Source organism: Apodemus sylvaticus, chromosome 21, assembly GCF_947179515.1.
Source record: "Apodemus sylvaticus chromosome 21, mApoSyl1.1, whole genome shotgun sequence".
Lineage (NCBI taxonomy): Eukaryota > Metazoa > Chordata > Mammalia > Rodentia > Muridae > Apodemus > Apodemus sylvaticus.
The window spans coordinates 42211931-42356109 of NC_067492.1; the positions used below are offsets into that span (position 1 = coordinate 42211931).

At 43.6% G+C, this 144179-nt stretch overlaps 2 protein-coding genes and 1 pseudogene across 7 annotated transcripts; 1 reads left to right on the forward strand and 2 right to left on the reverse strand.

Annotated features, from left to right (window-relative positions):
* Positions 1 to 19034: 19034 nt before the first annotated feature.
* On the reverse strand, positions 19035 to 56809 carry Heatr3 (HEAT repeat containing 3). The gene is made up of 15 exons (XM_052166632.1): positions 56510 to 56809; positions 56214 to 56386; positions 54247 to 54334; positions 52438 to 52547; positions 49465 to 49574; positions 44324 to 44464; positions 41229 to 41506; positions 35177 to 35267; positions 34904 to 35061; positions 34636 to 34718; positions 33493 to 33629; positions 29713 to 29801; positions 25638 to 25781; positions 23414 to 23590; positions 19035 to 20139 (listed from the first exon to the last, which is right to left on the reverse strand). The coding sequence occupies exons 1-15, from the start codon at positions 56645 to 56647 to the stop codon at positions 20017 to 20019; spliced, it is 2040 nt and encodes a 679-aa protein (XP_052022592.1). The 5' UTR covers positions 56648 to 56809; the 3' UTR covers positions 19035 to 20016.
* Positions 56810 to 59604: 2795 nt separating this feature from the next.
* Positions 59605 to 75897, reverse strand: Cnep1r1 (CTD nuclear envelope phosphatase 1 regulatory subunit 1). 6 transcript variants are annotated; one of them, XM_052166731.1, is made up of 9 exons: positions 75799 to 75897; positions 74853 to 74924; positions 70320 to 70393; positions 68789 to 68881; positions 68477 to 68515; positions 68204 to 68281; positions 65042 to 65151; positions 64551 to 64605; positions 59605 to 60926 (listed from the first exon to the last, which is right to left on the reverse strand). In XM_052166731.1, exons 1-9 carry the CDS (start codon positions 75821 to 75823, stop codon positions 60885 to 60887), a joined length of 588 nt encoding a protein of 195 aa, XP_052022691.1. In that variant the 5' UTR covers positions 75824 to 75897; the 3' UTR covers positions 59605 to 60884. The 6 variants fall into 6 exon arrangements, with proteins under 6 accessions (XP_052022691.1, XP_052022693.1, XP_052022692.1 ...); XM_052166733.1 differs by lacking the exon at positions 68477 to 68515 and having other exon boundaries at positions 68204 to 68242; XM_052166732.1 differs by lacking the exon at positions 68477 to 68515.
* Positions 75898 to 98576: 22679 nt separating this feature from the next.
* LOC127671993 (stomatin-like protein 2, mitochondrial) lies at positions 98577 to 99460 on the forward strand (annotated as a pseudogene).
* Positions 99461 to 144179: the final 44719 nt, after the last annotated feature.

A 144179-nucleotide genomic window follows, 5' to 3' on the forward strand; every position in this document is an offset into this window, starting at 1 on the left:
CACATCATGGCAAGAAAGGTGTGATGACAGGGACAGCTCGGTCTTGCCCAGTGGGAACCTGAGGTGGGTGGTCATGTCACAGCTGAGCCAGGAAACAGAGACTAACCAGACCATATAAACCTCAAAGCCCATGCCTACTGGCCCACCTGTACCAGCTGGGTCCCTGGGACCTATACCAGGGACCTGTACTAGCTAGGACCCATGTCTCAGAGGTTTCATATCCTGCGCAGACACTGTCACTGGCTGAGGATCTAGTAAATGTTCAAACCCATAAGCCTGTGAGGGGCGTGTGGCACTCAGATTGTAATGGGCTTCTGATCCTTTTGTCTCTTGCTTCTGTTTCCCAGCCACCAAGGGATCAAGCGATTTTGTTCTGCTCTGGGTTGGCTGTATGATATACTGCCTTATGACAGACTCACAAGCCTTCGGCCAACAAGCAGTGAACTGACCCCTCTAAAACCACGGGCCAAAGTAGATCTCTCCTCCTTGAAAGCCGAATCTCTTATCAAATTTGTCACACTAATGCAATGCTACAGATGAAATTGGTTTTGTAATCTGATTAGATATAAAAATGCTGACAACTCCATGTCTAACCCAGAGCTCCTCAACCTTCCCAATGCTGCAACCCTTTAGTACAGTTCCTCGTGTTGCGGTGACCGTCCCCCTACCCTCACCCCCCGCCCCCCCACTCCCCCACCCCCACTCCCCACCCCCCCACCCCCCGCACACACACCCATAAAATTATTTTCTTTGCCACTTCATCATAACTGTAGTTTTGCTGATGTTATGAATTGTAATGTAAATATCTGTGTTTCTGATGATTTTAAGTGACACCCCCCACCCCCGTGGTCACAACACAGGTCAAGAACCCCTAGTTGAGAAGTAAAGAGAGCTGGTTCTGAGGGACCATGGAGTGATCCAGCTATAAAGATTAAAACAAACAGCTGAGCGGTGGTGGCACATGCCTTTAATCCCAGCACTTGGGAGGCAGAGGCAGGTGGATTTCTGAGTTTGAAGCCAACCTGGTCTACAAAGTGAGTTCCAGGACAGCCAGGGCTACACAGAGAAACCCTGTCTCAAAAAAGAAAAAAAAAAAAAAAGCAAGCAAACAGACAGACAAACAAAAACAAACAAACAAACAAAAAAACCCAACAATCTAGGGGTTGGAGAGATAGCTCAACAGTTAAGAACACTAACTGCCCTTCCAGAGGACCCAGGTTTAGTTTCCAGCACCTGCATGACAGCTCACAGCTGTCTGCAACTGCAAGATCCTCACAGAAACATACATATAGGCCAACACCAATGCACATAAAATAAAATAAAAAAAATTTAAAACATCTACATTGGACACTGTCAATCAACTACATTTAAAAAAAAATGATAAGGGCTGGAGAGATGGTTGCAAGCACTGACTGTCCTGCCAGAGGAGCCGGGTTCAATTCCCAGCAGCCACATGTCAGCTCACAGTTCTCTGTAACTCCAAGATCTGATGCCCTCACACAGACACACACACAAGGTAAAACACCAATGCCTATCAAATAAGGATAATTTTTTTAATGAAGTGCCAGGCAGTGGTGGCACACGTCTTTAACTCCAGCGCTCAGGAGGCAGAGACAAGCAGATCTCTATGAGTTTGAGGGCAGTCTGATCTACAAAGTGAGTTCCTGGACATCCGGGGTTGATAAGAAAAACTCTATCTCAAAAACAAAAGCCATGAGGGTCTGGAGCTGGAGCTCTGGTGATAGAGCACCTGCCCAGGAGCCTTGAGGCCCTGGGGTCAATAATGCTTAGCAACACATAAAACAGCCATGGCGGCACATGCTTGCAGTCCTTGAAGGGACTCTAGCTGCCCAAGTGTGGCAATCATGGCTCTGGCAGGCCTTGCCCTTCCCTCTTTCTCTTTGCTGTGCCGAAATCCAGCTAAAGATAACCCCCAAGGTCTATTCCTTTATTTGTCCAGCTATCAAAGTGCTGAAGTCCAGCAACCAAAAGCCCCCTTTGGCTCACGTAATTAAGCTTGTCTGATTAAACATCCTAATACGGGGCTTCCCCCTTTACCTTTCTAAACCACCACTTATTTGGCCCACACTATCTCCTCTCTATCCAGAGTCAGTTCTTTGCCCTACTCTGGGACAAATACCCCATCCCTTGTTCCTGTCGCCTCTCTTCCTCGTCCTCTATCTCCTGTCTTTTTCTCTTATTCCCTGTCCTTTGTCACTCTGTCTGAGGCAAATACATCTCATTTGTGCTGAGAACTTGCTTGGTCTTGGAAGTCCTGAGGCAAGACTAATCCCTTCAATCGTGGACACACAGGGGAGCCAGATGTTCAAGACCATCCTCAGCTTCATAGCATGTTCAGATGCACCCTCAATAAGAAACCCTCTCAGAGACACGGGGAGGGAAGGGAAAGACAGGAAAGGAAACATGAAGCTGAGAGCATATGGTACCGTCAAAAGTTCAGAGTGGAGGCCGGACAGTGGTGGTGCATGCCTGTAATCCCAGCACTCTGGGAGGCAGAGGCAGGTGGATTTCTGAGTTCGAGGCCAGCCTGGTCTACAGAGTGAGTTCCAGGACAGCCAGGGCTACACAGAGAAACCCTGTCTCGACAAAACCAAATCCAAAAACAAAACAAAACAAAACAAAAAAAAAAAGTTCAGCTGATTCAGTGGACTAGCCATTCAGGCGTGAGAACAGTTCAAATGTTCAGAACCCATCTTGAAAGGCTGGAGGTGGCTACACACACCTGTACGTCCTGACCTGGGAGACTGAAGAGGATCGGGGCTGGAGAGATGGCTCAGTGGTTAAGAGCACTCTGAATGCTCTTCCAGGGGTTCTGAGTTCAATTCCCAGCAACCATATGGTGACTCACAACCATCTGTAATGGATCAGATGTCCTGGTGTGTCTGTAGACAGCAACAGTGTACTCTCATACATAAAATAAATCTAAAGAAAAAATGTTGCTTCCTCCTGGGAAAACATGGCTACTTTGAAAGAAAGAAAGAAAGAAAGAAAGAAAGAAAGAAAGAAAGAAAGAAAGAAAGAAAGAAAGAAAGAAAGCAAGCTCCCTGGGACTTGCTGTCCAACAGCATCGTTTCAGGTTTGATGAAATGCTCTATTTCAAGAAATAAGATAAAAAAAAATAATAGAGCAGTGAACCCCACATTGTTTTCTAGCTTTTCTTCTCATATCTACATATGAATACACTGCTGCTGTTGTCAAAACTGTTCCTGGGGACACACAACCCACACATCTGCTCACCCCAGATAGGGATCACACAACAGATCAAAATAGGAATATCACTGAAGCCCAATGTGGCGAACCAGTGAGAATTATTGGGGTTACTTACCAAAGCAGAAATGACTCAAAGACAGCTGCATCACCAAGGCCCACCCCAGCATGGGTGACAGCTCACAAAACCCGTGAAACCTGGAGCACACTGCACAGACTACAGGCAGCTCAATAGATGCCTGTAGTATATATATATATATATATATATATATATATATATATATATATATATATATATATATATATTAGAAAGGGTTTCTCTGTGTAGCCCTGGCTGTCTTGGAACTCACCCTGTAGACCAGGCTGGCCTCGAACTCAGAAATCTGCCTGCCTCTGCCTCCCAGAGTGCTGGGATTACAGGCGTGTGCCACCACTGCCCGGCTGACAGAGTCCTTTACGTGTATCTTTGGTCTAAACGTCCAGGCAGCTTGGCTGGTTTCTTTTACTTCCAGGAAGTCAATCTAGTGTCAGAGTCTTCTTTGTAGCTTGGCTTACCTGAATCTTTTTGCAGCTTGGCCTCCTGTCATCTGAGGGGCACTCTCGGCTTTCCTTTCATCTGAGGGGCACTCTCGGCTTTCCTTTCATCTGAGGGGTACTCTCAGCTTTCATTGCTTACCGTGGCAGGGAGGAGCCTAGTGAATCTGGTCAGTTTCAGGGACTTCCTAAAGCTATGTTGAGTTGTTTACCTTCCTGTTTAACGAACTTCCTTGCAGGATAGAATGTTTTAATCCTGGTGGAAACTGTTATATAACAGAAGCCCTCAAGCACTCAAATGAACAACAGTTCCTAAGATAAATGGCCTTCAGTAGTGGTGCTCAAACTTCCTAATGCTGTGATCAGTTAATATAGTTCCTCATGTTGAGGGACCCCTTAACCATAAAATTATTTTTCTTGCTATTTTATAACTGTAATTGTGCTACTTTTATGAACTGCAATGCAGGATACTTTTAAGAATATGCTATGCAGGATATCTGATATGTGACCCCCATGAAAGATTTGTTCAATCCTCCCTATTGGATTCATCCAAAAAGGTAGTGACCTGCCGGCTGGGAACCGCTGACTTACAGGCTTTGGTGTGTATCCTGAAGGGGGTTTCCCTCCTCCTGTAGGTGTAGGCTGAGACTAATGAAAATCCTGGGACTGGCTGGATTCTGAGGCAAAATGAATCCCCAGCCTCCAAGTGTGTCTACTGTAAAAGTAAGGTCACTGACTGGGGAGGGAAAGAGTGTGGTCATTTGGAAGGCTTTTGCGTGGGAGCACCTTGAGCCCTATACCCTGACTGGTCTTCTTCCACGGAGGCCTCTCCATTCAAAACAGAATTAGTTCTCCAGCCCTAGTGGTCTGCCCACTCACCCCATTACCCCAGCTCAGGCACATGACTGAGACTTGCCTGAGAGACCCTGGAAAAGCCTCCCTTGAGTCAGAACCTGTGCAGAATCCTGTTCATCCTCCCCAGGATCAAATCCACTCTCCCTCTTTGCTTCTAGGCCTTTAACTAGATTGAAGTTCCGGCAGGCTACTTAAGGGTGAAGTATGAACCATGAAGAGGAGTGCCAATTAAAAAAAAAAAAAAAAGGAAAAGCAAAACCAACCAAGCAAGCAACAACTAAGGCTTAATCTTACTAGTAAGCCGTACCCCCGGCAGAAACGGAACAGTGCGTGTGACGAGATACTGAGAATGTTAAGCCAGAAGGAACACAAAGTAGAATGTATTGACAAGGCTCGAGACACAGAGATTCTGCAGCCTTTCTTTCCCTTCTTTTCTTCTTCCTCTTCCTCTTTCTTTGTAGGTGTGCATGAGTGTACACACAGATGTATTAGCGATTGGATCCAGAACCTTAACAATTGCTAGAAAAGTTCTCTGCCGCCAGTGGACACCCTCCAACCCCATTCTGCCTCGTGTTGCAGTTTGCTTGTGTGGCTTAAACATGGACTAAAATGAGACCCAGACGGAGCAAGCCTTAAAACAAAAAAAGATTCGTGCCTCAGTTTACTCTAAAGGAAAGCACCACTAAAGAGTCCAGAGAGAGTGGAATGCTGGCCCAAGCATGTGACTTCTGTGAGGGCAAAAAGGAGTGTGCCCTAGGAGAAGTACATCAGGGAGAACAGCCCACAGCATCCTACACAGGGGCTGGGAATCCTAATGCAGCGCGTACACAGCTGATTCCTCCTTCCTCCCCAGGTGGTGGTTTGGATGCTTGTCCACCAAGGGGAAGGGGAAGCGGCTTCCCCAGTAGAAAGCAGTGAGGACATCCATCACCATGTTGGGACTCGCACGGACACTTGGTGTTGGCTGGTAGACCGGGTTGTTCGTAGAAGTAAAACAGGAGGGACTGCTATGTTCTGCACAGCTCTGGGGACTGTGCTGTCTGGGACTGCAAGAGAGTGAAGAAAAGATGGACACAGGGTCTCCTTTAGGGTACACACAGGGGACACTGGGATAGGATTGTCTGATGAAGAAATTGGGACCCCTTCGACGCTCAGCATGTTTATTATATACAGAGAGGAAGAAGGAGGCTGGTTCAGCTGATGGTGACAGCATGAGCCATCAGTCTCTGAGGAAAACAGTCTCCAGACTGTAAACAACCCAGGAGAGAAAGCGGCATGGATGTACACCCCCACGTCTGCACTAGGAGCAGAGGAAATCTTCACCCGAGGAAGGCTTTGACACTGATATTGCCTTGGGGCTGAGGCCCTAGCAATGATGCGCCCATATCCAAGTTAACAATACCTGTGTAGTAGGGGCTTCCTTTCTCCCTACACAGATGACTAACTCTTGGAGTGTCACTTGATTTATATTAGCAGAAAGTTGTAGGTGAAACAATCACAAGTCTACCTTGAATCCTACCAACATAAAGTACAGCCCCTCAGTGAATCCTTGACTTGAGTCAGTTTATAGACTCAGAGGAGCCGGGTTCAATTCCCCCACCCGCATGACAACTCACAAGCAGCTGTAACTCCATCTTCAAGACATCTGACGACCTTCTTCAGACCACCAAAGACACTAAGCATACAGATGCTAAACAGAGATACACACAGGACAAACACTCATACACATAAATAAATTAATAAACAGATTTTTTTGTTTTTGTTTGTTTGTTTGTTTTTGAGTCTGGGCTTCTTCATATAGCTTTGGAAGTCATGGAACTCCCTGGCCTCAAACTCAGAGATCCATCTGCCCCTGACTCCTGAGGGCTGGGATTAAAGGCATACGCCACCACCACCCAGAATAAACTGAAATTTTATATTGTAACCTTTTTTCCAATTTCCTCACAAAGACCTATATTCCTTCTTTTTAGTGATTTATTTATTTTATGTATGTGAGTACACTGTCACTGTCTTCAGACACATCAGAAGAGGGCATCAGATCCCATTACAGATGGTCATGAACCACCATGTGGGTGCTGGGAATTGAACTTGGGTCCTTTGGAAGACTTAACAGTTTGATCCCAGGATCCATAGGGCAGAAAGTCAGTGCTCTTAACCTCTGAGACATCTCCTCAGCCTGACCTGTCGTCTTTTGCCAGAGAAAATTAGAAAGAATGAAAAAAATAGATATTTCTTGATTGAGTGAGTGAAATAAATACATATTTCTGGATTGACTGAACCTGGTGATCAGCTGATGCTGTTCCAGTTTGCCAGTATATCACAGTGGCCACCACCGAAGGGCAGAGCTACCAGGCCTGGTCATCAGTGAAATCTTAGCTCAGATCTGCCTCATAGTTGGTCCTTACCCATCTTGCTATTTTCTGGCTGTAGAATGCATAGTTGGAGTAGACACACTCCGCACCTACCAGGATCCTCCCACACTGGTTCCCACTCCTGTGAAGTGAGGGTCCTTAGGGTAAGGAAGGCCAAGCAGAGCCAGTGGAACTGCCCAAATTAAGAAACCAGAAGTTTAGCCGGGCTGTGGTGGCGCACGCCTGTAATCCCAGCACTTGGGAGGCAGAGGCAGGCGGATCTCTGAGTTCGAGGCCAACCTGGTCTACAGAGTGAGTTCCAGGACAGTCAGGGCTACCCAGAGAAACCGTGTCTTGAAAAAACACCAAAAAAAAAAAAAAAAAAAAAGAAAAAAAAAAAAAAAAGAAAAAAAGAAAAAAAAGAAAAGAAAAGAAATCTCAATAAGCTACACAGAGAAACCCTGTCTTGAAAAATCACAAAAAAAAAAGAAAAAAGAAAAAGAAAAAAAAAGAAAAAAGAAAAGGAAAAAGAAAAAAAGAGAAAAGAAACCAGAAGTTTACACCTTTAATCTCAGTACTCAGAAGGCAGAGGTAGGCAGATCTCTGAGAGTTCACGGGCAGCCTGGTCTATACAAAGGGTTCCAGGACAGCCAGGACTGTTATACAGAGAAACCCTGTCTCAAAAAAAAAAAAAAAAAAAAAAAATCGAAAAAGAGCTGGAGAGATGGCTCAGAGGATAAGAGCACTGACTTCTCTCCCAAAGGTCCTGAGTTCAAATCCCAGCAACCACATGGTGGCTCACAACCATCTGTAATGAGATCTGATACCTTTTTCTGGTGTGTCTAAAGACAGCTAAGGTGGACTTAAATATAATAAATAAAACCTTTGAGCTGGAGCAGGCAGGGACTGTGTGAGAGGGGCCGACCGCAGCGAGCGGAATTGACCTGAGCAAGCAGAGGTCCTAAATTCAATCCCCAGCAACCACATGAAGACTCACAACCATCTATACAGCTACAGTGTACTCATATACATACAATAAATAAATATTGAAAAAACCACCAAAACAAAACAAGACAAAATCTAAAGAAAAGAAAGCAGGTAGTGGTGGCGCACATCGGTAGGATTTGCTGAAGGAGGCAGAGGCAGGAGGATCATGAGTTTGAGGCCAGCCTGGGCTATACATTTTAAATGGGCTGGTGAGATGGCTCAGTGGTTAAGAGCACTGTTTGCTCTTCTGAAGGTTCTGAGTTCAATTCCCGGCAACCACATGGCGGCTCACACCCATCCATAACAAGATCTTCTTCTGGAGTGTCTGAAGGCAGCTACAGTGTACTTACATAAAATAAATAAATCTTTTAAAAAAGAAAAGAAAAGAAAGTAGTAGTTTTAAAAAAGCAGCTTTAAGGCTACTACCCGGCTTTGTAGAGAATGATCTCTTAGGCAAGGTCTTGAAGGTAGCATGGGACCTGAACTGTCCATCAAGAACTGAGTGGGTTAGACCACCAAAAGCTCAGCAGATTGAGACACCTATTGTCAAGACGTACAGTTTGATCCCCGGGATCTACAAAGTAGAGAGTGAACTTTAATATCTCTCAAGTTGTCCTCTGAACTCCACGTGCCTGCTACGGCATGACTGCATCCATACAGAAACAAACATTGGGACACTAAATAAATAAAATTTGTTTTTAAGTTATTGTAGGGGCTGGAGAGATGGCTCAGCGGTTTAGAACACTTATTGCTCTTGCTAAAGACCCATGTTCAATTCTAAGCACCAGCATCACAAAGATCAATAAATAATGCCAGCTCCAGGGTTCCCAAAGTCCTCTTCTGATCTCCAAGGATTGTATGAACATGGCGCATTTCCATACATCCAGGCAAGAACATGTATACTATAACATAAAGAGACTATATTTCAAAAGATACTATAAAAACAACCCCAAAATATCTAGCTGTGGTCTGGAGCGATGGCTCAGAGGGTAGAGGTACTTGCCACCAAACCTGACAGCCTAAGGGCTGGGATTGCAAGTTTGTGTCACCATGTCTTGAAACTCCTTTCAAGAAAAGACAGGGAAGCCAGGCGGTGGTGGCCCATACCTTTAATCCCAGCACTTGGGAGGCAGAGGAAGGCGGATTTCTGGGTTCGAGGCCAGCCTGGTCTACAGAGTGAGTTCCAGGACAGCCAGGGCTATACAGAATAACCCTGTCTTCAAACAAACAAACAAACAAACAAACAAAAAAGTTCCATTCCATTTCCTTTTCTTTACAGTTTTTCTGGTAGTTTATAACAGCTTATTAAATTATAAATTAATGAATGAATTTTAATGAGAACAGTTGTCTGATGCGGCATTATCTGTTATCCCTTCCTTGCTTCGTTCCTAGGCTGGCCTTGAACTCACTAAGAGCAGATGATGTCCCTGAGCTCCCAGCCTTCCTGCTTCTACCAGCTTGTGCTGTAAACTGAACCCAGGGCCTTATGCTAGCTTGACAAGATACTCTACCACTGAGCTAAATCCCCACCTCCCTCCCCCAGTGCTAGGATTACAAGTTTGCACCATCATGCCTACTTGCAGCTGTCTGTCTCACTGAAGGGTGTAATATTTTGAAAGACCATTATAACTTTAAACTAAATATCCATCTTTGTACGTTCTTTAGGGAGAAAACCAAGGGAAAGTGAAGAGGATTTTTTGAGACGGCCTCATGGAAAGCATTTTGTTCAGAGCTGTCCCGGGAATCTATGAAAATGAATTGGTTATCCCTTTACTTTGACAGCGTTCATTCGAAAACGTGACAATTGGGTTTCTTCCTATTTTACATAAATAACTTTAATTGTGTTTGTGTTAAACAAACTCGAGAAATTGCTTCCTACAAACGAGAGAAGGGACCGTGTTTCCTGCGTCCTCTCCAGTAAATGGAAGCATTTGAAGTCAGTGACTCGTTAATTCAAAAAGAATTTGTTCTTTTCTTGATTATTGCTGAAAACATCAAACTTTTGGGTCACCATTAGGATTCCTATGTAAGATTAGAGAGGATTAAAAAAAAAATAGACTTAAGGAGGTGGGCACATGCCTGTAATCCCAGCACTCTGGGAGGCAGAGGCAAGGTGGATTTCTGAGTTCCAGGCCAACCTGGTCTACAGAGTGAGTTTCAGGACAGCCGGGGCTACACAGAGAAACCCTGTCTCAAAAAAACCAAATCCTAAAACAAACAAACAAACAAACAAACAAAACAAAAAAATAGACTTAAGCAAGCACTGGAAACTACTTGCTGTAATTTTTCACTCTGCTCTAAAAATGGGAGGAACTCAATTAAGTGGACCAAGCAGTTCCATTAAAGAAATTAGCTCTCTCTTATTGGACAAAATTTGAGGACATGAGGACAATTAGGTGTGATGGTGCACACCTGTGATGCTCTCACTAGACAAGCAGAGGCAAGCAGAGGCAGAAGAATCAGGAGTTCAAGGCCAGCCTTGGGTGTTTAGCCAGGTCAAAGCTAGCTTGGGCTACTTGAGTCTCTGTCTCGAATAAACAGATCAAACACATACACATGACTTCTAGTTAGATAATTACAATAATATAGTCTCTTAACTCAGCAAAGTAATGAGTGAAAACCACATTATTGTCCAACACGGTGACTCACACCTTTAGTCCCAGCACTCAGGAGACAGAAGCAGGTGGGTCTCTCTGAGTCTGGCCTATCTTGCCTGCTTTTGCACTTTGCAGTTACGGGCACCAAAACTCACAATGGGTAAAACGGCTGAGAGCTGCTATGAACGAATCAAGGTCCAGCAGCAACTCACACTAGTGGCCACTGTAGTCTCCCTCAGAATATGTTGGCTGCCCTTAAGAGGAACTTGATGATTTACAGGCTGAAGTGTAGCTCAGTAGTAGTAATATATGCTTAGTATATTTGGGGCCCTGGGTTCAATCTTCAGTACTACTTCAAAAAGTTAATTTTGGGGGAAAAAGTGAATTTGGGGCTAAGAATGTAGACCAGTGGTAAAGGGGTCTCTTAGTGTGCACAAGGCCTTAGGTTTAAGCTTCAATATAATAATAATAATAATAATAATAATAATAAATGTGACAGGCAAGGTCATGCAGATCTGCAAGTCTAATTTGGGAGACTGAGGCAGGAGAATTATAGGCTGGAGGTCAAACCAGGCCATATAGCAAGAGCCTGTCTTTTAAAAAAAAATTAACACAATTAAAAAAACAAAATTCTTGATTCTTGAGTTCATATAGATGTCGTTCTATTACATTTATTTATTTATTTGTGTGTGTGTGTGTATGAATATATTTTTGGAGGCCAAAGAACAATTGTGGAAGTCAGTTCTCTGATTCCACCATGGAGGTCTCAGGGATCAAAATCGGCCTCATCTGCAAGCACCCCAATCCACTGAGGCATCTCACCAGCCCTAGCTGGTTTTTTTTTACGACCATTTATTGAAAAGGAGCTATTTCTCTGCTTGCACCTTAGTGGAAAATCAATTGACCATACAATCACAGGTCTATTTCTGGACTCGGTTTTGTGCCAGTAATCTATATTCCTTTCCTTACATTAACGACCCATGGACTTATGCAGTTTCAGGTGTGGCCATGCACACAGTCAACAGAATTATGTTAGGCTCATTATTTTTTTAAATTTTTTATTTTGGTCCCAGGGTCAGAACATGATGCTAGAGGTTTCAGGTATCTCTGGGTGCTTCCCTGACATGTATGTTTGCCAGTCCGTCTCCTCTAAGAGCCTCCCCATCCAAGGGGGCCTATCTAGCTCCGGCCTCGCTACTGATTCTGACTCCAGTGATCTACAGGGCCTGGTCTTTGGCGAACCATAGCAGCCATAGCCTTCACTGAGAGTCTCTGCTTCTATCTTTTGCCTTTCTTGCTCCACTGAGTCTGTGTCACCACCTGCTTTGTCTTCTCTATGCTTGGCTACTTAATATCAGACAGCAATTCAAATCTTCCTCCCAGCCAGCCATGGGCGGGCAAAGTGAACTAAGTCAGAACATCCAGTCATAAAGAGGATCCGCTGTTTAAAAAAAGAATCAGAAGCTCCGTGTGGTGTGCAGACCTTTAACCCCAGCACTCGGGAGGCAGAGGCAGGTGGATCTCTGTGAGTTGAGGCCAGCCTGGTCTACAAAGTGAAAGTGAGGTCCAGGACAGCCAGGGTTAGTTATACTGAGAAGCCCTGTCTTGAAAAATCAAACAAAACAAAAACAAAAACAAAACCCCAAGAAAACCAAAAAACTAAACCAAACCAAACCAAACCAAAAAACTCACCACCACCACCACCACCACCAAAAACAAATCAGGTATTGTAAATAGTTCAACTTTTCCTTCTTCAAAGGTGTTTTTTTAAAAACTCAGAAAAACAGTTACAGTGAATATTCTATTCTTCCTTCATTTCTTCTTTTCTTCCCTTTTTGAGATAAGTTCTCTAGTAGCCATGGTTAGCCTCAAACTGGTTGTGTAAACAAAGATGGCATTGAACCTTTTTTCTTTTCTTTTTTTCCTTTGGAGACAGGGTTTCTCTGTATAGCCCTGGCTGTCCTGGAACTCACTCTGTAGACCAGGCTGGCGTCGAACTCAGAAATCCACCTGCCTCTGCCTCCTAAGTGCTGGGATTAAAGGCGTGCGCCACCACTGCCCGGCCCTTGAACTTCTTTGTAAAAACCTTTAAAATTACATGCGTGTAGTTAGTGGGAGCTGGGGTGCACAGTGACGTGCATGGGCCCGTTGGAGGGCAGCTTACAGGACTCAGTTTTCTCCTTCCACCCCACGAGTGCTGGGGACTGAGTTCAGGTCACCTGGCAAGCACACCTTTAATTGAGACTGTTGTATCTATCGATTAATTAAGGGGATGGAGTATAGTCCAGTGGTAGAGTGCTTGTCTGGCTTGTGAGCAGTCCTAAGTTTGATTCCCATAAGTGCAATACACAAAAAAAGAAAGCCTACTAATATTGATGGATTATTGGGAGACAATGCTATCATCCAATCACAAATACGGTTTATTTCTCCATTTATTTAGGATTTCTTTAAATTGTCTCAGCAACATTTTACAGATTGTTTTATCACCACCACCACCACCACCACCACCACCACCACGATCTTCTGTCTCATCATCATCGCCAGGTTCTCATTATGTAGCCATGGCTGGCCTGGAACTTACTATGTAGATCAGGCTGGTCTCAAGTTCACAGAAGCCTGCTTGCTTCCACCATAAAAGGATGGCTTGCAAGGTGTGCGCCAGCATATTTTTTATCATGTAATTTAGTTGGTTAGTCTTGACACAGTCTTACGTGATTCAGGCTAGTCTTGAAGTTGCTATGTAGCCAAGAGTGACCCTGAGCTCCTGATCCTCTTGTCTCTGTCTCTCAGGTGTTTATCAGCTACTTTTCTGTTGCTGTAATACAATACCACGACCAAAATAGACTTAAGAAACAAAGTTTATTTGGTTAACAGTTGCAGAGGGCTAGAGTTCATCTCATCATAGCTGAGAAGGCATGGTATGAAATCAGGAGCAGGAAGGATCACGTGTACCCACATGGAGGAAGCAGTGAGAAAGACAACAGTCATCTTGCCAGTCTTTTTTTTTTTTAATAAACAAATAAACAAACGAATAAATAAACTCTTTCGATGGGCTGGTGAGATGGTTCAGTGGTTAAGAGCACTGACTACCTCTTCCAGAGGTCTTGAGTTCAAATCCCAGCAACCACATCATGGTGGCTCACAACCATCTGCAATGAGAAACAAATAAAAAAATCCTATGGGGCAGAGCAAGTGGCGAGGGGTGGCGTGTGTGTGTGTGTGTGCGTGCGCGTGTGTGCGCGCGCGCGTGCGTAAGCACGGTCCAGGGCCAGGGCTGGAGTAAGAGGGAGAAGGAAAGGGGTAAAAAGAACTCTTTTTACATGAATGGATGGCTTTGTGTTGGTCTCTCACATGCGGAGTTCAGAGAACAACTTTTGGTTTCACCATTATGGGTCTTAGAGACTGAACTCAGGTCATCAGGCTTGGTGGCAAGCGCCTTTATCTGTTGAGCTATCTCCTCGGCTGAGGCACTTTACATAAGACTAGCTCCCACAGGTTCATATGTTTGAATGATTAGTCACCCGGGTGTAGCACTGAGAAAGAAAGGCCTTGTTAGAGTGGGTGTGGCCTCGTTGGAGGAATTATGTCACTGGGGGCGGGCTTTAAGGTTTTAAAAGCCCACCAGGCCCGGTTTCTCTTTGCTTCTCTGCCTGAGGATCAGGATGTAGCTCTAAGCTATGGTTCCAGCACCCGCCACCCGTCTTCCTGCTCTCATGCTCCCAGCCATGATAATGGACTGGCCCTTGGAAAATGCAAGCAAGTCCCAATAAAATGCTTCCTTTTATGAGTTGCCTCGGTCAACTTGGCGTCTCTTCATAGCAATAGAAAAGAAGTTTTAAAAAAAAGATGTATTTATTTTATATATGTGAGTACACTGTCACTCTCTTCAGACACACTAGAAGGCATGGGATCCCAATACAGATGGTCGTGAGCCACTATGTGGTTGCTGAGAATTGAACTCAGGACCTCTGGAAGAGCAGTCAGTGCCCTTAACCACTGATCTATCTCTCCAGCCCCCAAATTTTAATTTCTGTAGCTATGTAAATGTGACGATCTGAATGTTTAGTTTTTCAAAAAAAAAAAAAAAATCAAACCAACAGCCACACTATAAAGTGAGCCCTCCATCTCTTGTGCTTTCCGAAGATGCTCGCTTTGCTCATTTCAACCATTTTTGCGAGCTTTCTGCTTTGATGTGGCTCTCTTGGCAAGTTCTTTTGAGATCTCTCTCTTTCTCTCTCTCTCTAAGACAGGGTTTCTCTGTGTAGCCCTGACTGCTTTGGAATTCACTCTGTAGACCAGGCTGGCCTCAAACTCAAGAGATCTGCCTGCCTCTGCCTCCTGAGTGCTGGGATTAAAGTTGTGCACCACAGTGTCAGGATGAGCCCTACAGCTTATTCTGCCCCTAGGATTCACTGGCACCGTAACAAGTCATTTTAAAATGTTTACTATGGCTGGGTGTGGTGGAGCATGGCTCTAATCCCAGCACTGGGAGGTAGAGGCAGGAGGATATCTGTGAATTCAAGGCCAGTCTGATCTAAGAGTTCCAGGATAGACAAGGCTACACAGGAAACTGTCTCAAAAAACCCAAAAAACCCCAAAATAAATAAATTTTAAAAACCTCAAATTTACTACTATTATTGAAGCAGGATCTCCTCTAGCTGGGGCTGCTTCAAACTATGTAGCTAAGAATGCCTTTGGATTCCTGGTCCTCCTGCCTTTACTTCCAAACAGCAGATGACAGGTATGTACCACCATGCCTGGCAGCATCAGGTGTGTTTTTTTTGTTTTGGATACAGGGTCTCTCTACATAATCCGCTGTCCCAGAATCCACTACATAGTCCAGGCAGGCCTCAAATCTAGAGATCCACCTGCCTGTCTCAGTGCTGGTATTAAATTCATGCACCACTGACACCCGGCAAGTGAAATGCAGTCAGGAAGCAGAGAGAGTTAGGGAGGAATCGTCTGTGGCTTTTGAAACTTCGAAGCCTGCCCACAGCAACACACTTCCTCTAGCAAGGCCATACCTCCTAAGCCTTCCCCCAAGCAACCACCAGCTAGGACCAAGTATGCCAGAGACTTACAAGGGACAGCTTTCAAACCACCACACTGTGAATTTCTAAAGACCCAAGTTCAGATCTCCTGATCCCATGTTTCAAAGAGAGCCAGACTTGTCCTCTGACTCTCATGAATACAGCTACTCACATAATACAATAAATTAATCCCAGCACTTGGGAGGCAGAGGCAGGTGAATTTCTGAGTTCGAGGCCAGCATGGTCTACAGAGTGAGTTCTAGGACAGCCAGGGCTACACAGAAAAACCCTGTCTCAAAACAAAACAAAACAATTTTTATTAAAACTTCATAAACCTGATTCTGTTTGTAGAGACGGGGAGGCAGAGATACTGGAACTAGTTTAGAGTGGTGGGGCTGGTGTGTTGGGGTGCTTGTTGATGCCAGCGCATAACCACAGTGCTGAGCCTGGTCACCTATGGAGTGCCATTTTTGTAGATATATAGATATTACATTTCTCCTATGACTTTGTATTCCTACATATGTTTTTGGTTGTGAGTAAAACACAATTATTACAGTAATTTCCTTTTTGGATTGTTCATTGCTGTTTTAGACACTGTTTTATTTCTTTGAAGATACACCACGGCCAAGGCAACATACTTAAAAGTTCTTCTCTGAAACCTCCTGGGCCAGGCCTACAGTTCAAGTCACCCTCCGCACCACTGTCTTCCGCGCTGCTAGGATGCCCCGTTAAACACTGCTTAAAATGTCCAATTGCTTTTCTAGTCCAAAGTCCCAAAGTATTCCTTATCCCTGCAAGTGAAAGAATAGTCAGGCCTCTCACGGCAATACCCCAGTTCCCGGTACAAACTTCTTAGTTAGGGTTTCCAGGAAGAGACACCATGATCATAGCAATTCTTCTAAAGGACATTTAACTGGAGCTGACTTATAGTTCGGAGGTTCACTATTATCATGGCGCATCTGCTGCCTCTGATAAGACGTCCATGCATTGATTACAAGGATCACCAGACTGCCGTATCTGCAGCCTTTTATGTGATCCTCAAGCTTACACAGAAAATGGCCCCCATGGAGTCAGAGTGACATTACATGAGCCTTCTTAGAGTAGGTGTGGCTTTGTGGGGGAATTGTGTGGCAGGAGGTGGGCTCTGAGGTTTCAGAAGCTCAGCTCAGGCCTGGTGGCTCACTCTCTCTCTCTGGATCTGGGTGTGGAACTCGCAACTAGCTCTGCAGCACCACGTCTGCCGGCATGCTGCCACAGTTCCCGTCATGCCGACAATGGACTAAACCTCTGAACTGCAAGCCAGCCCAATCTAAATGTTTTCCTCTATAATAGATGCCCTGGTTGCAGTCTCTTCACAGCAATAGAAACCCTAAATAAGACACTAGGTGTTATGGAAAAGTAGGGAAGACTTTAAAATCCTAAAACCAGGGCTGGAGAGATGGCTAAGCAGAGGACCTGAGTTCAGATCACATACCCACATTAGGTGCTTCTGACTGCCTGCAACTCTAGCACCAGAGTATCTAGTCATGTGCATGCATATAAGCACCAATGAAAGAACCAACCAACCAGCTAGCCAAGACAACCAACCAACCAAAAAAAAAAAAAAAAAAAAAATCCCTAAATCAGTTCTACTTGTGAGGTAGAAGATGGAGCAACACCTCAAAGGCAGCCCCAGCTACAAAGTATATGTGAAGCCAGGCAGTGGTAGCACACGCCTGTAATCCCAGCACTCTCGGAGGCAGAGGCAGGTGGATTTCTGAGTTTGAGGCCAGCCTGGTTTACAGACTGAGTTCCAGGACAGCCAGGGCTATACAGAGAAACCCTGTCTCGGAAAAAAACAAAATCCAAAAAAAAAAAAAAAAAAAAAAAAAAAAACCCAACAACAACAACAACAAAAAAACAAAACAAAAAAAAAAACAAAACAAAAACAAACAAACAAAAAAACCAAAGTATATGTGATACTAGCCTGGGCTAAATGAAATCCTATCTCAAAAACCAAACAACAACAACAACAGCAGCAACAACAACAACAAAACAAAACAAAACAAAAACTTCTAAAATGAAGAATCTAAGCTAGCTTTGTACTTTAATACTTTAAATAGCTTATAGTTGTGCGGTACAATTCTAGTTCTTTTTTCTTTTTGTTGACTATGTAGCCTTGGCTGTCCCTGGAACTTGCTCTCTAGACCAGGTTAGCCTTTAACTCAGAGATCTCCATGCGCCTGCCTCCTGAGTGTAGAATCAAAGGTATGTGCCTCTATTCCTGACTTCCAGAAGATTTTCAAATACATTTCTTCATGGACTTTCTTTTCTTGATGGGTCCTGCTGTGTAGCCCAAACAGGCTTTCACCTCACGATCTTCCGGCACGAGCTTCCTGAGTGCTAGGACTGCAGGCGTGCGCCATCGTCCCTTCTAAAGCCTTCTCTATCACACTGCCCCACAAACAACACTGACTACTTAGCTTCTGTGTCAGAAGTTACAATTGGGGAGTGTGCCCAGGGCTTTTCCACTTCCCTATTGCTACAATAGAAAGCTGACCAGGAGCACGGGGGTGGAACCAGTAGTGCCTTAAAAGTTGTCCACGCACATGTTCAGGCACCTGACTGTGCTGTACTGCAGGGTGACCAAGCCATCTAACAGCTTAATAAAACAAACTCATGACACTCATTCACTCAACAAACACCACTGGGTGCCCTGAACTTGACTGTCCGCTTTGTTCTAAGTCCAGGAAGCAGGGAACAAACAGAATCAGAAACACTCCTCTCTTTCAAATGGGTAAGACAAACACCTGAGGCAGAAGATCTCTGAAACTAATCCTGAATTTACTTTTTAGCTTAGACTGGCCTTGAACTCGCATATAAAGCCCCACTCCAGGAAAAAGAAATCTCTTTGAAAAAGCACATGCTATAAAACTCCTGGGTCAGATACTTGCTGCAGCGATCACGCACAGCCACCCAGCTCTTCACCCAGGAGAATAAAGTCCCTGCTGTGCACAGAGTATCTCCATTTCCCATCCCACCAGAAAACCTCGCCATCTCTGCTTTCGGGGTCTCAGTGACTCCTCAGAACTGATAAATAATCCTGGCTTCCTAACAAACTGTTCTGGACAGGAGAAATTGTTTACTAGGCCACAGTGTACATGAAATGAACGCCAGTAAGTGATCCATGCATCTACAGGTCTAGGGGAAATCACAGCCTACATTGTGTTTTGAGCTTGCCTCTGATCACTGTGACCAGGCAAATGGATGGTTCGGGAGCAGCCCAGGGCTGTCCCCGGACAATGTGGACTACAGTCCCAGCGTGAGCCCTATCTGGTACCCACATTTCTCACAGTAAGGAGGGGTCATGCAGAAAGTCATGCTGCTCTCCTCTGTAAGCTCTGACATGAAGCAAACTGCCTAGGAAGGCGTATACTTAGGGCTATAAAAAATAACCTGTAAGACGGAAAACATCCAGTTAAAAGTTATTTATTCAAAAATATTTTCTATTTTTTTTTTTTTGAGACAGGGTCTCTCTTGCTATCCTGATACTCAATCTGTACACCAGGCTGGCTTTGAACTCAAGAGATCCTCCTGCCTCTGCCTCTGAAGATCTGGGATTAAAGGTGTGCACCACCTGCCCAGCATTTTCTACTAATTTCACGACAGGGAATGATGTTACATAGAATAACTGCTCAGACCCCTATACAGAATACAATCACCTCATTATAATACAGTGACAAATTCAAGTCATTTACTTCACAAAAGAGTCAATATTAGTATATAGTTCTCCATAACAAAATATTTTATAAAACTTATCTTCATATTTCAATTAGGAGTTAGCTAATATAAAATGATACTGGCTTTAAAAAACATCCAAACAATGACTTAATTTCTTTTCTCGAAAAATTGAAGGACATAATTGTCTGAAGTCATCTTTACTGCCCTTAAATTAAGGACCACTTGCGGACTAGGGGCGTAACTGTGGCAGAGTGCTCGCTGAGCAGGAGCAAGGCCCAGAATGCCACCCCTAGCACCTGAGATTGTGGTGCATTTTCAGTGGTTAAAGTACGTTGGAGATGTAACACACATTTCCTATAGTTTCTCACATTCAAGCTAATATCCAGAATAGAGGCATTGAAAATGGCTTTTGGAGGCCATGTGTGGTGTTGAATACTTAAATCCCAGCAATCAGGTCTACCTGAGGCAGGTAGACCTCTGTGAGCTCCAGGCCAGGAGTGGTTACCTAGTGAGAACCTGTCTCAAAAAGGAAAAAAAGGCTTTGGAAGCACGAATATTCAAGGGAAACCCTTCAGTATTCTTAGCATTAAATCCACCAGGAGAAGCAGCTTCTCTTCGTCTTTTTTCTCAAGAGCGAGGGATAAACCCAGGACTGTTCGTACCAGCCTGGCATGCAGCTGCCCAGCCAGCCCTAGCTCTGGTCCTCTTGATGGTTTAAGAAGTCAGTCTTTTCTCAACAGTTTCCTGGTACGCAATAAACCGTCTCAAATTCATCTTCACGTTGTCGAGAACACACAGCTGATCTGGACTGTATTTGCCCCTCCCTTCTTTCCGTATCTGGCAAGAAAGAGAATGAAAACGTATCACCTAATTTGTTATCTATTAGTAAATCACCTAAGGAAGATAACTATTTTATAAACATGACATTTCAAAGAATATAGTCAAAGTTTTACTCTAGATTAACTAGAGTATGGAACATGAAGAAAAGAAACACGACTATGTGGCCATTTTTTCCTTTCCCACTGTCACTGAGGTAGGGTCCCTCAGTCACACAGAGCTTGCTGATGGGGCTGGTCAGCTTCTTCCCTCTGCCTGCACCTTCTGAAGCTGAGACTCCACCTAGCATTGTGGTAGGAAATGTTGATCTATAATCTTTTTGTTTCTGTTTTTCGAGACAGGGTTTTTCTGTATAGCCTCTGGAACTCACTCTGTAGACCAGGCTGGCCTCAAACTCAGAAATCCACCTGCCTCTGCCTCCCAAGTGCTGGGATTGCAGACGTGCACCACCACTGCCTGGCGTTGAACTACAATCTTGTCTCCTGGTTTTCACACTTGCATGGTGAATCCTCTAACCACTGAACTATGTCTCCGACTTGAATACACACAGTTATAAGCCAATTGCACACCTTTGATCCCAGTATTCTGGAGGCAGTGATAGAGGCAGATGAATCTTTTTGAGTTTGACGCCAGCCTGATCTACATGGTGAGTTCTAGGACAGCCAGGGTTACATAGAGAGAGACCTTATCTCAAAAAAAAAAAAAAAAAAAAAGAAAGAAAGAAAAGAAAAGAAAAACACCAAAGGAGAGGAAAAATAAGAACATAAGAACTATGAATAAAAAGGATTGAAGTTTATGGAAATCAAACCCACCCCTAGTCTTTTTTTAAAAGATATTTTTATCTTTAATTAAAAAATGATTTAATTTTATTTGTATGAACACTTTGCTTCCATGTACCTGTGTGTCCCACATGAGTGCCTGGGGCCCACAGAGGTCAGAATAGGTCAATGGGTGCCCTGGAACTGGAGGTAAGATGGTTCTGAGCCATCATGTGGATACTGAGAGTTGAAGCTGGATCTTCGCAAAGGCACCAGGTACTCTAAACCCCTGAACATCCCCAGCCCCTTTGTTTCATGTGTACGGATGTTTTGCTTACACGCACGGGGGTGCACTACATGCCCGCAGTACCCACAAAGGTCAGAAGAGGGCGCCAGTAAGTAGCCATGTGAGAGCCGAGAACCCAGGCCAGGTCCCCTGAAAGAGCAGCCAGTGCTCTTTACACGGACTATCTCTCCAGCCCTCACTTTTAGTCTTAAGCACCAGTTCTTAAAACTCCCTACAGAATGGGCTGGTGGGGCCCCGACTGGTATCTCTCCTAAGTTTCTAATCTAGAGGTCAGGAACTGAGGGCTAAGAATCTGCATTCTGCCACACTATAAAAAATGAGATTAACTCAGAATTTTAAAAAAAGAAAAAAAATCCACATTCTGACAAGACAGCAGGTGGTGCTGTGGGAACTGGGAGGGGAGGGTGGAGGACACTTTTGAGAAGCATGGCTTTAGACAAAGTCTCTAGTCCACCACATGGAACTGTGTTCAAATGCAACTTGAGGCTTCTAATGCCTCCTTCTTACAGAAATCTATCTATCTCCATTTTACACACATGGGCTTTGTTTTAAAACTGTAGGTCATGTATAGTTACTTGCCAAGCATCTATAAGGTCCTGGATTCCATTTCCAGTAATATAAACCAAAACCAAAATAAAAAACCTCCTACCCCACACTGTAGGCTGGCCTCTGGCTACAGAAAGGTAATCGTGGCTTTCTCCCGCAGAGGAAACCAAAACTCCAGCAGTGAAACGTTCTACTGCAGCAATGCATGCTCAACAGGAAAACCAGCCCAGCCCATCGCATCGCCGGCCTCAGTGGTTTAGGTTGCTCTCCCAGTTCAGAGATTCCATAAAGCTTTCAAGCACCGCCTTCTTTAGAGTTTTGTTCTTACTCAATTTTTTGATGCTGAGGATTAAACCCCGGGTCTCACAAATGCTAAACACATACTCTACACATTTCCAACCCTCATTCATTTTATCTTTGAGATAGGATCTTTTTGTGCACCAAGGCTGGCCTGGGACTCAGGATTCACCTCCAAGTTTGGGGATTAGAGGCTGGCACCACCACATCCGTCTGGAAGGTCTGATCACTCTGCCTAATCTGCTTTGCTGGCAGCTGTGGAGGAACCGGGTAAACTTCATTCTCCTTATCTCAAAGGCTCCTTCTGCAGAAATCTAAGGCTTTTATGAACAATGTAGGCACCGCACACTGGTATAAGAATAGGTCTTAGAAAGTATTAAGCAAAAACAGAAGAAAATGTGGTTATGTTATGCTATTTTTTTTGGATGAGAAAGGAAGAAATCCTAGGTACATGTGTCTCTGCTTAAAGCCACACCACTCAATGGGGCTGAAGAGATGGCTCGGAGATTAAAGAGCAGTGCTTGCTCTTCCAGAGATCCTGGGTTTGCTTTGTAGCACTGACAGGTAGCCCAGAGCCAGCTGAGGGATCTGACACCATCTTCCGGCTTCCGGGCACTCACATATGCACTGTTCAGACATATGTACAGGCAAAAATGTCCATATAAAAAGAAATATATCTCAAAAAGAAAAGAAATTCTTTTTATTTTGGGGGTGCTGGGAATGTAGCTCAGGGGTAGAGTGCTTGCCTAGCATATGTGACTCCTAACAGAAAGGATGGACAGACGGATAGAAGAAAGGAAAAGAAAACAACCAACCCTCTAAAATGGAAAGATTCAAGTTTGTTCTTAAAATTCCTAGGCATTGGCATAACTCAGGGGTAGAGCACGCGCACAGCACAATTGTCTTCAATTCCCAGCACCAAAAAATAAAGAATGGAAAACACAGCTCTTAGCTGCTCTTACTGAGCTGATACAACAGCTGCTATGTTCTCCAGGACCAAGCATCCTGAAGATGCCTTCTTTGCCCAAGTTAAAAATACCCACAACAAAGCTAACCTACAAAGCACATTATAGCATATAAAAGAAGTTTAAAAGTATATGAAAATGCTTTTAAAGCATTTCTACGTAACAGCTCTGGTGACATCATGAAGAGCCTGTTAAGGTGCCACTCTGGCACCATCCAATTCCTGACACCCAGCGCCATGACAGAACCGTGACAGCCAACAAGCATTTCACTGAGTGCTACGGAGGGAAATGCTGGGCTAGCCACTGAACTAAACAGAATTACTTACACACCCTCCAAGCTACATGTCCCTTCTTCCCGGAGCTGCTGAGACCTGGGCATTTATAAAGAAAGCAATACAAACCTTCATTTTGAAGACTGGCTGGAATTCTTTCAAAGCTGCTAACAATTTAATTTGAACTGAAGCCTTTTCAGCTTCTTCACCATCTGCAAAAACATCAAAGAGGGCATCCAGAGCCTCTCCTGTTACCACAAGGGAAGGGTCTTTGGTGGCAACTTCCAGCAGAAAGCACCCAATGGTCTACAAAAAAGCAAACAGAGGATAATGAAGGTCAGTTTCCAAAATGATCGATGACAAATGTGTCAACAGCTCCCATATTCTGCTTCATACAAAGATACCCGGGAAGAAGGAAAGCCTTTAAAGGTCTAAAGACGTTACACATAGCTACAAATATGCCAAGCATAATATGACCAAGATAAGCTAAATATGTTATAGTTTATATTACCAAATCAAGTGAACTGAGGTCTATAAATGATATGAAAATTTGATTTTGGAAATTACTGAAGTTTTCCTTCTGGCTTCTCATTTTTAACAATAATCAATACCACCCTCGATCCCAGCGCTCAGGAGGGAGAGGCAGGCAGAACTCTGCGAGGTTGGCCTAGTCTACATACTGAGTTCCAGGACATCACATAGTGAGACCCTGTCTCAACAAGACAGAAACAAAACAACACATCACAAGACTAAAGTCACGCTCATTTTACTTCACTGTGGTGTTTTTGTTTGTTATTGACACATGGTCTCATGTCACTTAGCCTGGCTGGCCTCAGATTCATGACTGTCAGGATGACCCTGAACTTCTGATGCCCCTACTTCTACCTCCCATGTGCTGGGAATACAGAAAAGTGCCACCTAGCCTGGCTACTGTGTGTACTTCTAACATATGATCTTCTTTTCCCTCCACAGTTAGTGAGCTTAGTGATGAGAACATTCCCAATCTACAAAGGCCTCTTCCAGAACAGCCTGATTATAGTTTGGCTGTTCTGTGAGGGTGGGACATGTAACCTGTTAAGGGGCGGAGGGATGGAGACTGGCACAATATGGGGTCCAAAGTCCACCAGTACCATGCTAGTCAGTTAACCTCTCTGGGCTCTAATTTTCTCCTTTTAATGTAAGCAGTGCAGATAACCGCTATGACAGTATTAGGCTTAATATCCTAGAGTGTACTATGAAGCATACATCTCATGTACGAAGTAGTCTTACTAAAAAGGCTGGACATGGGGGAGGGAAGGCACAGCTGGAAGGAGGGGAGGATAATCAAGGATAATCAAGGAGCACTGTAGACACAGACAAGTGTCCAAAAAATTAAAAAAAAAAAAAAGGATAAAATCAAAGCACTGGAGCTAACTTCTCATTTGTAGGAAATGCAGGGGGCATGGAAACAGGAGTAAGACACAGTCCGTGCAAATGTTCAGGGAGGTGCAGACGAGCAGGGGGGCAAAGGGAAGCCTGTTTAGCAAGAGAGATGAAGATCTCAAGATTGCAAGCAATATAGAGCTTAGGGGCTTCACTTGCACAAACTCACTCCACAGATTATCTTTCAGACAGCTGGAAAGCAGTGGATATGAAACGGCATTAGACTGGTGGCTGTACAATGCATAAGAATGGCAGTTACATGAAGAAACTGTCCCTGTTTGTAACAGACACACAATGAACCAACGGGGGCTCCCTCCTCTCAGATGACTATAGCTTCTGTCAAGCTGACATAAATCTAGCCAGGACAGCAATGTGCTGAGGGAATTCCTAGGTACTGACATGCCAGAGCTGCTGACAGAGCGATGGAAGACTTGCCTCTGAGGTGTTTTTCAGAATGCATCTTATCTGATCTAGCAGAATAAAACACACAACACCACAGCAAAGCCAAAAGTCACCTTTATTCACTTATTTTTAAAAAAGATTTCTTTTATTTATATGAGTATACTCTAGCTGTCTTCAGATACACTGGAAGAGGGCATCAGATCCCATTAGAGATGGTGGTGAGGCACCATTGTGGTTGCTGGGATTTGAACTCAGGACCTCTGGAAGAGCAGTCAGTGCTCTTAACCACTGAGCCATCTCTCCAGCCCCAAAAGTCACCTTTAAAAATTTCATATTTGGACTTATGCTGAAGACAAATTTATCTTTAAGAAAGCACATCAGAAGAACATTTTAAATGGAAATGAGGCTCACCTTTTCAAGTACTTATTAAAGCCAAAGGGCATATTCTAAAAACTTCAGTAGAAATGTCTTTATACTATTTGTTCGTATCATGAATTCCCGGCACTTAGGTTATACACAAACTGTTTACCTTCAGAGTTTCAAGTGTGCCGTACTCTTTGGCTAGGACGCTGCCAGTGATCCCCAAGATGCTGACCACATTCACTCTGACCCCGATGCTACTACTATGAATGCCTTCTCTGCAGAGCGTCATCAGCTGCTCAGGTGTCATACACTGTTGGGAGAAAGAAATATTTGCAGGCATTTATTTACTTATCTCACGTGTATATGAGTGTTGATCTGTGCGCTGTGGACCAGTTTTCTCTGACATGGAAACATTTCATCTTACAGGGAAGCTCTTTAAACAGGAAGGTTTAAACACCTGAAATAGCTTCAGGAAGTCCCTGAATCTGATCAACTTCACTAGGCCCTCCCTGCCAGAGTAAGCGAAAGCCGAGCATCCCTCTCGGGTACAAGGAAGTCGGGCTGCAAAGACAACACTCAGGCATGCTGAGAGGGAAAGACTCCTGGCAGCGCCTGGAAGCAGCAGGAAGCAGCTGAGCTGCCAGGAGAAGCTTTAGAGCAACTGAGTTACTTAGAAAGGACCCTGTCCAACCTACTGAGCTGCAGACTGTGCAGTGTGCGCCGGGTGCTGGGTGGGCTTTCTATGATGCAGCTGTCTTCTATTCCTGTAAGTAACCCCTCACTCATATTCCTGTGAAAAATCAATAAACTCATTGGTTCACCAAGTTAGACTTTGTTGGTAACATCCTTTGGTTTGTCATCAGATCTATCTCTGAGTAGACTTGTGTGCTGCATCTTCTCAGGAAAAGTTTCACCATACAACAGTGGGCATCTATGTGCAGGTGTGTGTAATGTATGGAGGTCCAAGGAGCCTTCCTGAATTATACTCTATCTTATTCATTGAGGCCAGCTCTTTCAGTAGAACCCAGAGCTTGCCTGTGCAGCTACTGTGACTAGTTTGCTCCAGGTATTCCATCTCCACCTTCAGAGCTCTAGAATTACAGGCAAGCCACCTGCCCATGCAGCACTGTATAGACTCCAGAGATCTGGACTCAAGCATGGAGGGGGGAGGACACGAACTGAGGGCTCCTCCATGAGATCCATGCCAGAGAGTGGGAGCCAGCCTGAAAGAGTCCCCATCGGCCGGTGTGGTAGCTAATGCCACAGGCTACAAGTCATGCCAACACTTACAATGGGCAGTAGGATCAGTTCAAAGCCTGAGCTATATAATGGAATCCTATTTAAAAATAAATAACAGTATAAAACCCTGAGCTCACAGTGAGACTAAAAGATCAACAAAACGCAGAGCAGGGAGGAGACAGGGGCGGGGAGAGCAGTGTGCGCTGCACTTGGAGGCTGCCAGGGCAGCAGCTATTCACTAATGAGATAACGGGGCAGACAAATTTACTTTTAAGAAAGCGCATCAGGAAAAAGGTAAATGAAATGGGGCTCACCTTTTTCAAGTACTTATTTAATACATAGTTTTATTAAAGCCAAAGGGCGTATTCTAAAAACTTCATTAGCAATTTCTTTCTACAATAGCTTATCATGTATCCCTTTCCATTTATTTATTTGTTTATTTATTTATTTATACGATAATGTCTTTAAAAATTTGACACAAGCTGACAAATTTACTAAATGACCAATGAGATGACGTCTCGTGAGGCTGGCCATCTCTAATGCGCAGCCTCCTGGAAGGACCTCGCAGTGATGAGCAACGGCTCTAGAACCTTTGAATGAACATAGTGACATGATCTGTGACTTAAAGTATAAAATACATACAGGAATATGAATTTTTCTTGCTGATAATTATGAACCTGAATCTTAATTAGATGTAGGTCTTAATATAGACAAGAGATGGAGAGTATTAAAAAACATGATCAGATATATCATTCAAATCTGACTGTTGAGAACACTAACAGATTCTTCCATGAATAAATGGTGCAAGGGAAGGAAACTGGGTAAGGAAACCAAGGCAGATTAAGAGCTCGGACATAGGAATATACAAAAATTACTGAGCAGTACACTTCAAACAGACAAAATGTATAGTGTATAAAATCACATCTCTATAAAGCTGCTTTAAAAATGTATCACACTTGCTTAAATTAAACTTAACATTTACAATTATGTTCTTATGGTGTATGCACCTGGAAATGTGCTTTGGCACATGTGTGTAGCGATTAGGGATCAGCTCTGTGGAGTCAGGTCTCCCCTTCCTCTTTTTCGTAGGTTCTCAGGGATGTAGGCTTGCCAGAAGTACATTTACTCACTGAATGTACTGGCTGGTTTTGTGTATCAACTTGACACAGGCTGGAGTTATCACAGAGATAGGAGCTTCAGTTGGGGAAGTGCCTCCATGAGATCCAGCTGTGGGGCATTTTCTCAATTAGGGATCAAGGGGGGAGGGCCCATTGTGGGTGGTGCCATCCCTGGGCTGGCAGTCTTGGGTTCTATAAGAGAGCAAGCTGAACAAGCCAGGGGAAGCAAGCCAGTAAGTAACATCCCTCCATGGCCTCTGCGTCAGCTCCTGCTTCCTGATCTGCTTGAGTTCTAGTCCTGACTTCCTTTGGTGATGAACAGCAGTGTGGAAGTATAAGCTGAATAAACCCTTTAAACCTTTGCTTCTTGGTTATGATGTTTGTGCAGGAATAGAAACCCTGACTAAGACACAGAGTCATCTTGTCAGCTCCTTCTTTTTGTTCTTTTTAAAGATATTGTCTTACAGACAGACAGACAGACATAAAAGAGCTAACATGGTAGTGCATGTGAGAGCAGAGACAGGCGCATCTAGTGATTCTGAGGTCAGCCTGGTCTACCCACCAAGTTCTAGTACGGTGAGGACTACATAATAGAGTCCCTGTCTCAAACAGAAAAAAGGAAAGAGATAAGAGGGTCTAAAGAGACGGCTCAGCAGTTAGAGCTCTGTGCTCTTGCAGAAGACCTGGGCACCCACATGGCAGCTCACAACTGTCTGCAACTCCAGTTCTAGGGAATCTGACACCCTCACACAAACACAGGCAAAACACCAATGCACATAAAATACTATTTTTTAAAAGATTTACTTAATTATTTTATGCATATGAGTACACTGTAGCTGTCTTCAGATACACCAGAAGAGGGCATTGGATCCCATTACAAATAGTTGTGAGCTAACAAGTGGTTGCTGGGAATTGAACTCAGGGCCTCTGGAAAAGCAGTTGGTGCTCTTAATCACTGGAACCATCTCTCCAGCCCCCCCATAAATAAATTTTTTAAAATGCAAAATGATAGACTTCTATCTTGTAGTCCAGGCTGACCCGGGACTCATGGTCACCCTCTGACTTCTCAATCCCCAGTGTTGTGATTACAGGTGTGAGCCATCACATCCAATTTAAGATACAGAACAAAACAATTATCAAAGGACAGTGCTAAGGCAGTCTGCAGAAAATGAACTGTTTTGGCTCTGGAGTGATGATATAGGGATTTCAGCTTTTAAAACCATACTAGTCTGTAAGACATACATAATCAGATAATCTATTGGTAAAGTGTGATTTGCCTAAAACAAACTCTGAGAGAAGATTTGGGATGCAGGGGAGGCAGAGCACATGGATGCCCACCTTTAATGGCAGCACGTGGGAGGCGGAGACCGCATTTAGGCTAGCCTGGTCTATTCACTGAGTTCCACGAGAGCCTGAGGTATATAGTGAGACCCTGTCTTTTTTTTAAAAGAAAAAAATGTTCACAAAAATGCAGGGGAAATGAACAAAGGAGGCAGGGTACTATACTGCTGGGGACTTGACGGGGAGGTGCACATGGCCTCTTGGAATCTCCTTGATAAAATCGTAAGTTCCCTGCCAAGAGAGGACTCAGGAAGACAGAGGTGTTTCTAGAATTAAGTATTCAAAAAAGATTAACAACATCTAGAGAAAATGTTTATAGCATAAATATCAACTAAGGATCGTCATACACAGGCAGCCCCGTGTGGTGCTGCAGGCTGGGGGAGGGGAACACTCTTCTACTTCAAGCGCTTCCCTTGTCCTCTCACAAAGCTCCTCTGTATCTCCACATCTCTTCTAACAGGGCTTCCCCCGCCCCTTTGGTTAATGTGCTTGCAAAACACAGAAGCTTTTCAAGCTTCTCCCAAGAAGTTTGTAATATCTTACCTGTGGAATGTTCTTGGAGGCCATTGTTTGCAAAAGGGCCCTCAAAGCACTACTTATGGCTTCTAGAAAATCAGCATGTTTAGCAAAATCTAAAACACAAAAGGTTGCCATAAAACACAAAGATGAAGTGCAAGTTTTTTCTTCCAGAAGACAAACTTTTGTAGGAAAAGAAACAGCTTTAAAACAAAGCATTCAAATGGTAGCTACACTGTAATTAACAAAAGCATTTTCTTTCAGATTTATTTTATCTTAGGTGGATGAGTGTCTGGCCTTTATGATTGTCTGCACCGTGAGTGCAATGCCCAGGGAAGCCAGAAGAGGGCATCAGATACACTAGAATGAGATGGTTTACATGTCCTCCTGTGGGAACAGGAGCAGTTAGATGCTTACTACTTGAGCCCATCTTGTTGACCCCCAACAACAGCATTCTTGATATTTTAAGCAAATGTTTACTTATCAGTCTCTGTGCACTTTAAAGTAAGACTGAAAGAAGACTGCGGGAGGGACAGAGTGACCTACAGTGATCTTGACTTACGATGCTGGGTTTTACTAGACTAACACTTGGCGCAGGATAAACTTGGTTTTGGGGGAGTCTCATCTCTCAGAGGTCTCTACTGTGGTGCTGGCAGACTGTGGGAGAATCATCTTCCACATTAGTGCTCTTGACAATACAGGCCCATGGCTCAAAGCCTCGGTCTTGCTCTTCTACTGTACTTTCCTATGCACAACAAACAGGCCAGCAGCATTCCACCACTGAGCTAGCACAGCCCAGGCAGGGACAAGGGAGGGCCAAACGGTGAGTGACACCTGGCACGTTAGGACCATACTTTCTAAAGGCACACAGCAAGCACTCCCACCTCACCTTCAACCTCCCACACGCAGAGCCAGGTTTCCTTTTCTTAAACATGGGTGTGACTTTATCTTTAACCACACCCACGACAAGACAGGTCATAACAAGCAATGTGCCGTGCAGCTGACTCATAGGTGTGTGGTGTTTCTTCAGACTTGAAACCCAGCCAATTGTTTTGAGAAGGTTCAGGTCACGTCTGAGTGCTCAACCAGATGATTGATTCTAGCACCAAGTGTTCATGAAAGTGAACAAAGTCTTAAACAATTCTGGCTATGGCCTCTAAGTTTTCCAATGGAGACCCCAGTCTCCTAGATTCCACCTCTGCTATAGTGACACTCTGCCCAGGTAATTCTGTTAATGTGTATACAGGATGCTCCTGTGCAGGACTTCTTCTAGAATCCCTGGTGCATACCAGGAGCAACCACTGAGACGTAACCACCGAGACGTAACCACTGAAATACCTTCAGACTTCTCCCGGGGGAGGAGCAACTCCTTGTAAGGAGAATCACTGCGCAGACACCGTGGAACAATGACAAACCTCCTTCACCATCCTGCCTCATCCCACACCCAGAGAGGCTCTGAGAGTAACAACAGTAAGACAGGGAATCACTGTGGTTCTCAGGCTTCGAACCCAGGCTCCAGAGAAGCAAGACTGAAGGGGCACTAATCACGCCTATTGCTTTAGCCATAAAGTTTGTGGGAGATCTGATAAATAGCACCATATACCATGGCTTATTGCCCTGCTGTGCCTGGGACATTGTCCTATTTCTGATACCACCTCCTTAAGTTGCCTGGAAAAGGGACAGGCAGTGTCCCACAATTTCCTTCCTTCCTTCTTTCCCTACAGAGTTTCTCGGTGTAGTCCTGACTGTCCTGGAACTCACTTTGTAGAACAGGCTGACCTCAAACTCACAGAAATCCTCCTGCCTCTGCCTCCCAAGGTATGTGCTGCCTAGCTCCACAATTTTCTTAACACAGAGTCTCCCTATAGTCCATGCTGGCTGCAAATTATCTATTCTCCTGTCTCAGCCTCCTAAGAGTACAAGGATGCAACTTGATACCAGGTGCATAATGTAAGATTTTTTTATTTTATTTATTATTACTGTGCGTGCGTGCGTGCGTGCGTGTGTGTGTGTGTGTGTGTGTGTGTGTAAGTGCAGGTGCACATGTGCACACACCCATGGAGGTAAAAGGATTAATCAAGGCTTATTTTATCTTTTGGGCTTTTCATTTGTAGATACTCTATGTACCAGAGAAGAGAGTTCCTGTAATTAGCCTAGCACAGATAGCAGAGCAGCCTTAGGACACCTTAGACGCACTCCAGCACCGTGAGAACGAGCTAGGTCAGTTCATTCTGGTCCTGGTTCAGCTTTTCTCCCCAGAGCCCTTTACATGTAGCCCAGCCCCTCACACCATTCTGCCCTCATTTTTTCTTCACAGGTGAAATTAAACAGGAGAGAAATGAGCTCTATGACGAGCAACCCCCAAGCCTAGCCATTTCTCTAGTATTAGAGAGCATGTGGCATAAAGTCAGAGGTCAAGAAGTATGAGCTAGGGCTGGAGAGATGGCTCAGCAGTTAAGAGCACTGATTGCTCTTCCAGAGGTCCTGAGTTCAAATCCCAGCACCCACCTGATGGCTCACAACCATCTGTAATGAGATCTGACGCCCTCTCCTGGCATGTAGGTCCTGGCATGCAGATAGAACACTAATATACATAAAATAAATATAAACATAAAGTTAAAAAAAAAAAGCACAAGCTGAACAATGGTCTCACTATAGTTTCTCCCCTATTTGCTAACACCTGGATCAGAGGATCCACAACTGATGTGAAGGCATTACTATTATTATTCAAGAATTTCTATGTGCCTGGTCCACACAGTGAGCTGCAGGACAACCAATACTACATACAAGGACAGTCTCAAAAACCACGAACCCTCCTGAATATCACAACAGTGCCACATGCATCCTAGGACAATCAAGCCTCGTCAATTGGAGGGAAGTCATAGTGAGTACTGTAACCTGCCAAGAACCACGTCTGGAGAGTCATGGCCTAGAGGTGACCTTGCTGTTACTACCATACTACCAACATAGTAGTTCCCAACTGCCTTGAAATACTTATTCCCATCTGCATAAATAAGTGCAGACAGACCTCTCATTTCAATGCTTCTTTCCATAGCAGGCAGAAACTAGCAGAGACCTACAACTGCTCAAATGCAGAGAATAAGTGACCCTGGGGTGCTCAGCCTCAAAGGGACAGCTCTAACACAGCTCCCACCCTGAGGGCTCCGGGAACGTCACAGAGGAGGGAGAATGAAAGACAGGAGAAGCCCAAGGACCAAGGGCACTGCTGCAAGAGTTCCTTTTGAGCAGGACAGGGATGCTGCTCCGATGAATTCTCAGCAGTATGGCTGCTGAGGGAGGAAGAGCGAGTTTTCCTTCCTGTTTTGTTTGTTTTCTCTGAGACAAGACCATAATCCTACCTGGTCAGCCCTGAGTACACTCAGGTGGGGCAGCAATGGCCTAACCAAACCAGAGTGTTGTATGTCTATGTATGTATGTGTGTTTGTAATAGAATAGAATGGGATCAGAAGAAGGTGACAGGGGAAAGACAAGAGAAACGGGGTAAAAACAATGCAGATATAGTGTGCATGAAACCCTCAAATTAAAAAAAAAAAAACGAATCAAGACTCAAATATCCTAATGAGGATTTGATACTTATGACATTAAACACACACACACACACACACCCCTACTGGCACACCCTGACTGTCACTGGCAATGATATAAGTGGCTGATAGCATCTTGGAAAGGATTCTGAGGTTAGATGTAATAACGTGCCATTTATAACATGGATCTAACAGCCCAAGTTCCATTCTTAAAGTTCTACTATGTCCAAGTAGTCTTTCACATTAATGTCTAAATATTTACCTGGCTGAGAAAAAAGAAGCTGTGACAGGTGCTGAGCAAGGGTCTGGAGAGCGGGGGCTCCACCAAGATGCTCTATGTCCAGGAGAGACACGAGACTCTGGACACACGTAAGGGCTCTACACTGAATAGTGTTCATTCTGCAAAGAAAGGAAACAATCTCAAGTTGATATCCTGGAATTCTACGACCTACGACTTGTGCTATAGCATCTTGCTTTATACTCCAAGCTAGCCTGGAGTTCACTATGAAACCCATGCTGGCTTTGGATTTGTGGTCCTCTTGAATACTGCGATTAGAGTCCCGAGCTTCAAGCCCGGCTCAGTGTCAATTTTTAATTTAAGCTTCAGAGTCTAAGAGTCCCTATAAGTTCAAGGAGATCTGAAGCAGTCCCAAAGAATAATGTGAACTGCTCGTCTGCTGGTCTCAGTGCCTAAGCATTCAAAGGCTCTGAGCACAGCTCATCTGTGAGTCACGAGTCCCTCTCTCTACTGGCCTTGTATAGGAAACTCCTTACTTTTATTTTTTTATTTTTATTTATAGTTTGCAGTTCTGGGGACTGCTGCCGTGGCATGACACATGGTGGATGGGCACTCTGCACTGAACTTCCCTTCAGTCCACTCTGCTCCACAGCTGCTCGGGGAGAGCACGACCTTGTGCCCAACCGACCTGCTTCACTTCAGCCTTGGGCAGTTGAGATTACAGACTCCCACCCCAGCCCGATTTCCTCCTTTCTGCAGTGGCTTCCTTAGGCAGCCACTAGCTGTGTGTCCCTAACTAGTTTAGTGTTGCCTAGCTGTGTGGTTTGTGACAATGGAGCCAGCGTGTGCATGTTTTGTGTTTTATTCCCTCAGCTCATCACAAGAGGCTCTGCTGTGTTGTGGGTGGTTCCAGTTCAGATCTTCTTTACTGCTGAATGCCAACTTCTAAAACATTTGACCATGACAAAGTTCTTTCCAAGTTGGGACGGTTATGCCCCACAGTGCTGTGAATATTCACTCTCACACTAGCATCCCAGCACATAAGGGACATAAGCTTCTGCAGGGTACATATCAAGGCATTTTCTAGAGAGCATTTTCTATTCAATATTTCAACATTTCACATAATGACAAAATGATAAGTGTGTCTGAAAATCTGAAGTCTCTTACTTCCTAATCAAAGGTTTCCAAGTAGGGCTCTTAGAACATATGTCAATTGCAACACTGTTAGGTGAAGATGTTTTCTCAAAAACCTAGGATTGAAAGGAAAACAGGAAAAAAAATAAAAGGGAGGTCATTTTAAACAGGATTTCTCTATAAAAGTCAGACTTGTTATTTACAAGTTAAGGTGGTCAGGACGGAATTACATGTGTGTCAAGTCTGCTTTATACCCAAGCCACCAGCCCCTACGGTGAACAGTCCGCACGAAACTACTAACCTTCTCTGGAATGAGGCAGTTAGTAAGGGCGGAGTGAATCTCATGGGACAGGCACAGTGGGGACATCAGCTGCCCACTGCACTCGCTGAAGGAGCTTTCCATAAAGGCTTCACTTTCATCGCTACTAGAAAGCTCTTCCCACTCATCATCCGAGGGATCTGAGGAGAGGGCAAGCCAGGTGTGACTGGGGTATCAAAGCAGCTCCCATGGAGGCCGCTCCTGGTGTGGGCGGGGTTGGGGCAGGGGACTGTCCAGTGTAAGACAGGAGCAGACCTTCACTGCAGCACATGTTGACAATGACTTCCAGAGCGGTCTGCTGAGCTGCCAGCAACGCCACGGTCTCTCTCAGCTCCTTGTCAGTCGGCTATAAATACATAAAAAATAAGTATTTTTTGTATTAGTTTCCTTGGTTAGAGTCTACAGTACAATTTCTGCACTTGGAATTGAGTATATGAAGGCTGGAATAGGCGGAAGAAAAGCTACAGGAATGCAAATCAGTACTGTGATTTCCTCCTGGTCCACTAGAGCAAATCTTTGTTAAACTGTGTTCCATCTATCACATGTAGTTGTAAAGAACAGATACCTACCTTGAATCTTGACCGCATTTGTTAAGAAGCTTAGCATGGTAAGATTAAACAAAAGCTTATTTCAGACATCTCATGCTTAAACACATATTTTAACCATCTTTTTTGAAAGACACATTCAATATATACTTCTGGCCAGGCATGGGGGCACATACCTATTCCAGCACTCAAGTGGTAGTCAGGAAAATTACCTCAAGTTTGAGGCCAGTCTGGCCTATAGAGAGTTTAGTGTGGTCTACAGAGTAAGTTTCAGGCCAGCCTGGGCTACATATTGACATCTTGTCTTAAAAACAAGTGAACATACCCCACAAACACTATTAACAAGCCTTAAATTAACAGTGCTTGGCCAGTAGCAGACTGCCTTGATTCCTGATTTTCCATGACAACTAAAATATAAAGTAACTCTTTTAAGATTGGGGGGTGGGGGGGGAAGAGCAGGGCGGTGGTGGTGCACGCCTGTAATTTCAGCACTCCGGGAGGCAGAGGCAGGTAGATTTCTGAGTTCGAGGCCAGCCTGGTCTACAGAGTGAGTTCCAGGACAGCCAGGGCTGCACAGAGAAACCCTGTCTTGAAAAAACCAAAAAAAAAAAAAAAAAAAAAAGGCAAAAAAGAAAAAAAGATTGGGGGGAGGGGGGAAGATTGGATGGGAAAAAAAAAAGCCAAGCACGGTGGTGCACACCTTTAATCCCAGCAGAGGGAGGCAGGGGTGGGGCTCCGCGAGTTCCGGGTCAGCCTGGTTTACAGAGTCCTAGGACAGCCAGATCTAAGTAGACACCCAGTCACAGAAAACAAAATAACAAAAAAGACTGGTGGAAAAAAAAGCTACAGAGCTGGCTCAGTGTGAGAATCCCTACTGCTCCTGCAGACACTCCTGTAACTCCAGCCCCGAGAAAAGCCCAAGCTCTTTTCTGACCTCCATGGCCACCCCTACCCATTTGCACATAAACACACACAAATAAAACCTAAGAAAAAAGATAGTAAAAACTCAGTCAACCACACTGATATCCTAGAGTGAGTGGAATAACTTTTAAAATAACATGTTCTTTATTGTTTACAATCTCAAATTGTCTAGTTTGAGTTAATTGTTTAGTGACTAAACAAAGTATTGTAGATTACTAAGTGGATTTACTATAATTGCCCAAGCATATCCAGTCATCAATACCTGCAGGTTCTGTATTCATGGAGTTAACGAATATACATTGTTTTGCTTCTTTCTTAAAAGCTCTTATTATACTGTAGTGGCAGGGGAAGGAAGAACTCGAATTTCAGGGCTCAACCTTCCAGTCTTAGCCTAAGTGTCTGGGACACACAGATATAACCCACTATGAGTAGCCAACAAAACCAAGACGACAAATACCTGGGGAAAACTGCATCTGTCCTTGACAGTAGTGTGTGTGTGTGTGTGTGTGTGTGTGTGTGTGTCTGTGTGTGATATGAGGGCAGGGGATGTAAGTAGTGCAGTATTTGCCAAGAATGTGCAAAGCCCAGGATCTGATCCTCAGCACTAAGTACAATGAAGTAAGTCAGCAGAACAAAAGCCATTTTTATCCAACACTGTACTACAGCTGTTAAGAATTCAGAGATGGAGCCAGGCAGAGAATGGTAGAATGCTTGCCTATCATACACAAAGCCCACGTATGATCTTCAATATTGCACAACCTGGGCATGGTGACACATGTCTATAATTATGGCACTTGAGTGAAGTGGAGACAGGAGGATTAGAAATTACAGGTTATGCTCTGGCTATACAGCAAAATTTGAAACTACCTGGATACATGAGGCCCTGTATTAAAACAAAACAAAATCAAAAAATCCTAATCTAAAGCTGACTAAAAGCTGTGGGACGATGTGTGTAAGTGAATGTAAATACTATTCCATTTCAAATGAGGGACTTAACAACTCAGGATTTGGAACCTGGGGTGGGGTAGGGGGCTGAGTTAGAGCCAATTCCCTATGAATATGTATTTAAATATCTTATTTCCTCAGACTTACTGAGTCCAAAGTTAAAAATATGTCTATTGGCCTTATAATGCACTACCATTTTCCTTACCAGATGTTTGTGCTCATTTAAAATGCAACTAATACGCCTGCATGGTGCACACACCTTTAATCCCAGCACTAAGGAAGCAGAAACAGATGCATCTCTGGCAGCCTGAGGCCAGCCTCGTCTATACAGCAAGTTCCAGGTCAGCCAGAACTACATAGTGGCACTGTTTCCAACAAACAAAAAATAAAATCACACCAACAAATCCCTTGTCTGGAAATTAAACTTCTACTTTTGTCCTACATCATCTAACAAACATGAAGGATGACTGATGCACAGCAGACTCTTCCAGTGGCAATCCCTGGAGTATGGAGTCTCCTAACACTTTGTAAAATTCATTTCTGCTCAGGTCTGGGAGTGTGATGTTCAGCTAAGCTAAGAATAGACAGTCACTAAATAGATTAGCTATGGATTCTCTCTGCCTGGAATGTATCCATATCCATGTTAGAGAGAATGCAGAGATCACCTCCCCTTTACAACATCCCTCTACTTCTTGGGATGTAGAACTGACAAAGAATTAGTCCAGAGATGTCATGGTGCCTACGCAATCAGGAGGAGGGACAAGTGAGGAGGTAGAGATGGAATAAAGCAGTAGACTGGATAAACTATTATCCTGGAAGCAAAGGAGGAATCCTCTTATTTAGACATGTGTTAAAAACTGCTCTTTTCTCTGCATATTTGTGTTATGCCTTAAGTTTAATGGTGCAATTTAAGGTTTTAAATAGACAGGACTAAAGTGGAATTGATGGGGCCGTGTGGACGGCCTCAGCTTACTCTGAGTTTGGACTGCTTGCCTGTGTACCAGGCCTCCTAGCACTCTCCTGGTACCTAAACACTGGCTGGCCAATTGACTTGTATGTTAATTACAAAGGGTAATGAGTTAAGGCTTTAAAAGCGGCTTCTGCAGGATCTGAGCACTGCGGTGTGCACCTTTAATCCCAGTACTTGGGAGGCAGAGGCAGGTGGATTGTGGCCAGCAAGGTCTACAGAGTTCCAGGACAGCCAAGGCAATCTGGAGAAACCCTGTCTCAAAAACCGAAACAAAAGTTTTGTTTTGTTTTTAGTTTTGCTTTGAGAAAACACTATTTTATGAGCTCAAGAACTGATTTCTCTCCTTCCCTCCTTCTCTTTCGTGTCTGTTTTAAACAATTAGCATGCATTCTACCATGCACAATACTCTCAGCCCTTCTGTGTGCATGCCTATGTAAGCAGTGTAGGCATGTGGGTGCACGCACTGGCTACAGCAGCTTCCTCTATCACAGCCTGTCCTGGCCTTCAGGCAGGCGTAGGGAGCGGAGAGTCCTGAGTGAATGTGTACTGCTGACATGGTCACTGCCATATCAGACTCAGAACCTCAGACCCATGGGCAAACCTCGAAGCCTTCCCTTCTGACCCGTGTGTGGGTGTTGACAGTGTCTGTGGAAAGAAAATGTCCACCTCAGCTTTCTGTCCCAGGATATTTATGGTCTGAAGACTTCTCTGTTACAGAGACTGTTCCTACCAAGATTAGCTAAACTTGTGTCCTTGTTTATCTGTATGTAATAACCCTACCTCCTAGCTCAACTGTATGTAATAACTCCATCTCTCTGTCTAACTCTATATAATAAACCCGAGATTGTGGGATGTTACAGTTTCTTCAGTCAGGAGCCCAGATCACTGGATCCCAGCTTTCTGTGTGTATCTGTTTTTCCTTTATTCTTTCAGTACTCCGATCAGGTCTGTTCTTAGAGCCATGCTGGATGCAGTAATAGGGTCTCTCACTGAACCACAGCCTACTGTTTTGGCTAGCCTGGTTGGCACTGTCTGCTCTGTAGGAAGCTTAAGGATAGGATGGCCTTCTGAGTTCTGCATATACTTCCACTTAACACAAGGCTTGGGTTGTTCACATGTAACTGTTCTACGTATAAAAGGCTTGATTCCTTCAAAACACTGAGATTAAATTATACAGGCTAAAGGGATGCTCAGTGGTTAGATGCTCCTGCTGCTAAGCCTAATCTGAGTTTAATCTCCAGGTCCCACATGGAAGCAAAAGAGGACTGACGCCTGCAAGTTGCCCTTTGACCTCCACACACATAAACATACCTCCTAATAAAATAAAAATCTAGTAATTAAAAAAAAACATAAAACTATGCTTTGTAAATCTTTTGGTTTTTTGTTTTTGTTTTTGTTTTGTTTTTTTTGGTTTTTTGGATTTGTTTTTTTCGAGACGGTTTCTCTGTATAGTCCTGGCGGTCCTGGAACTCACTCTGTAGACCAGGCTGGCCTCGAACTCAGAAATCCGCCTGCCTCTTCCTCCCAGAGTGCTGGGATTACAGGCGTGCGCCACCACTGCTGCTTTGTAAATCTTTAAAAATGTGAGAGTTAGGCATGGTGGTAAACACTCATAACCTCACATACTAGGGCAGCTAAGACAAACAGGCAAGCAAACAAGAAAATATGTTTACTTTGAGCTATATTCTATGTAAAGAATTCTAAGTCAGAGAACTGTAAGATGTTGACTCACGACAAGCCACCCTGGCACTGTCCCAGGAGAGAATGTGAAATGCATTCTCCTAACCTCGGCTTGTCACCTTTCCATTGCTGCCGCCTGCTCTTCCTGCCTTCACATTCCCTCCATCCAGCTGAGTGACTGACTCTTTAAATGTTACCCCGACTTCACAATTCTCTTACTTCCCCATTTCAGACAGCTTGGCTGGCCCTGTGTCCTCTCCAACTGCCTCCTCCTCTGCTCTCCCATCTGGTATTCATCACATGTACCAGGCTTACAGAAACAACCTGGGATTTGGGAAGAATTCTACCACCGCTCATAGCATCAGGCTAAAATGACCATGGGCTTCCAAGTCTGTCTTCCTAAAGAGAGGGATTTGCCCAGTGCAGAGACACGACTAGAGTCTCATCTGTACGAGTACACGAATCCACATGAGCGGCATAGGAAGCATGTATCTCCCCAACTGGGTCCTGTCTGCCTTCCTATATATATTCTCACCTCCAGGCTGAAAACATTCTCATAAAGCACAGTCCACCCACATTTTCTCTGCTGATGTAACTGTCAGTGTGCACCCTCACTGCACATCACACTAGCATGAGGCACACTGCACAGCCCCACTCTCTTCTGCTCAGCAACAGTTGGGACTGAAGACTTGGCCTGTTTCTCTGCTAAAGATAGGTACTAAAATAAAAGAGATAAGAATTCAATCAAAACAGTAAGCAGAGTAAGATCAGCGTGAAGATTGCCTGGAGGAGATGGGAAACTGAACTGGGGGTCAGGAAGACAGGTTGCTATTTCTAAAGTGCTCTGAAAGATCCTACACACAGAAAGGTTTCATTTTAGACAAGAGATATTGGTTTTTGTTTCTTCTACATGGGTAGATTTCTAATGTTACAATGAGAATCAATAGGAAAATACAACTTTTATTGAAAGATTGCCTAATTTTTTTTGTAATGCTAAGGAAACCCATTGAAGAAAACTGATGTATTAATTCATGTTGAGGGGCTGGAGAGATGGTTTAGCAGTTAAGAGGACTGATGTTCTTTCAGAGGGCCAGGTTCGATTCCCAGCACCCACACGGCAGCTCACAACTGTATTTAATTCCAAGATCTGACATTCTCACACAGACATACATACAGGCAAAGCACCAATGCACATAAAATAAAAAATAAAATGTATTAATTCATATCGAACATCGATCTGACTCACTGGAAGTAAATCGGAAATAAATGTTTTCCTTCTGAGTTTTCTTTTATGAGGGATTTCTTCCATTTCATCATCTTCAACCAAGTCATCACCGTTAGCATTTGCCAGTGTCTCCTCACTCTCTGCGGCAGCCTTTACCCGCTGGGTTTCTGCTTCCTTCATCTGAATGACCATGTTGCCAGTATTCATACCCAGCACTTCAGACAAGACGCCTAGGATGGCATTTATGATTTCTGCCTGACTCTTAGATGGAATAATGTCCTTTAGGTTCCAGACTGTGCCTGGGGAAAAATAAGCATGAAGACAAAGGAATTGACTATGGAATCTTTACTAAAAATGGGTTCTAACACTGACTATGTAATACATAGATTGATTCTGGTCTAAGAAAAGGAAATGGTAATAGTAAAAACAAGTAATTTTTACTAACTGAAACTAATTGAACTAATTTACTAATTATAACTAACCGAACAACATCTAATGGTGACGGAAGAGCGGTTTCCACAGGGCTTAGACTCTGGTGGAATTTCAGAACTTCCAACCTAGAGGCCTTTGCTCATTCCACCTTGGCACACACCTTTCTCTGGTGTAGAACTTGCACACCCTAAGATTTCAAAGAAATCAAGTTTCTTTGAAAATGCCAGGAGGCGCCTTGTTTCCTCCCATTTTCACCTCAGCTGTTCTTACAAGTGTGCTGGGATGGAGTGATCCTCCACAATCACACACAGAATACAAACAGCAAGCTCTTGGTTTTTTCCTAACAAGACAAGCCCGTGCTTCCAGGAAGAAATCAGAACAATTTTTTATGTGAATGGCAAGCTCTGGGGATGCAGCTCAGTTGGCAGACTGCATGCCCTGCGCACAAAGCCCTGGCTTCAACCCAAGGACTGTAAATCAGGGGTGGTGCTGTACACCAGTAAGAACAGCATTCAGGAGGTGAAGGCAGGAGGATCACAAGTTCCAGGTCAATTTCAGCTATAATACAAGTTGTAACTTGGTCATATATAAGACTGTCTCCAAAAAAAGAAATAAAATGAAAACACCACCTAGGCATAACAAAAAATACTGAGAGCAGAGGGTAGAAGACATCAGTCATGATCACTGTGCATGATTAGCAATAGCAAAAAGTTTAACCCAGGTGCCCATCTGAGGATGAATAGACAAAGGGAGAATGGCTTCCAAGACAGGCAGCGCTACAGAGAGATCCTGTCTCAAACAGCCAAAACCAACCAAAACCCAAAGAGTAGCAAACACACACACACACACACACGCACGCACGCACACACACACACACACACACACACAGGAATACTATTCGGCATTCAAAAAGAAGAAAACGGTAGAGTGCTTGCCTAGCATACAGCTCTCGGTTTGCTCCCCAAAACAGCATAAAGTGGGAGTGGTGACACACGCTCACACTCCTGGCATTCAAGGTGTAGGAGCTTGCTGCTATCAAACTATACAGTAAATCTGAGGCCAAGCTGGGCCACAGAAGGCCCTGTTTCCAAAACTAAAAAGAAACAGTACTAATGCATACTACTATGTAGGCAGCCTTGAAAACCTTCGGCTAAGGGAAATAAGTTAGTCATAGAGGGACAAGCATAAATGATTCTATTTCTGTAAGGTTTTTACCAGAGTCAAATTCACAGAAACAGGCAGCAGAATGGTGGTGTCCAGAGATGGGGAGGGGAAGCCGGGTCAGGAAAAGTTCTCATTTAGTGGACACAGTCACTTTTCAGGATGAAGAGTGTCTTAGTCAGGGTTTCTATTCCTGCACAAGCATCATGACCAAGAAGCAAGTTGGGGGGGGAAAGGGTTTATTGAGCTTACATTTCCACATTGCTGTTCATCACTAAAGGAAGTCAGGACTGGAACTCAAGCAGGTCAGGAAGCAGGAGCTGATGCAGAGGCCATGGAGGGATGTTTCTTACTGGCTTGTTTCCCCTGGCTTGCTCAGCCTGCTCTCTTATAGAACCCAAGAACACCAGCTCAGGGATGGCACCACCCACAAGGGGCCCTCCCCACTTGATCACTAAAATGCCCCACAGCTGGATCTCATGGAGGCACTTCCCCAACTGAAGTTCCTTTCTCTGTGATAACTCCAGCCTGTGTCAAGTTGACACACAAAACTAGCCAGTACAAAGAGTATTATAAAGCTTATGCTACTCAATTGGATCACTGCAGATTTTTCTGTATTCAGAGACACTGGGGCAAAAGAAGGTGGGACGAAGAACTCATGGCAGAGCAGGTAGTGGGTGGGTCATGTCTTAGCTGCCCTAAGTGAACTGTGAACTCAATTGGTCACGAGAAAGAGGAAAGCTGGGCGGCAGAGATGGCCCAGCAGTTAAGAGCACTGACTGCAATTCAACTCCCAGCACCCACAGAGCAGCTCACAACTATTATAACTCCAGTTCCAGGGGACCCAACACCTTCACCAGACATCTATGCAAGCAAACCACCAATGCACATAAAATAAAAATAAATCATTGAAAAAAGAGAGAGGAAAGTCTAACTGCAATGTTTCTGTATTAGACAGTTTGTGAAACTGGATGGGGCTGGAGAGATGGCCGTTCTTTCAAAGGCCAGTGTTCATTTCTTAGCACCCACATGAAAGCTAACTACTGTCTAGAACTCTAGTTCCAGGGGATCCAATGCCCTCTTCTGATCCTCAGGATCCTTCACACATGAGGAATAAATTCACACAACCCACACACATATACACATAAAAAGAAGATAACCTGGTGGTGCACGTCTTTAATTCCAGCACTCTGGAGGCAGAGGCAGGTGGATTTCTGAGTTTATGGCCATCCTAGTCTACAAAGATTGCAAAGATAGTTCCAAGATGGCTAAAGCCACAGAGAAATCCTATCTCAAAACACCAACCAACCAACCAACCAACCAAACCAAACAACAACAACAACAAAAAAAAAAAAAGAAAAAAGATAATTTTTTACAAAATGGAAGCATCTATTCTAGGAGGCTTCATAACAATCAGTTAGGGGTCTCTGCTCTTAACACTCTCAGATCAGACAGAGCTGGGGGAGACTGAATCCTAGCCTCCACTTCTATTACAACAACGACTTCACTTGGCTGAACCTTACCCGCCACCAGTGTCTTTAGAAGAATGTATTCCATAGAGGTAACAGGACAAAGTAAAGCAGACTCCAGCACACGCAGTGCTGTGCCATCGAAAGATTTCAGGAGCTCGGGGTTGTCTTCCGTCACTGTCTGTAAACAATATGCTATAAGACAAGAAGCAACAATTTAGAAACCTGTGAATTGTTTAAGATAATTTACACCTGTATAACTCCTCCAAAACTGGACATTTTTACAACTTTTAGACACATCAGCTTTATCAGGTACACAGGCTTCACTTCAAGGATGATGCATGCAACAGAGCCTCAGTGCTAGAGAGCTCCTTCTCTCTTCTTTAAATTTCTAATTCTTTTTCTTCTTCCCCACAACCTCCCTAAAACAGGGTTTCTCTGTATAGCCCTGGCTGTCCTGGAACTCATTATGTACAAAATGATAGCCTAGGACTCAGAGATCCACCTGCCTCTGGAATACTCGAATTAAAGGTCTGTGTCTCCATCACCAGATAAATTTTTCATTCTTTATAAAACTATACTTATAAGCTATAAATTAAATTTAAGTAGTAATTGTAGCAATGCTAAAGTACTATAAATATCTACAGTTTATCCTCAGTTTATCCATTTATCATAGGCCAGTAGCAAGAAGTTTATGACCATGTAGTTCATGTGCTACATGCTTAATAGTTCTGTTGCCAAAAACAAACCTGACCCATACATTAGGGTTATTTAAGAAAACAGTAGCTGAGTGTGGTGATACATGCCTTTAACACAAGTACTCTTTTGTTGGTTTGTTTGTAAGATTTATTTATCTATTTCATATATATATATATATATGAGTACACTGCCACTTTCTTCAGACATATCAGAAGAAGGCACTGGATCCCATTACAGATAGTTGTGGGCTATCATGTGGTTGCTGAGAATTGAACTTAGGACCTCTGGAAGAGCAGTCAGTGCTCTTAACTGCTGAGCCATCTCTCCAGCCCAATACCAGTACTCTTTAATCCCAGCATTTAGAAGGATATATGTGAGTTTGAGGCTAGCTTGGTCTACATAATTCCAGGAAAGCAAGAGCTACTAGAGAATGACCCTGTTTCAAACAAACAAACATACAAACAAACAAACAAACAAACAAAAAAGCCCAACCGACATAAAACAAAACCAAGATAATGGATTACAACATTCATTCTATAAATTAACTAAAAGCATATAAACAACGGAGGAAGAAGCAGGTAGATCTCCATGAGTTCAAGGCCAGCCTGGTCAGCCTGGCCTACTGACTAAGGACAGCCAAGATTATACAAAGAAACCCTGTATCAAAAAGCCAAACCAAATAAATAAGTAAGGAAAAAGTTTGTGGTACAAAGCTTTAATCCTAGCAATCCAGAGTTACTGACAGGTGGATCCCTGAGTTCGAGGCCAGCCTGATCTATATATAGATCAAGTTCCAGGACAGACATGGCCACTCAGAGAAACCCTGTCTCAAAAACAAACAAAACACACAAAAAATATTTAAAAACCAAAACAAAATAATCCCAAAACAAAACTGAGATCACACAAAAGGTTTTGACAGAAGAGACCTCTGAAGTACAAAAAGGAAAATAAAGCCAAATTAGTTTTCTTTCAGATATTTATTCAAAAAAATGTAGATTTTGAAATTCCAAATTAGATTGTATCTATCCAAATAAATCAAAACACATGGTAGTGGGGATGGAGAGAGGGCCTAACAGTTAAGAGCACTTAGTGCTTTTACAAAGGACCTGGGTTTGGTTCCTTGCACACAATCATTTGTAACTCTTGTTTCAGGGGATCCAAGTCCCTCTTCTAACCTCCAAGGGCATCAGGCATGCATATGTGCACACACACACATATATACAAACTAAATAAATCTAAAATAAAAAATGGAACCCAGGGTACAGCTATGATGCACATCAATATATATGCTTACTTCTAAATGTGCTGTGTTACAAGGGACTGATGCTGGACACTTTAGCAAAGGGACGGTAAGGAGCTGGGTGCTAGCTAGCTCCATGACGAAGTGCTGGCCTTGCAGGAGCAGGGCTCCAGGCTGGACCCCAGTACAGTGCAGCCAACAGCCACCTCAACAGCCGAACAACAAAACCCAAGATAACCTAGGAATGCTATTATAAATACAATTTCAAAAGATTGTTCTGGACAAAACAGAACCCTTATTTTATATGTGAGCCTTGCTTTATTTACAAAATGTTTGTTTATAAAAATCAACAATCTAGCTAAATATAGAAAGAAAACACTACTATACACTTCAAAATGACTTTATGATGATCCACTGTGAAAACAGTGCATTAGAATATAAAGAACCCAGCCAGTGAGATGGCTTAGTGGGCAATAGTACCTCCCTCCAAAGTCTGACAAGCTGAGTTCTGTCAGTCTCTGGAGCCTTACTGTAAGAAGAGAATTGATTGCTTTCTTCTTTCTTGTTTTTTGACAGGGTCTCACTGTGTAGCTCTAGCTATCCTGGAGCTCACTCACTATGTGGATCCACCTGCCTCTGCCTCCCACCATGCCTGACAGATTCTTGATAAAGCTGTCTTGTGACACTCCGTGTGTGTGTGTGTGTGTGTGTGTGTGTGTGTGTGTATGTGTGTGTCTGCGCGCACGCGCTATCACCCACAGTAGTAAAAGAGTTGGGGGTGGAATCTAGAACCTTTAGTAGTTTAAAGGAACATAAGCAGCCACAGTGCACACATTAGACTAGCTGGCTCTCCCTTTTATCATGTGCGTTCCTGAGACCAAACTCAAGCCGTCAGGCTTGCACTGCAAGTCTTTTACCCACAAAGCTATTTCACTAGCCCAAGCTGTTGGGTTTTCTTTTTTAAAGCATTTCTTCTTTTACATTTTTAGATATACTTTGTATGTGCAGGAGTACAGTGCCTGCAGAGGCCTATAAAAAGGGCAGGAATCCCCTGGAGCTGGAAGTAAAGGTAGTTGTGCTTGGGTCTAAACTTAGGTTCCGGAAGAGCAGTGCATGCTCTTAGCCATTAAGCCACCTCTCCAGACCACCCCTATACTTTCTTCTAAAATTTTATTAACTAACCTGCCTGAAATTCTCATCTTAGAAATAAAAACTGAGCCAGGCAGTGGTAGCGCATGACTTTAATCCCAGCACTTGGGAGGCAGAGGCAGGTGGATTTATGAGTTCCGAGGCCAGCCTGGTCTACAGAGTTGAGATCTAGGACAGCCAAGGCTACACAGAGAAATCCTGTCTCAAAAAACAAAACAAAACGAAACAAATCTAAAAAATGAAATAAAAACTGGCTTAAGATTAAGACACTCATTGCTAAAATAATGAGCTCTTTATATTTTTTTTTAAATTTTTAAAAGATTTATTTCTTATATAAGTATACATAAGTATTATTTTTTATATATAGGTATATATAAGTAGCTGTCTTCAGACACACCAGAAGAGGGCATCAGATCTCATTACAGAAGGTTGTGAGCCACCAGGTGGTTGCTGGGAATTGAACCCAGGACTTCTAGAAGAGCAGTCAGTGCTCTTAACCACTGAGCCATCTCTCCAGTCCCCTGATCTGTTTCTAAAACCCCCACTGACTCACAGCACTGCCCCTACAGATTCCATCTCACAACCTGATCTTTATAAGGTTCCAGCAGTACTTATTTCACTATTTTACTTTTGTTTCCCCCTCTCTTGGTCTCTCTCCCTAAAAAACCTCTGAGAGCTGGGCATAACAGTACATGCCTTTAATAGCAGCACTGAAGAAGTGGGTGAATTTAATGCCAGCCTGGTCTGCATAACAAGATGCAAGTCAGTCAGGACTAAAAACGCACAGATGCTCAGCACTGAAGAACACTCAGTGCTCTTAGAGGGGACTTAAGTTCAGTACCCAGGACCCGCACCTGACAGCTCCTAGGGATCTGATCCCCGGTTCTGGCCTTTGAGGCCAACCCCCAGCATATATACACCCCTATGATAAGACAAAAATATGTACTAAACCCAGAAGAAGCCAGAAATATGCATCATTAAAGGAGAACTGGGTAGAGAAAAAACCCTTTTAAGTGTTTCTCTGTACCCCAAACTCTTCCCAGCCTCTCATTCTCTGGTTTCTGCCTCGTCCTGCTGCTGAGCTCAGGATACTCAATGGCTCTCTAGCCCAACAGAGAATGTAGAAAGCCAAAGGCAACTCCTAGACAGCTCCCATGAAAGGGACAGGCGAAACTGGAAGTCTAATCACCTCTTTTACAGCTCCTCTTACCCACCCCATCCCCTGCAACAACAAAAAACTATCAATTTTCTTCAGAAATCAGAGAAAGTGATATAAAACACTAAAGTTTGGCGTAAAGGCCTGGGAAATATGGGTTTTTGTTTCTTAGTAAATAGAGATTAAAACTTCAAGATTAAAGACTTATTATAAGAAAAAAAGACACTAAGCCAGTCAGTGTTGGCACGACTTTAATCCCCTAACACTCGGAAAGCAGAGGCAGGTGGATCTCTGTAAGTTAGAGGCAAGCCTGGTCTACAGAGTGAGCTCCTGGTCAACCAGGGTGACACAGGAAAACCTTGTTTTGAAAAACACATAACAAACAGGGGCTGGAGAGATGATGGCTCAGCGCTTAAGAGCACTGACTGCTCTTCCAGAGATCCTGAGTTCAATTCCCAGCAACCACATGGTGGCTCATAAATATCTGTAACGGGATCTGATGCCCTCTTCTGGTGTCTGAAGACATTGACAGTGGACTCATATACATTAAATAAACAAACAAACAAATAAATAAAATACATCACTAAAGAACATTCACCATTATTTTTCAAACAAACAAACAAGCAAGGCCAGGGTTGATGTCATACACTTTTGATCTTGGTACCCAGGAGTCAGATGTCTGAGCATTAGTTATTAGCCTGGTCTATATATGCTGCAAATTCCAGAGCAGCCAGAGCTAGACAGTCAGACTCTGCCTCAAAAATAAAACAAACACAACAAACCAGACCTTGCAGAATTATATAAGTAAAATATTAGCCATGGATTTAAAGAAATTCGAAACAGAGAGAAGCTCACTGGACATTCACATCTAGTAACAGCAGGACTGAGGCAGACACACTGTGACTGCACATGTCAACACAGGAATAACAAATGAGCACTTTCTTCACTTACCTACGGAGACAGCCAGGTCAATATTGGTGGGGAACCTACGTAAGTACTGTAATACAATCTCCAAACACCCTTCTTTGTTGAATATAGATACTGCTCTACTACTGCATTCACTAAATTGAAGGGGAAAAATAAGTTTTACTATTCATATTTTAACATACTTTAACATTAAGAAATCAACCACAGAAGTCTATGAAAAAAATAATTATGCTTTATAAAGCCAAAGGTCAGGAGTCAAAACACCCATTCTTATTTATTATACATGACAACCAATCAGGGCTTCATTCCTTTCACACTGAGGCCTCTTAGTAGATCTCTCCTCACAGAAGGTTAGAACTGTATGGAACTTCAGAAATAATCACTCACCCAACTTCCCACTCAACAGACTGTGAGAACCAAACCCCCGCCCCCCCCAGGTGAGGCCACCCATCTGCAGTCCTACATCCTATGTGGTGGCACCCTGCCCAGGCCTCAGTTCCTTGTGTATATAGGCTGTTCTTTTTCCACTACCACTCAATAATAATGCATTCAAATAAGGACAAAGGCCTCTATCACATGAAAGGCAACATTTTAAATTGAAAAACAATATTTTATTTACTCCTAGACTGCCATTATAATTTCAACAAGAAGAATTTTCAATCTTTAGAGAAATTACTCTAATAAGTATTAGTTTTGAAATCACAGGACTTCCTTAAATAAAGTTATCAATATTACTAATAAGTATATACACTAAATACATGTTAAAAGAATGAATAATTTTACTCATGTTTCCAGAATATAATCTCAATATAAACATATACATAATATACTAACAGATATTAACATGTGACTCATGCAATCAAGAATATATTTTCTGTTAGCTATCTCTTTAGTTATTTTATCACTAAACTATGGCCAAGAAGGCAAAGCATCTCTCAGTAAAGAAATGTAAAGCATGATAACTGTAGGTGGTAAAGCCTAAACTCCAGGACTCAAGACAATAAGGTTACTTTGGAGATAGAAATATTAGGCCAGTGGCTCTCAACTTGTGCATCATGGCCCCTTCAGGGGTCACATATCAGGTATCCTGCATATCAGATATTTATTTTATGATTCATAACAGTAGCAAAATTACAGTTATGAAATAGTAACAATTTTATGGTTGGGGGTCACACAACATGAGGAACCATATTAAAGGGTCGCAGCATTAGGAAGGTCAAGAACCACTATATTAGGCTCTCTTCAAAGAAAATATTTTTTAAAACTCCCAGTTCAAGCCACAGGTGGTAGATCACACCTGTAAGCCCAGGACATAGGAAATAAAAACCAAAGAGTCCCGCTGGGCGTGGTGGTGCACGCCTTTAATCCCAGCACTTGGGAGGCAGAGGCAGGTGGATTTCTGAGTTGGAGGCCAGCCTGGTCTGCAGAGTGAGTTCCAGGACAGCCAGGGCTACACAGAGAAACCCTGTCTCAAAAAAAATAAAATAAAATAAAAAAACCAACCAAACAAACAATAAAAAACCAAAAACAACAAAAAACAAACCAAAAAACACAAATGAGTCAGGAATTCAAGGTCACCCTTTGCTATATGGTGGCAAGTCTTAGGCTAACCTGGCCTACATCTGTCTTAAAAAATAAAAATAGCTGGAAAGATAGCTCAGCAGTTGAGAAAAAAATGTTGTTTTTGTAAAGACCCAAGTTTGATTTCGAGCACCATTATCAGATGGTTCATAACCAACTTCAGATCTCTGGCCTGAAAGAAAGGGCACCAGCTTTCATATGTATGCAGCCACACAGATATATGTAACATACATATATATAAAGAAAATATTAAAAGTTCAAGTTCAGTGACTTTAGCGATTGGAGAAAAACCACAGCGGTAGGACACGTTCAGTACTTAGCAGTCATGAGGTCCAGGGCTCCAAACAACAACATTATAGAAAGTCAAAGATGTATGGTGCACATAAAAACACCAATCAGTTGCTCATGTACCATTTCTTATAGCCAGTAATCCCAGCAGCAGTCAGAAGACCAAGGAAAGGGCATCATGAGTTCAAGGCCAGTCAAAATTACATAGTGAGATCCTGGGGGTCAAGGAGAGGCAGGGAGAGAAGGAAGGAATGAACCAAAAGAAAGAGAGAGAGAGAGAGAGAGAGAGAGAGAGACACTAAAAAAAAGGGAAAAGCCATTTTCTTCAGTCTGCCAGTATTTCTGATGGAATGTAACAACTACTGGTTCAAGATCTAAACATCCAATGGAAAAAAGATAGCCTTTTCAACAAATGGTGCTGGTTCAACTGGAGGTCAGCATGCAGAAGAATGTGAATTGATCCATCCTTGTCTCCTTGTACTAAGCTCAAATCCAAATGGATCAAGGACCTCCACATAAAGCCAGACACTCTGAAGCTAATAGAAAAGAAACTGGGGAAGACCCTTGAGGACATCGGTACAGGGAGAAAGTTTATGAACAGAACACCAATAGCATATGCTCTAAGATCAAGAATTGACAAATGGGACCTCATAAAATTACAAAGTTTCTGTAAGGCAAAGGACACCATCAACAAGACAAATCGGTAACTTAGTCTTAAAGTCTAAGAAACACTACTTTTAGGTCAGTATTTTAATTGTTCATAACTGAATATAAGAAACTGTAATTCTGCTACAATTACAGGGATAAAACCAAACTTAGAAAGTGCTTCTGGGTTTGTTTCTAGCTACTTTTACTCCTAGCTGTGGTCCACTCTAACCTAAGCAGTGCCAGCAACACGGAAAAGAAGTGGCCTTGCTTACTACCAGAGCAATGGACAAACACATCAGCCAATGTCATTCCAGATACCAAAGCAGGTGTACACTGTGCTGATTAGGAGGATGAATCTCATCACTGGATAGTCCTGCCTACTAAAGTAGCACACATTTGTGGGTGGATCCTACAGTTTAACAGAGAGCATGGAGGGGTGGGCAGTGGCACAACAGGAGGCTGCTCTTGGAGAGTACTTACCACACGTTCCACAGCATGTTCACAGCCTCATTGGCTATGCTCTCTACGGGATTTCTCTTATCGGCTTTCTCCTGTGGAGACATCTCATTTGGATCCAGTCCAGAGAGACACTGCAACCAAACATCACAATTAGCACCCAGGTTCAAAAGAATAATTAAGCAAAAAAGCTAGTACTAGTAAAAAATTATAACTGCAAAAAACAGCAGAAAGGATAGTGGTTAATAATTACATCAAATGGTTATAAGTACAGTTCTCAAAATGGTACATCCCTTGAGCACGGAGAGACGACTCAGTGGTTAGGAGCATTTTGTTTATCAAGAGGAAGGTTTTGCACTGCTCTTGCAGGAGAGCTAGGCTAAGTTTTCAGTATCCACATCAGTTGGGACACAACCACTTGTAACTACAGCCCCAGGCAATCTGACACCCTCTTCTGGCCTCTGAAGGCACCTGCACATATACAACATTCACTCACACAGACACAAGACACACAAATAAAAACAATAAAAACTAAAAAAAAAATAATACATCCCTTTGGCAAGAAAGGTCATCAAGGCATGATGTTATTTATCCCACACTTTACATGAAAGTATAAGATCAACACAAAGTATTTCCCCTAAAAGTCAGAATGACAGCAAGTACTGATATAAAGCAAATAAATAAATTTATATAAGAATAAATTTATATTAAAAAAGACAGAATGACAAAGAAATACAAGAGTTAATATCTGTACAGCATCCCCTAAGGACTATTCTGAGCATTTTACATATATTTACACATATTGTCATTAGTCCTCACAACAAACCTGAGGCAGCTCAACTATAAACTTTTATCTCCCGATATTCATAGGAAAATAAGATAAAAGAAGCTACTGAAGACATTCTAGCTTCCAAGTGGTGCCTTGATCTCTGTGCAAGGCTGCTTCCTAGCACAGAACAGGACACTCTCTGAAGGTCTTCTGAGTCTTACGACTTTTTATGGGGAGAAGACTTCCATGCCCTCTGCATAGAAGCATGTTTTACAGCATCCCCGCTCTCTACCCAACTGGATGTGAGCAGCATGGTGCTGAGTGTCCCCATGGCAGTACCTGCAGTGCAGCATCACTGCTCCAAAGGGAGCGGGACCCACTGATGCCTCACGGCATTAGTGAAAATTGGCTACTACTTGTAGAAAGGTGGAAGAAAGGCATGGCAGGCTGAGAGGAATACAAGAGTCCAGTGTCCTTAGCCAATGAGCTACATCATGTAACATGAATGTACATGTAACAATGAGAGTGTGACATAATCTTTATACGTTCATACTGTCTGTGCCTTGGGTCTATCAGCACTGGGTAAAAACTGGTCTAAGAATACCTGCCCTGGATTTGGATACAGTTGGGTAGTGGGAAAGCTCTGGCCTGGTGGCAGGCACAAAGATCTGAGTTCCATTCCCAGCACCACAAAATAGAAAGGGAAAAGAGACTTGTCTCACAGGACTGCTGTGAAGATTAAATGGCAGGCATACAGGAGTGAGTAATCAGGGAATGGCCTTGAATTCTAAGGGGTAAATGTGCATATCTTTAGAAAGGGATTGTCGTCTTCTAATCATAAAGGCGGCAGAGACACAAATGTCAGAGATTGGTATAAGTGATGCCCTTGTACAGTTTCCAGGGAAAGGAAAGAAACTGTCACAGGGTGTTTAAAGAAAGGGACACATAAAATGACACCAAAGTACTGAAAAATAAAAAACAGACAGACAAAAAAACCTCCCAAACCTGTCTCCTAAAAACACCACACAGAAGTCATCACCCAGGCTATGTGAAATGCCACATACCTCTCTCAGTAGTGCCACCAGGGGCGTCATGATGTCCTTTGCTACCATGTCATCACAAACGTCAAAACCTCCGCAAGCACTGAGGTTTCTACATAAGAAATGTAAACACGCTTTACTTTCAAGTCACATCTCCCAAAATGCTGCTAAGTCTTGTGTGTTTAACCACAGTTAATGTTTCCCACAGAAAAACTCTATTTGTCATATGCCGAAGAACAAGCCCTACAGATTTTCAACTGTTTTGGTCCTCAGCACATCAAATAACTGTCATTGTCTTACACTGTTGTGTTGCTTTCAAGAGGCAACCCTTATAAAGTAAGCATTTATGGGAGTCTTGTTTACAGTCTCAGAGGCTTAGTCCACTGTCATGGTGGAGCGTGGTGACATGCATGGCACTGGAGCAGTAGTTGAGAGCATTATCTTGATCATAGACAGTGATGTTGGGCCTGGTGTGGGCTTTTTGAAACTTCAAAGCCCACCCTCAGTGACACATCCCCACTAACAAACCCACACCTACTCCAGCAAGGCCACACCTCCTAATCTTTCTCAAATAGTAGCACTTACTAGTGACTAAGCATTCAAATACATGAGCCTTTGAGGGCCATTCTTATTCAAACCATCATATCCCTAGTAGTAGTCTCTGTAATTACTATTAGTTATATATATAGTATGTATGTATATATATATATATATATATAATAGTAATTATATATTTGGTTAATAATAATCAATATATTATTAACACTAATTTTACTCAACAGAGTTAAGATTTATTTATTTATCTGGTTGGTTGGTTAGTTTTTCAAGACAGGGCTTCTATGGATCAGCCTGGCTCTCCTGGAACGCACTAGTTCAAGCTGGCTTTGAACTTGCCTAGTTGAGTGACTGGCGCACAGGCGTTGCATCCAATATTTACTACACTGAAACAATACACACAGGCAGATCTGTAAGAGCACAAATACTAACTTTCTGCCCTCTCTACAGTTCATTCTATGCACAGCCATTCGAGTGGCTTTTGCTTTTTGGTTGTTTTGAGACAGGACTTCTCTGGGTAGCCCTAGCTATCCTAAAACTTACTCTGTAGACCAGGCTGGTCTCAAACTCAGAGATCTGCCTGCCTCTGCACCCTTAGTGCTGGGATTAAAGGCGTGTGCCATGATACAAGAAGGTCTAAATTTTATTTAAATTCAGCCCATCCGTTATTTCTTTTATGGATCATGCCCTTGGTGTTACAGTTAAAACCTCCTCACCAAATTCTAGATTACCTGGATTTTTCTCCTTATGGTTTCTTTTTTTAGGAGTTTTGAATTTTGCATCCTACATTCAGAGGTAAGGCCCCTTAGTTCATATGATAAATGAATGGCTTTTTCAAAAACGTAGATTACACCACTCCAGTTTAGAATAAACCCCTCACCTTGGTAGCCTTAGCAAATATAATCCCTACAGTCTCTCCTCGGCCACATATGTCAATCTGCACTCCGTCTCCTTTCTCTGTCGTTGCTGTTCCCCCATAAAGAATGCTCATATCCTATTTTTCCATGCTCCGATCTTCTGGTCTATTTATAAATGTCATTTAGAGGGTACCTCAATACAACTCCCCCTCATCCAGAAATGCACTCTCTCCTTTACATAGCACTTTTCATTAATACTGTTTTGCCTTTTTGCTAGCTTCCATTCACCCTCTCAATGGAGCTCCTGCAAAGACATCTTACATGCGGAAATGTCAGTTGTACTTGGAGCCCAGACTGGAGGGCTTTATCCTCTCAGGAACCCTATGGTGGATTTTGAGATGGGGGAAAGAAATGTGCATGAGGTTTGAGGGTTGGTGAAGCAGCCAGGTGGATCCCCAAAAATGTGTGTGTTCGTGGCCTCCGGGGTCCTTCAGAACATGAACTCACATCTCCATCCACTGCAATCTGAGCTAACTGGCAGGTTATTCTCTCTCCAGTCTCGGGCCCTCTCGGACTCACCTCAGAGCTCCGGCCGCTGTCTCCCTTACCGCCAGACTAGAGTCCAGCAGCAGCGGCCCGAGCCGGCGCACAGCATCCCGGCGGGCTAAGTCCGGTAGTGCCGGCCGCTGCTGCACTAGCCGGGCCAGTCCCGCGCAGGCGCACTCGCGAACCTCGGCGCTCGGGTGCTGGAGCTGCGGGAACCAAGACAGCAGAGTCGCGTAGTGAGCACGCGCGCTGCAGCACCTCTCTCCCGGCCACCCTGCCGCCCGCTGCAAGCCGCAAGCCGCCCGAGCCTTGCCAAGACCTCGTCCCACCTTCTCCAGAAGCTCCGCTGCGGGCCCATCGTCCTCCTCGTCCCCAGTTCCGTTCGCCGCGGCCGCCGCCTCGGCCTGACAGCTATCTATAGGGGAGAACTGAGGTCTCTTGAAACGCTTCGTCCGACTCTTACCCATGGCTACGGAGGCTGTGGTGATGAACCAGATTAAGAAGAAGACTGCAGCAGCAGTCGATGGGGCCCACCGGGCCCGTGGCGACTTCTAGTCTGCGACCTTACTTGGCGTCTCTCTTCAGCTGGTCCGATATGACGGCCTGAGCACACATGGAAAAGCAGCGCGCTTGCGCAGAGGGCGGGAGCGGGCAGTGCGCGTGCGTGTAATGTGATGTGGGCGGAGCCATCCCTGACAGTGGGTGGATCCCTTGGTTTCCTGGGAATGTTGACACGCCCACCTCATTTTCATTGTACAAATGCAAGGTTTCTACAAAATTTCAACTGTACAAAACGCGAGTTCGGCCGGGTGGTGGTGGCTCTTGACTTTAATCCCAGCACTTTCTTTACCATTCTTAGGAGCCATTCCCCAGCCACCTATGCATGACAGTTTTAGAAGGAACCTAGTGACTTTCAGTCTATTTCATTGTTCTAGGGACTGAGACAAACAACATAAAAAAGTTTCTCATAAAATATTCGTCTAACCATTTGTTTAAAAAGTATGTGTGATATGTGTGTAGGCACACATGCTGCCTCATTTGGGTGGAGATCAGAAGACTCCTCTGAGGAATTGGTTCCTTCCATCAACCTTTATGTGAGTTCCAGGAATCAAACTCCGATTTTCAGGTTTGCACTGCAAATGCCTTTACTTGCTGAGTCATTTCATACTTTTTTTAAGGTTACCTATTTTTCCAGATATCTGTTGCCCGTCCGTATTTTTGTAATATAGCCTTCCTAAAAGAGACTCTGAAGTTTATTTTCTAAAAACTTTTGGTGGAATCATGTAGTTGTAAAATCCACTTAGAGTTTGGCATCATGGCATTCTGCTTCACAATATCAGCACCTTCTCTATAAACCAGGGAGCCTCCTCAGTGTTCCTGGAGCTCTCCTGGACTGGTCTTAGTCCTGGGCAACCAGATAGCTTATGTTTACAGAGTCCCTAGCATTGATCATTTGGCTATCACCTGGGCCTTATTCCCAGATCTACTTAAAAATCCTTTTGTTATAGGTAGGTTATGGAGATGGGAGATATTTTAAAAATGCCCAATTTATGGGGACTGGTCTATTGTCCTCATTCTCCTGCTGACCCAGCAGACACATTACTATGAGCCCTCCATGCATTTTGTGTAGCAGTATCTCCGAATTGTCCACAACTGTCATCAAATGTGTGCTGGAATGAGCATCAGCAAATGAGTGGTTGCTTAGCAAGTGCCAGGCCCTGTGTTCCTCAGAGTTTTCAAAATGTGCAAACAGAAAAGCTCTTCCTATATGCTGTCCTCACTAGCCTGGGCGTCACTCTGTCCAGAGAAGGTGAGTTCTAGTCCGTATCTGCAGTGTGGAATAAAGCTCTAGAGCGTCTGCTCCCTCAACCTGCTATTGCCCTGTCTCACACTGCTCTACATTGGGATTAGGTAGTCACTGAAGTTTCAAGGACAGTAGTCACCAGAAAAATAAGCCAAGACACTCCTCTGGATCCAGAGTCACCAAGATCATATGAAAAAGGAGAGGCTTCTCTATGCACAGAGACTTTAAAGTTTGTGAAACATCAAAGAAGTGAGAACCATTTTGATTGGTTCAAAAAAGCAGCTTACTTTTGAAAGGGAAGGTGTGTTGAGAGCCTTCAGAGCAGAGCGGGATTGGCCCTCTGTGCTCACTCTCACTCTTCTCTCTTTGCTGAAGCACCACTGGTTATTATGTAAATGCTGACAGCTCTGAAACTTGCTGTCAAATGTTGGCTGCCAGTCCACTGCACATGATTCAGTCATGAGCAAGTCTATCTGCTTACTTGCTATGCCTTAGGGACTGCTTGAGGAGCTAGAAATAATAGCTATCCCCTGGTCCTGACATCATGGGTTTTACAGAACGCTGTAGCTCTATGCTGCTTTTGACAAAGTTACTGTAGATGTGCACTTTTAACAATTATCCTGGCTGGGTGTACTGCACACATCTTTTAATCTCAGTAGAGGCGGGAGGATCTCTGTGAGTTTCAAGGCCAGTCTGGTCTACACAGTGAGCTCTAGGACAGCCAGTGCTACAAAGTGAAACCCAGTTGTGAAAAAACAAAGCAAGTAAACAAACAAACAAAAAGAACAATTATCCTTATGGTGGCGTATGCCTGTAATCCCAGCACTTGGGAGGCAGAGGCAAGCGGATTTCTGAGTTCGAGGCCAGCCTGGTCTACAGAGTGAGTTCCAGGACAGCCAGGGCTATACAGAGAAACCTTGTCTTGAAAAACCAAAAAAAAAAAAAAAAAAAAAAAAAAAAAAAAAAAAAAAAAAAAAAGAATAATTATCCTGAGGCTGGAGGAGGTATGCTCAGCAAGTTTACATGTACATCCATTTATATCTCTTCTGGGGGAGAAGAGCCAGGTTCTAATCAAACACTCAAAGGAGTCCCCACCCCCAATACAAAGGGCCTTAAAATCTTCTTTGGCTTTATACTCTTGGAGGAAATTCCCAATCTAAGTCTGTAAGAGCAATGTAACAAATCCTGTGCTTCCTGAGAAAAAGCCAATCATTATTAGACCACAAATAAGGCATGAGGAAGGCTAATAGTCTACAACTGCCATACCTGCAACTGTTTGGTTGCAAGACAGAATTACAATAAAATAGGACCTGGAGGTAGGCAGTAAGAGCGCTGGCTGTTCTTGTACAGGCTTGGGGTTCCATTCCTAGTTCCCACATGGTGGCTCACAACCATCTGTAACTCCAATTCCAGAGGAGCTGATGTTCCTTTCCTACTTGCACAGGCCTTAGACACACAACTGGTACACAGATATACATGAAGGAAAAACTCTCATACACACAAGAGCTAAAACTCAAGTAAAATATCTAATTTGGAATTAGCTTGTATCTGATACTTAGAATATGTTTATGTTTTTTTTCTAGTTGCAGATACAATAAACCAAAGAAAATCACTAATCACTAGTTATATATAAAGTATTTATTTTTATGCACATATTTACCTACAAAATTTACAGAAAATGAAACAATGCAGAGCATACAGAATACCCTCTTAAGAGAGTTCTTAGAAGTGAGGGTTTTATTGCTGCAATTCAGAGAATGCGATTTTATACACAGGAAAGTCAAGATGAATACATGTAAATTAAATGGCAGCTTTGTTAAATGGTTTTGTCGTATTATTCAAATTTAGTTTAAAGTTGGATGAAATTTAAAATATTGCTCATGAAATAATTTAACCTTTTCAAACTCTTCTAATAAACAGGTAAAAGGCACCTCTAGTACTTTAAGCATTTACAGCAATCCCGACAGTTTCATCTCAAGGGCTACTGGAGTACACGTAGCTGTTGCGCATACACAGTATGCCGTCAGCACTCTCCAGGAGTGAGAGCTGCAGGCTCCGGTTTGTGGTGTGGTTCTGTGTTACTAGTGATGCCTGGGCCCATCAGCTACACCAGGACGGTACTAGTGTAACACGTCTACCACAGCATAAAATCCAGTCACCTAAAATAAGGTCTGTCAAATTCCCAGACAATACATAATTTTTTAACTTATACATTCAGAAGACTTTGGGGTATTTTTAAAATTGTTTTTTAAAAAAGTAATTTAGAGTTAAATGAAAACAATTTACTGAAAAATATAATAGTTGCCAGTATCCAGTATCAGGCTTAACAAAAATTGTCGAAACATCTATAAATTTTTCAACATAATGGAGATGAGATTTGCTCAGTCTAAGTGGAATCTGCTGTTGTTCCTGCAGCAATGGAAAGAGGCGTTAAGAATGAAAGGCACACGTAATAGCCAGTTTAAGGAGCTGTGGAGATGTCAAGCAGATGGTTCCTGAAATACTGGTGCAGGAGAACGATGTCCAAACATTTTCCTCTTGGTTTAACATTGGCATTGATTTGCTATTTACAGTAGTTTGCAAAAATACATTATAAAAACCGAAGGAGGTTTGGTTCCTAAGTTTAACTTAGTAATACACACATACTTCATCTGCAGAGTTCTGTGCAGGGGCTGAAGTGCTGAAGTGACACTAATACTGAACACAGGTAATCAAAGGTACTGAGGCGCGGAGAGCTCAGCCAGCATCATCGACATCATCTGGGCAAATATTGCACGCTTCTTGTCAGTTGCTGCTAAACCATCACATGTCCAACTCCAAAAGCAATCCTTTATGGCATTTTGCTGTACCACTTACTTGAGGAAAGACTGGTTTAGGTTCCCTAGCGATAGTGCAGACTGTCATTGAACATGAGGTCTAGGTTTCAAAATTAGCTTTCCTGTCTGTAGAAAAAAAAAGGAAAAAGAAGTCAGTACACAATTCTATTTAAAATACCACCAGTTATTTATAAACTTTTAAAGGCATTTTAGGACCATGGTGTATCAGGGAAAGACACTTGTTGCCAAGGTTAATAACCTGAGTTCAGCCAAAAAGAAAAAAAAAAAAAAAGATAAAAGCAAAGAAATAACTACCCCTTAGCTTTCCCATGGGAACTGTGGTATACACACTCCATCCATCCATCCATCCATCCAAAGGTAAAAACATTTCTTTTAAAAGGGGTATTTGGTGGAGCTGTGGAATGGCTCAGCCAGCAGAGGGTCCTACTGACAAGTCTGACAACCTTAGTTCAATCCCAAATGTGGAAGGAGACAAGTGATTCCTGAGTTCTGTCCTCTGTAGCATCACTACACCCAGCAACATCCACACTGTCCTGATGTCTGCTATGACTGTCAAATGCTTTATGGCAACATTGTCAGGCTGCCACTAGCCTTATGCAGGTGAGTACTTGAAATGGAACTAGTTTAAATAGAAGTGTTTTATAAAACACAGGAAACGTTGAAGAAAATACCAAAAAATGGGGAGTGTGAAGGCATTAAAAAGAAAAAAATACACTAAATAGAAACTGCAACTTTTATAGATTTGAGTTGTGTTTGTTTGTTTGTTTTTGAGACAGGGTTTCATTATATTGCTTTAGCTGACCTGGACTGATCTTGAACTCAGAGATCCACTAGGCTCTGCCTCCAAGTGTTGTGACATATATCTTATTAAACTAAATTTTATTTATAATACATAAAATTATTTGGACAAAATGCTTCTTTCCACATAAAGTTCTTATTTCCTTAAGTTAAAAAGTAAACTAAAGGGCTGTGTGGTAGTGGCACATGCCTTTGACCTTGGGAGGCAGACGCAGTCGCATCTCTAGGTTCAAAGCAATCATGTTCTACAGAGCATGTTCCAGGACCACCTGGGCTTCACAGAGAAACCCTGTTTTGAAAAACAAACAAAAAAGTAAATTAAGCAGCTGAAGACACTGTTCAGCAGTTAAGAGTAAACATGGCTGCCGGTTGAGATGGTGCATGACACTTCAAAGGAAAAAGCAGGAGGAGCGCCATGAGTTTTTGAGCCAGCCTGGTCTACAAAATGAGGACAGTCAAGGTTGTTACACTGAGAAACCCTGTCTTGAAAAGCAAACAAACAGATAAAACAACAACAACTAGATAGCTCACAACTATTTATAACTTCTAGTTCAAGGTATGAATGTGGTACACAGACAAATATGCAGGCAAAATACCTGTAGACATAAAAATAAATCCTGGGAGCTGCATAGATGGCTTAGTGGTTAAGAGCACTGGCTCTTGTTCTTCCAGAGGATCCATGTTCAATTCCCAGAACCCACAGGGCAGCTCACATCTGTCTGTAACTCCGGTTTTAGGGGACCCAACATCTTCACACAGACATACGTGCAGGCAAAACACCAATGCACATAAAATTAAAATAATAATAATAATAATAATAATAAATCTTTAAAAAACAGGAATATAAATACGCACATACTTCTGGTGGTCATCATAATATTCTAAGAAATATTTTTGGGTCTTTTTGTTTTAGTTTGGTTTTTTTGAAACAGGGTTTTTCTGTATGTAGCCCTGGCTGTCCTGGAACTTGCTCTGTAGACCAGAGTGGCCTCAAACTAAGAGATTTGCCTGCCTCTTGCCTCTCTAGTGCTGAGATTAAAGGCATGAGCCACCACCACCTAACTAAGAAATGTTTTGTAGCCAGCGGTGGTGGACACACCTTTAATCCCAGCACTTGGGAGGCAAAAGCAGGTGGATTTCTGAGTTCAAGGCCAGCCTGGTCTACAGAGTGAGTTCCAGGACAGCCAGGGCTACAGAGAAACCCTGTCTTGAAAAAAACCAAAAAAAAAAAAAAGTTTTGTAGATCTGAGCTACATACATAAAAACTAAGTTGTAACAATAATAATAGATACCATATAATCTAAACTTTTTAAGGGTTTATCTGAAAGACGCTAGAATCTGGCTGAAGGACTACACAAATGTGTTTTGTCTGGGTCTCTACTGTGTGCCAGGGGCCACAAGAAGTGCTAAAAGAGTAAGAAACCACACAGAGCAGCTTCTACCACAGGGCAACTTAATTCCAGTGGAGACAAACACATATAGTATGTAGGATGGGAAAACAACTGTGTGTCAGACAGGAGGTCAACTTACAACGCAACCAGTGTGCAACTAGACATATAAGACTTCAACTGAGATAATGTGGGTAGAGAAATGAGCCTGGGACTTCGCATGTGGTTAATAGCCAATAATTAGTCACTCTTTTCTTTTTTTGGTTTTTTTTTTCGAGACAGGATTTCTTTGTGTAGCCCTGGCTGTCCTGGAACTCACTCAGTAGACCAGGCTGGCCTCGAACTCAGAAATCCACCTGCCTCTGCCTCCCAAGTGCTGGGATTAAAGGTGTGCGCCACCCCCCCACCCCCCCAACCCCCCAATCCTCCCACCCCCGGCTAATTAGTGATTCTTAAATTCTAATATTGGGTCAACATTGGGTCAATATGTTCCTTTATTAGAAGCTAGTAAGAATACACACCAAAATGTAAAAAAATGTAATTTCCTTAATCAGGAAATTAAGGCACAAGATATGCAAGTTTGAGACCAGCTTCAATAACATAGTAAATTCCAGGCCAGCCTAGGCTACAAACCAAAACCCTGTCTCAAAATTTAAAAAAATAATAATAAAAATGAACAAGATTCAACTGTTGATCCTACTACTTTGTCTGGCAGCACTACCTGTAGTTATCCCAAAAGGCTCAATGTTAAAGGTTTGGCTCCCAGCCACTGGTATATTAAAGTAACTGAGTAACAGGGGACAATGTCATCAATGGAGCAAACCGATCAGTGCATTCACAGATGAGGCGGGTGGGCCTAGTCAGAGGATACAGGTCACCAAGAGGAGAGACTTTCAAAGCAATTTTGTTTCTGGAACTTACACTGTAAAGCAGACTTGTCTCTCTCTGCCTCCTGAGTGCTGGGATCAAAGGTGTGTACCAACAAGACTGGCTAAGAGTTTAGGGGTTGTCTTGTTTTGTTTACACAGGGTATTGCTATGGAGCCCAAGCTGGTTTTAACCCTTTTCTGTTTTTCTCAGTCAGTATTTTTTATCTTCAGGCTAGACTCAAATTTGTATACTGCTAAGAAGAGCCTTAAACTTTGATTTTTCTTCTTCCACCTCTTAAGTGCTGGGATCACAGGGGTCTACCATCATGCCTGGTTTCCTGTGGTGCTGAAGAGCAAACCCAAGGCTTCACAACTATTAAGCATTCTATCCGCTTAGGCTCTGCCTCCACTCTTGAGTCTCTTGCCTCAGATCCTAGTACTGAGCTTACAGGTGTGGGCCACCATCCTACCCTTAAGGACCTAGAGGTCTGCTCTCCTAAAACCAAACATGTCAGTACTCCCTCCCCATTTTTGTTTCTTTGAAAGAGTCTCGCTATGTAGATCAGGGTGGCCTTGAACTTGGAAGTAATCCTCTTGCCTCCCAAGAGTAGAGATCATAGATGTCAGCAGTCATACCTGACTTCAGGTCTATTTATTCTAATGAAAACTACTTACGTCATCACAGGACATATTGTATTCTGCTAATACCGTTCGACATCGAGCAGCTATACTGAACCAACGTGGTCAAAGGAAAAGTTCCCAATCAAGTCAGGCTTCTGTTATGGTTTAGACATGAAATGTTGCCCCCAAAGGCTCAAGTGTTAAAGGGTTGGTCCTGAGCTACTGGCACACTGAAGTAACTGAATAACAAAGGGGAAAACAACGGCATCAATGGTGGAAACCACAGGTGCGCTCAGAGCCAGGGGAGTGGGATTCAGTCAGAGGACACTAAGGGAACTTTGAAGGTCAGAGCTTACTCCTGAACCCTTCACTGTCTTCTGCCACCACGAGAAGAGTGGCTTTATGCCATGCTCCCTGCCATGAGTCAAGACAAAGCTCAGGTACTGAATCCGCAGGGATGGAATGTGATTACCATAGCTTCTAACAACCACTTAGGTTCTTCAGCTTAGTTAGGATAACAGAATTCAACTCGTGGTAAAGGATACATTGATGGTGCAACTACTCTCTTGTGTATTCCAGCAAAGAACAAGCCTATCAGAGTTATACAGCTGATAGTGAAAAACGGATGGTTCCACAGTGACGTGAAGAAGGACACCTGGAAAAGAAAAGGGAGATTAAAGTCTTAGGATGTCGATTACTTCCTCCCTAACTAGACAGACATTTGCAATGTTTTTATCATTTAACTACAAGGTTTGATGACTTCCAACAACCCTAGTTCTTTTTATTGTGCTGTAAAAACAAAACGTATACTTTTTTAGTATGGTAAGGTAACAGCAATATAAGTCAATCATGCCAAACACTCTCTCTCTCTCTCTCTCTCTCTCTCTCACACACACACACACACACACACACACACACACACACACACACACACGCACGCGCGCGCAGGAGGGTTTCTCTGTGTAACCCTAACTGTCCTGAATTCACTTCTGTAGAACAAACTGGCCTTGAACTCAGTGATCCTGCCTGTGGGATTGAAGAGGTAGCATTGGCCTTCAGTCTCAATGAAAACACAGATTAAATTTGATTTACTCAACTCCCTGTCAAAAAGCTTCCTCAAGGTACACACCTTTAATTTCAACACTCTGGAGGTAGAGGAAGGTAGGTTTCTCTGAGTTCAAGGCCAGCCTAGTCTATATAGGTAGTTCTAGAATGGCTGCATGGTCAGACCTTGTCTCAAAAAATTAAAACCAATCAACAAAAGCTTCCTTTTTTTTGTTTTTGATTTTTTTGTTTTTGTTTCCCCCACTCCCCCTGACAGGGTTTCTCTGTGCAGCTCTGGCTGTCCTGGAACTCACTCTGTAGACCAGACCAGCCTTGAACTCAGAAATCTGCCTGCCTCTGCCTCCCAAGTGCTGGGATTAAAGGAGTGCACCACCAGGCCCGGCCAACAAAAGCTTCCTTAAGAGAATTGGCCCTGCTGTCATTTACAACTTTGTCACACACTAATCTTCCTCTCCTGCCCTATCTTTACTTCCTTGTTAGCTTAATTTTTACAGCTTCTCCACTACCTTTGCTTGAAATAAATAAATGAAGCTTATTTGGAATTTTAAAAAAAGCTGTTTTGAAAGCTACTTGAATAAAAAATGATGAAATAAAAACTATGACATTTTAAATAGTGAAGCAGCCTTTGAAGCTGCTCTGACCCTGACGGCCACGGGTCACCGAAGTGGGGAAACTGGCTGGCAGGTGCCTGTAAAGACCTAGAACGAGAGAGAGAGAGAGAGAGAGAGAGAGAGAGAGAGAGAGAGAGAGAGAGAGAGAGAGAGGACTTCCTTTACATCTGGGCCTAATGAAGTGACTGCGGGAAAGTAGGAAACATACAACTCTAAGACTATGTAGAGAGAGACAAGAGTCCACCACCAGGATCCATGCTTGGAACAAGAATGGCACCGAAGGCAGAAGGTTAGGAAATAAAACAACCAACAAGGGAAAGAGGAACATATAGTGTGTCTAGAAAAGAAATCGAGGGGACGGATAACTACACAGAAGAAACACTCAAGGGAAACACAGCACTTCCCCACATGACATACCTCATGGATTAAGAGAGAGAGCTAAATACACACACACTGGTTCAAGACCATGAAAAGCACCAGGCATATATGATTCAATAAGGTTGGATTAACGAACAAGACTGCAAACACTAGGAAGGAAATATTCCTGAGATGAGGTGATGCTGAGGATATCTTTCTTTGCTTTCTGTTTTGTGAGATAGGGTCTGTGTTTTTACAGTCTCTGTGGTTTCCTGGATGCATGGTGGGTAAGAGTGCTTGCCCAAGCCTGCTAACCTGAGCTCCATCTCAGGACTCACATGGCGGAAGAAGAGAGCTGACACCTCTAAACTGTCCTCTGACCTCCACAAGAGTGCCAAACTCTCAGGCTGTGCCCCCTCCTCTTTCTATAAATAGATAAACCAATAGGAAGGTATTTTAAGGAAATTTAAATTTAAATTACCTTAAAGGTAATTTAAGGAAATCTGAGGGCTGTTTCTGTTTTGTTTTTTGTTGTTGTTGACAAGGTTCCTCCATTTGTCCCTAGCTCTTCTGGAACTCACTCTGAACCAGGCTGACCTCAAATTCAGAGATCCATCTGCCTCTGACTCCTGAGTGCTGGCATTAAAGGATGTGCCACCATGCCTGACTGAAAATCTGAGGTTTGACTTCAAGATGGATGGCCATGTGTCCATACAATGTTGGCACATAGAGTACTATTTTATGTGTGCATATGCGTACAGTCTATGTGTGTGAACTTGCTTGTGTGTGGAAGCCACAGGCTGACACAGGATTCTTCCTCCATTACCCTTCTCATGCTTTAAGACAAGGTCTCTCAGTGAACCCAAGTTCGCTGCCTTGACTAAATGAGCCAATCCTGGGATCCTCCCAGCACCAGGGTGAGCTACAGACCGTCACGCCTGGCTTTTCCATGACTGTCGGAGTATGAACGCAGGTCCTCACGCTCATACAGCAGTCATTCTGCTCAATGAGCTGCCTCATCACACACAATATTTAATATTCTAAAAGTTGTTTGGTTGTTTTTTCTTTCCTCTTGTTATTTAGCAACAATGCTTTACCGTGTAGCCCAAGCTGGCTCTGAGTCTTAAACCTCCTGGTTCAGTCTGCCATAATGCCAAATTACAGGACAGTTAGGCACGGCACAGCTGGATGTAGGTTTTATTTTAATTAGGTCAGTTCTTCTAGCCTCCTTCTTTCCATGGCAACAGTCAATGACATTGGGACAGCAGTTTCCTCCTTTCAGAAGTTTGCAATATCCTTTCTCTCCCTGGCTTTTGTATTCACACCTTCTGCTTCAGACACAATTGCTAGTTAGAACTCTCATCAGGTTTGGGGTTATTAAATACTGAAGTAAAAAGAGCCAACCCTAAGGCTAACAGATATCTTCTCACCTAATTTTAAAAAATTACATTAACTACATAGTTTTGGGCCTATTTCTGATTACATTTAATTCTTCATTTTATTAAGATCTCAACTAGCTAAAATCAGCTTATATTTTTCTCAATTAGAAGTAGACTCATTTCCCAAGACAGAACTTTTTAGTCTTCTTGCCAGGTTCCTCCCACCCTTCTCCTCCAGGTGAGCACCAAGCACAGCCTTCAGATCAGAGTCCTCCAGGTGAGCACCAAGTACAACCTTCAGATCAGAGTCCTCCAGGTGAGCACCAAGTACAGCCTTCAGATCAGAGTCCTCCAGGTGAGCACCAAGTACAACCTTCAGATCAGAGTCCTACAGGTGAGCACCAAGTACAACCTTCAGATCAGAGCCCTACAGGTGAGCACCAAGTACAGTCTTCAGATCAGAGTCCTATAGGGAAGCACCAAGTACAGCCTTCAGATCAGAGTCCTACAGGGTAGCACCAAGTACAACCTTCAGATCAGAGTCCTACAGGGGAGCACCAAGTACAACCTTCAGATCAGAGTCCTCCAGGTGAGCACCAAGTACAACCTTCAGATCAGAGTCCTACAGGTGGGCACCAAGTAAAACCTTCAGATCAGAGTCCTACAGGGGAGCGCCAAGAACAACCTTCAGGTCAGAGTCCTATAGGGGAGCACCAAGCACAGCCTTCAGATCAGAGTCCTACAGGGGAGCACCAAGTACAACCTTCAGATCAGAGTCCTACAGGTGAGCACCAAGTACAACCTTCAGATCAGAGTACTACAGGTGAGCACCAAATACAGCCTTCAGATCAGAGTCCTACAGAGGAGCACCAAGTACAACCTTCAGATCAGAGTCCTCCAGGTGAGCACCAAGTACAGCCTTCAGATCAGAGTCCTCCAGGTGAGCACCAAGTACAACCTTCAGATCAGAGTCCTACAGGTGAGCACCAAGTACAGCCTTCAGATCAGAGCTCTATAGATGAATTCACAGGAGAGTTATCTGTCTGCAATAGAGCCTCCTCCATTAACATAAAACTCCAACACCAGCCTCCCCTGATTCCTGTCCTTTCTATCTCCTCTGTAGTGGACATCAGGAAGGCTACATGCTAAACAGCACCCCCAACTGTCAGAACTGCCACCTAGATGGATGACAAAAGTCTTCTTAGGCTCCCCTCTGCATAACATAAAAAGACAGTAGAACAACAGATGTAGTCTAGAGGGCTTATTTTTAAGATTTCTGAAAATTATGATACTGATCTAAACAGTTGAGGAGAAGTAATCGCTGAAAAACCTGAGTCACTGGGTGTGGTGGCTTGTGCTTCTAATCCTAGCACTTGGGAGGTGAAGGCAGAGGCAGGTGAATCTCTGTGAGTTTGAGGTTAGCTTGGTCTACACAGCAAGTTCTAGGATAGCTAGGACTACACAGTGAGACCCTGTCTAAAAGAAAGAAAAGGAAAAAAAAAGAAAAGGAAAATGTAACCACACAAAACAAAAAACAAAAACAAAGAAAGAAAAGAAAAACCCAAGACTGCAAGTTTTCTAATAAAAAAAGACTAAGCTTGAAATTAAGGCACTAGGAGAAAGAGACAGAAACTTCAGAAGCATTTGATCAGCTTTCATCAAATAATCCTTCAAGAGCTAACATTATGAAATTGGAAATTGCATTTGGTCTGGTGAAGCTCCTACACAGTGCCCAGTGGGAGACCTCTTGGTGTTTCCTATATTAAACTCCAGACAAGAAAAGTGGAAGGACTAATGCAGAAAAAGGAAAGCTTTGCTAACTCAAGGGGTTAGTCCGTGTTCTCTTCAATGACAACGAAAACACACAGAATTAACTGTGACTCTGTGGATCAGGTCACTTAGAGATCAATTTATAACTCAATTCTGTCAACTTCAATGAGCTACATAGCCTAGAAATCAGTGACTTGGTTTCTTTCCTGATTTTGGCCACTTGGTCTATTGTTTATCAGTTATATTTGTCTTTGGGAGGGGCATGTCATCTCAAATGCTTTCTGGAATGAAGAAAGGCATCAATAGATAATTCACTGAATTGCAATTTTAAAAAGCTGGTATTAATGACAGGAGATGAACAAAACCAAAGGAAAAGAATGTTCATGTGGAAATAGAAAAATTCAAAACATGACTTAGAAAATAACAAATGGAGTAAATTTTCTTAGATCCTTTCCCTTATGAAGATAAGTACCTCACAACAGCCAACCAGAGCGTCCCTTAAGCAAATGATTACAGAGTGTGTTAATATAAGGATTAATATCATTAGTAGCAGGTACAGGTATGTGGCATATTTCATAATTAACATCACTACATCCAGTATCTTATTTAATCTGCTAAAGACTTTAAAACAAAATCTCTACCTTTTGTGTCTCAGGATCTATTAGCCAGTTCCAGGCACCAGTAGCTGTACAGACAGACACCACTATAAGCAGCACTGGTGAGAGATAAATACAAAATTAGTAAGCAGACACACCCTCCCACCATTTGCGTCTTGACACCACTTCCAGCAGTGCCTAAGAGACACAGTCAAAGACTGCACCACTTGATCACAGTGGATCAAGAGTCAGACTTGCGGTTTAAGGGACTCTCTTCAACATTCTGAGCCCTGGGAACTGAAGGACAACAGCAACTTCCTGCTTCCTGTTTAGGATTCATGAGAATGAAGAGTAATACCATTAAAACCAAGAAGCTAGATAGCAATATTTTAATGTAAGACCCCATGGGCAATGAGATTTCTATTGTGGTTTGGGGCTGATTTTACAGATCCAGTAAACTCAAATTGGAAAAGAAAACCCCTATTTTCTAATGTAAGCACACAAACAAAGGCTCCTTTCTGAACGGCACAGCGCCCAGCGGGTCCTAACTGAGGGGCTGTGCCATGCAGACGACTGACTGCTGCTGAGTTAGACAAAGGTCAGTGTGGATGAGTGTGAGTCACTGTGGAGCACACCAGTCAGTACTGACTTCTTAAAGGGACTGAAAGAAAAGGACTTGAGAGCTAGTAGAAACCAGAAAGGGTTTAGTTTTTCCCACCAAGCTTTTCTGTGTGTGTGTGTGTGTGTGTGTGTGTGTGTATTCACATGTGTGTGCCATGGTGCACATGTGAAGATCAGAGGTACCTGTGGAAGCTGGTTCTCTTCCTACACCAGATGGCTCCTGGGGACTGAACTCAAGTAATCAGACAATACTTTTACCTGCAGAGCCACCTTGCCAACCCCACCCCACCTTAATCTAAATAGATTATAAATAAATTGAAGATAAAGAATAAAAGGACACAGGAGTTAGCTAATGCTCTGGAGCTAAAGACAGTTCTTTTATTTCAGTTACACTTCATAGATTTACAAATGGAAAAATCATTTTCAGAGAACAGGAACGTAGTAAAATCTTAACCACCTGGAATTTCTAGAGATAGGGGTAATAAAAAAATCATTTCAGGTATTTAGTAATAGAGTCAAAATTATCTTCTCAGTTAAGAACAAATTAAACTCAATCCCTTATTCTGTATTTTCAGAAATAAATATATTATATTACATAGGTACTTTTATATTACATAAAACCAAAACCAAAGTATTAGAATGGATTTCATATGCACACTTTTATTTCATTGGTACACTAGCCAAGCTGACGGCACTGCGTGAAGCACACAGGAAATAAAGAGTGTTCATGAAGTCTTAAGAGACAGGGCAGCATTGCTTTCTAGCAATGTTTTGGGAGCAACTTCTTTGTACACAAGAACAGCAAACAGATTACTACTTGTCAATCTGACCAATCAAAGCATAAAGGTGGCTACATCTTCACAAAGAAAACTAATAAAAACCATTTAAAAGCCAAGATCCCCACTTCAGTAGAGCTGTTAGTCCTGCAGCCTGAGCCAAACCTTGACTTACAGCATGTCTTCCCAGGGCTGGGATGCTCAATAGGTAAGAACGCGAGCTGCAACTGCAGAGGGTCTGAGTTCCGTCCTCAGAGCACGGTGGCTCACAGCTGTCCTGACTTCAGCTCTGGGAAGCCCAGCACCCTCTCGCTGCCCTCCTTGGGTACTAGGCATGCACATGGTGGTGCACAGACATACATGCAGGCCAAATTAAGATAAAAATAAAAATTAAATCTGTCAAAAACATGGGCCTGGAGATTTGCTCAGTGGTTATGAACACTTGTTATAAAGGACCTGGGATCTGGCACTCACACGGAGGCTCACCATCTCCACAGACACCAGTTGCATATGTGGTGGTGCACTGATGTCCATGTAAGCAAAATGCTCATACACATAAAATAATAAACATCTAAAAAAAATAACAACAACAACAAAAAAACCCAAAACCAAAAATACCATACCTTTGTGTTGTCTCTGTGGTTCACAAGAGAGCATGTCTAACAAATGTAAGACCCTGGATCTTAGTCCCAGCACTGAAAAATAGGTTACATCCTGACTGTACTTGTGGCAGCAATGAAATGCCATCTTCCTAAGACTAGCCCAAAGCTGAATGGAATAACACAACTGTGGTCCCAACAAGTGGAGAAGCAGAGGTTGGAGGATCACTTGAACCTAGGAATTGGAGGCCAGCCGGAGTAAGGCAGTGAGATCCCATATCCAAAGAGATGAGGAGTGGAAGGAGGAGGGGGAAGAGACAATGTGGTCTCAGTACAGAGGAGCAGAACATTCTGGATATTTTGGCTATATTTGTTCACATTTCCCACTATGCCCCTTCCTTTGGGGCAGTAAGTAGAATTCATTCAAATAATAATACTTAGGAATAGGCAGTAGTAAGGTGAAATTCTTTCCTGGGTCTGGCTTCAAAGCACACCATCATGCTGTATTAAGGTCCAACTAAGGAGGTCACTGAGATAGATGGCTCATCTGGTAACGACGCCTGCCAACAAGCCCGATGACCTGCAGTTGATCCCCAGGACCACAGGTAGATGAAGAGAACTGAATCCCACAAGCTATCCTCTGACTTCAACATGGGCTGTGGCATGTGAGTGAACTTACATGCATGCACATATGTGCACAATAAGCACGTGTAATTTTACACAGATATGTTATCTATATGTGTCTGAGTGTGTATGTATACTATGTGTATGCAGAGCCTGCAAAGATCAGAAGATTGTGAGCTACCATATGGGTACTGAGAACCAAACTCAGTTCAGAACAGTAGTAAGTACTCTTAATACCTATCTCTCCAGCCCTATGTCATAACCTCTATACATAGAATTGAATGCTTTAAAAAAATAAAGCAAGAGCTTTGTGCCTGCTAAACAAATGCTCTACCACTGTGCCATCCCAAGTCAAAATATTTTTTTCAAAATAGATTTATTATTTTAAATTATGTATATTTGTGTGTGTTCATAGGGGTTTGGGTACATGTCTGCAGAATCTAAACGAGGATGACAGATAGCCTGGAGCTGGCATTGCAGGTGGCTGGTGTAAATGCTGGGAACTGAACCCGTGTCCTCTACAAGAAGCACTTTGAATCACCAAGTCACCACTCTAGCTCCAAAATATGATTTTTCTTAACAAAATTGTATTTTGATAGCTTGTAGGCAAATTGTGTGTTGCTTAGGGAATTTATGTGTGTGTGTGTACATGTTCATGTATGCATTTACGCTGTGCATGTCTGTGCGCAACCAGAGTGTGACTTAATTTATGAAACAGACTAGCTCATGCTGTATTAAGGTCCAACTAAGGAGGTCACTGAGATAGATGGCTCATCTGGTAACGACGCCTGCCAACAAGCCCGATGACCTGCAGTTGGTCCCCAGGACCACAGGAGATGAAGAGAATCATCTCACTGAATCTAGAGTTCACACGGTGCTAAAATTTGTATTGTGTTCTTAATGAAAGTTACAATTTTTAATAAAAAAAATATGTCTCTTAAGGCTAGAGAAGTGGCTCAACAGTTACGAAGACTAGCTGTAGCCTGGAGAGATGGCTCAGTGAGTAGGAACACTGACTGCTCTTCTGAAGGTTCTGAGTTCAAATCCCAGCAACCACATGGTTGCTCACAACCATCCATAAGGAGATCTGATGTCCTCTTCTCAGAGTGTCTGAAGATAGCTACAGTGTATTTACATATAATAAATAAATAAATTAAAAAAAAAAACAACACTGGTTGCTCTGCTAGAAGTCCTGGGTTCAATTCCCAGCACCCACATGACAGCTTACAACCCCCTGTAACTCCAGTCCTAGAGAATCTTTTGGGGACTGCACATACATAGTACACAAACATACATACAGGCAAAACACCCATACACATAAAACAAAATGAGTAATATTGGGGGGACAGCTCAGAAGTTAAGGACACTTGTTCTTGGAGAGAACCTGGGTTCAGTTCCCAGCACCCACACAATGGCTTACAATCACTAGCAACACCTGTTGCATGATATATGGTACCCTCCTCTGGACTCCGTAGGCACCAGGCATGCATTTAAAATTTAAAAAAAAATGTATTTTCATAAAAAAATAATTCAACCATATAAAATAGTCTCTCCTTTTAGGGTAGCCAGTTATAATTTCCTTTTTCTTTAAAAAATTATTTAGTGTGGGTGCAGCTGCATGATATGTACAGGCATACGTGCCATAGCCAGCACACATGTGAAGGCAGAAGAGAAGTTTGTGGAGTCCGCCCTCTCCTTCCTTCTCTAAATGGCTTCAAAAGATGCAAAGAAGGTATACAGGCTTGAACTGCATACACCAGAGTCATCTTGCCAGTTCATAATTTTCTCAAGTATTTCTTTGTAATACATTTAAAGGTTGTCTAAACTCAGAAATCGTATAGCTTAGTAAAACAAGGAATTACTAGTCAGACGTTTTAAATGGAAGGGAGTCGTTCTTACTTAGGAATAAAGCTATCGACCGCACTTCATTTTCCCTTAGAAAGCATTCGGCAACTTACTTCTCCAGCGTCCAGTGGCAGGTTGCAAGCAATGAATATATTCAGTAAGTCTTCTTTCGAAAGCCTTGAGATCTAGGTAAAGAGAATTCAGTTCTCTACCTGCTCTTTCTAGTCTGAACTTGATAAAATGAAATCTTAGATTGACAAACTCCTACACATCTTGCACAGCACCTTACTTGTGTCGTGCACTGTTGGCTTATAATGACAATTTTAAGTACATGACAAAAACCTCACTTTTCTTTCATTTCAACTTCTGGAAACCGGTTGGTTTACTTTTTGAAGCTTTTAAGTGGTATGCTGGAGACCAGCAGCGACTTCAGCCAGAGCAAAAAGCTGAAATTGGGGGAGTTACAAATAAATGGACCAAAATCCAGCTTAATTCTAATTCTATAGGACCAAGAACTTCCTGTTGAAACATCAAAACCCATGAGGTCTAATTGACTACAATTATACGATTCAGGTCCTAGCTCTTATCATTAATTGATGGCTATGTAGTATGGACTTACTAGACTTCCGTACACAGATAACGGGCTGTGTGCAAAGATACTCCCTTTCCACCTCGGAATGGGTTACCGGTGATTGTCCGCCTACGCCTTGTGCTGTGTCAGAGCGTACCTCTGAATGAAGTAGGGTGTTATTTCCAGGGGTGTTTTAAAAAAAAAAACAAAACAAAACTTTGGAAGGCCAAGAGCACGTCCAAATTCCGGCAATTTCAGAAGCCAAGGAAGAAATTAGGGTTACGGCTCCTTAGGTTGTCAAACAGAAAATGAATTCGCACTCCACAACACGCAAGGGCTCGTCAATGAGAAGGGCCCCCGGCCCCAGCGGGGGTAAGGCGGCAGCCCTCCGCGGCCGTGCGCCCCGCGTCCCCGAGCCGCGGCCCCGCCACGCCGCCCTCGCGACCTCCTCAGCCTCGGGACGGGACCTGGCGGACGACACACTCTACCTTCCGCCTGTTCCAGCGAGTTCATGTCGGGCGGCAGCTCCGGTCACCGCCGCGGCCCGATCCTCATCGCAGCCCGCCCTCCCCGCCCCGCCGGCAGCGCCAACTCCCACCTCTAACCGCTCCCCTCAGCCCCGCCCCTTCGCACCGCCCATTTTCTAGAAACGTTGAGCTTATTGGGTATCTCTGACAGACCCCTCAACTAAACTACTTTTCTATTGGCTAATTTCGGCAAACGCCTTCGGGAACCCAGAGCTAGACGTTCAGCTGGAAGGACCAAGAATAGCGAGCAGCTAGGCTGATATACCCACGGCGCCGCCTCCTGCCTCGGGGAGGAACTGAAGTCTATCCAAGCATACCTTATTTTTAAACTTGGTTCCTTTCTATAGTTCTTAAAACCATGATTGAGCGCCCACTACCTTCTCGGCAGTATTCTGATTGCTAAGGAGAGATCACCAAACTATCCCTGTCCTCAAGGAACTAAAGAGAAACTAAAATATGTTCAGCAGTAAGTAACTAGAACCCCCCCCCCCAAGTAGATTTCCTTGATTATGATTCCTCTTCTTTAGATTTCCAATTCCTTGAAGGATTTCTTTCTTGTTTATTCTCTTATGTCCTCCAATATAGTCATAAAGAATGCAAAGTATGTCTCAGGGTTAACAAAATTAACATTTAATTAAAATGTCCTGTTTATTTCCTGGTGGTCACTGATTCATTCAAGAGGTATTTATCGCATGACAGGCTACCCATTGCGTTTGTCCCTTATTACATTTATGACCAAATAGATAAAACTGCCTTCGTCACAGTGAAGGGTTTCAGGGAATAATAGACATGCAAATAAGCAACTGATTTCAGATAACAGTGTTTCTATGGAGAAAGCGACAGATATTCAAGACAATTAGAAGGAAGGTTTAGAAGTGTTGCCCTTGCAACATTTGAGCTGAGAGCCCCAAGATGCAGGAAAGGAATCCAGCCACACAGATCAGGGCTGAGAAGGTCTTTGAGTAGCACTGCCGTGTTTCCAAAATTGATACATTGTTTCACTCGTCTTCAATCTTCCTCCTAACTCCCTAGTGAGCTCCTGACCCCTTTGCGTTGTGGACTCCTCTACCTTAGTAGCACTTTCTAAACTTTCCCATCAGGGAGCCTTCTCTGGTCCAAACCCTTTACATGCATTATCTCATTTAAACTTTTAAGATGATTTGTTTGTTTTAGAGAAGGAGTTTTTCCTCTGTAGATTAAGCTGGCCACGAATTTGCTACATGAGTCCATTCTGGCTTCAAACTTGTAGACCTCCTGCTTGAGCCTTTCAAGTGTTCATGTATGTGTTGCCACACCTGACTTAAAGATTGTGTGTGTGTGTGTGTGTGTGTATGTGTGTATCTACCCAAGGAGCTCCAGGCTAGCCAAGACTACACAGTAAGACTCTGTCTTTTTTGTTTTTTGTTTTTCTTCAAGACAGGATGTCTTCATGTAACCTTGGCTGTCTAGAAACTTGCTCTATAGACCAGACTGGTCCTGAACTCAGATCTGCCTGCCCTCACCTCCCCATCCCACTTCCACCGTCCAACTGTTCCACCCATACCTCCTCCCCACCCCCCATTACTGCTCTTGCAAAGGACCCAGGTTCAATTCCTAGCACTCACATAGTTGCTTATAATTATCTGTAACTCCAAATCTAGGTGTCTAATGCCCTCTTCTGTCCTTGAAAGGCACCGGGCACACAAGTGGTTTAAAAATGTATATTCTTTTTTGTTTGTTTGTTTGTTTCTTTGGATTTGGTTTTTTCGAGACAGGGTTTCTCTGTATAGCCCTGGCTGTCCTGGAACTCACTCTGTAGACCAGGCTGGCCTCAAACTCAGAAATCCGCCTGCCTCTGCCTCCCAGAGTGCTGGGATTACAGGCATGTGCCACAACCGCCCAGCAAAAACGTATATTCTTTAAAACAAACAAACAAACAAAAAAAAACCTGGAAACATCTAGAAGTGGCTAAATCCCTAGACACTTATAACCTTAAAAATTAAATTAATTTTTACAAATAATTTGAATAGATCCATAGCAAGCAAGGAGTTGAAAGCAGTAATTAAAAGTCTCCCTATACGGGAAAGCCCAAGGCCACAGGAGTTCATGGCCAAATTGTCCTGAACCTTAAAAGAAGAGCAAAAGGCTCTTCAAATGGTTTCATGAGGCAGGAATGAAAGGAAGCCTCCCAACCACATCCTGTGGAGCCATAACACCCAAATGCATGTTCCATAGCACAGGAGTCGAAGGAACCCTCCCACAAGCATCCTATAGAGCAGGCATTACCATACTACCCAAACGTGTAAGAACATGACAAAAAAGAAAACGATAGAGATGTTTCCTGGATGAATTCAGGCCCAAAAATTCTCAGTAAGTTCCCGGCAAACCAAATTCAAGACACCAAGTTGGTTTCATTCCAGAGATGCAATGATACTTTTGACATACAAAAATCAGTAAGTGTAAGTTGGCACATATGTCTTATACAGGACAGAAAATCATGTTCAAGTTAGTTATGATGGTACACACTTATGATCACAGCACTTGGTGGGTGCAGGAGAATCTGGAGTTTAATAATATCTTCAGCTACATAGCCAATGTGAGGCCAGCTTGGGGCACATGACATTCTGTCTCAAAAAAAAAAAAATACAGAAAAAAATCAATAGGATCATCTCAATTGATGCAGGAAAGTTCAGATCAATCGCTTCATAATAAAATCCGTGAGGAAACAAGGAATTGAAGGAACGTATTTCTTGAGTGACAGATCTTTCCTGGGAAGAACCAAGACCAGAGTGATAAAAAGCTCAGGAGACTCCCTCAAAGACAAAAATTTCAGATACTAATAGATACTGATACAGATAAATAGAATCATTCCACAATGAAGGCCTTTTTGTACAATGGGTGTATAGTGGCCTTAGTACATTCCTTCTCGAATAAGGTAACCATCAACATTGGTACATAGTGGGGGGTGTTTGGTAGTAGACCTAAAGATAGAAATGTATTAGAGTTATTATGAAATCATATAATTAAGCCAGAAGTTAATAGTAGGGTAGAGAAAGCTCTAGTGACACATTTCTATTCACCCAAGAAAGGGAACTCACATCAGAGCAAAGTCATGGTTGTACCAAAGTCCAGCTTGGTACCAAAGGGGCTTTTATTGGGATTACTAACTAAGTACAGAGGAGGGATCCTTACAGGAGTAGGGATGACTTCGAAGCAGCAGCCGCATTGCTGAAAAAACCCACCACAGCACAGGTGAAGACTCACAAACCTGCAGTGAGTGCGGAAGCTGTCTGCACAGCTGTGGAGATCTCAGGCCACTCTGAGGAAGAAATGCGGAATGGCCAGTAAGCAGCTGGAAATATGTTCCATGTTCTTCCGCAGCAGGGAAATGCACATCAGAACTAGTGTGGAATTCTGTTTCACTCCAGTCAGAATGGTGGCTATTGTCAAGAAAACTTGACAACATGTGAAAGGGGAATTATAAACTCTAGCCAGCCCATGTAGAAGACACACGATCCGGGTACTTTACTTACAAGCTGTGAGCCTATATCAGGCAGGTGTGGAACTATTCTAACTTACATCCCAGACATACATCCCTGGTTGCTTGCCGTTTCTTCTGGCCATGTGGCCATGACCCATCTCCTCTCAAGGTGTCTTTTTCTTCTCTTCTTTGTCCTTTCTTCTCTCCTTGTCTCTGTCTGGCACTCTCAGCCAGGTGACTGGAAACTCTCCTGTAGTGTGGAAGTCCTTAATCTGCTCTGTTCCCAGCTACCCGCCAGAGCTCTCTGGATTTGCGAATGAAAGACACACACACACACACACACACACACACACACCCCTGCTTAATTTTGATATGCTTTGACTAGCTCAATGCTTGGGCACTTCTAAACCTCCCCACAGCCAGCAAATACTCTCTTCCAGCATTCCTGAATCAGCACCTCATGACTCTCTATAAAATCTCTATTTTATCTTTGCCGCCCTGGCTCCTTCTGGATGATCCCCTATCTCTGTTGCCAAGACACTTCTAGGCAGCCCTTCCAGGGACCACTTTCCTTCTTGTACCTACATGTCAGCTGTTACTCCCTCCTGTCCCTTTCCCTGCATCATCTGCCCCACCCTTTCTCGCGGGGGACTCTCTCTTCTTCCTTTCTTCCCTGGGGATCCCAGAAGTCCTGCCTCTTTCATCCTGCCCGGACATTGGCCATTGGCTCTGTATTACTCAATCAAAAAACCAACTGGGGACAGGGATCTTCAATGTTTGGATCTTCAGATTGCCAATTTGGGGACAAAATTAAGACAAAACATTGAAACCAATTCCCAACAGCCTCCTACCTCTATTGCCCAACCACAGGCTTTAGCCTTTTATGGACCAATGAACTTGGAGAACAAGATTCATACAACAAAAGCTGGTATATGTGAGCATTTCCTTGTCAGGGGCAACCAGATCTTGGGGACCAGTATTTAGCATTCGAATACATAGCAGCACCAGACCAACCTCCCCACAAATACATGTTGCTATGGAGTGGGAAGGAATATCCTTTACTTTTTACTTTTATGTTTATGTGTGGGTTTCTGTGTTGATATGTGCACTTGTGTCCTGGTGGCCCCCCACCACCCCCCAGAGGCCAGAGGCACCCAATTCACTTAGAGCTGGAGTCATAGGTGGTTGGCAGCCTCCTGATGTAGTGGGTGCTAGGTACCAAGCTCAGGTCCTCTGCAAGAGCAGAGCATGCTTTAACCACTGAGCCATCTCTCTATCCCCAGATGAGTTTTTAATCATTGATTGTGGGAATGTAAGCTGGTATAGACACTTTGGAAATCAGTGTAAAAGTTCCTCAAAACCTTGTAAATGATCTGCTGTATGACCCAGGTGTGGTGCAAATACACAATGGAATTTCACATGGGTGTAGAGAAATTGGAAACATGTTTGTAAAAACTTGGGTGCAACTGAAAACCATGTCAATTAAAATTACCCAGACCTAGGAAGACAAACATTGTATGTTTTCTGTATATGTGATGCCTAGATCTAAAACAGTAGGGTGTTTGTGTATGCATGTGTGTAAGTGCGTGTGTGCGTGCGTGTGTGTGTGTGTGTGTGTGTGTGTGTGTGTGTCCAGTGCCCAAGGAAGCCAGAAGAGAGCATTGGATTCCCTGTAATGAAGTTAAGCCAAGTTGTGAGCCACCACGTGGGTGCTGGTAACAGAACCCAGGTCTTCTGTAGGAACAGCACAAGTGCTTTTAACTGCTAAGCCATTTATCCCGTCCCCTGCCCCCTTCTCCTAACAGCAGTTTGCCTGACATGAAAAGATAACTTTACTCAGTTCAGGACTTTTCAGCGCTTCTAAAGTGACTACAATGCTCTTCATTCCATTTTCTTTGGCATCTCTACAGAGATGCTGACAAACGCCTCGAATAAGCATGAGTGTGGGGTTATTTGGCCATGGAAAACTTACAGTGGCTACACCCTTGAAGAAAGTTGACTCCCCTTCCCACAGCAACCATTTAGGGCCAATAGCTCCTCAGCTAGTGAGCTTCCGGGGTTCTCCCCGCCCACGCTGGAATGCTGACAGACTTAATCTTGTGGAGGGAAACACAGCTGCCATGACTTCCCGAGTGTGACGCTGTGCCACGGGCAGAGGACAGTTTCATGTTCTCCAGCTCTCATATTCTCTCTGTCTCCTCTTCTGTGATGGCCTCTGAGCCCCGGGGTGTGGAGAGATGGCCTCTTTGCTTCTGCACACGCGCACTCAACAGTCTTGTATTCTTCGAACTCGGACCAATGAGCCTCTGCATTACCCGCTGCCCAGTGGGAAAAGAAGCTTCTCTGGCCAGGGTCATGAGCAGTGCTGATCTATGTAGGTTCTCTGTTTTGTTTTTGTTTTTGTTTTAAAGACTCATTTGTTTCATGTGAATACACTGTTGTTGTCTTCAGATACCAGAAGGGGACATCAGATCCCATTACAGATGGTTGTGAGCCACCATGTGGTTGCTTGGAATTGAACTCAGGGCCTCTTGAAGAGCAGTCAGTGCTCTTAACCGCTGAGCCATCATCTCTCCAGCCCAGGGTCTTCTGGTTTTTAACAACATTATTTTACATTCACTGTTTGAAAAGGGGTTTTTGTCCTAGAAGAGTTCTTGAATATGTATGAAGACGTGTGGTTTGACTGAGGCATTTCCCACACCATGAGCATTGATATGGTTTTATTTCTTGGCATATTATTAAGTGCTTATCAAGATTATTAAAATTCAAACTCCATCTAGACCTCTTATCACGTTGGTTGCTGACTGCATAAGGCTTTTCTCTACAGTGTAGATTCCTTGGTATTTAACAAACTAATCCTAAACTTTCTCTGCATTGCTGACACTACAGAAGCATTCTCCTAGGGAAGGTCTGTAGGTCTCAGCAGCTCTTCTTTCCATATGCAGAACTCTTCTCTTTTCTTCACTGGGAAATCTCTGTGCTGTGACTCTGCTCTGGGTGTGTCACTGTGAACTTGTTTGCCTGTTGCTTTCTGGGAGACTTCTATTTGGGCTTCACTTTTTTGTTATTATTTTAAATTACACTTGTGTGTGAGTGTCTAAATGTGGTAGGGATGTGTTCTGGGACATGGAGAGAAATGAATCCAGATGCCACTGTCCAGTCTTTGGTGTGATGTCTGCTCAGGAAAGACTGGCATTGTTGAGTAGGCACTACCTTCTCTATACGTGCCCTGTCTGTTCATGAAGTCTCCTGCAAGCTGGTCTTGTAGACTCTAGTATGGCTTCCACACTTCTTCATTCTGAGACACACCCTACAACTGAGATTCTGAGAGCCTCGGTTCCAAGCCTGGGCCCCCGGCTACTCCTCCCAAGAGCGTTGGCTCCTCTCCCAGCTTGTGGATGTGAAGCCCATTCCTCCTTTGTTTAAATTCTCTCTGCCACAGCCTCTCCAGTGCTCTGTGGACAGGGCTTCTAAGCCAAATCTGTATCTCTTTGGGGCAACTGGAAATTGCTCTGGCACGAGTTCCAAGATCTGCTCTTTCAAGTGAGTCTCTGGTCTCCAGCACAGACTGAATGATGCCTGCAGCTGGGTGACAGACAGCCTTACACGATCTGACTGCTCTGTGACGATTGGATGCCAGCAAGAGTTCTTTGGTTCGAGCCTGTCTGTTTGGGAGGGACATTTTCCAATTTGAATGGACTTCGCTGTTCTCCCCAGGACAGCTAATGCAGGGAGGCAGAGGCAGGTGGATCTCTGTGAGTTTGAGGCCAGCCTGGCCTACAGCGCAAATTGCAGGACAACCATGGCTACACAGAGGAACCCTGTCTGCTCCCCCCAAGACTTACTTGTTTATGTTCCTTTTACATGTATAGGTGCTTTGCCTCCATTTATGTCCATGTGCTATATGCTTGCAGTGTCCCAAGAAGCCAGAAGAGGGCATCAGGTTTCGCGCTTCCTCAAGGGTCCTGGGATTCAAACCTGGGTCCTGTGGAAGAGCAGACAGTGCTTTTAACCACTAAGCCATCTCTTTAGCCTTATGTTGAAGATTTTTTTTTTTAAATTGCTGGCTGTTTGTATTTCTTCTTTTGAGAACTATCTGTTCATATAATTTGGCCTATTATTAATAGGCAGGTTAGTTTGTTTGGTTTTTTAAATGTAAGGTTCTTTGTGTAGGCTAGCTATTACCCCTTTGTTTCAGGTCTGTTTGGCGAAGATTTTCCCCATTCTGTTAACTATCTGCTCATTCCGATGATGGTTTCTTTTGTGGTGCGGAGCTTTTAAGTTTATGTCAATTCGTTGGCCGTTTCCTGTATTGTTAGGGTTGTACTCAGGATTTTTTTTCCTACACTGTTATCCTAAGGTATGACCCCCTGTTTTCCTCTCAGCAGTTTCAATGTTTCTGGTTTTAAAAAGGATCTCTGACTTGTCTGAGTTGGGTTTTGTGCACTGTGAGTGATATGGGTGTAATTTCATTCTTGTGCAATGGACAGCCAGTTTTGCCCCGTACTATTTGTAGAAAAGAGTGTCTTTTTTTTTCCTCCAGGGCATGTTTTTGACATTTTTGTCAGAAACTACATATTCGTAGCTCTGAGTTTATCTCTGAATCTTCTGCTTCGTCCCAACCTTCTGTTTGTGCTTGTGTCTGTGTTTGTGCTGGTCCACAGTGAAGACTGTATCTCAATTTTTAGGGAGTGATGGGAGAAAGCCACAGCCTCAACTGCTGTAGAACAATGCGTGGCAGTGCTAGGGCTCGGGAATCGCTGAAGGGAGACCCCAGACTCAAATGGTGTGCAAGAACAGTGAGCATTTATTTTGCAGAAATAACCAGAATGTTGGTGTCACCACCAAATCAAAATGGTGACAACTCCAAACAGCAGTGCATAGGCTTTCTTACCTGGGGGGTGGCTGTGGGGGACACACTCTCTAGAAGGATTAGATAATCACTAATGTGATTGGTAGGGGCCAAAGCCCTGACGTTTGTACAATTTTGATTGACTACTATGTTAGGTGATGGTTTGTATATGCTAAACTCAGGGTGTGGCACTATTAAATGGTGTGGCCTTGTTGGAGTGGGTGTGGCCCGGTTGGAGTAGGTGTGTCACTGTGGGTGTGGGCTATAAGACCCTCATCCTAGCTACACAGAAGTCAGCCTTCCCCTAACAGCCTTCAGATGAAGATCTAGAACTCTCAGCTCCTCCTGCCTGGATGCTGCCCTGCTCCCACCTTGATGATAATGGACTGAACTTCTGAACCTGTAAGCCAGCCCTAATTAAATATTGTCCTTCATAAAACTTGCCTTGGTCATGGTATCTGTTCACAGCAGTCAAACCCTAACTAAGACAGTAATCTAAAACCTCGTTGGTGGGTGCCAGGATGCTCACTGGACTGCATGCCTGCATCATGAATGATTCACCACCGGATGGGCTGACCAGCACAGATGGCTGTCCTGGGATAAGACATCTTTCATTCGCGTGTCTCTCTTCAGGCTATTCCTCAGGTGGGGGAGTTCATCGTCTTGTTCCTGGACTTTGGGATCTGCTCATGGAGACTCATTGCCTCGTTTCTGAGTGGAGACAAAAGTGGAATGAACGGACACTTTCAGCAGTAATCCAACAATGTTTCAAGAACAGGAAATGAAAACAAAGTACAGGCCCTGCAAGTTGGCTCAGAGTGTAAAGTCGCCTTACACAGCTTAGACATAGTATGCGCTTTTCATCACGGTTTACCACAGCAGCGGGAGATAGCTAATGCAGTAGGAATAGAATGGAAGGGTCCATCCTCGACATGATCAAGGACATATATACAACTCATATATATGTATGCGTATGTGTATGTATATGTGCATATGTGTGTATATGTGTGTATGTGTATATGTATATGTATGTGTATATGTGTGTATGTGTATATGTATGTGTATATGTATATATGGTGAACCACATATCTATGATAAAAGTCTGCATGCTTTCCTCCAACAGGGAAAAGAGAAGAGTTCCTACTGTTTTTTTGGTTTTGGTTTTGGTTTTGGTTTTGGTTTTGGTTTTTTTGAGACTGGGTTTCACTGTGTAGCCCTTGCCGTCCGGACTCAGAGATCTGTCTGCCTCTACCTCCTAAGTGCTGGGATAAAGGCTTGTGCCATCACTGCCTCCCTATATTTCTACTCTTAACACATTAAAAAGTTATTGATGTGCCCAGGTCTTTCTCTGCATGCATATCTGTGCACCTTGTGCATGCTTGGTGCCTAGGGAGGTCAAAAGAGGTCATTACAGATGATTGTGAGCCACCCTGTGACTGATGGGACTAGAACAGCCCAGTCCTTAAGTAGCCAGAGCTTTAACCACTAAGCCATCTCTCCAACCCCTACTCTCAGCATTTTCGTTTAACTTTGTGCTGGAGGTGCAATCTGGGTCAGTTAGAGAAAGGAGGAGGAGGAGGAGGAGGAGGAGGAGGAGGAGGAGGAGGAGGAGGAGGAGAAGGAGGACGTAAAAGAAAAAAGAAGGAAGGAAGGAGAAAAAGGAGGAAGAGGAGAAGGATGAGGAAGAGGAGAAAGAGGAGAAAGAAAGAAAAAGAGGAGAAATGAGGAAGAAGAGAAAGAGAAGGAAGAGGAAGGGGAGGAGAAGAGAGAAAGGAAAGAAGGAAGGAAGAAGAGAAAGAAAAAGGAAGAAATGAAGGAAGGCATTAGGTCAGAAAGTAAGAAGTAAAATGTAGCTGATGTGATCCTGGATATAAAATAATTAACACACCAATAATAATAGCAAACAATTTAGGATGGCGAAATAAAAGATCAGTAAAATTAAATAGTATCTAGCTGTGTAGAGCAGGTTGGCTTCAAATTTATAGATCCACCTGTCAAGCTTCTGGAGTAGTGCTGGGACTAAAGGCCTGCAGCACCACTCCTAGTTTATAAAAAGCTTTTTGCTGGATGGTGGTGTTACAGGCCTTTAATTTCTGGTACTCAGGAGGCAGAAGCAGAGGCAGAGGCAAACAGACCTCTGTGAGTTTGAGGTCAGCCTGGTCTACAGTGTGAGTTCCAGGACAGTCAAAAATACACAGAAACCCAGTTTCAAAAACAAAGACAAAAAACAAAACAAAACAAACCCAAACCTGAGTGGATTGGCTCTTGACTGAAAACCCAGCACATGAGAAGCCAAGACAGAAGAACCACAAGTTTGAGACCAGCCTGGGCTACATAGTGTCAAACCTGCAGCTCTCTTTTGGAACTATTGTTAGTGAACAGAGTCCAGGAATACAGATTTCGGTTACTTCTATGTGGAAGACAGAGCAAAGAAAGTCATAAATCAAGGCAAGTGTGGCATACGTTGGTGGGATATGTCAGAGGGGTAGTAGGTTCAGTAAGATGGGGTGATTTTTCTTTAGACTCTAGATGCTCTCTAATCCCATTCTGATATTTAGGATTGGTAGAAACTAGTTGTCTTGGCTAGGTTAATAGATTCTAAAAGGTTTTTAATCTATTGTCACAAGATGTTGGTTCTGACACAGAGGAGGACAAGCAAGGTTCGGAGGTCCAGAACTTAGCCCAAGGCAGTTATTAACCCCAGGACCTCAACATTCCCACCTCTCTACACACTGAGACTCCCACCAGCCTGCAAACACAGATTGCTTTCAGTTTTCATTCACAAACACAGCTTCTTTCTGGAAGTTTCTGTTCACAATAGTAAGCTCTTGTCTATGTTTGATTTTGAGAAAAAGTCTTCCTGTATCAGTGCTTATCAACCTCAAGGCTGCTACCCTTTAACACAGTTCCTCATGTTGTGGTGACCCCCAACCATAAAATTATTTTCATTGCTACTTCATATCTGTAATTTTGCTACTTTATTGAAAGGACAATATAAACACCATTTGTCCACATTTAAAGACCAAGACTGATTTCAAAAAAGGCTGTAAGGCACCAGCTTCAGGAATAGATGACTTAGTCCTAGAAACTAAGTCATAAGACACCAGTTCTATGAACAAGATTATAAAACCCTCTCCCAAAGAACAGCCTTGGGATAACCACAAAAAATGGGGAACTATCTCAGCATGGGCTATCTATGCTGGGCAGCCCTATTTTATCATATGGATGAATGTTCATGATATAGGAATGCAGACCACTGACCACCTGTGATCCCCCTAGCACCCACCAATGAGATGTTTAGATTACCTAATCCTTCTAGAGAGTTCCCCTGGTTCCCTATAAGAAGGCCTGCATGCCTTTATCTGGGGTCGCCATTTTATAGAATGGTTGACCCCCACGTGCTGGTTGTTTCTGCAGAATAAATGCTCTCTATCTTTGCACACTGAGTCTGGGGTCTCCCTTCAGTGATTTTCACATCTTACACTGTGAATCATAATGTAAATATCTGATACTCAATATCTGACCCAGGACTCCAAAGGTGTCATATTTGAAAATATTTGCTGGGCAGTGGTGTTGCACACCTTTAATCCCAACACTCGGGAGACAGAGGCAGGAGGATCTCTGAGTTTGAGGTCAGCCAGATCTAAGAGTTCCAGGATAGTTCCTGGCACAGAAACCTGGTCTCAAAGAAACCAAAGATGATTTTTTTTAAAATTTTATGTGTATGAGTATTTTGCCTGCATGTATATATGTGCACCATACGTACACAGGCACCTGGTGCCTGTAGAGATTAGAAGAGGGTATTCTCTGGAACTAGGATTGCATAGACTTGTAAGCCCTGTATTAAGTGTATGCTTGGAATTGAACCTGGGTCCTCTGCAAGAATAGTTGGTGTTCTTATTTTTTCCCCCAGACAGCTGTAGTGATCAGCTCTCTCTCTCTCTCTCTTTTTTTTTTAATTTATTTATTGTTATATGTAAGTACACTGTAGCTGTCTTCAGACTCACCAGAAGAGGGCATCTGATCTCATTACAGATGGTTGTGAGCCACCATGTGGTTGCTGGGATTTGAACTCAGGACCTTCGGAAGAGCAGTCGGTGCTCTTAACCTCTGAGCCATCTCTCCAGCCCGATCAGCTCTTTATTAACCAATCATTGACGGAGAACAATGTTTTCCCAAATACTGAGTCTGGAAATACTTCATAATAATGACAATACCAACAATCCTGCTGGTACAGATATCAATATCGGAATACACCGTGCAGAAAAACATTCCCCTACATTGCCAGGCCGTTTCTTTCTTTTTACTCTATCCCTATTGTCAATTAGTAGTATTATTACTTTGAGGCTAGGTGTCATGTCTCCCAAGTTGACCTTAAAATTGCTGCATAGCTGAGCGTGGACTTGAGGTCCTGATTCTACAGGTCTGTCCAAAGTGCTGCGATTACAGGTCCGCACCCCCACAGCCCATTTATGTACTGCCGAGGACTGAGCTCTCTCCATGCACGCCAAGCTAGCACTCTTCCAACTAAAACTCACCCCCAGCCATGTTCCCTCCCACCCCCCACCTTTGCTTTTTGTGACAGTACTCCAAGCTGGCCTGGAACTCACTGTGTAGCCCTGTCCGGTTTGAACTTGTGATGTTCCTGGTTGGGCTAATATGTATGTATGTATGTATGTATGTATGTATGTATGTATGTGCCACCATACCTGGTTTTTCTTTCTTTCTTCCTCCTAGGAATCATGAATGGAGTCACAGTTTACTACTTGAGCATCCGCTGCTTTCTTCATTTTTAATAAGGCATGGATATCTTTCCACTTGTGCTCAAGTAGATATTTAATGAGTCCCCAAGTGATAGGCATTAATTTCCTAAAAATAGTTTACTATTGTAAACAAGGATGAAAAATGAATTACATTTGTCAGGGTTCTCCAAAGAATGCAACAAATTGTGTGTGTGTGTGTGTGTGTGTGTGTGTCCCTTTATAGGCAGTGTGTCCAGTGAGTTGCAACCATGGGTTAGTCTTTGGATTAGTGTCATTGCTTTTTGAGATGAGGTCGCCCTTGAGATGAGGGCTCACTTTGTAGCCAGTCCTAGCTGGTCTGGAATCACTGTGTAGACCAGACTGGCCTTTAACTCACAGAGATCCATCCGGCCTGCCTCTTGAGCACTAGGATAAAGGCACACACCACCATGCCCAGCATTGCCTTCTCTTTAAATAGAATTGAAGCTTTTGGGCGCAGAAACTCTGTCTTTTCTGCCATACACTCAACATTCTGAACAGCTGTGTGCAGTACACAAAATCCGAATGTGGCTCTAAAGAGCAAGAGAGGGAATAGGAGTGCAGAAAAGAAAAAAGAGCTGAAGCTAGAGGGGGGGAGGTAATGGAGAGGAATGGCTGAGAAAGGAAAAGAAGAAGAGGAGGAGGAGGAGAGGGAGGAAGAGGAGGAGGAGGAAGAGGAGGAGGAAGAGGAGGAGGAGGAAGAGGAGGAGGAAGAAAGGAGAGCCTGGGTCAAGCCGCACTCCCCTTTAGCCTGTTTTCCCATTGTTGAACCAGGCAGGGGTGGGACTGAGGAGCTGGGGCAGCAGGTAAAGGTGCCCGAGGATGGTCTATCCTGAGGATGTGATGGAAGGAGGACCCGAGTTCAAGATGTTCTCTGACCTCCATACCAGTGCTGTGGCACTCAAGCACACCCCAACCCCAATAAGCAAATGCAAAAAGAAGGGAAAAGTGCTTTGAAATCGGCAACATGCTCTCTGCCGGATATTTCGATGGTTTTTAAGAGACTATTATAGGTTCAGAGCACACCAGACCGTTATTTTTGATCGTGTGTATGTATGTGTGTTACTGTCACTGTAATTGTACTTCTGTGATGATGTGATATTATTCTGATTGCCTGATGTTTGAATTTTGTTTTTGTGGTGCTTGGATGGAACCTGGGACCTTCTTCCATATAAGGTTTACCCCAGAGCCACGTTTACTGGGGAGAAATAGTAAAGAGGGCAGGGTAGACAGAAATCACTGTCCTCTTTATCTTTTCTCTCAGCCTGGATTGGGGATTCTGAGGCTTAGTATTTGGCCAGCCTTGGGGTCAGGGGTTGATTCTGAGGTCTCTATCTGAAAGAGATATTTCAATAATTAAATTAAAGGGTCTTTAGTGAGCACGGTGGTGCAGGCCTTTGATCCCAGCTGAAGCAGGCAGATCTACGAGTTCAAGGCCAGCCTGGTCTACATAGGGAGTTTCAGAACAGCCGGGGCTACATACGATTGGACCTTATTTTATGGTACAATGCCTGGGAGAGTCTTTGATTCTAGAAAGTGCCTTCCACTAGCAGCTGTTTTTAATCTTTGTATTTTAGCTGTAACCTAGGCTGCTGAAGCTAAGACGGTCTGCTCTGGCTTTCCTGTAATTTAACAGTGGGATCAGCTCAGTGCTGCCCTCTGTCGAGAATTTGCAGGAATCTCCTGCTTGCTTCACTGCCAACCCTGGTGACAGTGAAGGGAGTGAAGGGAGTGTTTCCAGACTTTTGTAGAAAGACACATCTGTCTTTCAGATGTGCAATCTGACAGTTACAGTATTTTTCTGTTTTACTTTTAAAGAATGGTAAGGAAGATTTTTACGATTTTGTCTGCTGAAAGTTTTATGTTTTCAACATCTATTTATTTGGTGTCCATAGGTGAGTGCGTCCATGAGTGTGTGGATGTCAGAGGTTGGCTCTTCCATCATACGTCAGGGAACTCAACTTGTGGGCCCTGATGATGACACACTACACCTTTACTCTCTGAGCCTTCTAAACAGCCCAAATCCTGTTTAGTGAATGTGAATTTTAACTGTAATTTAAGTAGAAGCTAGGAGTTGCAGGCTTAGCTCAGCAGTTGATGGAATTTGTCCAGTTTAAAAAAAAAGTCTTAACCAGCTACCTTGGGCCTTCTTGTCTAACTTATAAGTAGGATTTCATTATTAATTTTTGTTGTAGTTGGTGTTTGCTTTAGCATAATGTTTCTGAAGTTCAGCCATTTTGCAGCATATTGTCAAAACTAAATGTCTTTTTGTTCTACTTTGGTTTTCCTCTTCTTTTTTCAAGAAAGGATTTGTCTGTGTGGCCCTGGCTACCCTGGAACTCACTCTGTAGATCAGGCTGGCCTCAAACTCAGGGATCCACCTGCCTCCCTGCCTCTGCCTTGGGAGTGCTGTGAATAAAGGGTGCACCACCACCTGTCCTGGTTTTCCTTCCCTTTTCTTTTCATTCTTTCTTTCTTTGTCTTTTTTTCTCGTGTCTTTTGAAGCGGGATTGCCTTATGCTGGTTCTGAACTTTCAGTCTCAAGTGAGCCTCACATGGCCAGCTGGGATTGCATAGATTCACTGTTGTGTCCAGCCTTTTTAAAAAAATTAATTAATCTTAATGCATTCACAAGTTCACGGCCATCTAATTGTTTCACTTGTAGCTATTATGACTAATGATACTCTGTTTCATTTCTTTTGGAAGAGTGACGTCATATGGTAAGATTAAGATCTTACCGTTAAAGGTCATATAGTAAAATTGAGTATGCCTTTTTGAGGAACTTATTCCATTTTATATTCCCACCAGTAAACTCTGAGGGTCCTGAGTGTGTTGTGTTCTCATCAGTGGTTTTTGGGCTAGGGATAGTGCATGCTTAGGACATTAAGCTACACTCCCCACCCCAATATCCATCTTATTTATTACCGCCATCTTAGCAGGACTGAAGCAGTATGTTATCATTGGGGTTTGGTTTGTTTCTCTTATGGCTTGTTGTCCTAGTTAGCATTAACTGTCACCTTAACACAGCCTAGATTCACTTAGGGAGAGAAAAGATCCTCAGTTGAAATTGTCTTTATCAGATGTCTTATCAATGGTCTTTGGTCATGTCTCTTGAGGGATTGTCTTGTTTAATTGATGTGGGGAAGGCCCAGTCCCCTGTGGGCAACACCATTCCCTAGGTAGGTGTCCTAGGCTAAGAAAGCTAGCTGAGCATGAGCCTGTGAGTGAGCCATCAAGCAATGTTCCCACATGGTTCCTGCCTCTCAAGTTCCTAACCTGACTTCCTTCAGTGATGAATTATGGCCTGGAAGCCTAAGCCTGGAAGACCCTTCTCTCCCCAAGAAGCTTTTGGTCAGCAACAGAATGAAACTATAACAATTGTGTGTGTGCGCGCGCGCGCGCGCGCGTGCACGTGCACGCGCGCGGTAAAACAGTATCTGCCGTTTTAGCATATTTAACCCCTTCTTCCATCTACCATATTTAACAGATGTGATTTACATAGCAAGCAAAGAACTGGGTGTTATTTAAATCACATTTTCTGTTATTATTGAATTTGTAGGAGCTCTCTATGTTTACTGTATTAATATAGTAGATTCTTCTCAAAATTGCTAATAATACCTTTTAAAATATAAAGATTAAAAATTTAGTTAATGTTTCACTTGTCACTTTTTTCCCCTATTCTTTTTGCAGTACTGGGGATTGAAACCAAGGGCTTTTTTTTCTTTTCTTTTCTATCTTCCTCCCCAACTCCCACAACATTCTAGGCAAGTTCTTTGTCACTGAGCTATACCCCACCCTTGGTTTTTGAGACAGAATCTCCCTGGTAGATCAGGTTGGTCTTGGACACCCAGTCTTCCTGCCCTAGTCACCTGAATGCTGGTATTATGACATAAGCCATCACACCTGATTGCCTTAAGTGTTTTGTTTTGTCAAGACTGTGCTTTGCTCTGACTTTCTTTAATCTTACCCTGGACTTTTATACCCAGGTAAAATAGTCTAGGTGGTAAGGGGTGGGAAAGAGGTGTTCCTTTGGTTACAGGAGGTATAGCAACTGTGTAAAGAAATGGAGAGGATGGCACAAACTCTTGAGTTTGTTCGATTGTGTCAGTTTGTATCTGCTCTGGTTAGATTGTGTCCGTTTGTGTCTGAGCCCCTTAGATTGTTTCAGTTTGGGAAGAACACACTGAGGGAAACAGAGGACTGCAGCAGAGCTGATGGTCCTTATAGAACTCCATGCTCATGAACTCTACGGTGGTTCCTATTTAGGTTCTTTCACCAATTTGGAGATTGTTGCTGAAAATTCAGCTCAGGGGTCCCCTTTGCTGGGAAAGCATTCCCTGATCTTCCTGGCTTGCCTTTGTGTTCATGCTCCAAAAAGGTGTTTGTGGCTTGCCAGGGCCAGAGCAGCAGAGGGTAGAGCTTGGAAGAGGAGTGACTGCACACAGAGAAATGGACAGGCTCTGTGGAAAAAGGAGCAGCTCTATTTTATAGTTTGGTGTACTTAAGGGCAAAGGGAGTTGCTGAGGGTGTCAGGCCTTATCTAGGGCCTTAGAGGTCAGAAAAGCTCAGAGCTTTCCTCAAAAGCACCTAAAGACATTCCATGCCCCCCCCTCAGCTGTCAGATTGTCCTAAAGTATTCTACAGACAAGGGAAAGTCAAGTCAGATTAACTGAGTTACAGGTTGCCTTGGATTTAGGCTTGTATAGTGACATATTTTACTCCCTTCAACTACATTGTCAGTTCAACTTAATATTTAAGTGTCAGGCTCTGCATGTGGCACTGGATACTATTAAACTATTTTATTTTATGTATTTGAGTGTTTTACCTGCATGTATGTAAATGCACCACATGTATGCAATGCCTGAAGAAGTCAGAAAAGGTGTCCCCAGGTTTGGTTTCCAGCACACCCATGACAGTTCACAACTGTCTGTAATGCCAGTTCTAGGGGCACTGTTCTGGTTTCTACAGGCATTACCTGTGTTTGGTACATTTGCATACATAGACAATAAATTAAAAATAAATCCTTTTTAATTCATTTCAGGATTCCAGCCAGTAGTATTGCTCTGCCCTCATTCAGAGTGGCTCTAACCATGTCCTTTAATCTAATCTAGAAACTTCCTTACAGACATGCCCAGTGGCTTGTTGCCATGGTGATCCTGAGTTCCATCATGCTGACAGTCAAGACCGAGCGCCGTAAGCACTAACCCTAAACATCATCTGCTTCCGTCCCAAAGGCCCTGTGTCCTAATACTGTGCCCCTGAGGGAGCAGACGAACTTTTTACGAGCACAGACATACCTTTGCCGATAAAATGATAGAATAACAGTAATGAGTGTGTGGAATGGTTGGGTCCCTCTCCCATTGCTGCTAAGATGTAAAATGCAGCTGCCTCTGAAAAATAGCCTGGAAGTTTCTCAAAAACAAACATACAGTTATTCTTTTAAAAATTTACTAATGTGTATATATATGTGTGTCTTGAGCATATACACCACATATGTGTAGGGGCCCTCAGAGGCAGTGTGAGGTGACCTACATGTGTGCTTGGGAATGGAACTCAGGTCCTCTGGGAGAAGAGAAGTTGCTTTTAACTGATGAGCCATCTCTCTAGTCCCAACACAGTTATTTTATAAGTGGGTTACTGTAAGAGTAAGTCTAGTCCTTAGAATATACTCAAGCACATTGGGCTGGGTGTGGCTGCAATGCTTGTGGGAGGCTCAGGCAGGTGGTCTCCGTGAGTTCGAGGCCAGCCTGGTCTGCATAGTGAGTACTAATACAGCCACGGCTATGTAGACAGACCCTGTCTCAAAAAGAAGAGAAGAGGACGGAGAAGGGAAGGAGGGAGAAGGAAAGGAGGAAGAAAAGAAAAACAGGTTCATATAAGCCTTGTAAATAAGTATTCATAACAACTTTATTCGTAATAGTCAAAATGTGGAAACAGCCAAATGCCTGCCACTTGGTGAGTGCAAAATAGCATACCTGAGCAGGGGGCTCTCCCTCAGCCATAGGAAGTTAAGGGGTTTTGGTTGTTTTTGTTTGTTTGTTTTGTTTTGTTTTCATTTTTTATGTTTTTTTAAACGGTACCTATTAAAGACTGAGATCCAAAACTTGAGACACTTCCTTTAGAAGCCCACGAACAGTGAATTATAAGTCACTGGAGGTCAGCATGCAGAAGAATGCGAATTGATCCATTCTTATCTCCTTGTACTAAGCTCAACTCCAAGTGGATCAAGGACCTCCACATAAAACCAGACACACTGAAACTAATAGAAAAGAAACTGGGGAAAACCCTTGAGGACATGGGCACAGGGGAAAAGTTTCTGAACAGAACACCAATAGCTTATGCTCTAAGATCAAGAATTGACAAATGGGATCTCATAAAATTACAAAGTTTCTGTAAGGCAAAGGACACGTCAAAAGGACAAAACGGCAACCAACAAATTGGGAAAAGATCTTCACCAACCCTACATCCGATAGAGGGCTAATATCCAATATATACAAAGAACTCAAGAAGTTAGACCCCAGGGAACCAAATAACCCTATTAAAAAATGGGGTACAGAGTTAAACAAAGAATTTTCACTTGAAGAAATTCGGATGTCTGAGAAGCACCTTAAGAAATGCTCAGCATCATTAGCCATTAGGGAAATGCAAATCAAAACAACCCTGTGATTTCACCTCACACCAGTCAGAATGGCTAAGGTTAAAAACTCAGGAGACAGCAGGTGTTGGCGAGGATGTGGAGAAAGAGGAACACTCCTTCACTGCTGGTGGGATTTTAAGATGGTACAACCACTATGGAAATCAGTCTGGCGGTTCCTAAGAAAACTGGACATGACACTTCTGGAGGACCCTGCTATACCTCTCCTGGGCATATACCCAGAGGATTTCCCAGCATGCAATAAGGACACATGCTCCACTATGTTCATAGCAGCCTTATTTATAATAGCCAGAAGCTGGAAAGAACCCAGATATCCCTCTTTGGGAGAATTTTCTTGATTGTTAAATGGTGAGGAGGTCCTGACCCACTGTGGGTGTGTTCTACTCCCGTGCAGGTGGGCCTCGGTCATGTAAGAAAGCCAGCTAAATGGAAACAGGAAAAGTGACTCAGTGACAGTGGTCCCCACAGTCTTTCCTCCAGGTTCCTGTCTCAAGTGTTGCTCTGGAATGTCTCAGTGACACACTGTGATATGGACATGTAAGCCAAATAAATCCTCCCTTCCTCCAGATTGCTTTTAGTCAGGGTTTTATCATAGCCTTAGGAAGTTAGGACGACAGCCCTCCATGTGTCTCTATAGCTGAGTAATAGTCTGGTGCATGTTTTTCTGTGGGGTGTGTGTGTGTGTGTGTGTGTAAACATGTACACATTACATTCTTTACCCATTCATCTATTGCTGGATATCTTGGCTATTGTGAACAACTCCAAGATAGACATAGGCATGTGGGGCTCTCTGTTATGTGATGATTTGGATTCCTTTGGGGAACACCAGGAGTGGTGTAGCTGGATCATAGTATAGTTATTTTTATCTTTTTTTAAAAAAAGATTTATTTATTTCTATTTATATGAGTACACTGCAGCTGTCTTCAGACACACAACAGTAGAGTGCATCAGATCCCATTACAGATGATTGTGAACCACCGTGTGTTTCCTGGGAATTGAACTCAGGACCTCTGGAAGAGCAGTCAGTGCTCTTAACCATTGAGCCATCTCTCCAGCCTTCTTTTTCATCTTTTTAAAGAACCTCTATACCGATTTCTATAATTCCTATGCAAGTTTATTACTATAACTATAAGGAAGTTCTGTTCATTTGTCTTGGCGACAGCCGATTCAACTAGATTGAGATCTTCCTGCTTCTGCCTCCTGAGTGCAGGGATTGAAGCCATATGCCAGCTACCACACCTAGCTCAATTCATTGTTTACTATTTTTGGATATCTTCTTTATTTACATTTCAAATGTTACCCCCTTTCCTGGTTCCCTGTCCTCCTGTCCCTCCGGAAACCCCTGCTTCTAGAAGGTGTTCCCCCTCCCACCCACCCCCTTTGACCTCCCCACCCTCGGATTCCCCTACACTGGGGCATGGGCCTTCACAGGACCAAGGGCCTCTCTCCTCGATGCCTGACAAGGCCATCCTCTGCTACATGTGGCTGGAGCCATGGCTCCCTCCGTGTGTACTCTTTGATTGGTGATTTTGTCCCTGGGAGCTCTGGGGGGTCTGGTTGGTTGATATTGTTGTTCTTTCTATGGGGATGCAAATCCCTTCAGCTCCTTCAGTCCTTTTTCTAACTCCTCCATTGGGACCCCGTGCTCAGTCCAATGGTTGGCTGTGAGCATCTGCTTTTGTATTTGTCAGGCTTTGGCAGGGCCTCTCAGGAGACAGCTAGAACAGGCTCCTGTCAGCAAGTACTTCTTGGCATCAGCAATAGTGTCTAGGTTTGGTGTCTGCATATGGGATGGATCCCCAGGTAGAGCAGTCTCTAGATGGCCTTCAGTCTCTGATCCACACTTAGTCCCTTTATTTCCTTTAGACAGGAACCATTTTTAGGTTAAAAATTTGGAGATGAGTAGGTGGCCCCATCCCTCAACTGGGGAGCCATGCCCCTCCCCTCTTCTCTCCCTCCCAAGTCTCTCCCACTCTCTACCTCCTGTGAGTATTTTGTTCCCCCTTCTAAGAAGGACTGAAACATCCACAGTTTGGTCTTCCTTCTTTTTGAGCTTCATGTAATCTGTGAATTGTATCTTGAGTATTCCGAGCTTTTGGGCTAATATCTACTTATCAGTAAGCGAATACCATCTGTGTTCTTTTGCGATTGGGTTAGCTCACTCAGGATGATACTTTCTAGTTCCATCCATTTGCCTAAGAATTTCATGAATTCATTGTTTTTGATATGAGTAGGATTCCATTGTGTAAATGTACCTCCACTTCTCTGTTGCAGGACATCCGGGTTCTTTCCTGCTTCTGGCTATTATAAATAAGGCTTCTATGAACATAGTGGAGCGTGTGTCCTTGTTATATGTTGGAGCATCTTTTGGGTATATGCCCAGGAATGGTATAGTTGGGTCCTCAACTATTCAACTGTTCAATTTTCTGAGGAACCTCCAGACTGATTTCCACAGTGATTGTATCAACTTGCAATCCCACCAGCAGTGCAAGAATATTTCTCTTTCTCCACATCCTCGCCAGCATCTGCTGTCCCCTGAGTTTTTGATCTTGGCCATTCTGACTGGTGTGAAGTGGAATCTCAGGGTTGTTTTGATTTGCATTTCCTTGATGATTAAGGATAAACATTTCTTTAGGTGCTTCTCAGCCATTCGAGTTTCCTCAGCTGAGAATTCTTTGTTTAGTCCTGTACCCCATTTTTTAGTAGGGTTATTTGGTTCTCTGGAATCTAATTTCATAAGTTCTTCTATATATTGGATATGGTTGTGAAATGCATTTCATTTTCCTGATGGCTAGCTGTAGATGCTGAACGTTTTTCATGTATTTATTGGTCCTAGAAAAGTAAGAGAGGCTCCACCTCTCATTGGTTTGGGAGGTCACTGAGGCTGCCGCACTCGGAGGGGGCATTGGAGTCCTTTTGCTGAGGGGCTCTGTGCAGGCTTCTGGCTGTGTTCCGCGCTGCGCCTCCTCTGGACTGCCTCAGCAGGAGGCCTGGGTGGTGGAGCGAATGGGCCAGTTCCACCGGATTCTGGAACCTGCCTTGAATGTTCCTCATCCCCGTGTTAGACCTTATCTGGTGTGTGCAGAGTCTCAAGGAAATTGTTATGAACGTGGCCGAGCAGTCAGCTGTAACTCTTGACGATTAAATTCTACAAATAGCTGGACTCCTTTATCTGCGCAAGACCCTGAGTATGCCATCACACAGTTAGCTCAGGCGACTATGAGATCAGAGCTTGGCAAACTCTCTCTGGACAAAATTTTTCGGGAGCGTGAGTCGCTGAATGCCAACATCGTGGATGCCATCAACCAGGTTGCTGACTGCTGGGGTATCTGATGCCCGAGATACGAGATCAAGGATATCTATGTACCACCCCGAGGGAAAGAGTCCATGCAGATGCAGATAGAGCCAGAGCAGTGGAAGCGGGCCACAGTTCTAGAGTCTGAAGGGACAAGAGAGTCAGCTAGCAACGTGGCAGAGGGGAGGAAACAGGCTCAGATTCTGGCCTCTGAAGCAGAAAAGGCTGAACAGATAAATCAGGCGGCAGGAGAAGTCAGTGCAGTTCTGGCCAAGGCCGTGGCTGAAGCTGAAGCGATTCAAAATCAGCCTGGGGCTCTGACTCAACATAACGGAGATGCAGCAGCTTCGCCAGCCGTGGCTGAGCAGTGCAAACTGGCCAAGGATTCCAGCACAGTCCTCCTGCCCTCCAATCCCAGCGATGTCACGATGTTACAAGTATGATGGCTCAGACCATGGGTGTCCATGGGGCTGTCACCAAAGCCCCGGTGCCTGGAGCCCAGAGCTCCAGCGAAAACAGAGGAGATGTCCACGCTACAGATACAAGTATTGAAAAACTGCGTAGAACCAAGCTCAGTTAGTGGAGATGACTTGGCCAGGGAGTCTAGGGACCAGGAGAAGTACTCTCAGATTCTGCCTCCAACCTCCTGGCCAAATTTTAGTTTTTATTCCCTTTTTTATTTGAACTTAATAACCATGTAATAAACTCACCAGTGGCAAACTGGAAGAAAAGAAAAAGAAAAAGTAAGAGAGAAGAGAGAGAGAGACAGAGAGAGAGAGAGAGGAGAGAGGACAACTTCATGAGGTTAGTTCCCTCTATCTTTATGAGAGTTCCAAGGACCAAATTTAGGTTGCTAGACTTTTGTGGTAAGGGCTCTTCCTGCTGAGCCATCTTGATGGCCCTGTTTGTACTTTTGAAATTGTCGGTATGGTTCATTTGCCTATTTTTAAAAAGATTTTATTTATTTTATGTATGTAAATATTTTGTCTGCACACCAGAAGAGGTCATCTGTTCCCATGGGACTACAGTTAATAAATGATTGTAAGCCACCATGTAGGTGCTGGAACTTGAACTATGACCTCTGGAAGAGCAGCCAGTGCTCTTAACTGAGCCATCTCTTCAGCCCCCTTATTTGCATATGTATATGTGTATGTATATGTATATATATGTGTATATGTGTATTGGTTGGATTATTTGTTCTCTTGGTATTTGTTTTATTTAGTATGTGCGTGCATGTGTGTGTATGCATGTGTGACTTGGGTGTGCCAGCACATGTGTAGAGGTGAGATGAGGTGTGAGAATTGATTCTTTCCATCATGTAGTTTCCAGTATGAAACTCAGGTTATCAGACTTGGAGACAAGTACTTGCCTATGCTTAATGCTTTGAGGTTTGTTTGTTTGTTTTTTCTAGATATTAGGTCTGGTCAGATGAAATGAGTGGATAACAAATCTGGCATTCCATAGGTTCTCTTGTTCCGGTTGATGGTTTGCTTTGCTGTGCAGGGCTGTAAATTTGATGTCTCCTGTTGAGAAGACCTCTGCCTGAGTCTGTGTGGAAGACTTTCTCTGCTTCCTCTACGAAGATTCAAAGTTCTGATCTTACATTAAGGTCTGTGATTCTAGGACAGGGTGACAGGTAGTAATCTAGCTATCCGTCTTCTACGTGTGAATATCCAGTTTGCCAGCACCATTGTTCACAATGCTGTCTTTTCCAATGCACTTTTGTAAAAAATAAAAAAAAACATATCTTCTCATGTATGGCACCTAGACCCAAGTTTAGATATATATGTGTGTGTGTGTGTGTGTGTGTGTGTGTGTGTTATGAAATTAGAAAGCAGACCATGAGAGAGAAGGAAGAGAGAGATGCTAAGGGAAGGGTAAGAGGGAAACAGGATGCTGTGACCAACTTGAAAGCACAATAGGGAACTGTACTGGGGAGGACTGTAAGAAAACCTGCAGGAAGAAGATCGGGGTCGGGGAGAGAGTAGACTAAAACAATATAGAGACACATGAAAATGTCATGATGAGGTGGAAGTCTTTAATCCCAGCTCTCAGGAGGCAGAGGCAGGTGAATCTCTGTGAGTTCAAGGCCAGCCTGGTCTATTGAGCAAGTTCCAGAACAGCCAAGGCTACACAGAAAACTCTGACTCAAGAAACTTAAGAGCTGGGCATGGTGGTGCATGCCTATAATCCCAGCACTTGGGAGGCAGAGGTAGGCGGATTTCTGAGGTTGAGGCCAGCCTGGTCTACAGAGCGAATTCCAGGACAACCAGGGCTACACAGAGAAATCCTGTCTGAAACAACCAAAACAAAAAACAAAAAACAAAAAACAAAAAACAAACAAAAAAAAAGAAAGGAAGGAAGGAAGGAAGGAAGGAAGAAAGAAAGAAAGAAAGAAAGAAAGAAAGAAAGAAAGAAAGAAAGAAAGAAAGAAAGAAGAAAGAAAGAAAGAAAGAAACTTAAGAAAGGGGGCTGGAGAAACTCAGAGATTAAGAGCACCAACTGTTCTCCCAGAGGTCCTGAGTTCAATTCTCAGCAACCACATGGTGGCTCACAATGATTTGTAATGGGATCCGATGCCCTCTTCTGGGGTGTCTGAAGAGAACAATGGTGTACTCATATACATAAAATAAATAAATCTTTAAGAAAGAAAGAAAGAAAGAAAGAAAGAAAGAAAGAAAGAAAGAAAGAAAGAAAGAAAGAAAGAAAGACAGACAGACAGAAAAAAAGACAGACAGACAGAAAGACAGAAAGAAAGAAAGAAAGAAAGAAAGAAAGAAAGAAAGAAAGAAAGAAAGAAAGAAAGAAAGAAAGAAAGAAAGAAAGAAAGAAAGGGAAAGGAAAGGAAAGGAAAGGAAAGAAAGAAAAAAGATTAAGAAAGAAAGAGAAACATGGTCAGGTACTTATTTCAGAAGCACATGGACCTGAGTTCAGATCCCCAGCGTCCACATAAAAGGCTACGTTGTTGAATTAATCTTGTAAAGAGATTTTGGTAGCGTCTTCAAGAGCCTTCTGGGGGCTGGAGAAATGGTTCAGCAGTTAAGAACACTGGCTCCTCTTCCAGAGGTCCTGAGTTCAATTCTCAGCACCCACATGGTATCCCATCTGTAATGGGATCTGATGCCCTCTCCTGGTGAGTCTGAAGATAGCTACAGTGTATATATACATAGAATAAATAGAGGAGGGTTGTAGCATCTGCAAACAGGAAGACTTTTTTTTTGTACGTGTGTGTATCACTTTTATTTTTTCCTTTTTATTGAAAATAGATGTTTCTCTCACATAATATATCTTAATTATTGTTTCCCAATCTTCTGCTCCTCCTTTCCAGTTCCTCCCCCCTTCCCGCCCATCCACATCCACTCCCTTTCTGCCTCTCATTAGAAAACAGGCATGGAGGATGGTGAAGGAGCTAAGGTGGGCACCAGGAGAGGGGGTGGGCTCGAACTGTGATGTAAAGAGAATAAATTAATTAATTAATTAAAGGAAAAAGACATATTTCTAAGAGATAATAATATACTATAACAAAATAATAAAAAGAAACCAAGATAAAATAAGAATGATTATATTGGAGTTGAACAAGACAAACAGGAGGCATAAGAATCAGAGACCCAGTCATTTGCAGTGAGGAATCCCGTAAAAAACTAGACCACAAGCCAAAATTCATATGCAGAAGAACTGGTGCGGACTGATGCTGGCCCTGCCCATGCTGTCTCAGTCTCTGCGTCTTCATAGGAACTTTGATCATGTTGCTTTAGAGGACCTTTTTTCTTGATGTTCTCCATCCTCTGCCCTTACCCTCTTTCTGCCTCCTCTTTTGTTAGGTTCCCTGAGCTCTGATGAGAGGGATTTGGTGTAGACATCCCGTTTAGGGCTGAGTGTCCTAAGGTCTCTTACTGTCTGCATAATGCCTGGCTGTGGGTCTCTGTGTTTGTTCTCCTTTGTTGTACGAGGAAGTTTCTTGGATGATGGCTGAACAGGGCACTGATCTGAGTAAGAGAATGTCAGTTGGAGTCTTTATTGTTACTTTTTTTTTAAAGATCCATAATATTTCGTTTTACCCTAGGTCCCTGTTATATTTAGTATTTGGTTGTTGGTCACCCAAGCAATGTCAGGTATGGGTTCCATCTCATAGAGTGGGCCTTTAGTCAAATTAGGTATTAGTTGGTCACTTCCACAGGCTCTGTGTCACTATTGTCCTAGCATCTCACAGCAGGCAGGACACGACTGTGCTGTTTGTGGCTGGCTTGGTGTTCATGGGTTTTGTTTTTGTTTTGTTGTTGGTAGAGTGTAGAGTATTTTCCTGTATTAAAGAACTAGAAGAACATAGGCATGGGACTCCTTTGGCCAACAACTCCATTAGATGTAACCCAGTCTTGATACTGGAAGCGTCATTAGTGGCAAGAACTGACCGATTGGGGCTCTGTCTCCCCCATTATTCGGCAGTTTTATTTAGATCATCTTCATTCATGCATATATTTTGGGAAGTTTCTTCTGTTTTAATGTTCTGTATTGTCCTTCAGATGGCCCTTGATTGTCACCGTCTCTTCCTGTGTTTCTTCCTTCATCCCTCTTTTGATAATATTGGTTCTCCTATTCCAGCCCCTCCCTATCCATCCATAACTATCCTATCTCCCTTTCCTAAAGAGACCTCTTTGTACTCCTTCATCTCTTACTCCATACCTAACTTCTGTGGTTCTATAGCTGTAGCTTGGTTATTAGTGACTTAACAGGTAGTATCCACACATAAGTGAATTCATACTGTATTTTTCTTTCTGGGTCTTGGATATCTCACTCAGGATTTTTGTTTGTTTGTTCTATTTAGTTGCAAATTTTATGATGTCACTTTTTTAAAAAACCGAGTTATACTTTATTGTGTAAATGAACCACATTTTTCCTTATCCATTCTTTTGTTGAGGGACATCTAGATGGTTTCTAATTTCTGGTTATTATAAATAGAGCAGCAATGAACATGGTTGGGCAAGTGTCTTAGGGTAGGATGAAGCATCCTTTGGGTCTATTCCTGTACTGATTAATTTTGTCAACTTGAGTCATCCAACAGGAGGGAGCCCCAATTAAGATGGGGCTATAAGCAAGCTTGTAGAAAATTTTCTTAAGACGGGCGGTGGTGATGCATGCCTTTAATCCCAGCACTTGGGAGGCAGAGGCAGGCAGATTTCTGAGTTTGAGGCCAGCCTGGTCTACAGAGTGAGTTCCAGAACAGCCAGGGCTATATAAAGAAACCCTGTCTCAAAAAAACCAAAAAAAATTTTTTTCTTCTTAATTAGTAATTGATGCAAGAGGGACCAACCCACTGTGGGTGGAGTCATCCCCTAGACATGTGGTCCTGGGTTTCATAAGATGGCAGGCTGAGCTGCTGTGGAGAGCAAGCTAGTGAGCAGTACACCTCAAAGACCTCTGCATCAGCTCCTGTCTCTAGACTCTACCCTGTTTGAGTTCCTGTCTTAATTTCCTTCAGTGATGGACTGTGCTTCAGTGATAAATTATATACGCATCACTGATGGTCGTGGTGAATAATAATAATAATAATAATAATAATAATAATAATAATAACCTATGTTAAGGCAAAGCCCAAGAATAGTATAATAGAGGTAGACTGCTTCCCATCTTCCTGAGGAACCACCGCCTCACTGATTTCTATAGTGGCTGTACAGGTTTTCACGTTCACCAGCAATGGATGAGTCATCCTTGCCAGCTTGTTGTGTCACTTGTGTTATTTTGATCTTATCCATTCTTATTGCTGTAAGATGAGATCTCAAAACTAGTTTTGATTTGCATTTCTCTGATGGCTAAGGGTGCTGGACGTTTAAGTGTTTCTCAGACTGTTGATATCCCTCTATTAAGAATCCTTTGTTTAGATTTGTACCCCATTTTTAAGTTGGGTTATTTTTTTCTTCATATCTACATGTGATGGTTTGTATATGCTTGGCCTAGGAGGGACACTATTAGGAGGTGTGACCTTGTTGGAGTAGGTGTGTCACTGTGGGTGTGGGCTTTGAGACACTCATCCTAGTTGCCTGGGAGGCAGTCTTCTCCTAGCTTCTCCTAAGATGTAGAACTCTCAGCCCATTCTGCACCATGTCTACCTAGATTAACATCTCCCATGTTGATGATAATGGACTGAACCTCTGAACCTGTAAGCCAGCCCCAATTAAATGTTGTCCTTGTAATCATTGCCTTGATTATAGTGTCTGTTAACAGCAGTAAAACTCTTAAGACATGAATTTTTAAAGTTCTTCATATGTTTTGGATAGTAGCCCTCAATTGGTCAGATATGTAGTTGGTAAAAATCTTTTCCTATAGGATGCTGCTTTCTCCTTTGCCATGCAGAAGCTCCCCAGTTTCATGAGGTCCAATTCATGATTTTCCAATTTGGAAGAGTACAGGTTTATACAGTGTGATCTTTGATTCTCTGGATTTCCTTGGTGTCGTCATGTATGTCTCCTTTTCATTTCACACTAATTTTTTATTATTTTAATTTATTTACACTTCAAGTGTTATCCCCTTATCTGGTTTCCCTCTTTTTCCTGGAAACCCCCTCTCTTATCCCTGCTTCTATGAGGGTGTTCCTCCACCCATCCACTCACTCCCACCCTCTACTCCCCTACACCAGGGCATCTATCGAGCCTTCATAGGACCCTTGGTGTGTATTCCTTGGTTGGTGGATTAGTCCCTGGGAGCTCCTTCGGTCCTTTCTCTAACTCCCCCATTGGGCACCCCACACTCAGTACAATGGTTGGCTGCGAACATCCAACTCTGTTTTTGTAAGGCTCTGGCAGAGTCTCTTAGTAGACAGCTATTATCAGGTTCCTTTCAGCAAGCATTTCTTGGCATCCACAATTGTGTCAAGAGTTTGGTGACTGTCTCTGGGATGAATCCCCAGGTGTGCCAGTCTCTGGATGGTCTTTCCTTCAGTCTCTGCTCTGCACTTTGTCTCCTTTTTTGTTCCAATGAGTATTTTGTTCCCCTTTCTAAGAAGAACTGAAGCACCCACACTTTGGTCTTCCTCCTTCTTGAGCTTCATGTAGTCTGTGAATTGTATCTTGGGTATCCTGAGCTTTTGGGCTAATAACCACTTATCAGTGAATACATACCATGTGTGTTCTTTTGTGATTGGGTTACCTCACTCAGGATGGTATTTTCTAGTTCCATCCATTTGTCTAAGAATTTCATGAATTCATCGTTTTTTAATAGCTGAGTAGTACTCCACTGTGTAAATGTATCACTTTTTCTGTATCCATTCCTTTGTTGAAGGACATCCAGGTTCTTTCCTGCTTCTGGTATTATAAATAAGGCTTCTATGAACATAATGGAGCATGTGTCCTTGTTATATGTTGGAGCATCTTCTGGGTATATGCCCAGAAGTGGTATAACCTGGTCCTCAGGTAGTATTCTATGTCCAATTTTCTGAGGAACCTCCAGACTGATTTCAGAGTGGTTGGTTGTACCAGCTTGCAATCCCACCAGCAGTGGAGGAGTATTCCTCTTTCTCCACATCGTCTCGAGCATCTGCTGTCCCCTGAGTTTTTGATCTTAGCCATTCTGACTGGTGTGAAGTGGAATCTCAGGGTTGTTTTGCATTTCCCTGATGACTAAGGATGTTGAACATTTCTTAAGGTGCTTCTCAGCCCTTCAAGTTTCCTCAGTTGAGAATTCTTGGTTTAGCTCAGTTCCCCATTTTTTAATAGGGTTATTTGGTTCTCTGGAGTCTAACTTCTTGAGTTCTTTGTATATATTGGATATTAGCCCTCTATCAGATGTAGGATTGGTGAAGATCTTTTCCCAGTCTGTTGGTTGTTGTTTTGTCCTTTGCCTTACAGAATCCTTGCAATTTTATGAGGTCCCATTTGTCGATTCTTTATCTTAGAACATAAGCCATTGATATTCTGTTCAGGAACTTTTCCCCTGTGCCTGTGTGTTGGAGACTTTCCCCCACTTTGTCTTCTATTAGATTCAGTGTATCTGGTTTTATGTGGAGGTCCTTGATTCACTTGGACTTGAGCTTTGTACAGGGAGATAAGAATAGATCAATTTGCATTCTTCAACAAGTTGACTGCTAGTTGAACCAGCACCATTTGTTGAAAATGCTGTCTTTTTTTCCACTGGTCCTTTTTCCATGGTTTTAGCGCCTTTGTCAAAGATCAAGTGACCATAGGTGTGTGGGTTCATTTCTGGGTCTTCAATTCTATTCCATTGATCTACCTGCTGTACTTCATGGTACTGTACCAGTATCATGAAGTTTTTAACACAATTGCTCAGTAGTACAGCTTGAGGTTAGGGATGGTGATTCCCCCAGAAGTTCTTTTATTGTTGTGAATAGCTTTTGCTATCCTGGGTTTTTCATTATTCCAAATGAATTTGAGAATTGCTCTTTCTATCTCTATAAAGAATTGAGTTGGAACATTTCACACTAATTTTGAATCCTTTCTCTCTACCCTTTAGTTAATTCAGATAAGAGTTTTTCAGTCTTACTGGTTTTCTCAAAGAACCAACTCTTTGTTTTATTGATTCTTTGAATTATTTTTGTTTATTTCTATTTTGCTGATTTTAGTCCTGAGTTTGATTATTTCTTAACTTCTTTTCCTTTGGTTATGATGTCTTCTTTTTGTTCTAGGGCAGTGGTTCTCAACCTTCCTGATGCTGTAACCCTTTAGTACAGTTCCTCATGTTGTGCTGACCTCCAATTATAAAATTATTTCATTGTTACTTCATAACTAATTTCGCTACTGTGTGAATTGTAATGTGAATAACTGATATGCAGGATATCTGATGGGAATCATGACCCATTGGTTGAGATCCATTGTTCTAGAGTTTTTAGGTGTATTGGGAGTTACTAGTATGAAATCTCTCTCCAATTTTTTTTTTTTTATGTAGGCACTCAGTGCTATGAATTTGCCTCTTAGACCTGCCTGCATTGTGTCCCATTAGTTAGGGTATTCTGTGTACTTTTTTTTCCATTTAGTTCTAGAAGGTCTTTACTTTCTTTATTAACTTCTGTCTTGACTCATTTTTCATTCAGTAGTAAGTTGTTTAGTTTCCATGAGTTTGTAAGCTTTCTGCTGTTTCTGTTGTCAATATCCAGCTTTAATCTGTGGTGGTCAGATAGTATACAGGGCATCATTTCAGTGTAGTCTTTTGTGTTTGGCTGTAATGGTCTGTAAATATGTTAGGTCCATTTGGTTTATAAAGTCAGTTGGCACCAGCCTTTTTCTATTTAATCTGTCTGGTAGTGCCATCCCCGGGCTTGAAGAACACACCATGAGGAGCAAGCAGCACCCCTTCATGGCCTCTGCATCAACTCCTACCTCCAGGTTCCTACCCTTTTTGAGTTCCTGTCCTGATTTCCTTCTGAGATGGACTATGATATAGAAGTTTTAGCCAAATAAACCCTTTTTTCTTCAACTTGCTTTTTTGGTCATGGTGTTTTATCACAGCAATAGTAAGCCTGATATATTTCTAAATATAACTCTCTCAGTCTGTATAATGTTACTTCTGTTTTTAGGTTGACCATTTGGTATTGGATAGCCAGTTGGTGTGCTCTTTGCTGGGGAAGACTATTTCTCCTGCCCTTAGCATTTCTTAGGTTCTGTGGGCTTTCCTCTGTCTATTGTCCTTGTTTAGCTCATGTTTGGTCAGTCACATTGATGGGGTTTTGTGGGTGGATCTTCTGGCATTGCTAGGGTGCAGTTTCACAGCAAACTCCCTGAGCCTTGGGTGTGGGAGTTGTTTGTAGATGTATCCATTGGAACTGGACTCCATAGCTCTGTGTTTTGATTGGGTGTTTTGGTTTTTTTTTTTTTTCTTTTTGTTATGATTTCTGTCTGTTGCAAAGAGAAATTTCCTTGATGAGGGGTGAGGACTATACTTGTCTGTGGATACAAGGATAAATATTTAGCATAATTAGGGACTATGCTTGCTTAGTAATGTGGTAGTTGTGGGTTCTTCTTCAAGATTCATGACTTTAGCACTAGATAGCTGGCTAGGTTTCCAGTACCGGGCATAATTTCCCTTCTGTTGAGCAGGTCTTAAGTCCAATTAGCTGTGGGTTACCGCTAAAGCATGTGGGCCACCATTGTACATTAGGTGTGTCATGCCAAGCTGGTAGTCATTGTGTTTTACGGGTATCATAGCTAGACAGGACCTTTGGTTGCTTTCCTCCTTTGGTTGGGAGCTTACGTGGCACCTCTGGTCTCATGAAAAGTGAGTCCTCAGGGAGGTAGCCTGCAGATTGACTTCAGCACAGGAGCCTGGGGTGCATAGAGTTTTCCTCAGGAAGGACTTGGCAGTCTAGCTCTTGGGGCAGTCAAGAGCAAAAGCAATAGCAATAGCCTGTATGCGTTGGGAGTCTCTCGTACAACCCTGACCAGCAACTCAAAAGAGGGCTTCTAATGCCTGATATCGGCCCCTGGGAGGAGCATTGTCAGACTAGATAAGAAAATTTCATTTAAACTATATATTTTTATATACAGACTTAGGTGTATTATATTTATTATTGTTTGTTTCTCTCCCCTCCCCCCTTTTTATTTTAAGACAGGGTTTCTCTGTAGTTCTGGCTGTCCTGGAACTCTCTTTGTAGAACAGGCTGACCTTGAATTTAGAGATCTGCCTGCCCCTGCCTCCCAAGTGCTGGGATTAAAGGTGTGTGTCACCACCACCTGGCTTTTCCTTTCTTTATGTTGGAGGTTGGTTGCGTAACCAAGCTAGTACTGCTTGCTTCTTTCCTATTTCTTTACTTGTTTATGTTTTTAGTCAGATTTCCCAAACCCTCCTGACTATGCATAGCTTTGTTCCTCTTCCTAGTGTAGTATTCCTCCTTTAAGCCATTTTTTCCCAGTGGTGGATTAGTGATAACAAATTAATGTATGCTTGTTATATATTTATTTCTCTTGTTTTAAATGATGTGTTTCTTGTTCTCCTCTTGGTTGGCTGTTACTTTGCTTCAGTTTGTACATGAATTTCCAGGCTCTTCTTTCTTTTAGGATTTCTGCTGAGAAGTCTGTTGGAAAGGTCCTAAGTTTTCCTTTATAAGGAGCTTGGCATTTCTCTCTTGTCGCTTTCAGTATTTTCTCATTCTGTCATCTAGTGTCCTAGAGATCACCACAGGGAAGGTGTTTTTGGTAATGGTGATTTGGAATACTAACTGTCTCTGGTACTGGGATGTCCACTTATTTCTCTGGAGTTGAGACTTTTTTTGTTACAATTTTATTGTGTTGCTTTGTTTTCCCCCTGTCCCTCTGATTTTTATTGTTGTTTTTGAGACAGCGTTTCTCTGTATATCCCTGACTGTGCTGGAACTCACTCTGTAGACTAGGTTGGCCTTGAACTCAAGAAACCCTCCTGCTTCTGCCTCCCGAGTGTTGGGATGAAAGGCATGAGTCACAATGCCTAGGCCCATCTGGCTTTTTGGGTCCTGCACTATTTCCTGACTGTTCTGGAACTCATTATGTGGCCCAGGTTAGTCCTGAACTCCCAATAGTCCTCTTCCCTCTGCCTGCCAGTGCTGGATTGTGACATGAGCCCCATGTCTGACTTCGGGTGATTTCCTGTGCCTTAAGTCTATTGCTCAGTTCTCTTTTCTGCACCACAGGTTCTGGTCCCATGGGTTTGGTCTTAACCATGCCCTTGAGGTCTTGAATGTTATCATCATATTGTTCCGCCCACTTTAATTTCTATCCCAATATAATACTCCTTAACCTTTACCCCTTGAGGCTTCTTTTGTATACCAGGTCTATTGGTGATACAATTTTTTTGTTTGTTTTGAGACAGGGTTGTAGCCCTAGCTGTCCTGGAATTCACTCTGTAGACCAGGCTGGCCTGAAACTCACAGGGATCTGTCTGCCCCTGCCTCCCAAGCACTGGGATTAAAGGTGTGCGCCTCCACTGCATGCCTTGGTGATGATACCTTTTATTATTTGATTTTGGAGGTTTTCATTTCTGGCTTTTGTGTTCCCCCAGAATCAATCAGTCTATCAGTCAATAAACTAATCAACACTCCCCCAAATCCCCATCCCCATCTTCCACCCTTTTCTCTCTGAAGTTTTTGTCTACGTTGATGAATTTCTTACTCGGGTCTTGAGTCACTTACTTGTTTCTTCTGTTTCATTTAATCTTTGATATTGTTCTAGTTTTCTGTTTGCTGCTGTGGTAAAAGTCTTTAGCAGAGTTTAGATTTACTTACATGCTACTGCCTGTCATTGAGTGAAGTCAGGGCAGGAACTCAGCCAGAAACTTAAAAAACAAAAAACCACGCAGGGATGCCACTCACTGGCTTCTCCCAGGCTTTCTTATATAGCCTAGGACACCTACTCATACCACCGAGAGTGGGCTGGGCTCTCCACCTCAAGTAATAAGCTAAGACAAAGATATGCCCAAAGACCAATTTAGTCCAGGGAATTTCTTCAACTGACCTGTTAACTTACAGGCAATTCCACCAGGCTCCGCTCAGGGACCTAGCGGCGCTTACGCTTACGTCATCATCTGCGACTATTAGGCGCTTCCGGTGTGGGCTGCATTTAAAAGCACTGCTCCACTACTCCAGCCCCCTCCAGTTTCCTAGGGTTCCCAGCTGGTGTCTCCTTCTTTCTGTCCTCTGTACCCCATCCTCTTCTCTGCCCTCATGGCTCTGCTCCCATTGGTCCGTCTGCCAGTCTGCGTGGCCACTCGTCTGCCTCTACCCCACTCCCAGGTCCTCTCTCCCATCCCTTTCCCCCAAATAACTTCCCTTATACCAGATCTGCTGCATGGCGTGATTTCTTAGCGGGACATCTTGGCATGGACCTGCCAGGTACCCCTTTGCCACATTATATTTCATAGCAACCTCTCCTTCTCAAATGACTTTAGGGTATGTCAGATCGACAGTTAATGCCAGCGAGGACAGAGATCATTGAACATTTTTGTAAATATATTTTATTTGATTTTAAATATGTGTATATGTATCTGTGTGCATATGTGTGACTTCAGGTGCCCTTAGAGTCAATCAAGAGAGCCTCAGGCCAGGTGGTGGTGACACGTGCTTTTAAACTCAGCACTCGGGAGGCAGAGGAGGGTGGCTCTCTGAATTCCAGGATAGCCAGGCTACACAGAGAAAACATGTCTCAAGAAAACTATAAACGAATGAATGAATGAACGAATGAATGAATGAATGAACAAATAAAGTGACACAGTTGTGAGGTGCCTAAGGTGAGTGCTGGGAATTGAACTCTAGTCCTCTATAAGGCCAGTACATACTCTTAAGCAAATGGATTCTCCACTCCCGTTGATTTGTCTTTAAAGTTTCCTCCCACTTTATTTTTATGTAATGTGTATGGGTGTTTTGCCTGAATGTATCCTGTACACCATGTGTGTGCAGTGCCCAGAGAGGCTAGAAGAAAGCACCCGATTCCCTGGAACTGTGGTTACAGATTACTAGGAACTGTCATGTGGGTGCGGAATTTGAACCTGCTTTCTGGAAGGGCATCCACTGCTCTTAACTGCTAGGCCATCACTTTATGGCCCCTCTTTATAAAATAATAAATTTTGGTTTGTGTGTGTGCATGTGCATGTGTGTTCACATGTGGCTGTTCCTGTGTGTGTGTATGTGTGTGTGTGTGATCACCTGTGTGCAGGGAGGCCATGGATGTCAGAAGAAGCATCTCATCTCCTGGAACTGGAGTCCTTGGTAGTTATAAGTTGCTAAGGGGATGCTAGGAACTGAACCCAAGTCCTCTGCAAATAGTAGAAAGTTCTTTTAGCTAGTGAACCACCTCCCTAGCCCCAAGACTCTTTTACACACACATCCCAAATGTGCACATACTCACACTCACACACTGGTTGTGGGTTTTTTTTTTTTTGAGAACTTTTAACGGTCCATGACTTGCTTGTATATCCTTCCATTGAAGAACATTGCACTGCTTCTTCCTGTTAGCTCTTGTGCATGGTCATCACGAGCATGTGTGTGCAAATATCTCTTCAAGGTCCTGCTTTGAGTGCCTTTGGATATATATCCAGATGTGAGATATGTAGATTATACAGTAGTTCTACTTAATTTAGATCTCACAGGGCTGGAGAGATATTTCAGTGGTTAAGAGCATTCTGTACTCTTCTAGAGGACCTGAATGTGGTTCCCAGCATCCATGCTGGGTAGCTCACATCTGCCTGTAACTCCAATTCTAGGGAATCTGACATCCTCTTATGGCCTCTGCAGCTGCAGGCACAGGTACCCACACTCATAAAGACATACAAATAAATACAAATAAACACAAATAAACACATCTTTTAAAAAGAAGCAGCTTTTGACTTTATCGCCCAGACTGGTCTCAAACTTGTGAGTCTTGTGATGCTTTTGTCACGGCTTCCTGGTGCTAAGATTGCAGGCCTCTGATGCTTTCACATATAAAAATAACTGAGGACAAGTCTAACATGAAAGGCAACACACACACACACACACACACACACACCCCTTGCACTTTAGCAAGTGTCCTGGGGGGTTACTGTGGTTTCTGTTGCTGGTATACACACCTTAACCAAAAGCAACTTGGAGAGAAAAGTGTTCATTTGGCTTCCAGGTTAGAGTCCATCATCAGGGAAAGCAAAGGCAGAGGAACCTGGAGGCAGGAACTAAAGCAGGGACCATGGAGGAGCGCCATTTATTGACTTGTTTATCAGGACTTCCTTATATAACCCAGGACCACCTGCCCAGGAGAAACACTACCTTCAGTGAACTAGGCTGAACACATCAATCATTAATTAAGGAAATTCCCACACAGACATATCTACAGGCTAAATTGATAGAGGCATTTTCTCACTCTTTCTCTGTCCCCTAACCCCAGCCCCCCCTGCTATATAACCTTGGCTAGCCTGGAACTCACTTTGTAGATCAGGCTGGCCTTAAATCCAGAGAGTTCTTCCTGCCTCTGCCTCTGGGATTAAAGCCATGTGCCACTACTGCCCATCTTGGAAATTATAATGAGATCCGCAAATAGAAACTCCTTTAGGGTGTGTTGTCAATGAGAGGATCATTTCCTCTCCTGAGTCTCTTCGAAGAAACTAAACCGTAGGCAGTGGCAGAACAACAGTAACCTTACTTGTACTTTCTTTCGGTTATTGATAACATGTCACCATATTGACATCTGCATGGGATGCATTGAAGAAAGGGCTCCGGCACATTAGCACGGTAAGTGTCTGTGTTGCAACAATCAAAACATACTCTCCACCTCCAGCAAATGTGAGTTGTGTCTGAGTTCTAGGAAGCTGTTTCAAAAGCATCAAAGGTTTGTAATAAAGGGAATATTGAGAAGAGCATCAGAAAACTGGAGTCGTGTTACCAGCTGTTTATCTTGTGACCCTAAGCTTATGGTTTGTGGAGTCAATAATGCATTTTCTTTCCTCTTTTTGTGTTAGTTCCTCACCTGTAAAATGTCAATGATGACATCTGTCCCCACATATGTGGCCATAGCAGACTGAGTGGTGGATGTAAAAAGATTGTATTTTTCTAGCCAAATATTGCATCCACCTGAGAGGTAGACTATTCTAGGTTCTAATATGAAACATCAGTTTCTTGTTGTGTTAACCAAATGCTCTTCCAATATCAATTCCAGAAGGCCCCACCCTAGGAAGCAGATTTTGGTCATTTATTGAAGCATGTCAAAAACTGACAGGTTTGTTTTTTGTCCCAAGAATCAGGCTGTGTGGGCTGGGTCTGTATGCATTGGTTTGCAGGTGTCTGGTTTGAGAAAATACATGTACACACACATTGTTTTTTTATGGTCTTTATGCCACACCCCCTGGTTCCACTGATACCACTGCTGTCCCACCTTTTGCTCTGCGTCTCAACTGCTCACCGAACAATCTCAGTGTAGGGACTGCTTTGTTAAAGTTGCTCTTACGGAGAGTCTAGTGTTGGAAAGATTTACTTGGAAGGAGTTTAATCTGGAAAGCCAGAGCATTATTTCAGTAGAATTGCAACAGGAAGCATCGAGGTTGAGGGGTAAGCAGTAGTGGACAGATTAGGGACGTGGCAGGACATGTCCATCTGTAACAGCATACTGCCATAGAGCTACAGCAAGTTTATTGGCTCTTGGCGTTGCTAAGCAAACCCTCCCCACCCCATCCCCGCCTCTGCACACTGACAATGTAGAACAATGTCTGAAGGAACTGAGGTCACACTGGATTATAGGGAGTAGGAACAATTGGTATCATCTACAGACAGTTCCTAGAAGCAAGCAAGAACTTTTGCAAGAATGGTCTGTCATTTATTAACACATCGGCTCCACATTCCACAAACGTAGTAACTGCTTTCCCCACAATTCTCACATAGGTGCACTGTGTTATTTTTCAGAAGCAAATGCCAATTAGATATGAAAATGTCATGTCTCCAAGCAGCAGCGTAGTTTCAGTCTTGTTCCACCAACCACTGAGAAGCCAGAGTTGCAGGGCTGTAGAACAGCTAAGGCATTTGCTCCGTTGTCCCAGAAGACTGTGTAGAATTTCCCAGGCCTGAGACTTATGTTTGTAATTCTTGTGGTTAAAGAAAAATTTACAGGGCCAGAGACGTTGAGGACAAATCCCTGCTGTGTATTTCTTAAAGACTTTTCCATGTTGGGGCCTAGGATGTTCTCAGTCAGTGTAATCTGAGTGCAGTAGCCAATGTGTGCCTGTGCACTTTTATTTATGACTTGTAGTTAGCAGCAGAGACTCCTGAAAGTGGCATCTGTAAATCAAACGTGAGGCATCGGTTGGATCAAATAGCCTGGTTTGAAGAGTGAGGTATTTAGACCTCCTACAATCTGATCTACCCATGAGCAGGCAGCTCCAATCAAGTGTAGGACCTGCAAAGGACAGCAGAACCGCATGTTCCCCCATCTCTAGATATGATTTCTGAGTCTTTAAATCGCACCTTTCCCCTTTTACCATTTATTTTAGTCTTTTTGGAAAAAGCTTTAAGTTCCACAAAATATCTCTTGAGTATGGAATATGTAGATCAGATGTGGGAGTGGGGTTGCTTTTATTTTGAAGGCTAGACTTTGGGGGAAATGCTGGCGTCTTTAAAGCCTAGTGGGGTTACCACTGTAGTCATTTACTCTTCCTTGAGGAATGAAGTCTTTTCAAGTGTCCTGTTAATAGTTATCTATAGCTTGCTGAACACTGGACACTGGGTGGCAAAAAATACATTTGGAAGTCACACTTAGTAGATTCCAGACGCTCAGATCTGTAAGGAAATAAAATTAGATTCCTGGCTCATCCAGGTGTCACTAAAGCACACACTGAAAGGTTGGCCAGCAGCCGTCATGAACAGAATATCCCTGAGAGTTTTTGCTGAGAAAATATTTTAAAAGAATGAGTAAAACGCAGAACTGTCAGCCGATGACCTCAACACTTGGGAAGCTAAGGCAGAAAGATTGCCATGAGGTTCAGATCAGTCTGGGCATTCTCTCTCTCCTCTCTCTTCTTTCTGTCTCTGTCTCTGTTTCTATCTCTGTCTCCCCTCCCCCCACCTCTCTCTCTACACACACACACACACACACACACACACACACACACACACACACATGTTTGTATGTGTGTAGTTAGTGACCAGTATACACATACTATATAGATAATATGTTTGAGACCCTTTAGGGCAGGGAAGCAAAGAGAGGTAGAATTTGTCAGTTGTTTAACACTGGGTATTTGACAGGAGTTGGAAGAGCAGGTGGAGAAGTGATCTACATTTTCCCACTTACACATCTCTTTGAAGGAATTCCCTGCCACTTAGTGTAGGTTTCTGGTGATTGGTCAAGGCCTAATAAGCTCAGACATGGATCGAAAGAGCTCACTCTTGTTTTTCCTTGCACTCTGTAGATTTCTCCGAGTGAGGAGTGCCAGCATATTCTTCTATTTGTCCAGATAAATCTATAAAATAATGGCAGAATGCAGTAAAATGTCCAAGTTCATTACCCAAATAAACCATATACAGAAAAGGCTATTGAGGCAGCTGAGATCAGGACCAAGACCAGTTCCCAGCTTTTGCTTCAGGGCAGCTTGAAGTGTTAGACTAGCAGGAGATCAGAGACATCTGGTTGTTCTAACTAGCAGGTTACTTCACACACACACACACACACACACACACACACACACACCACCTGGGGACTTGCTTTGTTTATACCATGAGAAGGGAGGACTCTCTGCCTGAAGGTCTCAGTCACTCATGTAACAAGTACATCCCTGTGGCAGTGGGACACTGCATACCTGCAAGGGGACAGGATCTGGCCCAGGTGCTGAGAAATATCAACAAACAGTTAAAACTCCTGCGGGGAGCTTTTCTTCCCCCCAGGAATGAGATGACGCACAGGACGCGAGTAGGTAATATGTGACCAGTACTCCTGAAGACTGTTAAGATCATTGCCATAGCCAAGAGCCTCTGGCTACCTAATGGCTAAGTGCTACGTTGGCCCAGAAAGATTTTAAGTTAAAGACAAACAAAACCCCAGAAAAATCTAGATGAAACTGTGACTTCAGGTGATGGGATGATAGTGGTATGTCAGATGTTGAAGGGAACTTGTCAGAGCAGGAAGCACAGGTGACTGGGAAGATTAAAGGTCCTCCTTGGCCGGTCACACTTGGCACCCAAAGGAAGGAGCATGACATTCTGTGTTATAGAGATGTGTATTTAAGATGCAGAGGACCAGGAAAGACCCTTCAGGGAAGAGCAACTTGAAACAGTTTGGAGAGGAAGGAGGGCAAGGTCGGTTGGGGTGGACGCCTGTGCGTCCCGGTGAGGACCATGGCCTGACTCTAGGCAGATACTGGCAAAATGTGGACCAGGTAACCTCTGTGTCACACAGAGCCTGTTCAGCCGCTGGCTGCTTAATGAATCTTAGGAACAGTCCCACTAGAGGGCATTGCACAGCTTAAGCTTGGCTGAGAAATTTGAGCCAACTCCCTCCCACCAACCTATTTTCCTATAGATATATAAAGAGCCGCGTCAGGGAGAGTGTTTCCTTTTCCTTTTTTGAAAAACTCACATGTTTTACCTGCACGCATGTTAATGTGCCGCGTGTGTGCCTGGTGCCCACTTTCCAGATGCCTGAGGAGGGCATTGGATGCGGAAGGACTGGAGTTGCAGACATTCGTAAGCAACTCTGTGGGTGCTGGGAATTGAACCCGGACCTCCTGGAAGAGCAACAGTGCTTTCCCTTAACTGCTGAGCCACCTCTCTAGCTCTACCACACACAGGAATGTTTTTTCCTTTTTCTTTTTCTTTTTCTTTTTCTTAGATATATTCTTTATTTACATTTCAAATGATTTCCCTTTCCTGGTTCCCCCCACCCCGAAAGTCCTATAAGCCATCTCCCCTCCCCCTGTTCCCAAATCAACCTCCTCCCACTTCCCTGTCCTGGTATTCTCCTACACTGCTGCATGGAGCCTTTCCAGGACCAGGGGCCTCTCCTTCCTTTAATGTCCAACAAGGCCATCCTCTGTTGCCTATGCATCTGGAGCCATGGGTAACTCCATGTGTACTATCTGGTTGATGTCTTTGTCCCTGGGAGCTCTGGGAGTACTGGGTGGCTCATATTGTTGTTCCTCCTATGGTGCTGCAAACCCCTTCAGCTCTTTGGGTCCTTTCTCTAGCTCCCCCATTGGGGACCTGTGCTCAGTTCAAGGGCTGGCTGAGAGTGTCCCCCTCTGTATTTGTCATGCACTAGCAGAGCCTCCCAGGTGACAACTATATCCGGCTCCAGTCAGCAAGCACTTGTGGGCATTGATAATACTGTCTGGGTTTTGTAACTGTATATGGGATGGATCACTAGGTGGGGTAGCCTCTGGATAGTCTTTCCCTCAGTCTCTGCTCCACACTTTGTCTCTGTATCTCCTTTGGGTATTTGGTTCCCCCTTTTAAGAAGGACCAGAGTATCCATACTTTGTTCTTTCTTCTTATTGGGCATCATTTGATATGTGAATTATGCCTTGGGTATTCCAAGCCTCTGGGCTAATATCCACTTATCAGCGAGTGCATTCCATGTGCACAGGAATGTTTAGAGTGCCAAGAACCATTCTCTGTGACCCAGTGGTGGACACCATTTAAGACATGGTGGTTAAGAAAGAGTATTGCTTTCCCACAGGACCTGAGGTCAGCTCCCGGCACCCATGTCAGGTGGCTGACCTGTAACTGCAGCACCCACCAGGGGGAATCCAACTCTCCTTTCTTTCCTCCACAGGCAGTTGTGCTCATGTGCACATATCTGCACTCGCACACACATACATACAACTAAAAATAAGCTAAACATAAAAAACCCTCCTGTGGGGCTGGTGAGGTGGCTCAGCGGTTAAGAGCACTGACTGCTCTTCCAAAGGTCCCTAGTTCAAATCCCCGCAACCACATGGTGGCTCACAACCATCCTAACAAGATCTGATGCCCTCTTCTGGAGTGTCTGAAGACAGCTTCAGTGTACTTACATATAATAATAAATAAAATAAATAAATCTTAAAAAAAAAACCTCCTGTGTCTATTCATTCACATTCCATTGCTTAATTGTGTATTTAAGATACAGTTTTTGTTTACTTGACATAAGTTAGAGAGTCATTTGGAAAGAGGGAACCTCAACTGTGAAAACGGACCCATGAGACTGGCCCTGTGGGAGCATTTACGTGATTAATGATTTATGTGGGAGGACCATCCCTGGACTGGTGGTTCTGGGGTGTAGAAGGAAGCAGGCTGAGCAAGTCAGGAGTGAGCGAGCCCTACGCAGCTTAGCAGTGATTTGCTTTGCTTCAGTTCTGGCCTCAGGATTCTCCCCTGACTTCCACTCATGATGGGCTGTGAGCTGAGCTTAAATCCTTTCTCCCCCCAAGTTGCTTTTGGTAATGGTGTTTTATCACAGCAGTAAAGACCCTAACTATGGCAATGCTGAAATTCCTGAGGCAGGCTAACAGAAGGAGGAAGTTGGTTATTGGGAGGTTCACAGGTATAGTTCTGTTACTGCCTTAGTGCTCCCGAGGACCTCATGGTAGATATGATGAAAGTGAATGCTTAAAGAAGAGAGACCACATCACCAGCAACAGGAAACCAGAGCATGGCTCAGTGGGCTGGCTGACTCTCAATACCAGTTGTGATGTTTGGTTTTGATTTAATCTTGATACAATCTAGAATGCCCTGGGGAAAGGGCCTCGGACAAGGACTGAGGGATTATTTGCTGTGAGAGGACACGCCCACTGCGGGCAGCACCATTCCCTGGGCCTTGGGTCCTCTACTGAATGAAAAGGAGAAAGCTAGCCGGACAGGCACTCATTCATTGCTCTCTGCCCTTGATTGTGTTGCAGTATGATTAAGGCCTTTGAGTACCTGCTGTCTTGAGTACTAAAATGATGGACTATATATAACCTGAAACAGTCTCTCTCTCCCTCTCCCTCCCCCTCCCCCTCTCTCTCCTTTCCCCCCCCTCCTTTCCCCCTCTCTCCCTCCCTCCTCCCCTCTTCCCCTCTCTTCTTCTCTCCCTCTCCCCCATCTTCCCCTCTCCCTGTTTTTCTAGACAGAGTTTCTCTGGACAGCCCTGGAACTCGCTCTGTAGACCAGACGGACCTCAAACTTACAGAGATCACCTGCCTCTGTCTGTCAAGTGCTGGGATTAAAGGTGTCCGGCACCCTGCCCAGTGACTCTCTCTCTCTTAAATTGCTTCAGTGGTGGGTATTTTATCATAGCAGCAGGACGCAAAACTAAGACACTAACTCTCTCAAGAATTCAGAAATCCTCTCTAAGAGCAACCTTACTCTCCTCTTCCAAGCACAGCTGCACCAGTGACCCAGTGACCCAGTGACTTCTTTCACAAGGCCCTACTTTTAGGCACTACTACCCTAGGGGCACACAAGCTCTTGGGGGGGGATGTACTCAGATCATAAGCAAACTCCACCCCACCCCCCACCCCCCACCCCCACTCATCTCCCTCCCTCAAATCCCCGGCAACCAGTGCCTCTTAAATGCCCTAAAACGCAGGGTTGATTCTCAGAAAGAATTCTAGGAAAAGAGCTGTAGGTGCCTTTGTCTTTCTTGTCCCTTCGACAATGCCGCTTTACTTTGTTTCTGCAGGCTTGGTTAAAATTTCTCCAGAGGAATGTTAAAAATTCAAACTGTTTCTAGTGAAATTTAAAATTATGATGGCACTTCTAAGAGTGGATCCTTAAAAATCTTTTTAATTTTAAAATTTATCCCTGGAGATTCCTACTCTGAGAATTTAATAGATCAGCTGTCTTAGAAGTTGAGGTAATTGAGATGCAACAGTGAAAAGTTAAAAATAATCGCCCTGGCCTTCCTGGAGGCCTTGGGAATGTGTGCGTATTTAACCTGGAAGTGTCTCATTGATTGTCTTCAGGGGGGCTCTCCTCACAGTGATGTCACATTCTGAGTAACTTCTGACTAGCACAAAGCCTGAAAAATGCTGAAACCTGTTACTGATGTTAAAGGAGCAAGGAATAGACTAGGAAGAGGCTGGGACAGGGTAGAGCCTTGGCTAGCCTGGAACTAGCTCTGTAGACCAGGCTGGCCTCTAACTCAGATCCACCTGCTTCTGCCTCCTGAGTGCTGGGATTAATAGTGAGCACCACCACCCAATGAGGCTGAGGTTTTCACCAATATTATTTTAGCTCCATAACTAATATTATGGAGTATAATTCTGAAGTAGAATAGTCTACTAAGGTTCAAGTATAGTAATAAGCTACACGTTAAAATGTATAACTTGAGTTTGCCCAGTGGATGTCAGATTATCTTTATAACCAAGATAGTGAGCACACCGACACCTCCCCAAGCTTTCTTGGGTCTCTCTGTAATTCAGCCTACTTTTTTTTTAACCTGTCATCAGCAACAATTAATCTGTCCTCTCTACCACTTTAGTTTGCATTTTGTACAGTTATATATAATTTTATAAAAAAAAAGAGAGAACTATATAAAAATACTTTTAGGGTTACTCATTTTGTCTTTCAGTGTGATTATTTTGAGATCCATCCACATTGCTGGATCAGTAAGTCCCTCTCCCTTTTGTTTTTATTTCTTTATTTGCAGTGCTGGGCTCACACCTGACGCCTTGCACACAGGCAAGTGCCCTGCCACTGAGCTGCCTCCGTCCTAGTCCACTGCCCTGGCTTATACATTGAATCTCTCTCCCCCTCTCTTCACATAATATTTTTATTAATCCTCTGGGACTCACATCATGCAACGCACCACACTTACTTCCCAGTCTTTCCAAGTCCATCCCTCACCCTTGTGACCTCCTCCATCAAAAAAAAGTCAAAAAAATTAGGAAAAAAATCCAATTTGTGTTTTTTTAAAAAGATTATGTACACACACACACACACACACATACTTATATGTATACATATGAGTATACTGTCGCTATCTTCAGACACACCAGAAGAGGGCGTCAGATCCCATTACAGATGGTTGTGCGCCATCAGGTGGGTGCTAGGAATTGAACTCAGGACCTCTGGAAGAGCAGTCAGTGCTCTTAACCATTGAGCCATCTCTCCAGGCCCCAATTTGTGTTATATATACTCACTAGAGCACTGCCACATTCTCAGTGGCCTCTATGTCAAGTAGAACTGAGTCTTTCTCATCCAGCAACCCTGGGAAGCCATTTGTGGAGAGCTACAGGTCAGCGTCCCCTCCGTACTTTTTAAGAGATCTCTTCAGTGGCTTCCTGTCCAAGCTGGGTTTTTTGTTTTGTTTTGTTTTTTGGGTTTTGTTTTGTTTTGTTTTGTGGGGATGGGGGTTAGGAGTAGAGATTGGCAGAGAAGCCTTCCATGTCTCTCCCTCTCAACTGTACATCTGCAGTCTTCCATACCACAGAAAAGTAGCCTTCTTGCTCTTCACAGTCTGAGGGAACACAGATTTTTATCCCGTTTCTGGCAGCAGTACAGACCATGGACCTCTGCATGGCCACAGACATCAACACAGAGCCTTGACTGTGGTGGGAAGGAACACTGACCTAGACAAGGCCATCCCACTGTAGCATGGGCCTGGACATCACCATGATGCCAGGTGGCAGCACAGGCCACCTCATCAGTATGGCCCTCAGCAGTTGCACAGTCATGGCATTCAGGGCTGTGGTCAGAACAGTCCACCGCAGGTCTCTCCCTGGCTTAGAGACAACTGTTTTCTAGAAATCTCTTTCTTCTTACATAAGGCAACCAACCAACCTGGCGGTATCAGGGCATGCACCTCTGATATTGTTTGACCTTAAGTACCTACTTATACTCTGTCTCAAAAACAGTGGCATTGAGGATTTAAAGAGTTTCAACATTGCAGGTCAGGCTGGGCAACCATGTGTGGGACCCATGTTACCACCAAGAGCCATGCAGATGTCTGGAGTCTGTGATACAGCCTGAAGCCATGTTGATATCCGTCAACCCTGCTATCACCAGGGGCCATATTGATGTGAGTGATCAGGGCTGCCACCTGACGCCACAATGGCCCCTGGGTCCATAGTCCTACCAGAGCAGGGGTCTGTGTTGCTGTTCCTTGCCCATGTTCCTATCAAAGGCCATGCAGTCGTCCCTGGTTGGTGCTGTGGCCTCCAGAAGAGCTCTGAGCCGAAGGGGTTCTGGCTTGACTGAGTTGTGATATAAGCCTGTGTTGGAACCCCGAGTCTCTCTGGGTTCCTGCTTGGCCCTGTGATCCCTCACTCCTATTTTTTTTTTTTTTTTTTTTTTTTTTTTTACTACAGGGGCCCTATAGTGAACTAGCTGCTTGGATTTTAAGCCTTTATAACTATGAAGGAAATATTCTTTTCTTTATAAAGTTACGCAGCCACAGCTGTTTCATTATAAGAAAATAAGCATTTTTGTTATGCAAGTAACTAGGATTGGCTAGTTTATATGATGAGTTTATGTTTTACTTATTTGTAGGGGGGACTGCAGTTTGTGTATGTGTGTGTATGTGTTGTATGTCTCTGTGTATGTGTGTATATCTCTTTGTGTATGTGTGTATATGTCTGTGTGTATCTCTGTGTGTGTGTGTCTCTGTGTATGTGTGTCTCTGTGTGTGTGTGTTTCTGTGTATGTGTCTCTGTGTGTATGTCTGTGTGTGTATCTCTGTGTATGTGTATATATGTCCATGTGTGTCTCTGTGTGTGTCTGTGTGCGTGTCTCTCTGTGTGTGTGTATCTCTGTGTGAGTGTGTGTGTGTGTCTCTGTGTGTGTGTATGTCTGTGTGTGTGTGTGCATATGTGTATGTCTGTGTGTGTGTGTATGTCTGTGTGTATATTTGTGTGTGTATCTCTGTGTGAGTGTGTGTGTATATCTGTGTGTGTATGTGTGTATATGTCTGTGTGTGTGTGTGTGTGTATGTGTGTGTGTGTGTGTACACACACATGTATGGAGACCAGATGCCACTCTCTACCTTATTTTTTGAGACAGGGTGTTTCACTTACTATGGAACTTGCCAAGTCACCTGGATTAGATGGCTAACGCAGTTGAGGGATCCTGCTGTCCCCACTTCCTCGGCACTGAGGTAACAGGTGCACGTTGCCCTGATCAGCTGGTTGTTTTTTAAATAAAGATTTATTTTACATTGAAATATATGTGTGTGTGGGTATGTGAATCTATGGGTTTGGGTGCTCATGGAGTACACACACACACACACACACACACACTGTAGCTGTCTTCAGACACACCAGAAGAGCCATTACATATGACTGCGAGCTACCATGTGGGTGCTGGGAATTGAACTTAGGACCTCTGGAAGAGCAGTCAGTGCTCTTAACCACTGAGCCATCTCTCCAGCCTGCAGTATACACTTTTAACTACTGACCTATCTATCCAGCAGCTCCCACTCCCTGCCTGTAAAAACATGAGTGCCGGGATTGGACTCAGCAAGCACTTTACAGATGGAGCCATTTCTCTAGCTCCTGCTATGCCTTTTAAGAAACTGTCAAACCACTTGGACAGACATTCTTCCGTTTACACTTTTTAAAAAAGATTTATTTATTTATTGTATATGAGTGCACTGTCACTCTCTTCAGACACACCAGAAGAGGGCATTGGATCCCATTACGGATGGTTGTGAGCCACCATGGGTTGCTGGGGATTGAACTCAGGGGCTTCGGAAGAACAGTCACTGCTCTTAACCTCTGAGCCATCTCTCCAGGCCATAGTTCCCTTTTCATAAGGACCTAAAATGGCAAGTTTTTCATCCCTCTTCCTTGGCCTTTCATTGCTTCACTTATTCTTGAAACAAAATAAAACAGAAACAAAAACAATTTGCTCACTTGGATCACTGGGCTGGGAGTGAGGGCAGGGAGATGCTGTCGAGTTGTCCCTGGGGTTAAAAGCATCAGCTATGCAAGCCTGGTGATCTGAATTTGACCCCAGAGCCCATGTGAAAATAAGCTGGATATGGTTGTCGCATGCACCTGGAATCTTAGCATTCCTGGTCAGTATGGGAGGTAGGGACAAGACAGGTGCTTGAAGGCCATCTAATACAGAGTACAGGGGGCATCAGAAACATCCAGAACCGACTCTAGAGTTACCCTCTGACCTCTGGACGTGTATGCTGGCGCAGATGTACCTGCTCTTATGCCTCTCTCTCTCTCTCTCTCTCTCTCTCTCTCTCTCTCTCTCACGCACGCACGCACGCACGCACACACGCACACACACGCACACACGCACTAACCTTTTCAAAACTGTTTAAAGGAGTCAGGTTTTTAGAATCTGACCCACAGGGAATTGAATCCAGGCTTTCTAGCTGTGTGAAGTTCTGTGACGTGAGCCTCAGTTTCCTTGTCTTGTTTTAACAGTGTGTGGGAAAGCTGAGGTTTCCAGCTTGTATGTATGGTGGCTACACGGATTCAATGCAATGTGTCAAAACATCTTTGCTTATTGAAACATCTGGGATGATTTATTTATTACAATACATTTATTCTATTTTTTTCTTGAAACATTGTTTGACCTATTACACACTAATTGACTTAGAGGACCTGAGGTCTTAATGGTTATCACTGGTCACACTGCATCACCAGGTCAGGGTGACCATGCAATGTTTAGTAATATCCGGGACGTGGTTTGATCATTTGCACTGCAGTGGGCATGTATGTGTAGGTACTCCCATCGAGGGAGTTCCTGCCAAGTGTATTCCATCAGGAATAAGTCCATCCACTTGTTCAGGAACGTCTCTGGTTAGTGGCTACTCAGTCCGTTTTCCAGGAGTATACCCTTTCTCCACTAGATCTGATTTCAGGCTTCTGGCATTGTGGCTTGTGAACACCACCTGAGTTTCTCAGCAACATTTGACCATGGGTGGCAACGATGCTGTCTTTCTGGCTTGCAGAATCCTTTGTCTCGCTATAGTGTGCTAAGAGTGTGGAACCTTCCTTCCAATGCAGGAGTGGGAGTTAGTTTTTGATGGTTGTGCCAGTCTGCTCAACTGATGTCAGAGGAGTTTGAGAGGTGCCCTCAGCGCATGGGTGGGTAGACTGGAGCTGGAGCTACAGGAAAGTGGGGAGGGTGGGTACTGGTAGGCAAAGGATTTGTTTTGCGAGGTAGGGATTTCTTAAGGCTTTTCCTGCTCTGCCCTGTTGTGGGCTTCCCTGATGCCCTTTGTATTCCGATGTTAATTCTGCTCCCTCAGAAGAGGTTGCCGCCCACTGCCCCACAAGGAGCAGTCTATGACATCCATCACAGCTCATCCATCAGCTCGGCTAGTCCATCACATACTCAGGTGATCGCATGTGAACCTCCTCCGCATTTAAACTGGTCGATAAAGGCAGTGGAGGGGAAAGGTGGGACTGGAGGTTTTACAGATGGGAAGGAGAGGAAAGAGGAGGAGAGGGGAAGAAGAGAGGACGGAAGAAAGGGAGAAGAAGCTATGAAGGACAAGAACCGCGTGCCCACGTACAGCTGGGGAATAAGTTAGTGTAGTTGTAGATCTGTCCAATCTGGGGCATTTAGCTTGCAATTATGATAACTGGGTTGTGTGTGTGTGTGTGTGTGTGTTTTATATGGGTTTAATGGGGTTGGCAATTCCAGCAACACTGCCTGACCGCTGGGTTTCCAATTCCCTGCGGCGCTGCTCCTTAGAGCCGGCTGGCTTTCTTGGCATCATTCGGTTTAGTTGCTAGGAAGCCGAATAAGGCACATGCAACTTCCTTTTGACTTGCTCACGTTGAACCATCTGCTTATCCGTTTTCGTGGCCTTCAAACTTGGCTAGGAGCATCGAGGAGAGGATCTAGCGGAGCATCTGCGCTCATCCTTTTTGGAAACGGAAGGAAGGGTTTCTACTGCCTCTTTAACCCTCTCAGTCCAGATTTGTAGCATCTTGTCAAAGCCCTTGTTTCTGTCAACAACTTGCAGCAAGCATTTTTCTCTAAGGTTTGGCTTTTCTTTTCGTCTTAGACTCAATCTATATTAATCACACATCTCTTAAATGAGGCAGATGGCAGCTGTGTGTGTCAAAGTATATTTGGAGTGTGAATGTAATGGTAGCTGTAGTGGAGGGTGGCTTACACTGGAGTCGATGCACACAAACCAGGAGCTTCAAGAAGTGGCTGTCTGCTTCGATGCAAGTGGCAGGCAGTCCTTGGAAATTTGATAGTGCTCGTAGAGTATCCATCAAAAAAGAAGCTTAAAACAGGGCCAGTGGTTCTTGTTTTTATAATTGATAATTTCAGAATCTCCTAGCATTGCATGTTGACTTGTATATTTGAACACTTAGGCAGCTCAGATTTAAGCTGAGGCCTCTTCTGTGGGTGAGTTGTAATGGTCCTTTCTGTGTCAGAGCTGCATATTCTGTTGCCAACTTTGCAGAAGCAGTTGAACAAACACACCAAGCAAAAAATAGAAGCAGGTATTAAGGAATAAAGTAGTACTTCTGACAAACAGATTTCCTGAAAGAAAGAAAAAAAAAGCCATTGTTTGAGTTTTGAAATCCAGTTTTACTGAAGACTTAATCACCTTTGAGTGTACCAGAACGGTGGAAACTAATGTACAAACGATGGGAAATAATTTCTTCTTGAGTATAATTTGTCTTTGTTGTTTTTTAGCGGTAAGCCATCTAAATCTTTTTTGCTAACTTTTCATTCTCCCCAAGAGGGCCACTTAGAGGAGTGTGAAGACAAGCGAAGGGAAGGTTTTATTGTTGTGGCTCAATTTGCTAAAAGCTTTAGTAGTAATGTAAATGCATTCTTACTGTGAGGATCTAGGTGTTTGCTGAAATTGGTGCTATTAATATTTACTTTGGGGAAGTCCCTTGGGTCAAGTTGATCATATTAACCACTGTACTTTAACTTTTACCTTTCCATAGTCATTTGGACTCTTAACTGAAGTACACCCATGGCCAGAAGGGCCTCAGCCCAGGTCTTCGTCTGTGACTCTCAGCATCTCTGGTGATCTCCTTAGTTTCTTTTCCAGCAGGCCTGTGGCTCTCTTCTATACGGACCTTCCTGCTACTGTCTAATTACTGTTATATTCTTTAAAAAAAAAAAAGTGATTTTACTGTGAGACAAATTACTGCTTCAGAGCCAAATATAAATATCAGTTTTTTTTTTGTTGTTGTTGTTTTTTTTAAAGAGGGGCTAGAGAGATGTCTCAGCCCGCAGTTAAGAACACTGGAACTCTGTCAGAGGGGACCCAGGTTTGATTCCCAGTACCTACATGATGATGGCTCACAACTGTCTCTAACTCCAGTTCCAACTCTCTTCTGGCCTCTGAGGAGATCACACATGTGGGTACAGAGACATACATGAAGGCAAAACACCTATACACACAAGAAAAATTGTTTTTTGTTTTAACTTGAGGAATGGGTAGACATAAAAGCATGAAATATTTAAGTGAAATTTTTGTTTAGACAGTCCCAGTTTCTTGGGTTTGTTTTTTTTGTTTGTTTGTTTGAAGCAGAGTTTTTCTACGGAGCCCTGGCTGTCCTGGAACTGTGATCACTATGCAGATCACAATGACCTCAAACTCAGAGATCCACCTACCTCTCTGCCTTTCAAGTGCTGCTATTAAAGGCATGCATCTACCATGCCTGGCCTTAAACAACATTTTTCTTTGTTTCCTAGGTTGGCCTTGAAGTCTTTGGCTCAAGTGTTCCCTCTGTCTGAACCTTGCAGCTAGGGCAGAGTGTTTTCTTTGTCCTCTTGTTTTCTTTAGTGGCTTTAGGGACTCAGATAGTTACTGTTCTGAAACACACGCGCCTCAGTCTCAGGGATGCTTGGCTTCCCTTATGCCTCCGTTAAAGATGGGTTTCGTGACATTAAATTAATAATTCAAAATTGAAAAATGCTTCCTCAACTGCAGAAGTTCTTGGAGATATAGCATCCAGGCATGGCGGTTAATAGGGGTTAGTTTCTCCCAGCTAACGTTTCCTGAAAAAGAGACCTGTACTGCCTTCACAGCTGGGTAATGTTCTAAAGGAGACGTTTTCTGGCCCGGTCTGGAAGGAGTCTAGAGGCAGAAGTGGATATGATTGGTCAGTTTCCTGGGGGAGCTGCTCTGCCTCAGGCTCCATTCTCTGGACTCTGCCACATCAACTCCCGGGGTCCCAAGACAGCCTCTGTTAAAAGTTTCCATTTTAGAAGGAAAGAGTTTAGCTGGCTGTGTAGGCGCACACCTTCACCCTCAGCCCTTGGGGCATCGAAAAGAGGTCAGTTCAGGTCATCCTTAGCTACGGAACAAGTTAGAGGTAGGGTGATCCTACCTCAAAGCAAACTGAAAATCAGCAGGAGTGAGGAATCTGAGACAGGATGGACCGCTGGGGTGTCGGCTTCTGGAATTTCCGGCAATCGCAGGGAATTTTCTTTCCACTTTGTTATTACAAATTATATAGAGCCAGCGTGTAGGTCAGTGGTGGAGTAACTGTCGGGTGTACATGGGGCCCTGGTTTTGACTATCTCCCTCCCCGAAGAGGAAGGAAGGAATGGAGGGAAGAAAGAAAAAAAGGGGGGGAGAGAAAATATAAAGACTGAGAGACAACATAATCCACACATCAGATGAGGTACAAGAAGAACAGAGGAGTGGCCCCTTGTTCTGGAAAGACTCAGTGAAGCAGTATAGGGCAAAACCAGAACGGAGAAGTGGGAAGGGGTGGGTGGGAGGACAGGGGGAGAAAAGGGGGCTTATGGGACTTTCGGGGAGTGGGGGGCTAGAAAAGGGGAAACCATTGGAAATGTAAATAAAAAATATATCGAATAATAAATAAATAAATAAGAATATAAAAAAAAAAAAGACTGAGAGACAGTCAGTAAGAACAGACGCAGCTGAGGTTAGAGAAAGCCGGTAACGTGGGGAATGGCTACTAGACTCAGCGGCCTGTGACTGTCAGAGAGAGCAAGGCTGCAGGGGCTGCTGGGTTAAGGGACACTGGGTGGAGTGCAGGTGCCTCCCGGGAGTAGGAGGACTCTCAGACTCAGGCAAGCACTTCACATAGCTATGTCTAGGGTAGAGTAGCTGACAAGAGCCTTACCCAAAGCCTGAGGGAGGAGCAGAGGGATGATGGTTGCTTGTCGGCAGCACACTACACAGTCGGTTTGACAGTGTGTCCTGGGCTGCTCTGCCGTGTGCTGCCCCGCGCACTAGGCTTCTTGTGGGAACACAGCTACAGCCTGCTGTTGAGACTTCTCTCCCTAGCAGGACGTTACTTGTGGGCAAAAGCATTGCTATCTATCTAGATACTGGGGAACCAAAATAAAAGTGCCTGATTTAGGGTACGTTGTGTTAAATTCTGATGCTAATTTTGCTTCTTCAAAGAGCTTGTCGCTCTTTGAACACAAGCTCTTTGTCACAAGCAGTCAGCCCATCACATGTTCGGGTGATCTCATGAACCTTTTCCCCATTTTTTAAAATTTTTAATTAATTAATTTATTAGGTTTTTTGAGACAAGGTTTCTCTGTATAGTCTTGGGTGTCCTGGAACTCACTCTGTAGACCAGGCTGGCCTCTAACTCAGAGATCCATCTGCCTCTGCCTCCCAAGTGCTGGGATTAAAGGCGTGCACCACCACTGCCTGGCCTCTTCCCCCCCACCCCCTGTTTTAACTGGTTAGTAAAGGCTAGAGCCTGTGATTGGACAGTGGAGGAGAAAGGGAGGTTGCAGAGTGGGGGCAGGGAGAGAGGGGTAGAGGACTGAAGAGGAGGAGGAAGTCGTGATGGACCAGAACCATGTGGCCAGGAGGAAACACAAGCAGTGTTGTTAGATCTGCCCAGTCTAGGCTTATAGCTTATAATTATAATAACTGGATTGTGTGCTTTGTTCTGTTCTTAAAGATTATTTATTATGTACACAGCGTTCTGCAGATATATCTATGCCTACATGCCAGAAGAAGGCACCAGACCTCATTGTAGAAGGTTATGAGCCACCATGTGATTGCTGGGAATTGAACTCAGGACCTCTGGAAGAGCAGCCAGTGCTCTTAACCTCTGAACCATCGCTCTAGCCCCGATTATGTGTTTTGTTTTGTTTTGTTTTTTTATATGGGCTTATTGGGGTTGGAAATTCCCGAAACACACAGTGCATCTAATTCCTCTTTTCCTCTGTTAAATCACAGCAAATGGGAGCACTTTGGATGGGTAACAGGTTACCCAGCATCTGTGCACTCTTTTGCGTGCTTTTAACAAGGGGAAATAACTTACTCAAGCGAGCCGAGGAGTGATTAGAAGCGTGGGGGCAGAGTTCAAGAAGCTGTGTTTTGCCTGCATCTAGCAAAGACCCTTAAAGTGTGTCTAATTGAGCATCTTCCTCTACAGATGAGCATTTTCATAAAAATATTTCCTGTCCTTCTGACTCAATGCCATAAACACGAATCAATCTGTTTGCTTTGTGATTTGTATCTTATATAATAAGGACAGTGACTTCATTTAGCATTTTTTTTATTAATCAGATGAGAAGAGATGAATGAGAAATGGCAGAAATGCTTAGATTCGCATAATACTCTGAAACAAGAACAGATTCGTGGGTAGCATTTCTAAACATTCTGTCTTAGGTCTACAGTTTGCATTGGGTGATCTGGTATTTGGTTTTTATGGTGTGGGGGCATGTTCGGAGGGAAAACATATCTGTAGAATGTGAGAAAATATTTTCATATTCCAGCAATACTGAAGAATCATGGGGGAGCTCAGTTGGTGATTCAAAAAGGAAAGTGGCAATGCCATGCTCTGAGCTAGGTAAGAATCCTCTCTAGACTGCAGTTTCTGACTGTTGTTAAAGAGCTGTGTCCTCCTTTTGTAAGGCCCCCCTGACGAGCCTCCATGGGGGAGATGAGCTACTGGGGACGCCCTGCCCCAGTGCACCTGTGTTTCAGATCTTGCCAGTGGTGGAGACACCTGGGGGGCGGGGAGAGGGGGATGGGGGCCGGGGGAGGCTCTGCCAGCTGCTCTACCAAGCAATAAAGAAAGCATAGGAAAGAAAGAAACCTGTGGATTGTGCTAGTATTACCTCTATGGACAAAAACAAGAGGTGACTTTACTTCTTTTTTAGCTTAACTAATGAGGTTGTGTCACATTACGGTTTAAGTGTTCAGCCTTCAGTAGGTAACTTGCAGGAGTCAGCATTAGGGACATTGCTTTAATGTCACTGTAGACTTGACTGGCTTCATTTCCAGAGTCCTGTCTCACTCAGGTCTTCTTCCTTGCTTGTGTTTCCCCCTTTCAGGCTGTGCCATCTCATACATCCGCCCTTTTCTAGAATGTTTAAAACTTCTTCTGTCCGTATCTTGAATACAGTGATTCCAGAGTGGTACTGTCTGTGTCTGTGGCTTGTGTCTGCTTTTGTAGTGTTTGAGAGTCTTGCTGAGCCAGGCAGTAGCCTTTAATCCCAGCACTTGGGAGGCAGAGGCAGGTGGATTTCTGAGTTTGAGGCCAGCCTGGTCTACAGAGTGAGTTCCAGGACAGCCAGGGCTACATAGAGAAACCCTGTCTTAAGAAAAGAGAGAGAGAGACAGAGAGAGAGAGAGAAGAGAGAGAGGAGAGAGGGGAGAGAGAAAGGAGAGAGAGAGGAGAGAGAGGAGAGAGAAGGAGAAAGAGGAGAGAGAGACAGAGAGAGAGACAGAGAGAGAGAGAGAAGAGAGAGAGGAGAGAGGGGAGAGAGAAAGGAGAGAGAGAGGAGAGAGAAGGAGAAAGAGGAGAGAGAGAGAGAGAGAGAGAGAGAGAGAGAGAGAGAGAGACTTGCTGGCAGACAGATGGTTGGCTCAAACCCATGTTGCCTTCACTCATTAAGTGATACTAAGAGCCTGGTGCAATGGACAGAATCCTACTGTAGGTATCAGGCTATGTGAAGCATGACTATATTAAAGCATTTCTGTATTTTTTTTCGAGACAAGGTCTGGCTATGTAGGCCCTCTGCCCTGGAACTTGCTATGTCGACCATGTTAACCTCTGGTTCAGAGGTCTGCCTGCCTCTGTTTCCCGTGGGGTAGGATTAGTTAGGGTCATGCATCACCATGCCCTGTGTGTTAGTTAGTTAGTTATTTTTTTTAATCTGCAATCTTAAGGTAACTCAGAATTTTTATTCACCATTCAAAAGCAAAATTCTAGCTCCATCTCATTTGTAGGGCATTTGTGTTGGACCTTGAGAGACAGTGTGCTAGAAGAAATGAGGTCAGCCACAGCGTGGAGAGGGACATTCCTTCACAGTTGATGATGGGATTTCTCTTTAATTGAATGATGTCCAGACATGCCCTGCTTTAATTTGATTGTGTAGTAATTTAAACAGATTTTAACCTAGAGGCAGAAAAGACTCAGTGTGCATAGGAGATTTTCTGCCTGTTTATCAATTTTGCCACAAAGACTCCACTTTGGCTAGATTTACACACACACACACACACACACACACACACACACACACACACTGCCACATACCTCCTCTTTTGGAGGGAAGGTCTCAGTGTGCAGGCTAAGCCAGCTGTGAACTCTCGGCAACTCTCCTGCCTCAGTCTCCTATGTACCGGTCTCAGGTTTCCATGATATTCAAGCCACAGGTTAGATCAGCAAGTTTGGCTTTCCTTTTATTTTTTTTCCCTTTTTTCTTTTCTTTCTCTTTCTTCCTCTCACATGGTCTCATATCGCTTACACGGCTCTCAGACTTACAGTGTAGGTGAAGAGGATGTTGAATGCATGATCCCATCTCTCCCTCCCAAGTGGGATTGTAAACATGTGCTGTGAACTCCCAGTTTATGTGGCGCTGGAGATTGACGCCAGGGCTTTGTGCATGCCATCTGAGCCCCTAGAGTATCTTTATAAGCATTTGTGACACGAACCATATATCTGACTTAGATCATCATGCGTTTCATTTAGAATTGTGACCAACTCTACCTGCTGTTGAACGAGCCTGATCCAAACACTGGTCATCTTCCCATCTCCAGTGCTGGGCAGCTGGCACTAATGGAGGGCAGTCTTGTAGTGAAGACTGCCTGAGACTGCATTTCTTTTCCTTTCAGTCTGGAGTGGCTTTAGAAACCACTCTTCATATGTTACCTCGCTCCTGCCTGGTGTTCTGTAGCCTGGTGTTCTGTGGCCTGGTGCTCCGTGGCCTGGTGCTCCGTGGCCTGGTGCTCCGTGGCCTGGTGCTCCGTGGCCTGGTGCTCCGTGGCCTGGCGCTCCGTGGCCTGGCAGTTAGCCATGGATCAGAACACTGGAGTGGATGCAGCAAAGAATCACGCTAGCCACAGCGTGTCTGCTGCTGTTGGTGCCCTTAAGCAGGACGGGCTGTTTGCCCTGTTTATTGCTTTAATGTCAGGAAGGTTTATAGCGATGTTTGCGGCTGAGTCATTGTTTTATACTGCAAAACACTTAAGTTTCAGTTCATGTCATGAACCACTCTTCTGAACTATAACCTCAGCGCTACATCCACTCTCCTAGCTGTTATGAGCATATTTTATCCTATTAAACACCACCTGTGCATGGAACTTGACATGCAATAAGTCAACCAAATGCATGTTCTACAGAACTAAAGATTATTAGGATGACAGGGAAATGGTTTTTGGCAATTTAGCAAGATATGGATGGTTTCAGAAAATAAACTTCAGAACAAGAAATAGTCATAGAGCCCATGGTTTAAAGTTATCACTGAAACATCATCCATTTTGAAAAAGGTTACTTACTCAGCACATGACCTGGTATATCAAACAAAAGACATCCTCTGATGTCTTTCTTGTTTTGTTTTCTAAGGCAGGGTTTCTCTGTGTAGCCCTGGCTGTCCCACAGAGCTCACTTTGTAGACCAGCCTGGTCCTTAACTCACAGAGGTGCTCCTACCTCTGCCTCTCAAGGATTAAAGGTGTGTGCCTCCAGGCCTGGTCTGCTTTCTTTACTAAACTATACACGTCGTCAATCTTATGAAGGATTTTGTAATTTCAGCAAACATAAATAATTTCACTAACATAAATAGAAAAACATTGTCTTATTCCTTGTTTGCTTAAATGTGTAATGGTGATGTGGATTGTGTGTGTGTGTGTGTGTGTGTGTGTGTGTGTGTGTGTGTTAAGGGATTATGCTACAGCTATAGGCCACCTCTTGCAAGATCATGGTCTTGTAGTGGAAACAATTCTCCTTGCCTCAGAATCGGACCTCACCAAGCACTGTAGGATGTTAAAGATGATGGTTCCCCCTTCTGTATTCTGGTGGAGCTGTCTAATGTGGAATGCTCCTCCTGTACTGTAATCATGCCTCCTAAATCCATCAAAAGTGCCAATTCTGAAAGTGTCTCTAGAGACAAACCCTGCTTTAAACATGAGGTGCCTTTTCTTTGCATGTGGCATACTTCGAAGGAGCGCATTTGTAGCTGAACTAACTGCTTTTAGTTGAGGAAGAAAGGCTTGTAGATAACACAAAGTACTTTGTCTGTGTATCACTGAAAACAACTTTACTATATCTGTGAAAAAATCACCCAGCCAGTAGGGGTGGCTTCCATATATGGTTCCTGCATTTGAGAGGCAGAGGCAGAGGCAGAGGCAGAGGCAGAGGCAGAGGCAGAGGCAGAGGCAGAGGCAGAGGCAGAGGCAGAGGATGGGTCTCTTCAGTTCCGGAGTCTGGGCTATGCAGATCCTGTCTCAAAAAAAAAAAAAAATTGCCAGATGCTGGAAAGAACCCAGGTATCCCTCAACAGAAGAGTGGATGCAAAAAATGTGGTATATATACACAATGGAGTACTATTCAGCCATTAGAAACAATGAATTCATGAAATTCTTAGGCAAATGGATGGAGCTAGAGAACATCATACTAAGTGAGGTAACCCAGACTCAAAAGGTGAATCATGGTATGCACTCACTAATAAGTGGATATTAACCTAGAAAACTGGAATACCAAAAACATAATCCACACATCAAATGAGATACAAGAAGAAAGGAGGAGTGGTCCCTGGTTCTGGAAAGACTCAGTGAAACAGTATTCAGCAAAACCAGAACGGGGAAGTGGGAAGGGGTGGGAGGGAGGACAGGGGAAGAGAAGGGGGCTTACGGGACTTTCGGGGAGGGGGGGGGCTAGAAAAGGAGAAATCATTTGAAATGTAAATAAATTATATCGAATAAAAAAAAAAAAGAGCCTAGAACATCCCACCACCGTGTTATATAATGGATTACCATTTGGAGAGTTTTGGGCCAACTTTTAGCACTAGCTTTTGTCCTCGCGATGGTTAAGTGCTGCGGACTGTTCTTTTTCTAAGGGTTCCTCTTAAGCTTTGTTATTAATCAGCTTTCTCTCGCTGTGCAAAAAGACGATCAGCTTAAAAAGAGGGAAGGTGCGCCAGCCCCGGGTTCTTAGTTGTCCATTTGTGTCCATCTAGAGCTGTGGCTGGGCCTGTGCTGAGTCCCTCCCTCTTGGCAGTGGTGTCAGAGGAAGCCACTTATTCATAACATTAGAAAGTGAAAGACAAGGGCGGGCCAGATCCTAGTGACCGTCCCCCGACCCTGCTTCTCCAACTCAGCGACTGCAGACCATGGGGGCACCACCCAAACTCTTATTTTTTTTAAAGTATGCATTTTCTATGCTTTCTCATCCATCTCTTTGTTCTAGTATTGACAAGAATGCATTAAAAATTAACCCCACTTTTGTTGCTTGTTCTTGGGACAAGGGTCTCACTATGTAGTCTTTAGTAGGTAGCCCAGAACTTAACTTTATACACCAGGCTGGCCTTGAACTCCTAGATCTGAATGTCTCTGCCTTCCGAGCACTGGGATTAAAGTCATGAACCCCCACACCCAATGAAAATGAGCTCCTTTCTGCTCCCAGATGTACAAGTGAGCCCTCATCTGCCCCACTTGTGGTCAGGTCTGCCTTTCTTGTTCCTGTCCTGACCCTGGCCTCTGTAGTCAGAGGTTGGAAATGACATTTTTCCCTCCTGGAGGCAAGAGGAATGCCTAGCAGGGGCTTCCTTTGTGTCCTGCCCCCACCCCCACCCCTACCCCACACTCTCTTTCTCCTACACAAGTGAGTTCACTAGTCCTTTTATTTTTACAAAAGCTCCTGTGCTGTGCTGTTCAGTCCAGATGCGTCACGTGTCTCCTGTATCCTAGGCCCTCTGTACCTGGCTTCATTTCTGCCCTGGTTAGCAGCAGCTGAGCATGCCTTTCCCACAGACTCCCTGTCACCTGTCCCAGTAGTATCGGATGCTCATTGCTAAGTCAGAAGATCTTTCTGCAGAATGGAGCCGTGGAACACTAGTAGCTAAAATTAGTTCATCCCCATAGCTTCTAGAGTTGGCAGGGAAGTGCATACAGGGGCAATGTTCTAAATTCATCTGACACAGTGGGTCTGGAGGGAGGGAAATGATGAGCTCTTGTTTCGGTCGTCTTGGGAAGGCTGAGCATCTTTTATCGAGGTCCGGTGTATCTTTTGCCTGCCTGCCAGCTTTTATTCAGCATCACACTCAGAGTGTGAGATTATGGTTGTGCTGTACCGAGTGGCTTAGAAGGCAAAAACTGCAGGCACATTACACATGAATTCTAAAAATGTAAAAGAGCACTCTTTTATTAATTACAAATCTCAGTCTCCTGGGAAAAGTTTAATTTGAACCAGTTGTGAAAGGGACTAATTATGTTTAGTTACTTAAGTGTTGACATCATGCACAGTCATTTAGGAAATCATCACAAAGTAGGTGGAATATTTGTTCAGTAGTAATTTTTTTTAAAGAATCACTATTACTTCAAAAAGCATTTAATCTGTTTTCATTACGCTGTGAAGTTGGGAGGTAATTTATTATTTTTTATAATCAGGATAGTGTTAATGTAGACATTATTTATCATTTATAAATTACCAGATTCAGATCATAAATAAAGCATTGTTACCAGGCTGTGGTGGCTCATGCCTCTAATTTTAGCACTTGAGAGGCAGAGGCAGACAGATCTCTGTGTTTGAGGCCAGCCTGGTCTACAGAGCAAGTTCTAGAACAGCCAGAACTACACAGAGAAAACCACTCTTGAAAGAACGAAAACCAAAAAAGCCCCCCAAACCAGACACACACAAAAACCAAAACACTGTTTTCTTTAATAAGCAGCGTCTGGTTAGTAAAAGCAGTCGTGCCTGCTCTCCTGATCTTTATAGCGAGTTTGTTGCCTACTTTGTACACAGGATGCATTGAGAAGCATCTGTGTCAAGACAGCTATCTAAAATATTCACACTGTAAAGCCTAAAGACTAACATGTAATTACCTGGATATGCATAGTATAGGTGGAGTCAAACACGATCGTGGCCCTCACAGCTCTGAAGAGCCCAGGGCTTGGAACTGGTCTGTACACGGTGACACGCGGCAAGCCAGGCACAGTAGGGACTCCACTGAAGAGTAAACTGTCATGACGTCATCTTCCCCAAACAGACCTAGAAGAGACTGGAAGACATCAATGTATTGCCTACAGCCAGGAGGACATGGGGAAGCTGCTATTAGATCCAGAATTTGTTTTCTGTACAGTATTTCCCTTCTAAAGTGCTCCTGACAGGACTCAGAAAGGCCTTCTGTGCTCTAAAATCCCACGGGGTCTTGCCAAAGACTGTAAGATCCCTGAGGATGTGGGTCCCCACCCCACCCCTATGTGGCAGCACCAGCCTGGAAGGCCTGTGTGCCAGCCCGGGGTGTGCAGGATTAGAAAGAAGCTCTTTAAGGATACAGCAAAGTCCAGTGGTTCTTTGCTCTCTGTAAGCCCTCTCGTTCTCGTGACTGCCCTTTCTGACTCGTCCCCGCCTCTTCTGTGAGTTCTGCTCAGTGCACAGCATCCTGATGCTGCAGTCAAACAACATCTCCACCCTTCAGCTCTGTTTCTTAGCTTCTTCCATTGCTGTTTATTCCTTGTAAGTGGGTAGGTTTGATGATGACATCATTCAAGTCTATGATGTTCTTTGACCACATCCACTCCCTGTTATTTTTCTCTGGTCCCTTCCCCTGGTTTCTGGGTTTTGTTTATTTGAGATACAGTCTCACGTACTCTCCTTAGATTCTCTGTGTAGACTAGGATGGTGCTGAATTTGTCTTTGCCTCTCATGTGCTGAGATGACAGATGTGGTCACATCGCAGTTGACTTTGCTTTCTTTTCTTGAGATGATACTTTGATCTTTTTAAAACTGGGTTTCTTTTCTTTAAACGACAATTATTTCTGGGCCTGGGAAATTGCTAAGTGGATGAGAAATGCTTACTACATGCCTAAGGACATGAGTTCAATGCCTAGAACCTATGTAAGTGAGATGCTGTAACACATTTGTTTTTTTTTTAAACGATTTATTTATTATTATATGTAAAAACACTGTAGCTGCCTTTAGACACACCAGAAGAGGGTGTCAGATCTCATTACGAATGGTTGTGAGCCACCATGTGGTTGCTGGGATTTGAACTAAGGACCTTTGGAAGAGCAGTCGGTGCTCTTAACCACTGAGCCATCTCTCCAGCGCCCTGTAACACATATTTGTAATACCAGCACTTTTATAGCACCATGGGAGATAAAGAATTACCCAGAAGTTAATGGGCAGCTAGGCTGGAGTATATAATATACAGCGATAGAAACAAAAGGAAAATTGCTTCAAAACAAAGAAGGGGTCACGACCTCTGGACAGTTGTTTCCTGACTACTAATTATATGTATGTCATGCATGTGTATTTGTCCTCTCTCTCTCTCTTTCTCTCTCTCTCTGTTTTTTTAAAGATTTATTTATTATTATTTTATATAAGTACACTGTAGCTGTCTTCAGACACACCAGAAGAGGGCATCAGTTCTCATTACAGATATTTGGAAGCTACCATGTGGTTGCTGGGATTTGAACTCAGGACTTTTGGAAGAGCAGTCAGTACTCTTAACTGCTGAGCCATCTCTCCAGCCCCTCTCTTTGATTTTTTGAGACAGTGTTTCTCTGCTTTCGCTGTCCTAGACCCCACCCTGTATGTAGTCAAGGCTGGCCTTGAACTCACAGACCCGCCTGCCTCCATCTCCCGAGTGTTGGGACTAAAGGAGAGCCCCACCATTGCTGGCTCTTGCTTTCTTTCTAACTCACTAGTGGCACAGATATACACAAAGTAAATAATTAGAATTAATTTTATTGACTCTTATTCCATGCATTTCTACAGCTGTTGCTTGTTATAATTTATTTCATTAAACAATTTTTTTTTTTTTTGCCGGGCGGTGGTGGCGCATGCCTGTAATCCCAGCACTCTGGGAGGCAGAGGCAGGCGGATTTCTGAGTTCAAGGCCAGCCTGGTCTACAGAGTGAGGTCCAGGACAGCCAGGGCTACACAGAGAAACCCTGTCTCGAAAAAAAAACAAATCCAAAAAAAAGTAAAAAAAAACAAAAAAACAAAAAAAAATGTTTTGAGGTGGAATCTGTCTGTATCAGTGGTTCCCAACCTGTGGTTGCAATCCCTTTGGGGGTCAAAATTTCCTTCCACATGGATTGCCTAAGATGTTTAAAACACAGATGTTTACATTATGATTCACAACAGTAGCAAAATTAGTTATGAGGTAGCAACAAAAATAATTTTATGATTGTGGTTCACCACAATATGAGGGACTATATTAAGGGGTCACAGGAGTAGGAAGGTTGAAAACTGCTGCTCTATGTAGCTTTGGCTGTCCTGGAACTCACTATGTAGACTAGGCTGGCCTTGAACTCACAGAGCTTTGCTGCCTCCCGAGTGCTGGAATTAAAGGCATGTACCACCCTTTCTAGCATTTGTATAATTGCTAAATAGGAAATTCTTTAGTTTGGGATTGGGTAACCTAGCCTGGGCAGTGCTGGAGAGCTTGCAGGCAGACTAACTCACTCACCTATTTTCCAGGCCCGGATCTAGGGCTTGGAGTTGGCCAATCCCAACATCTACTCCGTTTGGGATCTGCTGGAGCCAGTGAAAGGGCTGATCCTGTAGATCCAAACCTACAGCAGCTCCGTGACACAGGGCAACAACAGGATATCCAATAGGAGTCCCCATGAAGATCCAGTATTGGTGGTGTGGCAGAAGCCAGAGGCCTTGAAACAGACCAATGACTCATTGCAATGAACATTTGCAAATAAAGATGTGTGGGCAAAAGCGTGCTCTTGGTGATACACTGTGACCGCTTTCGGGGCAAGGGTTTTTGTTTTTGTTTTTTTAAATTCCATCTTATTTATTTTTGTGGAGGGGGGTTGCTAGGGCATGGGGGTGGATACCAAGGGACAGGGAAATTAGTGGTATTGGGGTGACATGAAATTCACAAAGAATAACATTTTTTTTTAAAGAAACAATCTCTCTTTGGGGGTGGGGCTGGGGAGAGGGGCCTGTATAATGAGACAGCATGCTCTGGTCTCTCATCTGCTGCTGGAGGGAGCTCTGCTGCTGCTGGTGGTCAAAGAATGGAAGAGATCTTTGACTGAAAATGGTGCTAGACTTTCTCAGAGGGCTACTGACCTGGCGGAAGACTTCCTGGCCCACAAGCCCCTGGCCTGTGGGAACAGGGTTTCACCTAGCGTTGGTCATCTTCTTTTTCTGTTGAGTGAGGGGAAGCATTTGTACCGTGAGGAGCTGGAGCAGCTCATGGACTACCTAACAGTCAGGAAAGAGTAACTGCCAGGCCTGGGGCCTTGTCCCTACCCTTCTGTGCTCTAAACTAAGGTGCATCTTTTTCCATGTATGCAAGAAAACTGTGTTCTTCACTCAGAGAGAGAATATATTGGTGCGTGTGTGTAATACAGAAACAACTGGTCTGCAATAGGTTTCAGACAGAAACACTCTTACATATGTAACCTTTATAGGTTTTGAATCTGATGTTTAAAAAATGCATTTAATTTCTTTACGTTTATTATTATTGTGTGCATGAACAGGCATGGATTAGAAGACAACTTGTAGGGGATTTTTTTTTCCACCATGTGGGTGTAAGTGATTAAACTCAAGTTGTCAGGTTTGACAGCAGACATCTTTACTGGCCGAGCTATCGCTGGCCCTAAAGTCTACTTGTTAAATTTTTCCTTGATAATGCCATGCACGTGCATAATGGATTTTGGTCATACACACCCCACTGCCCTCTCCTACCCTTGTCTCCCTCCTACTGAACTCCTCCTGTCTCACAACATGTCCTCTTCCTTTCAGGGCTGGTTTCTGTGCTCTGCTGAGTTTAATTAGGGCTGCTTGCATAAGCACGATTATTTACTAGAGCTTGAGTAACCGCTAGCGGCTACACTACTGACATAAAAGGACTTCTTTCCCCCAGCAGCTATTATCCGCCCACAGCTCCTCAGGGAGGTGCGGAGCCTCCTGAGGCTCTCCTCAGCCCGTGATAGAAGGGTGGCAGGTCCAGTCTTGTTTGGGTAGCCACAGCTACTACGCATGCGTGAGTGCAAAGGCCATGGAGTGTCCAGAAGACAGCATTTCACCTCATTTCCCGTCCCCTGGCTCTCACCACCACCCCACCCCCCTTCCAGGAGTCTCCCTTCGCCTGAGGGGCGGTGGAAGGCGGAATGCTCAGTCTTTTACTCTGAGCACCTTCAGCAGTTTCAAGTTTCGGCGTTAGCTAAAGTGTCTCTGTAAGACTGAGTATGAACGTAAATATTTAGAAATATTTAGAAGGCATTTGACAGCGTGTCCATTGAACAAGACAGCAGCAGTTCATCCTACGGCCTATAGCCTCCAGCCAGCTATATATATATCTGATCAGGCTTACAGGATCAGTTATGAATTCCCTCTTGTAGAACAGATCTCAAATTCAATAATAAGGGCTTGATTACTGACATAACTTTTAAGCCATTATGATAACATCGTGAGCACATTGTATCTGGCTGTTTGGTATTACAGTATGCAAGATCCACAACTGGGTAGGACTGTTGATGACATAACCCCATGCTCTGTCTCAAACAAAAACCAAATCAATCAATCAATCAGTCAGTCAGTCATCAATCAATAGTCACTTTCTTGTTAGCTTGGTTTGAGTGGAGTCGGTGAGACAAGAACAGCTAGCACTTTCCCTTCAAGGATGTGATAGTTGCCGGGATGCAGAAAAGCTTTAATGACTCATTCACCTGACAAGGAGAGGGAGGCTGGAATCTAGACATCCATAAAAGGAGAGAAGGCTTTCTTAAATGAGCAGAAGTGAAATTCTCTTTTGAATAGCCTGGCAGGCCCACTGGCCTGGACTAGAGACTTCTGCTAACTAGTGACTCTTTCTACTTCTCCAGGCTGCAAGACCACCATGGATCCATCAGCCAGCAGCATTCCTGCCTTATATCGGGGGCGGTGGCAGGGTGGGGGGGGGGAGGTCACACCACAGTGAACACGTCTCCTCCCCTGATGCTAGTATCTGGCCCTCAGCCACTTCCCAACTCTGTCAGGTTTCTCGTAGGACACAGGCAGGAAGTTGGCCTGCTCCCAGCAACAGGTCAGCGCTTGTCTGTGAGATACAGAGCAGATCTCCCAGCAGTGTCTTCCTCTCAGGGGGCCAGATGTGCTTTCGATTTCCTTCACAATGAGATTCAGAAATCTGAAGAAATCCCTCTGCTGAGCTTGTGGCCTTGGCTAGAGCTGTTTAAACTGGGTTCTCATAATCCCTAGCCTAAATTCAACGTTTTAAAGGCTGTTATTTCTGAATGATGGAAGTCTTCTAAAGTGACATCGTGTAGCTTTCATTTTGAGGCCTTATCCATTTTATTTGTGCATGAGTGTTTTGCAGACATGTATGTATGTGCCCCGTGTGTATTCTGGTGCTCACTGAGGTGTTAGAAGGAGGCATCCGATCCCCGTGGAACTGGAGTTCCTGACAGTGGTTAGACACTGTGTGCATGCTGGGAACGCTCTGTGGTCTATCGTAAGAGCAACAGATCCTCTTAGTCATGGAGCCATTTCTCCAGCCCCGCCAATCCCTTTTCTGATATGACAGGGTCTGCTCCAGATTGGTCTAACACAAAGACTCAAAAGCTC

Bases quoted from the DNA above. Each gene is read 5' to 3' on its own strand.
- Heatr3 (XM_052166632.1), bottom strand. From the start codon at position 56,647: ATGGGTAAGAGTCGGACGAAGCGTTTCAAGAGACCTCAGTTCTCCCCT. The intron at 54,335-56,213 runs GTGAGTCCGAGA...TTTCTTATGTAG, and splicing joins ACAGCGGCCGGAGCTCTGAG to AAACCTCAGTGCTTGCGGAG. The intron at 41,507-44,323 runs GTAAGGTTCAGC...ATTTTTCCCCAG, and splicing joins TCTAAAGACACTGGTGGCGG to GCACAGTCTGGAACCTAAAG.
- Cnep1r1 (XM_052166731.1), bottom strand. From the start codon at position 75,823: ATGAACTCGCTGGAACAGGCGGAAG. The intron at 74,925-75,798 runs GTAGAGTGTGTC...CTCTTTACCTAG, and splicing joins CTCGCTGGAACAGGCGGAAG to ATCTCAAGGCTTTCGAAAGA. The intron at 68,516-68,788 runs GTTGTACTTGGT...TCTGATCTGAAG, and splicing joins TGGAGGACTCTGATCTGAAG to GTTGTACTTGGTGCTCACCT.